This window comes from Diadema antillarum, unplaced genomic scaffold, assembly GCF_040938485.1.
Source record: "Diadema antillarum isolate AM-2024a unplaced genomic scaffold, OU_Dant_1.0 scf00000138, whole genome shotgun sequence".
NCBI lineage: Eukaryota > Metazoa > Echinodermata > Echinoidea > Diadematoida > Diadematidae > Diadema > Diadema antillarum.
Genome location: NW_027271027.1, coordinates 374047 through 510428, shown reverse-complemented (window position 1 = coordinate 510428; position 136382 = coordinate 374047). Strand labels below are relative to the sequence as shown.

The following is a 136382-nucleotide window of genomic DNA, read 5'->3' as shown; positions in this document are numbered from 1 at the left end:
ATCGGAAGTGCAGATTTCCATGTGTCTGCTACTCTAGAGTGTAAGTTTTCCCATTCATTTTCAAACTTTTTTCATTCAATTTCACAAATTTTTACTTCAATTTCGTCGCGGAATGTCGAGAGTAGGCCAATCTTACTTTCAAATTCGTCTTTCGTCGTTCATTTTCAAATAAAGTCCATTCAATTTAGACATTTGGCATACATTTTCGTCATTACAGTTCAAATTCGTCAGTCTCACTCGCAGCACTCAAAACAGCAGGATCGATTTCGTCTTTTGTCAATTATTTTCGTTAAGTTTTCATTCATATTCGTCTCATATCTCTACCCGGTGTGATTTTCCAGTCATTCGTGTATTGGTTTTTTTTTCCTGTACACGTTCACATTTTACATTCAGGAGTTAACACACACCTAAGTGCCCCCCCCCCACATACACACACAGAACCACAGATACAGACACACACACAAGCAATCCGAGTACACACATGTACGTATACCGTCTCGCAAACGAAAGCACTGACAAACGATTTCTAGGCGAACATGATTAAAGACAAAATTCAAGTGTAGAAATGTCGCCTGTTTAATGTCAAAGAATGGATAACATAATTATGTTTGCTGCTTTCCAGGGTACAAAATTTAAAGTTTACTTCACGCATTATGAAGAGAAAACCTGAACATTACGAGTTAAAGTTCAAAATGTGACACTGACATACTGTCCTGGATTATGACTTTTGACTGTCGTTTATCTTTCATTCGTTTTCGTTGGCAGTCTTGTTTTTTGTGTATTGTTAAAGCAAATGGTTAGGGAATAATGTGTAACGATACAGTTTACGAGAGAAACTGAAAATATGTCGGCTTAAAGTTGGTTCCCCATCAAAATAAAGAATCGACAACATCTGACTAATCTGAATGAAAAATTCATGAAATTGTGTGAACAAAGACGAATTTGATCTTCACATTCTGCGATCCTTCAGCGGGAGGGACGAATTTGAATGACAATTGACGATTTTGAATGCTATGTCTTCGAAAATGTTTGACGAAAAACGAATAACAGTGACAATTGACGAAATTGAAGTTAGGATTTGCGTTCTACCTGCTTCTCGGGACGAAATTGAAAAATAAATCTTTGAAATTGAATAACAAAAGTGTGAAAATGGATGGGAAAACCTATATTATTACGGACCTCACAGGGATAATCATCATACTGTTGGTCTTATAGTAAAAGAATGATTGTTGATGATGGATGTTTTTTAATGATTTTATTTAACTTGCAGATAAGGTTGTTCGATAGGAATGCTGACAAGCTTATCGCATTGACTTAAAGATCTCGATATTTACATGTTATAATGAAACAATTACAGTGTTGCATATTATATTCTTATCCTCCATTTGAATGCAAGACCTCAAGACAATGTATGGTATAAAAAAAAACCATGCAAAGGATATGTGCAGTTGATCATCGACATTCTACCATCGTACATGTTCATTCACAATCAAGTCAATGATCCTGATATTGTAATTATCACGCGAGGGGTTTTAGACTCAGGCTTTTCAAGCAGTTTTCAAACTCTCAATTTCTTCTTAAGAGAAAAAAAATTTCACGCTTGCGAGGAAAAATATGATAGATAAACGCAAATTCATAAGTGCAATGCATGGAATAAGACAGTGTTTGCAAAATTACGACATAATTCATCTCATAGCACTACTTTGGATATTTGATAATGCAAAGCCTCAACAGGTTTTAATTATAGGTTTTCCCATCCATTTTCGCACTTTTGTCATTCAATTTCAAAGATTTGTTATTCAAATTCGTCTCGAGAAGCACGCGGAACGCAAATCCTAACTTCAATTTCGTCAGTTGTCATTGTAATTCGTTTTTCGTCAAACATTTTCGAAGACATATAGCATTCAGAATCGTCGATTGTCATTCAAATTCGTCTCTCCCGCTGACAGATCGCAGAATGTGAAGATCAAATTCGTCTTTGTTCACACAATTTCACGAATTTTTCATTCAAATTAGTCAGATGTTGTCGATTCTTTATTTTGATGGTGAACCAACTTTAAGCCGACATATTTTTACTTTCTCTCGTAAATTGTATCGTTACACATTATTCCCTAACCATTTTCTTAGACAATACACACGAAAAACATGACTGCCAACCCAAATTTATTGATGGATAAACGACAGTCGAAAGTCATATCCCAGGACAATATTAGTCTGGGTGCCAAAGGCTGAACCTTGTTTTACCGTCCACCCAATGTTTTTTGATGGTTTTACCCTATTTCGGGGGTGCTGAATCCGAATCTGCATGATGCAACTCTTGCATCCTTGAGGGTTTTGAGATATTCAAGATGGCCGCCAAAATGGCCGCCCAAACCGGAAATTCCCATGTATTTCCTTCTAAATGGTGAGAAATTGAAAACAATTCACGGTTTTACCCTATTTCGAGGGTGCCGAATCCGAATCTGGATGATGCAACTCTTGCATCCTTGAGGATTTTGAGATATTTAAGATAGCCGCCAAAATGGCCGCCAAAATCGGAAATTCCTATGTATTTCCTTCTAAATGGTGAGAAATTGAAAACAGTTGATGGTTCTAAGCTATTTCGATGGTGCTGAATCCGAATCTGGCTGATGCGACTCTTGCATCCTTGAGGATATTGAGATATTGAAGATGGCCGCCAAAATGGCAGCCAAATTACCCGGAAATTCCTATGTATTTCCTTCTAAATGGTGAGAAGTTCAAAACAATTTATGGTTCTAAGCTATTTCGAGGATGCTGAATCCGAATCTTGCTGATGCGACTCTTGCATCATTGAGGATTTTGAGATATTCAAGATGGCCGCCAAATTGGCCGCCAAAATGGCCGCCCCAACCAGAAATTCCTATGTGTTTCCTTCTTAGTTGTGAGTAATTGAAAACAATTGATAGTTCGAAGCTGTTTCGACGGTGCTGAATCCGAATCAGGATGATGCGACTCTTGCATCCTTGAGGATATTGAGATATTCAAGATGGCCACCAAAATGGCAGCCAAATTACCCGGAAATTCCTATGTATTTCCTTCTAAATGGTGAGAAGTTCAAAACAATTTATGGTTCTAAGCTATTTCGAGGATGCTGAATCCGAATCTGGCTGATGCGACTCTTGCATCATTGAGGATTTTGAGATAATCAAGATGGCCGCCAAAATGGCCGCCAAGACCGGAAATTCCCCTGTATTTCCTTCAAAATGGTGAGAAATGGAAAAACTATTGATGGTTTTACCCTAGTTCGAGGATGCTGAATCAGAATCTTGATAAAACTCTTGTATCCTTAAGAGTTTTGAGATAATAAAGATGGCCACCAAAATGACTGCCAAAAATGGAAACTCGTGTGTAGAGTGACCCCTTTTTCCTTCTAAATGGTGTAAAATTGAAAACAAACTGATGGTTTTACCCTATTTTGAGTTTGCTGAATTTGAAGCTGCAGGATCCAGCTCTTGCATCCTTAATGGTTTTGGGATTATAAAGATGGCCGCCAAAATGGCCTCCAAATGGCCGTCAAAAACGGAAATTTCCATGTAGGCCCCCTAAATCGGTCTAAATGGTGTAAAATTGAAAACAATTGGTGGTTTTAACCTATTTTGAAGGTGCTGAATCCGAACCTGGTTGATGCAACTCTTGTGTTTTGGGGGGTTTTGAGAATTCCAAGATGACCGCCAAAATAACTGTCAATATTGAAATTTTTGAGACCCTATTCAGCACCCTCGACATTTTGTTGTTGCCATTTTTGCGTTCCTTAGGGTTTTGAGATGTCCAAGATGACCGCCAAAATAATTGGCAGAAATTGAAATTCCAATGTTAATATTTTTTTCTAAATGGTGAAAATTTGAAAATAAATTGATGGTCTCACCCCATTTCGAGGGTGCTGAAGGTTTTGAGATATTTACAAATGTCCTGTATAAACGGAAATTCCTTGATATTTTCTTATAAATTGTGAAATATTGTGCTATAAAGTGAAGCGAGTGATTAAAAGCAATAATCCGTATTCTTGAATTCAACTCGGTTGAGCAAATTTGTCAAATCAGTCAACAATTAATGGCATCCAGAATGACTGTCACAATGGTATTGTAATATACTGAGATATTCCACTATGTCTCAAACGAAACTTTAACACGTAATGGAAAGAAAAATGATATTGACATCATACTGAAACGTACAAACACAAAGATAAGACTGAAAATTTCTTTATGCACAATTGTTATAGAGTAATGCCTGTGGTAGCCAATAAGGGCTCCGCAGACTGATGTGAAGTTAATCCTTTTTGGTTATAAGAGTAATATTAGATTATGGCCTGCAGGTATTTGGTGTTCAAATTTGTCTTGTATTCTTATGAGTATCGCCGCGTACTCTTATGAAACTTGTGACATATTCTGATTACGTCACTAGAAATGGTTGCATCCATGACCACTATAGTAGATATCAATATAAAGGTACAATTGTAATTTCAAAAGCACTCTGCGTGATTATGATATTCGTAAGTACAATACCTTACATGTTGTTGTTTGTTTGTTTGTTTGTTTTACTGCGCGTTACCTGTGATTTTTCCATCCCCTCGTGTGTATATATGATATCGTCGCTTGGGCAACAAGACCCTTTGTATCTGAAATTTTAGTGAAAATGACATTTTTGAATAAACAGATAATCAGTTAATGATGTCCTGTCCAAACCCTTGCTGTCTTCACCCAAGAAAATGAAGCTACCATGGCATGTCAAAGGAAAGGTTCTCTCATTTGTTATAGTGCTTTGGCTGCCACGTTTGTTTGCTTTTTGTTTTTGTTCTTGTTTTTCTCTCCTGAACATGTGTAATTTTGTAGATGCGAGGTTTGTCGCCCCATATATATATATTACATCATATTGAAGAAAAATTTGAAGCAGAACTATAAAAATGTCCAACTCTTGTCTTGGACAATGTCATCAAGACCACCAATATAACCCAATTAACCAATGTGAGTGTTCATGGATGAAACAATTAAAACTGTTCATGGATTAAAACAGGTATTATTGGGAATCTCAGTAAACTTCTCTACATCACTATCAAAGTATGAACGAGATGGGCATGTCTTGTCCACTGATTGTTAGTGTTCAAAACATATCCATGATATGTAGATGAAACAGTGTAATCTTTCAAATTTTCAACCGCATCTGTAGTCTTGCAGGATTCATTCCTGGCACAGCTGTATCTTACAAACTCTAAGATATCAGGTAAAGCTGGTTTCACTGTACAGCAAGTTCAAACTGGGATGTACAATATGCATTCGTTTATCAGCAGAGTATGGTTGGGTTTAGATTTTGCCATTGACGAAAACCTGAAATAGGGTAAAACCATCAATTGTTATCAATTTCTCACCATTCTGGCGAGCATTTTGAATTTCTCCAAACTCTCAATGATGCAAGGGTGGTTTCGTCCAGATTCGCATTCAGCACAGTGATCAAAACAGGGTAGAATCATCAATAAAATTGCTCTCAATTGCGAAATATTAAAATTGAAATACGTGGAAACTTCCCATTTTGGCGGCAATTTTGAAATCCGAAAAGAATAGAACCATCAATTGTTCTCAATTTTGAACCATTGAGAATTAAATACGTGAGAATTTCCGGTTTTGGCGGCCATTTTGGCGGCCATCTTAAATATCTCAAAATCCTCAAGGATACAGGAGTTGTATCATCCAGATTCGGATTCAGCACCCTCCAAACAGAGTAAAACCATCAATTGTTTTCAATTTCTCACCATTTAGAAGGAAATACATCGGGATTTCTGGTTTTAATTGGCGGTTATTTCGGCGGCCACTTTGGCGGCCATCTTGAATAGCTCAAAACCCTCAAGGATGCAAGAGTTGCATCATCCAGATTCGGATTCAGCACCATCGAAACAGGGTAAAACCATCAAGTGTTTTCAATTTTTCACCATTGAGAATGAAATACGTGAGAATTTCCGGTTTGGGCGGCCATTTTGGCGGCCATCTTGAATATCTCAAAACCCTCAAGGATGCAGGAGTTGTATCATCCAGATTCGGATTCAGCACCCTCCAAACAGAGTAAAACCATCAATTGTTTTCAATTTCTCACCATTTAGAAGGAAATACATCGGGATTTCTGGTTTTAATTGGCGGTTATTTCGGCGGCCACTTTGGCGGCCATCATGAATAGCTCAAAACCCTCAAGGATGCAAGAGTTGCATCATCCAGATTCGGATTCAGCACCATCGAAATAGGGTAAAACCATCAATTGTTTTCCATTTCTCACCATTTAAAAGGAAATACATGGGAATTTCCTGTTTTGGTGGCCATTTTGGCGGCCATCTTGAATATCTCAAAATCCTCAAGGATGCAAGAGTTGCATCATCCAGATTTGGATTCAGCACCCTCGAAATAGGGTAAAAACATCAAGTGTTTTCAATTTTTCACCATTGAGAATGAAATACGTGAGAATTTCCGGTTTGGGCGGCCATTTTGGCGGCCATCTTGAATATCTCAAAACCCTCAAGGATGCAAGAGTTGCATCATCCAGATTCGGATTCAGCACCCTCGAAATAGGGTAAAACCATCAAAAAACATTGGGTGGACGGTAAAACAAGGTTAGGTCCAAAAAGTGGCTTTGGCACCCAGACTATATGTCAGTGTCACATTTTGAACTTTAACTCGTAATGTTCAGGTTTTCGCTTCATAATGCATGAAGCAAACTTTAAATTTTGTACCCTGGAAAGCAGCAAACATAATCATGTTATCCATTCTTTGACATTAAACAGGCGACAATTCTACACTTAAATTTTGTCTTTAAATCATGTTTGCCTGAAATCGTTTGTCAGTGTTTTCGTTTGCGAGACAATACGTCTGTTTGTATCAGTGTGTACTCGGGTTGCTTGTGTGTGTTGCTGTATCTGTGGTTCTGTGTGTGTGGGGGGGGGGGGGCACTTACACGTTAACTCCTGAATGTAAAATGTGAACGGCTACAGAAAAAAAAATACATTATTGAAAATTTAACGAAAATGATTGACAAAAGACGAAATCGATCCTGTTGTTTTGAGTGCTGCGAGTGAGACTGACGAATTTGAACTGTGAATGACGAAAATGTATGCCAACTGAATAAATAGAATGGACTTTATTTGAAAATGAACGACGAAAGACGAATTTGAAAATAAGATTGGCTTATTCCCGACATCCTGCGACGAAATTGAAGTAAAAATTTGTGAAATTGAATGAAAAAAGTTTGAAAATGAATGGAAAAACCTATATTACTTTTATGGTTATACTTGGTGCACAATGCTAGTATCTGGTACAAAATTGCAATTTTGATGCATCAATTTCACAGTGCAAGAAAAAGAAGAAGAAGAAGAAGAAGAAGTCGTAATAGCGCCAACTTGTGATGGCGGTGTTATATTTGTTGTGTGTTGTATGCAGACGCGACGATTAGAGGGCGTACGCATACCCATTGATTGTTGATACCATTGCTAGCGGTGGTGAGGTACTACAGTGTAGCTCGTAGTGGACGAAGGTAGCTGAGTTGAGCGTACAAAAAATAATGTAGCTTCTATACTTTGCTCTAGAGTCTATACAGTAGTACACATCAAAGAGCGTAGAATACCCCCATTGGTACACATCATCACTGTAATTTGTGTTGACGTGAAGTTGTTTGTGGTCGGTCATTTACAACAGGGTGTAATATCAGACCTCGTACATCCACGATTTTGGAACCGGAACGGTATACATCTTCCAGATGAATCGTTGTAAGTAATTGGGTATTGATGCTGAATTTCGTTTTTGTAATTTTGGTTGTAACCTTGTTAGCTGGAGTGGTTACTACAGGTTAGTATTAATTACTACTAATAAGGGAGGACTTGGGGTCTAATCTCTAAGTTAAACTTCTGTTATAACTAAATTTATTAGGATCTAACGACTAACGTTAGTACCGGTACTATAGTAGTCTGTCATTGTTACTTACATTTAGTGTTACTGTTAGTGTTAGTGTCAGTGTGACTCGTGTCGTGAGTTCGAGACTTGTGATATTTGGTGGTGGACATATCTGAGACACTGAGTAATCTCTGTTACAACTCTCTGACCTTTCTCTGACTCCAACTCCAAATTTCGTCGGTCTGCTTATATATGACATGATGGATATGTTGCTGTGCTGACGGGAATGCCAATTTATAACTTAGGTCTAACGTTACATAGACGGAAAGATCCGTCTGTCCGGAGGAGTCTTTTGATTCTTTCTTTATTTTTTTAACGTTATCGCTCTCCTTTAGATAGGAGGGGATCCGTGAAGCCAGACGCAGTCTCCACGGAACATATCCCCAACGACCAGATACAGACCAATCTTTCTGTCAAAGGTCTACATTGCTATCAAAGAATCATGAAGTAGGAGAGTGGATTGTATCACTGGGCTCTGAATTCTTATCTGAATTCCATACTCAGAGGATGAAATTTCGGCCACAAGTAGCAACCAGTATTACCAGCGCCAAGGGAGGAGGTTATGTTTTCATTACCATTGGTTTGTCCGTGTGCAAACTAACTCAAAAAGTTGGGAACGGATTTGCATGAAACTTTCGCCGGAGAGGCCGAGAATGACAACAGATGATTAAATTTTGGTAGTGATCCGGAAATTTTTATGAATTTTATGAAGGATTTTCGATATTTTGGCAGGTAGGGTCAATGAACTTGGGAGTTCAAGCTGCACATTTTTAAGGTTTTCATTGGCACACTAAAGTGCGCGCTCTAATTTCTGCAAAGGCGAGGCGCGCCGCGCAGCTGAGGGTTGATGACGTAACAAAAGGCTTCTACTATCAATACTACAGTGTATCTAGGCCTATATTGGGAAATCGGGCGATTTTCAGCGTGCATTTCGAATACCGGTGTACATATGGGTGGAAATCAATGATCTCTATGAAAGAACAAGATCATTGGTGGAAATTATAGCTGCTTGGAAGAGGTCTGTGCTCTCAGAGTACTTGAACTCTAGTTCACAAAGTCCTGAGAATTACGAATTCGGCAAAATAAAAAAATATTCACTCTGATTTTTGGAAAATACACTTCAAATATACCCCTCTCCAAAAAGTTGTCTTTATTAATAGTGCTGTTAAATTCGCATAATAATTCCAGACACGGTTTCTGTATTAAAAACAACATCTTTCATATCTTGTCAACTTGCACCAGAATCACAATTCATACATTGTATGGTACCCACGATTCACATAAACACATTCTTACCGGGCGGACGATGACGAAAAAATTGGCAAATGAGGCTCAAATTTCGTATTTTACAGTGAAATGTCTTAACTTGAACATTTCGAACAGTTCATGCGATAAAACCTTGTGATAAATCGACATCTTGTAAATCTGAGGGTGAAATGTGAATTTCTTTTTTTTTTTACATTCTTTTGTTGTGTTTTTTGCGATTTCGGTCCATACAAGAAGGCTCTGTGAGGCTATTACAATGTATCCCGTCTATGAAGTCTCGTGCGTATTAAATGTCAATAGTATGCAAAAATGTGTGCATCTGAAATTACCATGCTGTCCCGTAAGCTAATACCATACCTGTACTTCTGTCCCACAAGAGTTTGATCGGCATTTGTTCGTAGCAGTGACATGTGGGTATAGCAGCGTACATGGTCAGCAGTGCTCCATCATGTGAGTAGTCGGGTTCAAATTCAATGCTAGCAGGGATAGAGTCGAGTATGACTCAGGGTGGTCCACGAGGGGTTTTAGCATGTCGCTGCAACATGCTAAAATTCTTGTGCAACATCCTAAAAAGCCAGCAACATGCTATGCAACATCCTCAAGAATTTGCAACAAGCTCAAAGTAAAAGTATTAAAAAATGTGCAAAACATGTGCATAACATAAGAAACATCAACAGGGTTCGAAATTGGCGATGGTCCGCTGGCCATTGGCCACCCGAAATCACGTCGGACTAGCTAAAAATTGTAAAATTCTGAAGTTACTAGTCCGTCTGGCTAGCCAAAATATTGCTTCAGTGTCAAAATTGATTCTAAGTAGTCCGCCTGGCTAGTTAAAAAAAAAGTTAAGTGCGACCCCTGATCAAACTACCAGGTACTTTATATATTTGTGTGCAAAACATGAGAGAGAACATTGAATGTAAGCAGCACAAAGAGAGATAAGCAGCAAAATATTGCATACTACGTACTTATCGTGTGCACTCCGCGCGTATTCAATTTCTGCAATATTCTCAGATTCTGAGCTTGCAACATGCTAAAATTTCAAGTTGTGGACCACCCTGTGACTGTCTATGAATCTCACATATGATGATAGTTATTATTTAGTATGATAAGTGTGGATTCACACAAACAAGAATTACATGATGTCAAGATACATGTAGCAAGTATAGTAAGTCTACTAACGTTACTCATTGACCGCCTATTTTTAGATTGACCACCCTTGCGCAATGGCTTTCTGGCGTATAAAATCAAAAGTACGCATGGGACGGGGCGCAATACACTGGAACATTCGAACATGAATGCAAATCAAGATAAATTCAAGGGGGATACAGGTAAATAACCTGAGGAAACAGGAGGAAAGAGAATTGAAGAAAATCCTCATTGTAGTAATACACACCTAATTATTGTTAACACGTAGGCGTTCTATTAAAATTATGAGCTTGCCCCAATGCACAATAAAAAATGTTGCTTGCATTTGTCGCCGCGAATTTTGTGCGTAGGCCCTAGGGTACGAGTCACCAATCTGAGCCTGGGACATGAATTTGTGGTATTTTCTCCATTGATTGAAATGAATTTAAGGTGAAACTGAGGGATGTTTTATAAGAGACAAGGTATTTAATCAAAAAGTGGTCAATGAGTTGTAGATCCAACTATACTGCTTACAGAGTGTCCAGTGTTACTAATGTACAGTGTACTACAATGTATTAAACTGAGAAGGCTTACATTAGAGGGCTTAGAGACACCTCATTTACACTTTAAGCACTGTTGCTTTATAAATGTATAATACTTGTTATTGTTATTTGTATTTGTTGCCAACTTTTACTTTCAGATACTCGAGTACTCCCAACCAGTCAGTCAGTGATATTGCCATGGACGGGGTAACCTGAGCTGACCTGGAAGCATCTCAAAGCAGTGATCAGGAAGTTACAGCATGTGCGTGGGAATTCACAGTTGCACACTGTCTACCTGAATGAGCAGATTCATATTTTGCACTCTTAGTGATAAACCTGATTGAAGTCTTTTATATGAAATGTCTTAAAGCAAGCGGAGGCTTTAAATAGACTCTCCAACAACAATCTCATTATGAGTAAGCTACTGAGGAGGCGGAGCAACTCTGCCATGCCGGCAGTCAACTCCCCACCCCCCAGTGTGGTGGCAGCGCCGGAGAGGATACACCTGTCTGCAGAGCAGGAGGCGATGCAGGTGCGGCGAGAAGTCTACCTCAACCACTGGAAGCAGATACAAGCCATCATCAACAAGGTGCTCGTTCGCACCCGGCGGTGGTCGAAGGTCAGCGTGGATGATGTGCAGACCGTGGTGAACTACGCCATGCAGATGATGCAACTACTGGTGGAGGAAGAGGCACCGACTCAGGGCACGATTGGACGGCTCCTAGAGATCACCATCCAGGAGAACATCATGGAGAAGCTGCTCATCTGGAGCGAGCGCGCTGGGGAGCACCAGGAGGACACGAAGCGGGAGCTGCTCCGTATCTATGAGCTTATGATTGGCCAGTGCCGCCAGCCTGTCCTTATGCACACCCACATTCTGAACCCTCTCCTGCGGCTCCTGCTGGCTTGTTGGGAGTACTCCCGTGAAGATGCAGAAGACCAGCTGATTCATTTGCTCCAGCAGCTGTGCATCTGCCTCTCACAGGACCCAAACCTCCTGGAGTTCCTCTTCCATGCCAGTCCTAGCAAGGGTCCTGCCAAGTTCCTGCTCTTCTCCCTACTTATCCCATACATCCACCGTGAAGGGGTAATGGGCCAGCAAGCCAGGGATGCCCTCCTCCTTTGTATCTCGGTGTCAGCTGAAGCGAAGCATATAGGAAAATATATTGCTGAAAGCACCAATCTCTGTCCAGTGAGTATACTCCTTTTATATAATTTACAATGCATGGGGGGGGGGGGGGATGGATGATTGGATACAGTATAATCACCCTGCTGAGACGAATGCAGGCCTCGACATTGGCGGTGGCCCCGTGCCAATTGGTGTTGGCCCACCACGCTTCCACAAAGGCTACTGTAAAAGTGGAAATTTTTGCGCATTTTATGCAACCAGAAACTCGCGCAAAAATAAAAGCTCGCAAATATTTTTGCTTGCCATATAGTCTAGTAATTAATGTCTTGATTCCGCAGAATGAAAAACTTATCTTATGAGGCCTAGTAAGAAAAATTAGTCACACTAAAGTATCCACTTTTACAGTATCTTGTGGTGGCCTGATTTTCGGGAACTACAACTTGTAAGTTGATTTTAATTTTTATGTTTCTTATTTCGGGCCACCAACATTTCAGATACGTATGAAGGTTTTAGCTGCCCAAATGAGCCATGAAAGAAAAAGTTAGCGTCGAGCCCTGCTTATGCCAATGTGTGGATGTAAAGAATCAGTAATACAGTTAAACTCGCCTAAGTCGACATCGCATATGTCGATTAATCGCGCAAGTCGATGATTTTAAAAAGTCCTGATTTTTCCCCATTGACGTACATGTATTAATTCACTCACAAGTCAAATTTTGTAAGTCGAATACTCGCCTAAGTCGATGAAATTCCAAGAACACTTTCACGGAAAAACCATTAAATTCACTGTGCCTAAGTCAAATAAAATTTTATTGTGTAATATATCGCTGTCAAAATCACAAGATGCCAGTTTTTGTTTACATACAGGTGTACATTATACATACATTTGTATGTACGTGTGGTGTAACTGTAAGTCAATTTTTTTTTTGACTTACGCACAAGTCGAAAATCGCCTAAGTCGATGTGTTTTGCTCAGTCCCAAGAAGATCGACTTATGCGAGTTTAACTGTACTTTCATTAAGGTTAGATTCCTATGGAATGCAATTGAAAAGAGATTTTGCTTTTTGATTGGTTAGCTGTAAAGGAGTGCATTATTACATGTACATAAAAAAAATGGAAGTTGTAGTAGTGGTTTTCACCCTTCTTTCTGTATGTTCTGCACACATCTCAAAGAATATCATCAAATAAAAAAGATTAAAAGAGATGTCATGCCTAATTGAAGCTAGGTAAACATCAGAATATTCCAGTGACATTTCATATTCAAAGGAAAAGCCACTCTTCCATGAATATTTGTCTTAAAGAGGTAGAAATATAAAAAACAAACAAACAAATGCTCATTGTTACTACAAGAGGAATCTCACAAATACTCAGTATGTGTTCTTAGAGGTTTTAACTGTTAACTGTACTGTACACTGTAGTTGTCTCGGCTATGTTCTTGGTTTCAGTTTCATTGATAAAGTGTTAATTGGAGGACATCCTCGTGAAAATCCATAAGAGCACTGTATCTTGTCATATAAAGTTGACCTCGGTTAAGTTTGCCTGCACATTATAACTGCCATCATGCAAAATTGTAAAAGTATTCTCATGTACTTTTGATACAAGAGATGAATAAAAGTAAACTAATGCATGAGTCAAATTTCATGAAGTCAATGCACTTAATGTTCATTGTACATCTAGCCAGATGTAATGTACATGTAGGCAACGTTGGATGTATTTTAGAGGATGATTTTTATTTTCTCTTCACCTGTATTAAATTGCCAGTGTTATGTGATACCAATATTCTTGTTTGCAATCTAAGATATTACTAGAAGGAAGTTGAGCAGCAACAAAAGTGTTACAGAAAAGGTTTTGTAATTGATTTTGTGTAGTTGACTTGAAGACCATATTATCAAAGGAATTTTGATACAATTCCCATTTTCTTTGTGACAGTCTTTGCAACCTGTGCAGTATTTTACAGACTTGCAATAATATCTGGGGAGAAGTGAATAAACAGAACAAATTTTGCTGCTCTGGGTTGTGGATCATGGACCATGGTCTGACTTTTGCTGGGTGTATATTCTGTGCTCTATTTTTAATCACCCTAGGCTAATGTCCAAATCCTGAGCGAAAACTTTTTTTCTCCAGGATGCACGTCATTTGTTGGATGAGCCTATCCGACTATTGGAAGCCAGCTCTTCCGCTGATCTCCCCTGATATGAATTTAATTCCGCAGATCAAAAGTCATTTCAGAGTCTGGGACATTGAGGGAATAGTGTCTGCAGTAGGGCAGGGATGGAACACACACTTGTGGTCAGGGCATCATTAATCTTGGACTGCTAAACAGGGACGTTAAATGTGAAACCAAAACCAAGTGGAAGAGATTGTGTATAGAGCATGATTTGCTTCTTTCCCTGGTTATGCCTGGAGTACAGTACACTGTACTTATTCATAGCACCAGGATGTGTATTACATATATGTATCTACAGTGTACCCATGTTTTGTGAAAAAACTGCTTTTTAGTAGCTACTTTTTATACCATAAACTAAATTTGTCCTGCATGGAAGAGAAAGAGAATATCATGGCACAGCTACTATTGTACTGTATGTATCAGAGAGTTTGTGTTGCACAGTCCTTCCATGCAAGAGGTATTAGTCACCATGTCAGTATTTAAACACATTTCATGTGGATACCTCAGCTGCCACCCTTTCTCTTCAGGAGACCATAAATTGTAAGCATATAATCAGTATACATTGTATGTACAATTTGTATGTACAGGGTGTCATGATTTACATGTATTTATGCCTTGGGTCAGACATTTCCCTCCCAAATCCGATGACATGGCACATTTGCCACTGACCGTTCAAAAAGTCATATTGATAGAATGAAGAACAAAAAGCAATAACAGTTAATACTATCAAATGAAAATATATTGCTGTATACTGTACATGTGATACAATGATTGAACTCTAACACACAGTATGTTATACAGTACTTTGTCATGAAGCTATATTTAGCAGCAAATGCAGTTTATAAGACCTAATGGGCTGAAATGGGACTATTTGTTTGTCAGTCAGAGTCAGGTATTTCTGTAGCTTTTGTTTTTTCTGCATTGAATATCAGCATTGAATAGCATGTAGATGCCTTCCTTGAGTTACATACATAAAGAATGTACTATGTTGCACAAGTTTTTGTGTTTTTAAACTCACCTTGATCTTTGCCACATATTTATTTTTAGATGTTGATTTCCAAGTTCCGCACTGACAGTTCTCTGTGCATGATCTCCCAACATGATTCTGGGTACAGCTTCTTCATGTAGCTGGCCTTGTGGAAGTACAACGTAGGATGAAATCCCCACTTTTGTGTCCCACAAAAATACACACCTGTCAGTGTTGTCATATACATTGTACCTGGTACTTGTATGACTTGTCATAGTTATAAACATTGAGGATGCCACTGGGAGTGCAATAACACTTTTTTTTTTTTTTTTTTTTGTAACTGAGGACCATAGAGCTTCACAGTGGGAGGTTCATTTCATTCTGCTTTGCTGAAATGAATGGAAGTTCACTGGATGTTGAAAGATTAAATGATCACTGTTGGGTAAGGGGTATTGAAGACTATGTTTATACAGTACAGTTGTATGCTGATATTATGGCAGTATTTCAGCGAGGGATAGTTTAAAGGGGAAGTCCGGACGATTATCAGCCGTTTCGTGTGTAAAGAACAATATTTCATGAACCTATTACCCTTTTCCCGACGAGAAAAGACCATCAGATACATTTACTATGATTTTTTTTTAAATAAGGTAATTCTTCATGTTCGAATCCGTCGCGAGCTGCCCTTCGCACTATCTGTCCCAGGATGCATTGCGCGTGACGTATCGGGCGCAGTTTCCTCAGCTGAGAGCACCGTGAGCGAAGCCCAGCTACGCATCGATCTCCCATTGCACTGCTGACTGCGGGCGGTATCTGCATGCCTGCATAGGTGTGCCTTGTCGGCGCTACTGCAGGAGACCGTACACCGATTTAGGAGTGCTGTTGCCAAACGCTGTATTCCTTTATTCAAATAATTTTCGTTATATATCTATATAAAATCTTCAAAGATTAATGTAAAATAGTTGCAATGCTATAACATTTTCGTTTAAATTGAAATATGTATGTACATACTGCCGTACTTATTAGTGTCCACCCCATCACTTACAATGCATTAGCTGTTGTCGGGCTGTGCAGGCATACATTTACGTCTGCTGCTGCCAAGTGCTATCACAATCTGCGATCGTTTTTTCGACTTCTGAGTGTGAACAATCTGAAATCAGTCTGTCAATGTCAGAATTATTGCCTCTTTTGTTGTCCGAGACTGTTGAAAAGTGTGTCTGACGGTGATAAAATACGACAGTATACATGTAACTTGAACCGCGGAAGAAACGCCAGCGCCAGCTTGGTACCGCCGCCGCGCCGCGCCGGTAACTACGACCAGCAGCCCAATACACACAGCGTAATCGGGCTGCGTGTTGTAGCATTCAGGATCATGTAAAGGTAGTATCGTGGATAGATATCAATTTAAAATCGAAATATTTCTTCAATTTGAAGACTTACTAGTAAAGTTGAAGTATTGACAACACCCTAACACTTGACACATCGGCATTTTTTTAATGAAGCAATAGATCATGCCGCGTGCATCCGCTGTGTGGTCAGAGACTGTTGAGCGGTACGCTACTACCGCTTGCTTGGCCCGTATCACCGTTGCTCAAGCAGGGCTCCCCCGAGCCAGCTGACGCTCCAAGCAAAAAGCAATGTGAGGATGAAACGTCACGCTGTCACGTGATCTTTCTCGCCGGCGTACAGAAATCGAACGGTTACGATTCAAAATTAGTGATGCTAAAAAATCGATTGTGGCGAGTTGGGAGGGTCTCTTTCAATGAAACTTTATAGTCATTATGGTCCTTTATTTATGTAGATTTTGGTTAATTTTTTTCAAAATCGTCCGGACTTCTCCTTTAAACATCATGGTGTGCAAAGAATGATGCTTATAATGATGATACAAGAAATCTCAAGAAAATGCACATAAGAATCAACCAGCAATATTGTGTATCTTCAAAGGGGTAGGTTTGACAAGTACTACATGTACATGTAGTTATTGTACTGTTGTCTTTTTATAGAACAAAGTACATGGCCACTTGTTGCTGTCAGTATTTAGTTTAAAGTGTTAGATAAAGAATACATGTATGTACACTTGTAACTGATAACTTAACTGTATGTCAAGTGATCAATTGAACAGGTGCATATACAGCATTTCTCCCAGTTTACAATATTCCAATGCACATCATGTACAATGTACAAGAGGTGCACACTTCCCCAATACATGGAGGTCAATTTTAGAAGAATTTGGGTGTGACTGTAAGTTAGATTGCAAAATCATTGTTTGTTTTAAGTTCAAATATTGTGAAGGTGTGTTGATCATTGAAATTATGAATAACGGTGAGCCTACGTATGCACTTGGATGCTCAAAGACATATCATCCTGAATTATAAATTCACAAGTTTGTCAGTTTACCACTGGATAGCCATGGTGACTGTCACCATGTAGTATTAAACAATCACACTATCATTTTGTGGTGGGAGTCCATGGGGAAAAAAAGAATGAAACATCAATTGCAATGAAATAATTTCTTTCTAGTGTCCTGGTCAATTCCAATCTGTGAAACTACAGTGTACAAATCAATGGACATAGTACATGTATAGTATATTGGTTTGAAGTGGATGATACTAGGTTTATACAACATTTGTTAAATCCATTCAAAGTCCAGTAAGAGCCATTTAAATCAACCTACAGGAAACTCAAGAATGTGCATGCATGTTCAGCTTGTCACATTAGACTATTGTACATTTATACAATTCACCACTTAGACATTCATGACAACAGGTTGATGTGTGCTGTGGCTGCCAGTTTGACAAAAGAAAATGTAGACTATGACACCACTACAAATTGTACATTGTATATTTAGTGAATGTAACTAGGGAGGTGGAATCTTTTTCCACTTCCCTGATGTTGTAACAGTAGAGGAAATCTGTTTTAGGTATGTATAAACTTGTGTGAAATCATCCTTTCCAGAGTTAAGAATGCACTGTACATTGTAATGTTAAATACAGTATTCATGTTTGATAGGTTGTGTACAATGTATGACCAAGGAGGTTCGAGAAATGGAGTTACAAATGTCTTATTCGCTTTGATCCCACGCTCAAAGCCGCCACTCAAAATATTTGAAGTACTGTAAAAGTGGAAATTTTCGCGGTGTTGAAATTTTCGTGCATTTCGCGCAACCAGAAACTAGCGCGAAAATAAAAGCATGTGAATATTTTTGCTTGCCGTACAATTATGTACATTCCTGTGGGTGATGTCTTGATTCCGCGGAATTAAAAACACACAAAACTCTTCTGACTCAGCCAAGCGCGAAAAATTAGTCACGCGAAAATATCCGCTTTTACAGTATGTGTCAAACTGGATCTGCCGCTCAGATGCGAAGACAATTGACTCGTGTCTCATCGCATAATCACCAGCCACTTTCCAAGGAAGATATCAAGTTGTGATGGTAATTACTTTTCGCTATCCCTACTTACAAACGATGGGCGGTAGACAATGGTAAAGGCACGGGGGTGCGCGAATAGAAATTGCTCAAATATTGCTGAAATAGATACTCGACTGTACGTGTCTATACGCTAATCCGACATATTAATTTCTAAAGTTCTAACTATACTTGAAGATGATACCATATTAATTTCATTTGGCATAAATAAGGAGAAAAGTGATAAAACCGGCTTTCCATAAGGGCAAAATTTCAAACACTTTCACAAAATAAGCTCAGATTTACACTTTTGCACATTTTTTCGAACGGAATTGACTTTTGTTTTATATGCTCTATCATTAGGTGAAATTTCATTGCATTTGATATATAAACGAGCAGCATATACCTGATATTATGTTAGCGTTAAAAATGAATCTTCAGATTGCCCAGAAAGATGGCGGCTTCAAGCATCGAACATCAAAGGCACAAATGCACCTGTGGAATTCTTTTGTCCATCCATAGAAAACTGACAGCTGATCGAATTATAGTCAGTTGTAACTCCATCTCTCGAACCTCCTTGGTATGACTCTGTAAACACCATTATGTTTACAATGTGTGTAGGCTACAGGTTTGTAAATGTTGGCAACTTACAGCTGTACATGGGTATACATTTTGTGCATAGTCCATGAATGCAACACATACAGTTGTACCATAGACAGTACTTGACAATGTACAAGGTGAATTTCCTTACCCCCCCCCCCCCCCTTTAGCGATTCATGTACTCACAAGTACACTGTGTACACACACAGTTGCATGTACAATGTATACAGTGGACAGTATGTACCCTCTAGTCACGAACATATTCATTGCAAGAGAAAGAGTAAAGACGGGAAAATTGCTGCGTGCATGCTAAGCATGGCGGGGGGGATACAGAATGTATACTTTCAATTTTTTGTTTCAATGTTAGATACAATATGATAGTAATAAGTGATTTCAGTGTTGAGCTAAAATGCAGTGTACCGTAAAGTTCCGTGTATAAGACGCACTATTTTTTCGTCGGAAAACGTTGGAAATCGGGGGTGCGTCGTATACACGGGTACAGTCGAATCACGGAAAAAAAATCTGTCATGTACACCCAATTTTATAAGGCCAACTTGGGGCCATGTATGCCCATCGACGTTTGGAAGGTAAGCAATCACTAAAACTTACAGATAAAAGAGCGATCTTTCAATCTGGACACACACAAAAGCTGCAAATACGAGATAAACTTACATCGGCCTTGTGCAGTAAACGATGTATCAATCTGGCCATAGACAACAGCTGTAACAGCACTGCTGTATGCTACCGATGTCAGTCTACCAAGCTACCAACAGCCAACCTAGTAGCTGGAATACGGAATACGCGATGTACAGGTATCATTACTAAATTACCGATACCGTAAAACTTATCAATGTACTAGTATCAATATGGCCATAGACTAATACGGAGTAGGATCGACACTATGTCACCGTAAATATGAACGATGTGTGAAGCATACATGCATATCCATGTCGTTCGTTTGCTCTTCATTTCACGAGTGCGAGGCCAGGTAGAATAGCATAGCTACACTGTAGCTAGCTAGCTAGCTAGCAAGCCTTTGGCAAAGGCAGCAGCTGCAGAGAGGCTTTTGCAATGGACTCGCATGCACACAGCGATCGGATCGAAGCGCGCTTGCCCGTTGCGCGCTGTGTGTGCAAGTCCATTGCTCTCTGTGTGCGTGTGCTGAAATTACAGCGAGCTGCCTTTTGCAAAAGGCTAGCACTGTGCATACAAGCATGGTACAAGAGACACACATGTTATAACTGGTAACAGTGCATGAGTGTATTTACCGTACGCACCGTACGTCTTGCCGTATGATCCCTCTGCTACACTTGTTGATGTTTTTCTTATTTTTCGTAATGAACCTTCCAGTCTGATATGCGTCAATATGCGAGACACCCTCTGCTATGTATGACAGCAAAGATCGTACTGTACACTCATGAGTACGATATGCATGACACATGTACCACGATTGAAAGGCGAAACAATAGCAAGTGAGTACCGAGACAAGTCTCGCATTTTGCGTCTTCCATATTTTGTTGTCTTGTGAATACCGTTAAAAGAAAATATAAAAGGAAACGAAAAATAGAGCAAATACATGCTGCATTCTAGGGAAATTTTGAGCTGAAATAATACGTATGACACACGCAATATTTGCGTGGATATTTTCGTTTTTTTTTTTTTTTTTTTTTAGGTCCGAAATTAGGGGTGCGTCTTATACACGGGTGCGTCTTATACACGGAACTTTACGGTAGTCTCAATTATTTAGCAGAAATGGCATGTTAAAGATTTAAAGATTTGTGTGCAGGGTTTCCACTTTGAGCCAGAGCCAAAGCATTTCCCAATTTATTGGGTGAGCATTCTTAACCACATGAATGAAAGTGACTACAATGAATAATTTTCCAACTCAAATTTGATTAGCAATTTCAGCTGATGAACAATATTTTAAATGTTATCCTGTACGCTTCTATGGAAGAAAACTGCTACACAAAAGTTAGTTTGTGTAGCAGTGTTGTAAAAATGCATAGCAAATTGCGATGCGATACCAGGAAAATTATTCCCTTGACTATCTGAGGAAAGGTCCTATTTCAGCCTTTGCAGTCAGTTTGAATAGAAAAAGACTGACTACCGTACCTTCTAGCCAACTGTACATGCTGAATGCCTGCCAAGTTGATGCATTTGTCAAGTCTTGGCTAATTAACAGTTGCATTTGAGAGTTTGGATCCCTGAGTGAATACAAGGTCCATCCAATGAATTTGGCAGGATGGGTTGCATACTGTATAATGTGAGAGTGGCTAATGGAGCCAATGGAAGGCCCATTCACACACGTGAATTATTCATTTAAATACAGAAATCAATCTTATTTGCGGCTTTTCACGCATTGGAAAAAAAATCACTTGGCTGCAAGCAAAATACTGTATCTGTACAAACTGGGCATGCCTAATCAGTTGATCATAAGTGTGTCTAGTCTACTACTACTAGTATCTATGGATGCATTCGAGCACTCTAAAGCAAGCCAAAGCGAGCTGAACTAAAGCGAACCGTACCGTACCATGCCAGTTTTGGAACGTTCGAGTGCTCTGTTGAGAAAGCATAGCTCATGAGCTATTTTTAGAAGAGGTCAAGCATTTTTGTAGCAAGAATGTCATTCACCTGGCGCTTGAACTACTTGCAGCTGTCCCGAACAAAGAGAATGATGTCTTTGCATTATGACGTATGTGCATGATACGCGCATGCTTTACAGCGAACTTTTGGCACGCTTTTGGTACGCTTTTGGAGCACATCAGGAAGTGGTCAACTTTTGGCTCAGTACAGTACTACGGTACGGTACACTTTAGGAGCGTTTGAGCGCTCCTCTGGCGTGCGTATGGTATGGTATGGTTCGCTTTAGGAGAGTGCTCGACACACCCTATGATGTACAGTTTGTAGATCTTTAAATACAGTTGAACCTCTATTATCCGGCCTCCCTTTATCCGGATCTCTCTATTATCCGGACGCAATCTCGCCGTGATTTTTTTAAAATAATTACGGGAAGAAAGGGGGATTCCCAACTCCTGGAGAACTCCTACCCAAACACACATGAATTACATATTACTTCCAACATGATTAACATACATTGCATCAAATTTCCTTCCAAATTGCTTACCTTCAGACATTTCAACATCCCGAAACATCCTCAAATGTAACAATGAAAAGGTTGCAGTATACACATTACTACATGTGGTACTACAATGGGCTACATCAGTTCATGTGTATGTATATGTACATGTATAAAGCATTGAGTCTCCCGTATCCGGCCAAATCCCTTATCCGGATGAGCCCCGGTCCCGACTTGTCCGGATACGAGAGGTTCAACTGTAGTAGAGTTTTGTTACAGATATTCACACATGTACAAAATAGTGCACCATACTCAGCTGCAGACCAATCTAATGTAAAGTTACAAAAATTACAATGTACAACATGTACATGGCCAAGCCCTGGAATTGAACTGGGGTGAGTGGTGACTTGCTTGGCCCAGGCCTTTTGAGTACATGGGGTCTTTATGTCCTGTTTTATAACTTTATAGTCATACAAATTCTACATCAGACAATGTTTGCTTGCATATTGTAGGTCATATTGGAAATCATATTCCTTGGGAAGCCAACACTGCCTGTTATGAAAACAAATCTAGGATTTCACTGTTAGCAGCAGCTGCTCACACTTGTACACTTCCTATCACATTCAGCACACTTGTGTACCCTGGTACATCTACGGAACTCGGACTGATAATGTTACTCAAATCTAATCTGGGTACCTCAAAGAGAAGTTTGCAAGCTCTGGTACAAGCTTGTACCTGTTCTTTTTACATGTGTAAATGTTACTTGACATGTACAGTGTATGTGCTCATTGGAGTGTCGGATACAGCACAATGTACAGTTGTACTTGAACTGTAAAAGTGGAAATTTTTGTGTACCGCTATTTTTTTTTTTCCTCAGGTGTGGAAAATGAATTTTGCAGGTTTTTTGTTAATTCTTAAATGTGTATTATTATGTCTGTGGGTGTACAATGCACAACTACAACTGTAGGCCTTCACATCTCCATTCCTCAGAAAGTTTACACCAGTTGCACTATAAGATGCAGTTGCCTACTGTATACTTTGTACTTGGTGCAAACGTGTACAGGTCTATGTGCAATATACATGGTCTCTTGCCTGATACAACGTACACACCATAATTATCACTTACAGATTGTACAACGTATTACATTCTACATACAGTGTGTGTATGTACAAATGTAATTACCTGTCGTAAGCGTGATGCATACACAGTATATGCATACATGTACAGTACACTGTACTCTACATTGTACTACACATCATATTCTTAAACAATTTATCTTATTTGAATGTACCAGTATGGACATTTACAAGGAACATACAGCATGCATTGTATATCATCATGTACAGTGTACTGTATTCTAGTATAAACTTGGCCAAAGTCATTGAATCGCTATCTGTTGCCACTCCTGTCTTTTAACAGTGTTGTCAAAACAAAGGAAGCAGAGCTGGTAATGTAACAGCTCGATGTTGAATTGCTTGGCTGGTTGTGCATACCATTTGGCACACCATTCTAGGAAAGAAATGTCTGTCAGTGCTACCAAGGGAAGCAAAGTGCAAACGTAAATTGACATCACAGATTTAGTTTTAGGATCCTTTGTCTAGACATTCTGAGTTAAAAGCTAACTCAGTGAAAAAAAGAGAGGAAAATGCACTAAACTGTAGTGATCCCCCCCCCCCCATATTTAGATACAGTGTCGAAATCTGCACTTTGACTGAAAGATGTATTGAAAACATTCCTACATGTATTGAAAACATTCCTACATGTATTTGATAAACTGAAATTTGTATTGACAACATGTGATAAAAGTGATACTGATATTACAGTATGTCAGTCCTACTTTTGGGTACTATACAATCCTCATTAAATCGTTTTAGGGGTGTACATTTACCTGTACATACTTTACCTCATCCCATCACTTTGGTCCTCAACTTCTCACAAAATTGTCTTACAATTCCCAGTATGTAAAACATCATACTCATGAACTTCAAATCAAATTTACATGTATTGTTGAATACATACATTAGTGCCACATTTTGTAGTTGCAGAATGAGTCATTGACAATAAAATGTTGTGGTTTTGTTGACTGGCTAGGTTCAGATGTAAAGTGGTTTACACTGCAAATGGAGATTTTGTGTTGTTTTGCAATAAGGAAGAGGGACTCTGCTCATCATGTCTTACATGTGTGTATTTTGCCATAAACATGCATGTTCCTGTGAACATTTACAGTAGAGCAGTCAGAGCAGTTAACATTCCAAGAATCCATCAGCTTTCTCATCAACCAAGTGGTGGTGGATGGGATCTAATGACTGATTGATGGCTATGACAGCACTCTAAGGAAAGCTTGATTTTTATCATCGTTGTCATTCATTGGCAACATGCCTGGCTGTGAACAGATTGAGTGCTGTGACTGGTCACACTCCAGCAGGCAGTAGTGATGCAGAACGTAAATCTCATCAGTTAATTGAGTCTTTTCCTTGCCTACAGTTCGTACAAGGGCCATTCATGAACACTGCCAGTAACGTACATTTGTACACTCAGCACTTCGGTTCAAGTTGCAAGGCATCTGTGAAACTGAAAGCCACCCAAAACAGAGCTAGAAAAATTGCAAACAAGCACAACTTTTCTTACTACACATGAAGACTGCTGTGACATTCTACCAAGAGAACACTTAAAGGGGTATTTCAGGCCATTTGAAAGTGAGTCTGGAAAGAAAGAGTGAAATATGACAAGCACAATGGTAAAAATGTGATCAAAATGGAATCAAAAGTAAGGAAGTTATGAAAGTTCAAAGATATGCTACATCGTGGGTAAACATACTTAAAGAGGGCTGCAGTACATGTATAAACAGGGCTTTGGGTAATCCTATTCACTATAATGCAATGCGATCACAACAGCCCCATGTGAAAGATGTTGTGACAATAGGGACCATCAACGCACAAGGGTTATGCAATCTGTTGTCATTGATAGTTCATTGAGGACATCTGGGACATCTGTGTCCAGTAGTGGACAAAACATACCAGCTGACTTGGTGACAGTGAACAAAGCACCAGGGCTCAATGCTTGATTGTGTGTGTGTGTTTCCTCATATTTATTCCACGATCAAAATTTGATAGAGATAAGATATGTATGTGGCAGGGAATGTTCTTTTAGAATTAAAGCAACACATTAAGCCTACATGACAGCATACGATGATACATGTCCAAGTACGTAAATTGTCACTGGGGCGTCTGTGACCTGATGATCAGATTTGAAAGTAAAAAGAAATCATAATGAAGATGTTAGTATAGTCACTCATGGGACTGTTTCCAAAAATATTCATTATGTTAATTGAAAATGGCTGTCTTGAAACTGCTCTCATTCCATAGACTCCATCTTATGTGAAAATGTATCTGATGTGCAAGGAGCTTCTTTGGGCCTGTGGCTTATATGCAATGTTGTGTATCAGGTGTACCCAAGTAAGGTGCACTGTATGTTCCTTGTTCCTTTACAGTGTAGTTCCTGGATATGTCCACGGTGCTTCCTGTGCATGTAAACCAATATTGTTTTGAGTATTGAATCAGGATATAGGATTGATAGCAGATATCCTTATTGTGGTGATTATTCACACACTTTACTTGATAGGTCTCAGACAATGATGCATTATGCTGCCTGTGAGGAGTGCTTTTATTTCAAGTGGACATCACATGGTTGTGTTGAGAGACTAACGGCTATGATGATGTACAAATCATCAGAAGAACTGATGGTGAAGGTACAGAGTTTTAAACAGCAAGTGTGTGCTGTTGTGTTCAGCTGTATAGCAACATGTATTGCTGATGCTCCAAACAACTGAATGTGAGGTCACAAAAGGGTTTGTGCCAACACAAACTAAATATGTTGTTCAAGATAAAGAGTAAATCATGTCTGTATGTGTACACACAAACAGGTCAACTCTGGACACTTTATTTAACTAGTGCATTGGTTTTGTTTGTTTTGTTTTACCAAAAAGAGATATTTTGGCCAATATATCTGATTTGTTTGATTCCATTCAATCTAAAGTCTTTTAAGGATGCCCATGGACCTGCTTTGCATGAAATGTGATGTATATTAATATTTCGTGTCAAATGATGCAGTGTACATGTACATCAGAGTGGTAAAGCAAGCATTATTTACTCTTTTGTATTTATTGCATGTTGTACATGATACTGTGATCATTCAGGTTTTTGTCCTATTCTTTCTCCATCCCTGTCCCTACCCCTACCCCTCCCACTCTTCCTCTTCCCCCTTCCTCTGCAGGTGTTAGCTGGTGGACTAGGAGCCCTCTACTCTCACTTACCCAGGAAGCTAGACATCACTCCAGATCACTGGCATCGCCTCACTCAGGAAGATGTGTCCAGGATACCAGACCTTGCAATGTTCATCAACTCACTGGAATTCTGTAATGCGGTTGTGCAGGTACAGAAAGGACTGTTTAGTTGTCCTTGTCTTTGTATTGTGTGTGTAGAACTGAGAGTATTAAAGTCCTTGCCAGTTGCTCTGTCAGTGTCAGTGTGTGTTTAATCCCACTTAGAAAAGAGTACGGTGGTTTTGCATTGAACTTTATTTTGTGTTTCACCATCAGTACTGTTGGTGGAATATGTGAATGTCAGTCTAATTGTAATGTGAGCATGCCCAAAAGCATGCTCGAGACAGGCAGCTTCAAAATCAATATATTTTTTTTTGATTTGTTCATATCTATCTGCTATTTTTCTTCCAAACGTAGGTGGCACACCCTCTCATTAGTGATCAGTTGGTTGAGTTCTTCTACAAAGGGTTCCTAGTCCCAGTCATTGGACCAGCGCTCCATCAGGTATGTGATTCTACTCCTTCCTCTCCTATCCCTATGATACTTGTATTTATCCTTTCTATGTATCCTGTGTTTTTATTCAAAAGTTCTGCCCATCATCTTGATTATGAAAAGGAGTTTGATTATAACCCAAGGTTATGACCTACAACCCACAGGCTTGATATGACATTGAAACTAATATTTTATGTTTTGTTCATAGTGTATTTCATCTTGGTTATCTAAACCATAGATATAGACCGTTAACTTGTATATTATCTAATGTATGGAGGTAGTTTTGCCTTTTACACCAGGAAATGCATTTTAAGATTCATTTTTTTTTTTGGGGGGGGGATGTAAGCATAGGAAGATGGCAGATTAGTGGGGAAATATTTTAATGTTCTGCATCATTGCAACATGATATGCATGGCAACAACATCATTATTGCAACTGATTGACAAATTGCCCTACATCGACGGAAGAATTTTCATGAATTTGAATAGCATCATTATTGTTACATGAGAGAAACATACAAGGTATCCAAACAGTCAGAAACTTTGGAAATTGATTCAGTCGTTTGCAACTGGATCTACATGTAGCCACATTCCTTCTGGCCCAAACTGTTCTAATGCACAAAATGAAACAACATGAAAAAAAAAGAACAAGAAGTAAATGACCAATGATCAAAATGGATTTTGTCACTTACCTCTGTATGAGGAGATCTGTGAGCATCTTGTTTGGTAGCCAGCAAAAGGTCAAACAATTCTTCCTTATTACTAATTAATATACAGAAAAAAAGAAAAGTTTCTTGCGTCACACGTAGGCCTCCTGTGGGTACAGCCAGTGAGTCAAGCCATTATTCTTGTTTTCATGCAATGCTCTGATTACTCTGTCATTTTGATGACTATGCACAATAGCGATATGTCCAATTGAATTTTACCTCATTCGAGGATAAAAGAACTTGAAACAGGGAGAAACTGAATGAAAAAAAAAAATCAATTTGCATTGTTTAGATTTTTGTCTTTTTGATTTCAAAGTGCAAAAGTGACTGTATGGAGAGAAAAAAAAAGTTGATACCATAAACACAAGGAAATGACTGGTTTAATGGGTTGGTGTGATGGCATTCAAATTTAATTTTGATGGTCTAGTTATTTTGCTTTCACAATTTTGTTGCTATGAGTTATTGTTGCAGTGTGTCGTAATTATTCAGTAGGAAGCATTAGCATAATTATCTCAGTTTGTGGAAGCACTGTGTGTTACTTCATGTTGTTTAGTACTAGTTTTAAATATGTTCTCTTTTTTGTTGTTGCAATGATGTAAAATAAATACAAGATCTGGATACTAAGCACTTGATTGTTTGACTTTTATATAACATTTTATTGTAATTTGTGTGTTTTTGCATACTAGTGTTGTAGTTTCAGCACAATAACATGTGATTTACAGAAGTTAATCAAACTCTTCTGTAGGCATTGTGTTTTCTTTCCCTCTTATTTCTTTTGAATTGACAGTTCCATTGATAACTCAGTCAGCAAATCATCAACAATATTTATTCAAATAATAATGGGATGTTCAGAGATACACTACTCACAACATGACAAATTCAATAACTCTTTATTAATCATTGACATGTTTACAAAATAATATAAATCATCAGATTTCACAGTAATTCTATAGGTGTGTTTATGTATTTACTATCGTTTAAACACCATTTTTCCGTCATCATGATGATTTATCCCATATCTAGATTGAAAGTCATAAACAAGTATGTGTGATAACTAATTCTAATCTTACAGTGTCTGTAGTCATAAATTTAAGTTATCTATCTAACTAAAGAGGCACATTTATTTCTATTTGTTTGTGTCTAATTCTGCACAACTCTCTCTCCAAGCTCGACCGGGAGGCTATTCTGTTAAGGTCCAACAAAAATCGTCCTGTAAGTCTTATCCGTCTGACCGCTCCTCGGCAGTATTGTCCACTCTGTTCTTTAGCTTCAGACTCTTTTTGCCAAGTTCGATAGAATGTCCAGTTTTTGTTTTGTGTTCCTTTCAGTGCCTTTCTCTCCCATGTTGGTGGCCTGTGTTCTGTTTGTGACTCTTCTTCCTTTCTAACCATCCACCAAAAGCACAAGTCACAAAGAAAAAGAGATAGGGCATCAGTTCGACACCAACAAAGCACCACAGGGCCCAACTTCTTTGGTTTAGTTGACCATTATTTTGGAAAATACTCATTTCTTCTTCTCTAAGTGCACAGTTTACTTTGCATGCAAGCAGTCTACTAGTACTTAGTATATTTCCAGCTCAAAATGTATATTGTGACATTTCAAGCCAGACTAAGTAATAACCATATGCTGATACCGAGAGTAGTTAGAGAAGGCCAAAGGGCAGATGTGTATTTAAAAGTAGCATAGATATACAGTGTATTGAAGTATGTATCTTTGAAGAGTAGAACATTGTAGTAGAGATAAGCTTCATACTACGTCATACAAGGCTTGACTGAATACCTGTTCATTTGTGACTTAGACATGAGAAATTTGTAGTCTTATTTTTTTTCACTTCTTAATTTTTCTGTTTTGTTATATTGTCAACTAGGGGTCAAAGCACATGCACCTTTTGAAATTCACATACACTTGTACATACAGCATGTGGAACAAGTTCCTAATGTGAGAACAGAATTGCTCCTGGAAGACAAAGATATTTTCATTCATCCCCCCCCCCCCCCCCCCCACTTTGGAGGCAAAACTTGATAACTGCTGTTCTTAATCTTGTGTTTCAATTATGTTGATGCAACATGCTGTGATGTATTCTCCTTGAGCTGGCTGCAGACACACAGCAGCAGTGAGACATGTCCAGTGACTGTATACACCGAATATTTCGCAAGGTGTTTATTTTCGCGAGTCAGGTGCTTTTCGCAAAATTAAAGACACACGAAAATATTGACTCTGATCCCGATGTGGATGTGACGTACGCGTGTACATTTCTCCGTTCAGTACACTCCACGATCGCGAATTTAACCACTCGTGAAATCGTCGGGAATTCCCGATTCACGAAAATTTAGACTCGCGAAAATTTAGACTGACGAAATATATGGCGTACCAGGTATACAGTACATGATCTATGTTTTCCGTTTTTTCCTCCTCGTCAACTGAGAGGGTGATAATCTGATGGAATGTTATTGGTCAGCTGACATGAAATCAAATTAGTCATGCTGATCCAGCATTGCTACAGCACAAATACAGATTGCAGCACAGGGAAGGCTGCATTTGATATTGATTTGCTGCAGCTGCATGTATCAAATGGTGGCAAGTTAATAGGCTGGAGATCAAGTGGTGTAACGTATGAAATGAGTATATTGCATACACTGTACATTGTTAGAGTACAAATATGTGACATTGTAATGTCATAAAGCAAGGACAGAGTATTTTGCATACCTTTGAAATAGATGCACATGCACACACACACACACACACACACACACACACAAACAGAAAAGAGTAAACTTTCTGTCACTCTATATGGACTTTTGCTCATTCAAGATGTCATAAAAATTTGATGTGGATAATGTGTAATTTCCACCAACTGAGGTGCCAAGACAACCCAGGAATGAAATACCATAAAACTAAATTCATGATTTAAGGTCTGAGTGATTTTGTAAACTGTCGCCGCTAATCACTTCTACTCATAAATTGTTTTTTAAAGTACAACTTGTAATATCTTCTATGTGCTGTCCCTTGCGTGTGTTAGCCAGTGGAGCTAACATTTTGCTCATTTCAACTTTGCATCATACCTGCTTACATTTTGTACATTTCCACTTCTAGTAGAGCACACAACTTTCGACCACCCATAAATACTGTTTGTTACTCCTCCATCAAAGTTTGAATAGTGTGACTTTGGGTAAATAAATAATGGGCATTTACACCACTTCATCACTGCTGGAACGGTATTTGTCCTGTGAGTCGATTAGACTGCTTGTCACGCAGCTGGTGCGGCTAGGTTGACATGAAACTTGTACGCATCCACAGACGGGATTTCTAACTGCTTGCCCTTCAACAGCAATTATGATTAGTACACACCATTGGACTTTGTGATCAGGAGGGGAGTTGGCTGAATAATTCTACCCACAGATTGTTTGAGCTGATTAAAGGTGATGCAGTAAAAGCATAAAATTCCTGTTAGTTGAGGGAGGAAATGTGTTTGCAAGAGCAATTTTGATGTAGTCTCTTGCAACTCTGGCCCTCTAAAATGGGACCATTCTATGGGAGGATGATGGTGCGTGCACTTTATATAACCCATGCAAGAATCTTTCTCAGTATTCTCAGGAAATTCTATGTGATAATGACACTGAAAGTACTGGTATTATTACAACCTCTTTTCATTAATATTCAAATAAATGCAAATTATCTTGTACCTTGTATCATTGGATTGTTTCATTATTCTTTTTAATATAGACATTATTTGTTTTTTCTGTTGGCTTTGTAAACATGCCTTTAATGTAGCATATTCTTTTCATCTTAATAGCACTTTCTACCCAGACTAAAATCTGAGCGTATTGAGAAGTGAAGTTGTTCTAATATTCAAAATATAAACTGTGTACAGTGTACATGCAAATGTGGCGTAAGGAAGATTGCAATGAAACTTAAAACCTGCTGTTACTGCTGAAACAGTGATTGGTGCATTTTGTAGTGCTGAAACCAGAGTATCTCTTCAGTGTTCATTAATACTGAAACCAGTATAAAACTATACAAAGTTGTAAGTGAACCATTTCAGTATTTACAAACTGGAAGAAACAAACTGTGTTATGTGTTTATATGGATTTGAAGGAACCAAAAATATGAACACATATTATGTTTAATATATGGAACAAATGTAGCAAATAATGTCTTCAGTGCTACCACTAAGTACTTTGTATGGTATTTGTTTTGTGAAATTGGATTGTCCAACATTACCCTACAGGAAGAATCCATTTAATGGAAACTCGCATTACACTCAATTTTGGTGAACATTGGTAAATGTTGTAGATGGAAGCAGTTTGCCTGTTGTCAAGACTCTTCTTCACACCTTCCAGTTTTCCTAGTAAAACAAGTCACATGTGTTTACAGGCATCTATTGTATGTTTTTACCATCTGGCATTTATAGGGCGTTTTCTGGAAGTCACTTGATAGGTCAGGAGTGGAGTTTGTAAGTGAATGATGTTTTAGCACTTTCCTCTCCCCCCCCCCCCCCCCTTTTTTAAATCTTTTATATCATGACATGGTTTAGAGGTCATACAGTAGAATTTGGAAGCTTACAATGTAGTGACTGGATAGCAGTATGCAGACAGGCTGTGGTAAATAGTGGAGTAGAACTGTCTTGTGAAGTGTCTTTGCTATACAACTAAATACACTGTGAGCATACTGTTATTATGATCTCTTAACTGTAGCACACACACATACACACCAAAAAAAAAAAAAACATAAAAAACACACACACAAAAACAAACAAACAAACAAACTAGAGATACCTGCAACACTACATGCACATTGACATAATGCAGATGAGGACTGGTATGGGAAAGAACATTTAGAATGTTCCATCTGAACGGTTTGAAATGCTTTTCAAGGACTCTTAAACTCTCCAAAATAGAAACACAAAGTCCTGAGGTTAGAACATTCTGTGTATTAAATTTCCAACAGCAAAAAGCATTGTCTGTTTTTTTTTCTTATGGGTTAGTCAAAGTACTCTGCAATTGTATACCTTTAATTTGAATATACCTCTGAATACAAAGTAGGTTTTTCTGTTTGTTTGTTTGTTTATTTTTGTAGCATCACAAACATGACCATAGCATGCATAGGGCATCTTTTGTGTCTCGTGCAGAAAGTGCATTCCCAGATTTGCATTCTCAAATTTGTTGCATGTTGCCAAAATAAATAACATTTTCTTGTGCACAGGAAGTCATTAAATGCTCAGATTTTAGCATATTACAAAATGTGAAAATTCATTATGTCAAGTGCGCTAACAATATTATAAATGATCTATTGTTCAGTACCATTTAATGTTGGCATGGTTTTCTTCTCCTGTGGGAGAAAGCAGTAAATGATTCACGATCATGTGATCATGTTTATTATTTGACTAACCCATTATTTTAATGTTAACAGACTATTAAAACCCATAGCATAGAGCATATCATTTATACTAATGTTTACAATTCAAGCCATGCAATTTAATACAGATCATGAGACTAAAGATATGCGGAATAACATTGGTTCTGGGTTTACATGGTAGTCCATTGATTTAATTGATCATGAAATATGCTTTCTTCCCTCAGGCAAAGAGACACACTGCAAAATCTCACGCCCACAAATTGCTGTTTTCTGACCTTGGCATCTCTGTATTGATCCTATGCCATTTTTTTGCCTCAGCCACGAAGTGTCGCCAGAGTCATTATTTCTGTTTGGTTTCAGCACTATCAAAAGCCTCTAAATCGCTGTTTATACACTCCTGTATTAAACTAATTATAATTGTTAACATGCTTTATCAATTTACTCAATCTCATTTCTAATTTTTGTTGATGTTGTATACGTACATTATGCTGTTTTTTATTAAATATTTTCCATATTAATGCGCTTAGAAACATCAATATCAAGCGCTATTAAAGTGTTATTTATTGTTATTGTTATTATTCATTTATTATCATATTTTTTTTGAATATGAAAAGTAATATTTTTGTCAGTAATTTTCTTTATATGCTTTTTGATTTTGTGCAGATGCAATGAATTCTTCCAGTTCTACCTTTATCTTTCTCCAGGATAGGATTCACAGTAAAATTTAAAGTTGCCAGTGTTGTGAGGACAAAATAATCCATGGGTTAGATTTTAAGCCTCTTAGATTTTGATAGTAAGGATTTCACTAGAAGAACTGGAGTTGAGTGAAAGTACAGTAGTAACTGAGATTAAAGACCTTGTCAAAGAAAATGGACAGGTGATGACAAGAAATCAGAGACGTTTGAAAATCATTCATCACACTTGGCTCCTTCAGGACAAAAACAGCTCTTTATGTACCGTTTTATTGCAGAATAGTTATACAGCATGCATAGCTAATTCTGCCTTTAATCCATTAGCTATAGCCTAGGTGTACGGTAGTGGATTGATAAACAGTGCTGTGTATTCAATGCACATAATACTATATTCCGTGTAGAGCAAAATATGATTCTAAAGTGCCTTATAATCTGTACTTCCTGACAATGCACTGTGGTACATTTGTACACTGGATTTCAGTGCATATTTGGCTCTACCAGCGATAATCTGACATATGTATGCATTTTAACTGATGCTATTGACATATATCATTTCTCTGTAAATTTACAGCTGATTAGATGGCCTGGTTTGTCAGTATGGCATTAATTTTTCAGGTACCTCTGCCGTATCTGTTCTCTTGTAAAACATAGTGTTTACATGTAGGTATTCCTGTTCAGAAGTGGTCAGTATAGTCCCATAGTGCTTGAAAATTGTCGCACAGTATGAAAAACTTGTTATCATCAAACATTGAATCGAATAAAGGTATTGTTTACCATTGGGAGCAATGATGTTCGAGTAATCACACGTGTTGCGTATGCGTACATGTGTAGGTCAGTTGTATCACAAAACATCCTACCATATCAAAATTTTGCATAAAAAGCCTAAAATGCAAGGAGGTATTACTATTTTTCTCACTGATCCATAGCTGTAGATGGTTTATTCTGGAGGCAATTTTCTTATAACTATTATTCACATAAAATAATTTACATTGATTATACTGATGAATGTTTTTATGTTGGTTGTTTCTATCCCTGACTCACATTTTAGAACTATTTTGAAACACTAAAGCTGGGTTTTTGTTTCATGTGCAAATGGTAAATAATGCCTTTAAGTTGTTGGCTCATGTGGTAATTATACTGTCTTCTTTCTACCAGCTTCTAGCTAGAAGTATGCTGGAAACTGATGTCAACTTTTTACCTTTTTTGTAACTTGACATGGCTTACAGTGGATTTTCAGTGGAATTACAATTCAGATCCCAGAAAATGAGAATAGGTGGTATAAAGAGATACAGGTAGAGGTAGATATCTTGTTGATGTGATATTTTACCATTGATAAGATGGGATTTAGAACTGCAGCTTGTTGATCAGTTGCATGCACACCCACACAGATTTTGAAGTGTGTTAATGTAGCTCGACTATTAAAAGTCTGTACCAATGTACATGTATCTCACGTTGTGTCAGAGGAGTCATGGACATGAATGCTGTTCCACAGAGAATCATAAGCTGACTGCACACAAAGTATTCATGTCTGTTTCTTTTTAAGTATACCCGTTCTCAACGACAAGCCTTTCAATACCTCACAGATTGCTATCTAAAGGTAACAGCTGGTGAAAATCAACTACTGTAGTATTGAACTCTCTTCCATTTTGCAAGGTAAAAATAATAGCAAACTGTTGTTTGTACAAACAAACACAAGCCTAGTATATTATAAATTTATATGAAAATTAAAATGCAAATTTGAGAATGATTCCTAGGACAAAAGACATATTTCTTTGATTTTTGTCATACCCATGGCAACCAGATATAAAAGCAATCTTATGTCACTCATACACATTTATCTCCCTATTATGAATATTACACAACTGCTCAAAAGTGGCAGCTTTCTCAAGAGTTCATTAAAAAATATAAGTAGTAGTGATGTTATATCCACATATCCATTCTTTGCTCTTCTCATGAATGGGCAAGGAAAGAAATGCAGCTCTATGACATGGCCAAACATTGTAGTTTCCCTGTTATTCTAATCAATTATACATCAATATCTTTGAATATGCAGGGCATTGTAAAGTTCATGCCAAAAGTGGGCAGATGCAATTTTCATTCCACTGAAGAGAACTCTCATAATTTTTAGGTGCAAGTCAGGACAAATCTGTGCCAATCTCCACAGGGTTATTGGCATCAACAGCTTCATCATCGAGCCTTCGGCAGCGGGGCGGCTCTCCTTGGAAGGAAGATGCAATAACAGGAAGGCCAGCACATTGGCTGGTATTCCCACTTGAGTGAAATGGAAATGAATTTCAGGCCTGCCTGCAAGGCAAAAACAAGTCCTCTGTTGTCGTGTTTCATCAGAGTGCTGAATCAAATTGAAGAATAGTCGAGTATACTGTAGTTTTATCTTTTTTACGTGCTTTCTGTAGCATTGTACAGAAAAACAAAAGTTATCAAACACCCCCCCCAAAAAAAAAACCTTTTTCTCAGTGTAGACTGTCATTATTCAACACTTTTACAGTACTGTAGATTCACTTTCACATGACGCTGTTTTCATGTAATAGTATGTCCATGGTGTAGTGTCTGCCACTTAAACTTGAACATACTTGTAGTTGGAAATGTTATATGTAGGATGACAGTTGGTAAATTTCCAGGGCTAACTGATGTACATACAATTACATATAGTCTTCATTCAAGGACAGGGAGAGTATTGGCATGATCACAATAACTCAAGGTGCCTTTGCATTCAGGTTGCCAAGGAGATACAATGTAGTTCGAATGTGTGTGTGGTGCTTTGACATTGATACAACTATAGTATTAGACAGTAATGGTAATCATATATGAGTGTTGGCCCCACCTACAGATATTTGTGTCATGCCAGTCATGCCTGGTATCTATTTTGTGTACATCCCTTGCCATCTGTACACACAAGGTGGTCTTCCCTACAGTAGGTTTAAGTGTCAGTGACCCCGCTGTCTGTTACAGCAGTGTCATATTCAACAGCAAGAATGTAACTGTACTGCAGCTTGCAATGTAAACTTGTATATCAAATACTAAAGATTTGGTTCTTATTAGCTTTTTGTTCATTTGTTTTCTTATATTATTTTTCTTTAAATAGTATCCATCTTTTACTAAATATTGTGAGATATTTTACAGCAGTGGAGAAGTTGCAGTGCAGCTTGAAATCTGGATTTCAGTAGTTACTTATTTCTGCTTATAAGAGCTCATCAACCCTCAGCAATTTTTTTCACTAGCATGGCTTTTTATACAACATAAAAAGAGAGACAAGAATATTTTGGTAATTGTACGCTACTCATGACTGAAAGATGCTCCTTTACCCCATCACATTGAAACTGTGTTCCTCCACTCTACCAATCAGCATTTAGTAGCAAAGTAATATGATTATATCATGATTTAGGGCCAATAGAGTACCTTGTCAAAAAGTGCACATTTATTTCATTTTTTTCTTTTTGATAGGCCACTGCTGTGACAATTGATAGGAAGTCTTCTAGCGAAGGTGCACCAGTACACTTACGGCAGGAACAGTTTGAGTCCTTTTGCACAGTGTGCGATGCATGATGTTATTGATACAAAGACCATCAGCAATGTACAGGAAATCAAGTCGGGACATCTAGAGACCATCAGATGCACTTGACTTGAGTTTTCAGAGTGCATTGTAGCCACCAGTGTGAATAGTTTTCCCATCACGACACAGCAGCTGTTAGATATGATAATTATGTTAACAGACCCCGATACATCAATGTTTTATCATTTTCTTTCCTCTCTCTCTCTCTCTCTTTGTGTAGGTTTTGTCTCTCTGTTCCTGCTTTATTTGTGTGCTATGTATATCATAATTTTTCTTCTAATGGGATTTTGGGTCACATGTCTGTTTGTTCCTAATTTGGGATCAGTCACAGATGATGTAACTAACGGATGCATGTATCAAAGCCACCATACTCTCATGCGTTATCATAGATCTGTGTTTTCGTTGTCATTTGTAATGTGTACCCGCTTCCATTCATTCACCGTGCTCACTCAGCCAATTCATGCACATTGTTTGTATCTACCACCATATATAGACAATGAGTATAGACAATGAATAAACACAACAAACAATCATTTAAACCTTAGGTGCTGCAAAACTGACCTTGTGTTTTGTTGCAGCCGCTGTAATATTGTATCCCATTCACGTATAGAATAGTTAAAACCCTGTAAATGAAATGAAATGAAATTGAGAGCCAGTAGAATAGCGAGCCTATTTAGAGTGCATCTTTTTGAATGTACAATCGTATCTACATACGTATGTAGTTTAAACCAGCTACTGGTAAAGGGATGTCAAGTGCTTTTTGACACATTATCTGCAATTTTTTTTTTCTGTTACAGTATGAAATTGTCAAAGAAAGGAAACACTAGGAACTCATAGTCTCTACATTTCTACTGCATTGATCCTCTTTTATCTCTTTCTTTCCTTTGCTTCTGTCTTAATATGTTATAAATTTGTTGTGCACTTGGAAGTCAATGTAATAACAGTAATGAGGAGAATGGTGCTGATTTTAATCAATAATAATGGTGATAATAATGATAAAAATCATACGACTAGAGTGGATATTTTAGTTTCATGTCACATAAGATGCACAGAGATTTCCACACAAATTAAATTTCTATTTTTACAGTACTGGCAATAATGATGATAATAATGATGAAAAAGAAATATGATGATTACTGGTATAATTGAAATATGCCCACAATGGGGTGCTCTGCAAATAATGCACTCCCTGAGTTTATGATGTACATGTAAGGCAGGCAAATATTTTAAATATTTCTGTTGTGTTACAGAAGAATCTCAAGGTTCTGACAGTGATACAGTAAACAGGGTACAATTGGAATGGAGGGGTTAGGGAGAGACGTGATGTGGATACAATGTCTGCTCTTTCTGTGCAGAATGCACATTTTTAAATGCAAGTCCATAATTCAACTCTATTCCATCCTGCTTAGGACACTGCCCTTTTCAGATACAATATGTTATAGTACATTCTTATCTTCATGTAATTCACAGTTGTCATGAAAGCTACATGTAGAAATACCTCTGGTCTGAAAAGAAATTCCATGTTACTAATACTCAATAGTAGAATAGTTTTTAAAGACATTGCTGACTTTATGGGTATATAATTTTCTCTTTTTTTATGGACTCAAAAATGATATGAGCATGGTGTCACTTACATCGTTTCCCTGTCATAGCACATCAAGCACCATGGTATTTTCACTAACATCACATCCAGTGTTTTATGCTTTCACATGGTATGAATGTGTCATCACATGCCGCCCATGTAGTTCCAGCTAATGCACTAGAGTTTAAAACATCCTTACAATGATTGTATGTACATACGCTGCTCACAGTGTATTCATAGTTTGCAGAGAATCAGCTTCAGTGCTTACATTACAATGTACATTTGATTTTCTCTTTGTTTGATGCATCTACTAATCATTTGAGTAGCAAGAAATCTAACAACCTAACAGTGCACTAACCAGTTAATGATGCACTTCCTAACTTTATCTGAAATGTTTCAGTGTTTCAATATTGCTACATATTATGCAATGCACAAATGTTGATATTATGAAAGAATGTATGTATGAGCAGAAAAAATAAAACTCAAATGTGTTATTTTCAAGTTTGCTCATTTCTGGGCCCTTGCTTTCAAAGGTAGAAAAGTCATGTCCGTCAACTACTGGAATTATGATTGAAGCAGTGTACCAACAGCAATGATGCATTCAAATGATTTCATTCAGCTGCAGTATTTGTATTGTTGAAAAAAAAAGTACTGCTTGCACCCTGTATGATTCATTAAAAAAAAAAAACTAGACGAGATTCAAGCTAGATTTGCTCTTGCAGCTGTTCATTGATTTTTCAGTGAATTATCTGTCTTTATCATTGAAAGACAATAGTTATCTGATGTATGCATTTTCACAGACATGTCTCTGAGCACCTGTGTAAATTGATTGTCAAAAAATAGATGAATAAAATGTAAAGAGTCTCTTTTATAGAAGATTAAGGGGACTAAACATGTACCTCACCTCAGTTTACATGTTGTACCTTGTAGTGAAGCATTATCAAAGCCAGTTGCTATATGGTTAAGTGTATGTTGCTTGAAAAATTTTCAAATTTACAACTTTAAAAAGTTAAAGTGTCTGTTTTGTGGAAATTTTAAAACACAAGCTCTTATATATACTTTGACACTTGGGAAAGGGCTATTTTATTTTGTATTATTTAAGAATTTCTCTGGAGAAAATAGGTTGACAAATTGTGAGTGTAGGCCAATATTTGATGTAGATATTCCTTAAATAAGGACTGTGCACCATTTGAACTTATACATTCACACTCCATATGAAGGGACTGCTGGAATTTTGTCAGACATCTTTACTGTACCACTATTTTTCTTCTGGGAAAGAAGTTATACCAGAATCAAAGATAAATCACTATGGAATTTAGCTCCAGTAAACAAACTGATATTAAGCCCATGCCTAAAGTCAGGTTGTAATTGAGTCTAATAATACAGCTTCATTTGGCAGTGCCCTAAAAATATAATTGATTACAGAGTTTACTAAACTGAAGCTTCTGTCTAAAGATGATGATGAAATATTAATGTAGTATGTGTGCTGTGAATGTGTCATGGCTGCTTTAATGATGAGATTATGAATGATAGTGAGCAGGTGCAAGATTATGAGATGACCACATCTTTAGAATCGACATCATATCTCCAGCAACAACCTTTATATTTTAGGCAAAAAGATGAATATATTCATTTCTATTCATATGCATGTACACATATTCCTGTAGTTTCCTCCAAATGGTTTGTTGTTAGATCTGTCTGAAAACTGACAAATAGCTCAACTTCAAAATTAAAGAAAGAATGTACTTTTCCCATAATTCTCCCAATAGTCTAGATCAGTGTATAGTGAAAAGACAACCATGATATGCATATTTTCACCAACTGTATGTTTTGCTTTAAAATATGGTTCTGACCATTGTTTGTTCAGTTTTCAATGAGTAATCAAAGTAAATGTACGGTAGTATGCAGTTGGTGTATCATCAAACTGAGGTGAGCTACATATCCTTGCTAAGCTATAACCTAGCTGAACTGAATCTTTTCTTGTCAATGGCAGTGTCATTCCAGCCCATTGCAATACACTTTTAATTTCATATTCATCATAATTGTCACTATGAATGGATATCCCCATCAAATCAGAGTGGGAAGAAATATCTTTGTGATGGGTAAACTCCAGACATTGATGTAGGTGTATGATATATTTATACACTGGTCGCAGTGTTCCTCGGTTGGGACATTATGTGTACGTTGAAGCTTTGATGAAAGCATACAGGTGCTCTTTGACCTATCTCTGTTTCAAGTTTTCCACTGTGAATCCACAACATTTTGCATCACCATTCTTGTCTTGTTTCTGTAGCAGTTTTCTCAAGTTTTCTCAAAAAGTCTTTCACATCCAATCTATGATGTTTTCCATTTTTCCCCTTCTATTTCTATCCATCTCATTTTCATGACCATCTCATGAGCAGTTCCCACACAACGATGCACTCCAGGGTACGACGGATTTGGTAGGTGATGAGATACCAGGACATTTTTGACCCTCCCCCTTTTTCTGTTCTAAACTTGTGAAGTTTGCTGTGAAGAGAATGAATTGGGCTTTCTAATATGCTTGTTCCTTGTTCCTCTCTCTCTTATGCTTCCTGTATGGGGAGGTTTATGACAGTACATTGCAATATTATTTATTGAAGTATACCATGCTATTTTCAACTATTTATATCAAGGAGTGGGGTCTCTCTGAATTGTGCATACTTTCATTTCAGTTCTCAAATACTCATATGTTCAGAGTCCATTCCAGAAATAAAACAACGACAAACAAGGTTTTGAATGAGGGTAAATTTCATATTTGCAATCAATAAATCATCTTTTTTGCATGTGACATTACATCCAGCCTTGTTTTGCATGGAAACGCCTGAATATTTCCAAATTTCACATTTGTTTGCATGAATAAAAAACCCAACATAATTTGGCCTCAAGGACAAATTGCTGATGGCTGTTGCTTTGTGCATACACTGTCTTGAAGGGTAACTTTTATGACATTGACTCTGATTCAGCATGAAACATGGATCTTTAAAGATCAAAATGGTCTTTAAAACTTCTTTCAGTATCCTGTAAATTGATCACTTCCTTGATAATGATCATAATAATGCCTTGTGTTTGCCATGCCACACATATTTCTTTTTCATCTCCACATCAGCATTTGAAATGACACAAAAGCTTGCTCTGATATAGAAGAAAGAAAGTTTAGAATTTTGTTTTTTAACCACGTGTAACTGTTTATATGTCAGGCGAGGGGGGGGGGGGGGGGGGGGGGTGGAAGGGGTAATCAGCTGGTAGAGTTAAATAATTCCAGACATCAGACAGGAACATTGTCACCACAGAAAGCTTGAGCTCTCTCTCCTGATCTAGAAATAAAGATCATGGAGTATGAATTAAGTTAAAAACAACTGTGAGGGACTCATTTAATTTCATTTTGTAAAGGAGGCTGAATTATATATGAGTGCAATGCACAGCTTTACACCTTACTAGACTTGGTTGTGGTTGGTTGTATTTGGTTTTGCTGAGATTAATTCTGCCTTTCTTTTGCAGTGCATTTTCTCAATACTCCATATTATGTGATTCTTCCTTCTTCTTTTCTCTTTATTACATATTAGTTGTATTGCCATTATAGGCTTGTACAAGCACTCTCTGGTTTCTCCTCTCTCAGAAGATTATTAAACTGCCACAAAGTCAATTAGATTTATGTGGGCATTACTAAGCACTCAACCTGGTTGTTATCTTCTTTGTTCCTAAACCACTCTTCATTTCAAGGTATGGGGAACATTGCATGAATGCATGGATGATGCACCTTTTATAGGATTTTGATATAACATCTTATTCAGTGCATGGGGGTTTGCTTGCATGTTCTTTGAAAGAAAGAAATCATGTCTTGCCTTTTGAATTACGGGTATTAAACTCACTGCAGTATGAAGAAAATGTGGGAAATATTGACAGCTAGGCAAACGAATGGGTGATGGTTACCATGGGAACACATCTTGAGTCGTGGATGGTGGTGCCATGCAACAAGATTGAGCAGCAAGGTTTGCTCATGTATATCATCTTTGTTGGTGCTCTCTTACCTATGATATGTGCATGGTGGTGCTCCATGGAAACAGACCTAGCCTGAAAACATACGTATCATATATCTGTATGTATTTTTTAAACAAATTTGTGTAAATGGTATTTGTGATATATTAATTTTCTGCATTTCAAAATTTTGAACTGTTACTGTTGTTTTATTCATGATAATCATAAGATATTTCTAACACCATCTGCACTCAGCTGCATTGCCTGTGTGTAATGGTGCTGGCCTGGGAATCTTGCAAACATGGCTGCTACTTAATCTGAATCATGGTACCTTTTTATTAAGCAATTGATGTGCATGACTATCCACCCTCTGTAACCTTTGAACAATCTAAAACATGTTCAGCTTTGCCCTGTGTGTTTCTGACTCTTCTAAAGTTTACTATTGGGTGAATAATTCGTACTAATGCCCTGTGTAATGTGCAGTATTTGTATGTTACATAGTAGAGTTGGCTGCCTACCATTTTCTTATGCGTACATATTAACACTGATATTTATAATATACTAGACATTCTCATTTATATGTGTATGCCTCCATTCCTGAAGGATGCCAGGGGCATAATGTTTTCAGGTTGCCTGTCTGTTTCTTTGTCTTTGTCAATTTTGTTAAACATGATTCACGAAATAACTCTGATGGATTTTTGACATGTGGCCTTGGTCTGCTACAGAGTTGTAGATGCGCTAACTCGACTTTGAGCAACATTCCTCAAGTTCAAAGGTCACTGAAATGTTTACATGAACAAAAGTGTCTTTTTCCCACCATAATTTTATTTGGGAATGCCCAATGGTTGGATGATTTTGTAGGAAGGTTGAAACTAAACTAACAGTTCTTAAAAGTAAAAGTTGAATTCTATAAAATTCCATTCAAAAGGAACTGCACGCTGCAGATTAACTTTTCAAGTTTAAAACTTAATTGTCTTAAAGCTTTGCAGTGGCAATTACATCAAATTCAACATGGTGAGTATTCATATCTAGCCTTTTAGAAATTATAAACTGTGAAATAGTCAATTTCTTAATGTGAAAGTACTCTTCCACCAGAGCACTCTTCTTTTACACTCTTCACACAGTGGGCCCTATATTGATGAGGACATGTTGATGCAAGTATTCTTGTATTCACCGAACCCAGTAAAATACAATGTATGAAAAGCAGGCTGCAGGCAAATGAATTTAGTTACTGGCATAGACATGGACTCTTATCTACAGTGATTAGTGTCTGAGTCTTATTTTGTTTAAAAAACATTAACGCAAATGTCTTTTTCCTTTTGATTGACAGTTTTGGAGACAAATTCAAATGTTAGTCTCTCTGTAGCCCTTTTGACTTTTGATTGAACCATTGTATTCTGCATGTGTGACAGAATCTGAATGAGGAGATTGTCTCTGCTACGGCCTATGTGGAGATCTTCCTTCGCTCCATCTCAGACCCTCGCCTCATGAGGGTGTTCCTCAGGTATCTGTGCCTCGACTATTACGACAACAACACCATCTTGGATTCGCTCATCAGGCGCATTGGAACTAACTCAAAGGTACTGCTCTGGTCTGAATGATAAACACTCTGAGACCCCTGTGACAGTTGGCAGGACAATCTAATTCTGAGTTTCAAAGTGATTTCTTGTAGGGAAAGTTTGCTTTATCAAAAGAAAAGTATAGATACCCGTATTTAAAAACATTCTGAACACTGCCCTCTTATAACCATTTCTTATCCACATCTTTATGTTGTATAGCAGAGTAGCAGACTCTTCGTTCTTTGCTTCTTCTGTTTTTTTCAAACCTCTGAAGTATGAATGCTTATTCTATTTTCATCTGAATGGGCAAGGTGCACTTATTGAAATTTGGATGTTAATTGAAAGTAAAACTTCATGCAGTAGATCCATTCCTGTATATTTTGCAAGATAAACTGAGTAATTGATGCCATGTCTATACATTCCAAATCTTATAGATTATTAAATATTTTATTAAGATCATATACATTTTGTACAGGAACATTGTTTTATGCATGATCAGTATATTGAAAATTCCTATTTGTATCAAACAGGAGATTCATCTGTGATAAGGAAAAATTGTCTTTAGTCTTGAGAAAGACCAAAAAAAGAAAGAAACAATAATTTTATTTGTTGTTATTGTCTATCCTATAGCTGTGTGTTGTGACCTTATCACTCTTTGACACTCTACTGAATGTCAACTGTGAAGATGTCATGGTGGAGCTCATTCTCAAGTAAGTCTTCAGCTTTGGTCTTCCAGACCACATCCATAGAAAGTTTACTAGCTTGATAAGACTCTGTGATACTATTGCAAGGCATGTACGATGTAGGTCAATATATGGGAAGTTTGGAGGCCTAATGATGGACAACTAAAAAACATGGAAAGTTAGCAGACTTCTAACTGAGATGCTAAAAAAATGTTGCAAGACATTTATAGAAAGTTCAGAGACCTAATAATGGGTGGGGGATGGAAAGGGAGGAGGTTTGATGATGCATGTTAAACATTGTTAAAAATGTGAGCAAATATAAAATAGCAAGTTAGTAATCTAGGTGATGAAAGCTTCGCAACGCTGAAAAAAAAGGAGAACGGAAGTTTATATTTGTTAGTAATTTATATGCAGATTTGTGATAACATACTGTCTTTACGAGTTTTGTTCTTCAAGAATTTATATTTTGACCCATGTTGTCAATATGATGTGAGGTTGGAATATATACAGATTTTTTTTTTTTTTTTTGTAGAATGTCTATTTACTTGATCACATGCATAAATTTAGATTTGCATTTGTAGATGTGCAATAGTGACAAAAAAGTAAGAGAGAGACATTTTTTCAATGTATCACTATAGCAACAAACATCAATTACACATTGCCATTGTGACAGGTGGCCCCGTAGTAATCCTGCATTTTACTGCAACCATCTCTTTGTTCTACAGATATCTTGTCCCCTGCACCCATGTCATGGCAAGCCAGAGGAATGCCATCCGGGATCTAGATTTCTATGGCAGGTGGGCCGAGAAGTTCCTGTCCCTGAGCCCAGCATGCAGCAAGGTTCATAAGGAGACTAGTGATAAGACCAGTCACAAAGGTAGCAAGTCAGACCTGTCCTCTCGCAGCCGCAACGTGTCAGACCCTGCTGATAGCTTCCTGAATACCAGTGATAGTCTTGGGGTTGTCCGCCTGACATCCAAGGACCAGGTCACTCTTAGTGGATCAAATCAAAGCCTTAACAATGGTTGTGTGCAGGAAGGCAGTGTCCCGCAGCAGAACGGCCATGGGAGGCTGACCCCTGACCCCTCAGCGGCCAGTAATACGAGCCGGACCAGTGACAGTGACACCTTGTCGCAGGGGAGCCGCATCTCTTCAGATGGATCAGTGTGTGATATCGAGTCCAGCCATATAGAATACTTACTAGATGCCAGAGGTGCCATTATGGAGTGTTGCAAGTCGTGTAAGCATTGGTCTGCCCCTTACGACGGCCTCAACCCAGCTCCTTCCATGCTCAGCCCAGATGTGGAGCGGGGACGGGATGTTAGTTTGGAGGAACGATTTAAATTCAGGTCCACAAGTAAGTTCAGTGAGTCTTTGCAGTCTCCTGGTCGCGAATCACTCTCTGCTTCCACACCCAGAGACATAGAGGGCGATAACAATAACGAGAGCCCCAAAGATCGGACTCGATCGTTTAGTAGATCCTTTGAAAGTGAGAAGGACCTGGCGCTAGCAGGCACGTTATCCTCGACAATTGATGAAGTTCTCCAGATGTCCATCGGTGATGATGCCGGGAGAACGGATGATTACGGTGACGTGACTCTAGCGGAGATATTCCAAGGTGAGCAGCTGAGTATAGCGGAGATAGTGGACAAAATGGAGACAGACAAATCGAGCCGGGAGGACACAGAGTCCAGTGAGGACCAGAGTCAAGGAGACAGTGATGAGAGAGGAGTTGAGGGTGTGTCAAAATATTCCTTCCACAGAAGACCAGTCCTACCTGGGGCTGACCGTGATGTCATGTCTGACGATAGCCGCATGTCGTCAACAACCCACAGCAGGCAGGACTCGCTTTTTGAATTTGATGAGCCAGGGATCTTTTGGCAGTTTGATTCGGACCTTGACATCACGCCTCACAGACGCTTTTCGAGTAGCGGCGGTCATTTCTTCGACGACTCTTATGAAACATTTCAGTCAATTAATGAGAGCAGTGACTTCCAGCACAACAGCACTTTCAGCCGCAATGGTTTGATGGATGGTGAATTTCCCACGTCGTTTCACACCAACGGTACCTCTAGTGTTGGATCACCACTTTCCTTCGACGAGGTGGATGACAACCATTTCACGTTATCCGATGTATCCTCTGGGGAGTCAAGCCCACGTCACGAGGGGGGTTCCCCGAGGGGTGGAGCATCACCCTCAGGGATGGTAGAGAGAACAAACAGTAACATGTCCCACTTTGGAAGCCTTCGACCAGCATCCATCAGCAGTCTGGGTCCCTTCAGTCCTGGTGGAAAGATATCAGCAGCACCTACCATTGGTATGGCAGCTAACATTTTGATGTCCTCATTTTGTATCTGTCTCATCCTAACTGTAGAATATGAGTTTAGTTCTGAATTCTCACAGTAGTACTAAACCAAGTTCTTCCAACAGATCATGAATAACATATATTTTGCTTGCAATTTGTGATGTTTAATTTCTGTGGGTTTTTTTGTTTTTTGTTTGTGTTTTTTGAGGGGTGGTGGATGAAGTGCTTGTGCTACTTCTTAACTCTGCTAAGGTTCTTTTACTTGTAAAAATCCTAGTAGGTCTTTTTTACTTTGATCTTGCAGCACTTGTAGCTCTCTCTCTCTCTCTCTCTCTCTCTCTCTCTCTCTCTCAGTCCGTCATCAAATGAAAGGGTGGTATTAGTAAGTTGTCTTTGAAAGGAAAATTGAAAGGTCTTTAAACTGTCTTCCTCAATCCTCTCTGCAGGCCCATTCATGGCCATTATCTTCAACAAGCTGGACTCCATGATGGAGAACTCATTATGGGTCAATCTCCTACTGACAGGCATCATAGCAAGGCTGGCCTGCTACCCCCAACCTCTCATCCGCTCTTTCCTGCTCAATGCCAACATGGTGTTCCAGCCCAGTGTGCGTTCTCTGCCTCAGGTCAGTCTGGGGCAACCACTTTGAGCAGAAACCTGTATTTCATGAGCCAACTTTTCATGTCATATTTTCTGTTAGATTGCTCAAGAATGTCACAGTGGTTTTGATGCTGCACATTCTCCACAATGGAAATTGATTCCTTCATACAATTTCAGGGAAACTTGTTTTTGAGTCTTCCCGTGTACACAACCTTTTCCAGAATTCCAAGCAAGTGATGCTGTGATCATATGGCCAGGACTATTCCTGATTCCATGTATATTTTGACAGATTGTCCTAACTTTCTTACTACTTTACATCCAATTCCACTATGATATTCCACTGTGATATCAATAAACACAAATTCCTGTGCAAGTGAAATTGCCCAAGTTTGGGTAAAGATAAAAATGAGAGCCATTTTGCAACTGGGAGAAAGGTGGAGTGTGTAGGCCCTCTGTTCTAGAAATCACACCTGTAGTATGTAAAGGATTGTAGGGTACAGGGACAGAAACTGTCTCCAAGCTGGTCAGCATGCTGCCCACACATTGAAATCAGTGTTTGTCATTAACATGAGTAAGTCCTTGTGCCTGTCCTTGGTCAAAGTGGAAGTGTCTGTAGGATATGAGGAGGAAACCAAAGCAACAGGTGGTGGATGATATCCTGATGAGATTCTAATAGCCATCTACTACAGGGGAAGCAGAAAATCAGAATTTTGGCACTGGAGAAGCATCGATAGGTTACATGAAACACTGGTAAACTGGTGTAGATTATCATTCATCCAGTTAAAGTGTACCTCCAAAATTAAGTAAGTACGTAAGTAAGTAAAATACGTAAGTTCCCATTCCAGTTTTGTGATTTACAACAATTTTGGAATGAAACACTGATATTCCTGAAAAATCTTGACACCAGAAGACAGGAGCACTTTTTGTTTTCATCATATCACATTCATTATGTCTTGCCAAATTTGCTATCTTGAAAGCTGTAATATTGCTGAAAATACTTAGCTAATGGAAATTCAAAGATGGTGGGTAATTTTCTTTTCATGCTGTGTTTATTCTGACTCATTGATGTATTCTTTGTCCACAAGGTTCTTACATCAGTCAAGGCCCGACTGGATGTCTATGCACAGAGTGTAGACAAATGGGACTTTCTACTGCAGCGAGCCAAACAGTACCTGACCACAAGGGAATCACCAGACGCCAATCATCCGCTCCGCGACCGGTCGTGGTCAGTGATGGAAGAGCGGGACAAGGTCACTGTCAAACCGAGGAGTGGGACGTTGACCTCTGTCAAGCAGGGTATGTTATCTCTTTCTCTTACTTTCTTCCTTCTCCCTTTCCCTCCCTTTCTTTCTCTTATCTTTCCATCCTTTTACCCTCCCCAGCCCCCTTGATTTGCTTGCTGTTTTAAGTTTGTTGATCAATCTTTTCCACATATTTGTATTTCCATCCTGTCTGTGAATAGCTCCTCCATTTTCTGCCAAGCCACCTTATTCCAGTCATTTCTGTGACTTTTTACATGCCCATTATTGCCTCTCCCAACCACATTCTCTCTTTCTCCTGTCTTCACCAATTGACCCCAAGATCTGAGATCTCAGTGAGACTCAGTGTCCATAGCACCTGTCAATTCATTCCAATGCCATCTTTTCCCCATTTGGACACCTGTAATTAATTTCAAGTTTTATTAATTCGCTAGTACCACAGCAACAGCTCAATGTTCATAGCTCATTGGTCGTTACCTTTGCGTTGCCATGGTGTTATCAGTCACTGCTACCTGCTATAAGTTCAAGTTTCTCTATGAAGTGGGGTGAAATATCCTATTCTTTTGTGAAGTTCACTTCTTGCATAAATATATAAGTTTTCCATTTGTGGTGTGAAAATGAAGATGTATGAATTTTGCGTACTAATAATGAATACAGGTATTTGTAAATTGTGTCATCGGAAAATGTCAAGACAGTACGAAATTTTAAAGCACAACATCCCTTCTTCAAGATGCAGTTACATCATTACACCTGATATGTCAATGATGTCCATCTCAGTCCTATCGAAGAAGTACAAATGTTTTCATCAAACACCAAGAAATCAGGGTGAGAGTAGCACTGAATTGGACATGAATCATGGTTGACGTACAACAGTAAGTCAATTCTAAATATCCTTGGAAATAGGTATACCAGCAAAGGAAAATCTGTCTTATCCACATGTACGTCCCTCTTATTTTCAGTGGCTCGGAGGGGCTCACTGACCGACATGTTCCTCAAACGTCGTAACCGCTCCGTCAAGAACTCTGAGAAGCAGAAGCTGACAGCCATCCGAGAGGCAGCAGACAGCAGCAGCCAGGATGCAGTGAAACAACAGGAGACTTCGGCCCAGTACGAGTCGCTGCGCTCCCGGAATGCTGTCTACTGTGCTGTGGTTCTGGACGAATTCGTCAAAGAACTCGCAGCCCTTGCTCAGGAACATGCAGTGCTCTCTGCAGAGAGTCTATGAGAGCTCTGATGTCCCCTTGTAGTCTCCACACCCATGGAATCAGGCACTGTAATCGACAGTCAGACAGGAATGGCACTGAATATTATAGACGGTAGCCTAGACATCCAAACAAACAAGGTTTAATACTGCAAGCTTGGTTACAATGGCGCTAATCCTAGTTATGTGGCATGTGTGCTATTTTTTTTTTTAATGTTTGTAAAAAAGAAAAATGTGTCACACTTGGGATAGATGGTGCTTACACCAACCATTGTATGTTGGACAGGACTAGATGAAAATTATATATAGGTATGAAATTGCAGACTTCGTGCCAGGTTATGGTGTAAAGCAATTTTTATAATTATTGATGCTTCTCATTGTATGCAATAGCTTATGCATTTTAATGAAATTTTATGGGCGAGTTGTGCCCCTCGAAAGCAGAGGTTTTAGCATTTGGCAATGAAAAGCAGGCTTCCAGTATACACATTGGACATATAATGGTCATTTGTGCACTGATAAAGGGCCAGATACATAATGTACCTGTAAGCTAGATGCTGCATCCAACACTGACACATGAACTATTCCACTGGCTCTTACAAAGTGCCATTTTATAACTGGCATATGTCATTTTAGTTTACAGTAGTAGAAGGTATTTGCATGTGTAAATGTTGCTACAGAAATAGCAATTTTCTGCTTCTTTCTCATACCCCCAATTCAAAGTGGCATCAAGTTGGAACTTATTTATGGCTTTTTCCATAATGTGTTTGTAATTCTCTCCCGGGACGATTGTAGCGTGGGCAATGCAGTTGTAGTAAATGACCTTATTGGAAACTAGGATGTTCTTATGATGCACACTTATATGGTGAAGGTAGTCACAGTAGGAATAGTATACATAGATGCACATGTGGGTTTAGATTGGCAGAGCCTTTACAAGGTGTCACATGGTAATGAAAGATATGATAAGGGAAGGTGTATGAATTATATTATCATGGGGTATTTGACAAATGAGAATTGATATCTTTAAAACTAATCCAAAAACCTCTAAAGACTGCTTGTTTCGACTGATGCAAGAAACTGCAGCACATTTCTTGGAGCTGGAATTAAGAGTGTCTGAGCTTTGTTCAGTATAAAAGTAATGCCACCTTTGACAAGATAAAGTAAATACAGTCACTAGGTCAGTACAATCACAAGGTCAACAAACAAACAAAGATTAAATTTCTCTTTGTTCTCACCTATTTGCTGGCACTGGCAAAGCGATTTCTTTCAAATTTCATGTGTAATGTCCCACCTGTACTTCATGACGTATTACTTCATATTTACTACCAAAAAAGAGAAAGAAAAGAGTGAAGAAACGTAAACAAAAAAGGTTTTCATTGAAAGTTGATCATGTATTGTGTTTCCTTCATATCTAAAGGGGTGTGATTCTGTTGTAAGAGCTTGCATAAGAATGCATCTCCTGTTGTGAACAAACTTGAAACAGCTGCATGTGATTCTAAACTTTTATTCAAATGTGCCCTATCACCCGTGCCTGAAGAGATGTTAGCTTCCTGTTCGTGATTGGCAGCATTAGCATGTTCAAACATACTCCACAAGTGTTTAAACAGAGAATAGGTGAGACTTCTGAAAAGGTAGAATGAATTTCTTGCCAAGTTTTGCCAGAGATCAGGTAGAGGACTTAACCAGACTGACATGTATATCATCAGGTATCACTGAAACTTCTCTCATCCCAATACACAAGCGAAATTTATCTGTGTGGTTTGGGTAGATTGTATTATTTTCTGTGGCATTAGAAGAATAGGGCATCTCAAATACCACTTTCATTCACCTTAAAAAAAAAAGACCCAGAAGAATCCAAGTGCCTTTGTCTTCAAGTCAACATCAAAGAGTGAAATAAATTGTGGAAGTGTATGTGATGAAATATATAACTTTTTCTAGATTGTAAGATATAGCACACAAGTGTCTTCTCCTCTTCAGTGTTTCTCTAATCATATAATCTGGACAGTTTACTTGAAATCAAGCCAAAAATGAATTATTTACACTCTCAGGTGCCATAGTCCTGGTTGTTATGTAAGTATGTGGCTGTAGACATATTGATATCAGCATGTAAAGTTGAGTTGTCAGTGGCTGGACTACCATGTTATGTATTGCATGCTGTATTTCTCCAGCTTGCATTTCTCACAAATATGCTTGACTTGCCCTCATTTATCTGTATGATGAAAGTGTGGTGTATACGGTTCACAGTGATTACCTCCTGGCCTTGTTTGCCAGAATGGAGGTCCATGAACTAGGGGATGCCAATTGCAGATTGAGTGTTAAGAACTTGCTTGTAGATATTATAGAACGGGTAGAGAAAATTCTGCAATCTCATTGGTCCAGAGGTGTGTGTTGATTTTTACTGGCCGCATGTTACCCCACTGGAGATAATCACTGTAAACATGTTGCGCACTTGTAACAAGATTTCGCGCACTCAGTAAGAGATGCCTAGTGGTTAGCTTACCATGTATCTAGTAAATTTACTGAGCCTCCAGTAATTACTGTATGCATGGCTAGAAGTACTGGATGCATGGTTTGCATCTATGGCAAGCCAAGAGGAAATGCGTCCAGTAAATTTGCCCATAGATTACATGTATGTGATCAAAATTTCTAGCAAAATGTTTGTCCCCTGTTCTACAAAACAGATAATGCACATGTCTTTTCCTGCGTCAGTAGGAATAGTGTGTATGCGGTAACTATGGAATTTAGTCTAAACCCACTCAGCTTCACCTCCTGTGTTAAACACTCCAGAGCTACTTATATGTATACAGTTCCTACTGACACACTCAAATCTGTGCATTATTTTTACATTGTTTCACGTGATATTCTTTTGTGGTCTTGCTTGCACTTACATGATGATCTACAAAACTAAGTACTAATTCAAATGGTATTGGACTTGAGGATGCTGTAGACACTGTAGAACATGAGACGTTTTAGAGGATATCATCACCTATCTCCAAACAAGGACCCTGTGTGAGAAAGACATGCCATAATGTTAGAAATCATCACATTTCTACTCATTATTCAGACACAGCTCCATCCAGCTCACTGACATGCTGTTGCGATGGTATCTGCAATCACTACACATCATTTTTTTAAAGTGCTTCATGAGCTCTATTACAGCATAATGGAATTACCAAATCCAAGTTTTTGGTTTGTAGTAAGCGGAAGGGCATTCATATTGTGGAAATTATGTGTATCTAGGTAAGTAAATAGCATTATACATATCAACATGTAGGGCAACAGTCACAATGAGCCAAGACTTCATTGCTTTTTTCCTGGCTGGTTCAGTGGATATATGTTCTACAAAAATGTAGATATAACAATAGCTGTGTGTACTAATGACTGTCTCTTGTGGTTATCAGATCTGTAGTCTTCTGACATAGATATTCTATTTGACACTTTTTAGAGAATATAGCTTGCAAAATCAAAATCACACTGTAGAAATGTATGGTTTTTTTTTCTTTTTTTAATGAATACATACAATGAATATGCACATTGCTGTGGGAATGTTCAAATCAATTTTCCACTGTTATGACAGACTAATGCCAATTTCAAATTTTTCGACAATGGTTCTGTATATACTCTTGCAATTGATATTGTATAGTTATATTTTTGGAAAATAGTAAAATTTGGGAGCAGTATGACAAGAGTGATCAAGAATATACAAAAATCTGTTTTGTACTTTGCCAATATGTCACAGAAGTTTACTTAAAGATCTGTCATGTTGTTGCGGTGAGTGGACTTTATTGCTTGTGATTTTTTTTTCTTTTTGAGATGATGAGTAGCTTTGATAGAGAACAGCAGCAAATTGCAATAGATGGTCATTTTAGTCATAAACAATGTGTATAGTCTCTGAATGCTTTCAAAGTGATAGCCTTCAATTTTCCGAGCAGAAAGCGGTCACTAATCACTAAATTTTCTGCAGCTCAGGTGAGCATGTTTCACTCTTTACGGTGACAGACTGATTACTATTATTGCGATCAATCTCTGTCATCTCTATTCTTAGCAATGGAATTTTTTTCCAGTTTCATGACATATTTTACATGTATATGTTTTTGATTTTTTTTTTGTATCTAATTTTTTTGTCTTTGATTTGCTTCTTTGTGTGTGCGAGAAAATTTTGATTCCAGTAAGAGTGAAATACATGATCTAGCGAACTGGGTAACAAAGTTAACAGAGTACAGCCCAAGAAGTGATGGGGAATTCTTGTGAATGGAAATTATTTATTTTGTAGGATGCAGTACAACACATGTAGTTCCCATTGCCACTGCCAGGCAGGAAATAAAAAGGGGTCAAAGTTGAGGATTTGTTTCTGATAATTTCTGCAAAGGGTTTGATATCTCACCCGAGTTGCCTCCCCCCCCCCCCCTTTTTTTTTTTACCACACTAAACTCTCTTATAAACCTCTGAGAGAAGTTTCTTTGGGTTACTCTGCTCTGTCTTTTTCTGACAAGTAGAGATGTTAGTTTATGATTTCATCAGCTAGGGGTTCAGGCAGCAGAATCTCATTTGAAAAGATGCTAGCGATTGAAGTCACTGAATGTGGTCTATTTCTTGCACCAAATAGTTTTCTTGCCAATGTTAAAGGGCTTGTATAGTTTTGGTTGAGACCTAATTTCAGGTTTCTAACATTTTTTGGTAAGATAATGAGAAACCTCTTATGAAATATGAAAGAGCATGTAATTCTATGAGGAATTCAACGTTTATTTTATGAAAATTGGTTTTGAAATGGCTGAGATATCCAAAAAAGAGCGATTTTAATAAAATATGGGACCCAAACTTTATTACGATCGCTTTGTTTTACTTTGTTTTTGGATGTTTCAGTAACTCCAAACCCGATTTTCATCAAATAAACTTTGAATTCCTCTGAAAATGGTATGCTCTGTACTATATCATAAGTGTTTTCTTGGTATCTCGCTAAAAGTTAAAAGCCCAATTTTCATCTTCACCAATACTGTACCATCCCTTTAAATCAGTATACTACGTGATATATCTTATCTGGTTGTTGTTTTCACTTGGCCATGGAAAGGTGTCTCCACAAATATATCAGTTGTCTGTGAAAAGATTATATCATTTACCTAAGTTAAATTTAACCTCTTACAAGCAGTAATATCTTCTTTTTACAAATGCACAAAAAGAAGTTTATAAATATTTGTCTAGTCCAGTAATAACATTGTGTAACAGGAAACACTTTGCTTTGATAGTTGCAGTGCTTGGGACTAACATATCACAAAGTGTGAGTTTCTTGAAATGTCATGTGGCACATGGGGAGATGTTTCTTTCCAGTCTTTTTTGCCTTATTCTATGATTTTTTTTTGTTGTTGCTGCTGTTTTTTCCCATCCTCTTTTTTTTTTTTTTTTGGCCGTTTGTGAGTGTAACTCATTTCAGGCATAACATACAATTGTGATGTCAACTTGTAGCAGCCCAGCGTTTCAAGGTACAATATTGTCTCTTTAAGATATACTTGAGTCAAAATACAGATGTGAACCCCAGAACACAGAACAGAGCTTCAGTACTGTAAGGTAAGCTCTGTATGTTGCATTTGAAATGAGTGCACAGCTTGAAACTTTGCCAAGACCTTTCTTTCCTGTCCTCATTTCAGCCCTCTATCTGTGTAGTTAAACAGTCCTTACCATAAGTGACTTCACTGTAATCATTACTGCAATCACAATGGTCATGGCAAAGTTTGACCTTCAAACGAACAAAATGTCTGAACTCTCAAAAGAACATTTATTCTTGATTGCAAATTTGTAGAATACAGTATTAATTATAATTGACTGAGTTTAGCCAGGGACAGAGTCTGTTTTGTATTGGAAAACTTGTTGTAGTATATGCTGCAAATGCATTATGCTTGTAATGTCTAAATGCATAATTCAGTAAACAACAGAGGCATTATCAGTTTATTGGTGAATCTTTCAGTTGCCAGAGAAGGGTTGCAATATCATCCCATTTGTAAGTCGATGGTTTAAAAGAAAAAAATCTTTCTTCAAGCAGGAACATCCAGATGAATTAGTGTGGAGTATTTCATAGATCATGAAACTTGGTCGGATAAGGTTTTGTCAGAGTTAGAGGCAGAAACATTCCAGACCTTATTGTACCTTTAAAATCATGACCCTGTATTATTTGCTGCATGCTCATCAATGCAGGTTGGTAATGTTTCGTGTTAAATGGTTTTGAAAATTGTATTCAGTTGGTCACAGTACCGCAACTAGTATTATTGTTGATACATCCCATGTCTATTGTTTGTGTACCATGTTATGTAATTTCTTGTAATGGCAATTGTATTTATCAGAATTTGTATCATTATTTCCTGATTAACGATCATGTAAGCTGCATTTAATCTGTGTATGGTTTGTATTTATGGACCTTAAATAACGACAATAATGAAGAAAGCGTCTTATATTAAACATGATTATTAGAAGATTTCTTTTAGAGATGCAGAAGATCACAATCTTTTTAAAGACAAGTACATAGTTCCCCAGTGGCAGAATACCACAATGTTTTGAACCATTTCAAAGCTAACTGTGGCAACAGACAAGTTTAGATTCAGCAGATGTATCGTACAATCACCAGGTGATATCGGTGATGGAAATTTTACCATTTTGTCCTTGGTTACTTATTCATTTTATGACTGGAAGATAACACAATTCCTTGGAAATAAACTGATCTTCAAAATAAATTTTCATTTGCCATTTCTAAAGCCTTATCCTAAAATCAGCACTATTCTTTTGACAAAATGTCATCTGCACATGCATTTAAAGAGGGCATGGGCCTGCTAAGAAGACTAACTTTTTTCTTTTTTTTAAACTGAAGATGAAACTATAACAAGGCTATCCTGAAAATCTAAGCAATTGTTAATGATTATGTGTAGCTAAGCTCATGAATAGGCTGTAGGAAGTTCAGTACTGGTTACATTACAAAACTTTTGAGTTCATGAAGTAATTACATTATTTACTTGCGGCAAAAGTCTCTAGCTATGTTACATCAACACAATGTATGGCTTGGTTTCTCTTATTTTATTCCCTACAAGTACAAGTAGCTCTTTCTATCCAAGATATGTTTTTCTTAAAGATGAAATAATGTTCAGGATTTTATCACATTTTTTGATATATTGTTCATTGTATGTGGCATTTGACATTGTTTGACCCCAGTAGAACAGCTAAGTACATATATATTTTTATCAGGTGTATGTGAATATAGATTATACATGTATATGTGTTTTAGCATGAGGTTGGAGAGGAATGAAATGAATATGAAATTTTTATAGAATCTGGCATTTTTTCTTTAATCCAGAGTTGGTTTGATGCAAAATAAATTGGATATAATTCAAATATAGAAATTTGTCACTGTTCTCTCTTCTTGTAGCTGTGGTGTGAAATACAATATTGTAAGCAAAAAAAAAAAAAAAAGAGTAAAAAGTTTAATATCCAAGGGGCACACACACACACATACCCACACACTGGTAAGGACATATTTGTATTTACTGTAGAATGCTTGATTCCATTTTGATTACATCTTAAGAATGTGATTGCAATGAATTGTCACCCTTTCATCAATCCCAAAGTTTATTGAAATATATATATATATATTTTTTTTTTTTCATATAAAATATAATTGGTATACAAATTGTATTTGATATTCTACAGCAGATATTACACAGTACATCTGCTAGAGATCATTTGACACTCAATTGTAAATATTTCAGATAGCTATGCATCAAGCCCTGGAACTTTCTACTCGGTGCTTACTGCAACATAAATGGAGGGCTACGATGGATGTCTAAAATGCTACAGTGACCAAGAAACAAGTACAAAATAATTCCTTACTTATTTCAGTGATTTCAGCAAATAGTTATGTGAGTTATTTCAGCAAATACATGTACATATTTCAGTTATTTCAAAGGCCACTGTAAATTCCCCTTTCTGGATAATATTCATCACAAGTAAACTGGAAGATGGGATATATTCTTACAGAACAAGATAACAATTCATGACAAAATTGCCCTTTGGCATTTGGCAATAAAACAATTTTCTTTGAGAGAAAATAATATACAGTTGTTCCTTCCATATAAAACCTTTTAGTAAAACACCAGTGAGCAGAATTGATGTAAGAAAATCACCTCATGTCACAATCACCATTCTTCCCGTAAAATCATGCACACCTTAGAACTACAATACACAAACATTCAAACAAGTAAATAATGGCAAAAGACTATCTGTTGCAGGTTTGTGAAACACTTAAAAGCTATGGTGGAATGCTTCCACTTACAAACTGTGCATCTACAGCTTGAATGTGACTGGGTATTACAAACTAGAGGAAATGTTGCCATATGTGTAGCATGTGAGAAAATTACAGCAAGATAAAAACTTGTCATTCCAACAATTAAATCCTTGACGCATTCTTGTGTAGAATCCTAGGATCAATATATGCATCACTTGGTTATTTGGCATACATTGTCATTCAACATTTTTTATTTGCTGAAAGTTCAGTTTTGATTACTGTCTGTCAGTACTGACCAAGCAGAAGCAAGCTGATAAGTTCATGAAAGCGAAATCCATTTGTTGTTGCTTTTTTTTTCATGTTTCTGCATTTTCAAGTATGGCATACTAGTTGCATGAATAATGATATCACAAAAAAGAGAAAATGGTTAAGGTACCAACAGCAACAGCGACTTTTGCTATATCAGCAATACTATAAACTATTTCTCATATGCATGCAGCATGTATGCATAACTGGGCCCTGTTCTATGAAGAGTTACAATTGATTATATAATTGATTTCTATTAGAAGTCTATGGCAGCCTGTGTGTTAAGGAAATTTACTCGATTTTATCTTTTGGTAAAACGGGGCCCTGGAATGCTTCCTACAAAGGGAGTTACAACCATTGTAAGAGCACTTTAGGTGGAGGCTTGCTTCCAGTGATCAGGGTGATGGGGAAAAAAATATGCATAAGGCATATTCAGTGCAACAATATGGTGTATACCAGAAGTAACAAGTAATACTCTCACTTTTATTTCAATCATCAAAATTATTTCACTTTATCTCCGAGAATCAATTATGTGATGTCACTTCCATACCTTATGCATCGTCTTCAATCCGGTAGGACATTTAAGCGTTGCCAATTTACAAGCATGCAACAAATATACATACATCTATATCTTGAGTGTAAAAGAAGAGGACTGGGGATTTGAGTTCATATCTGTTGAGAAAAATAATGTTCATGCACAGTAATATGTGAGCTTACAAATTTAAGTGTTGTTGCAACTGAAACAGATTCCTGCAAATCAACTCACACATTCACTTGGACACATCATACTCTCCTTTCTCCTTAGCAATGTCATTTGCTTGACACTATATCATTTTGTAATCATATTAGACAAAGATATACCTGTGATTCTAACTGAGTTGGAATGTGAAAGAGAAAAACAGTGACAAAAAAAATTGACTTCCTCTGTCTCGAAGAAGACACCAGTGGAATAAATCTGAATCTCAGTCAAGAGTCTATACTTTCTTTTCAGGAAACAGGAAATCCAAGACAATTCATGATCGAACGCTGTCAGAGTCATAAGACTGTAAGGGTGTCTATTCTAAGACCTTACAGGATGTCATGATCAACAGCTATACCAAGAGTTAGATATTGAGAACATTATCTTCACTGCTGATATAATTTCACTCGAATCCATTCTTGTCCGTTGCTAACAACTGACTACCTTTCATTAAAAAAAATCCTGTGACTTTGAAGCTGGTTCCTCTGTACAGTGACTTCAAATGAGTCATCCACCGTCCTCTACAGCTTCAAATACATGTCTACTCCTTATGGGTTGATAGTGATGATTGGTCGAGTGGCGTCACCATGCACTTTGAGCAGCCAATCAACAAGGATCTTGTTCAGCTCTTTTGGCCTGTGAAATAACAGATGGATGTCTTGAATGAGCAAGAATGAACAGATGTCTTGAAAGAGCAAGGCTGACATTTTCACCTGAAAAATGTCGATAAAATTCATCTTCCTCCTCGACATGAAGCTCTACGGTATCAGCTCTCTCAAATGAGGCCACCGAGGTATCTTTTTAACCAAGAAATAATCGTTTAGAATCAGAAAAAAGAATCAAATCTAAATCTGATAAGATGTATCTACATTCCATGAACTGAAAATAAACAAGGTTGTCACTGGAAAAATGATGTATGCACCTTAATTACAGGAACTGTTCCAGAATGTTTCCAGTGTGAGAAGATATAAAGCGTTCAAACTAAATGCTTCACATGTCGAGTAAAATTGATTTTCCATACTCAGTATTTTCCACTGGCAGTGATGTCAGAATAAAACATTTAGCAAAAATCTATAAGCATGCTGATATTTGCTTATACATCTCTTGATAGTGAGTACAAATTTCTACGACTTTTTTCTTCTTTTTTTTAATTGTAACAATGGAATACTGTAAGCGCTAATTTTTGCCATTGAATCTTGAGATGTTGGGATGAAAAACAAACAAACAAACAACCCCACACAGGGTAATACACTGAACTTAACTTAATAAATTTGGATCTGTGTCAAAAGATAAAAAGATACAGCTGTAGTTCTTTTCTTCCTGATAAAACTTTGTTTTGTTTTGTTTTGTTTTTTTCTTTTCTTGTCTTTCCTTTTGCTCATCAGTTTGTTATATATGCCTGTTAAAGAAAATTATATATTTCTCTGTTCCTGACAGAAATGAAATAAATTCATTTCACAGAAAAAAAAAACACCTCAATTCATGAATAGTTCACTTGAACATGGTCAGTGTTCTTGGGCTCAACTTGGTTTACTTACTTCTCCAGAGTTGCCCAATGTCCACTATCTTCAATGTGACCTCTAGAGAGATTTACCACCTGGTGAAGAAAAGCAAAAAGTAAAGGTTTTGTGTTTTCTGGAGATACTGGATCACTTTCAACTTTTCATCTATTAGAAAAGACAATACAAAACTGAAGAGGAACTTGAGTTACGGACAATGATTGGATTAGGTGAGAAAGTCTAGGTATCAAAAATGCTTGTTTTAATTTGATATTACTGTTATAGTGGTGCTAAAGCAATTTCTCAAGAGTGTACCAATTAGTTTCATTACATGCATATAGATTTGATAACATACTGTGCATCATTATTCAGGCAGGAAGGAGGTAAAAGTTTCAATCAAAAGGGGGAAAATGCAGTGCACAGATATTCAGAAATGTAACCCAAAGCTATATACCACCAACTGTTCTAATCATAACCAAGCAAATATTGAGTTGATACATGCACACCTTGCTTGGAACAATGATAATATTCTACATTAAATGGGTTAGTCAAATACCGGTTAGTGATTGGCTAAACACAGTCACGTGATGGAGGCACATTGGTTATGTTCGTCCATGGGCAGAACATTTTTGTAATGTCCCATGGGAAAACATTTTCACGTAACAAATGACAAACGATACCAAACGATTGAACGATCATATTTTTCACGCAATCGATAGGATAAATTTGCCTATTCCATACAATGTATTTGATTAACCCATATAATATAACAGATGATGACTTTTGTTGTCGCGAACATGTACCAAACGTTCCACCCTCAGGGTTTGAAATGCTATTTCAGGAGGCTATAAGTCCCTCGACTTTGTCTCAGGACTTATAACCTCCTTCAATAGCATTTCAAACTCTTCGGGTGGAACATTCGGTATGTTCCCTCCCCCGCCAGTCATCATCTATATAATGTTCTTCCCATGCCTACTTCCCTCTGAAGTAAAATATCAATACTTGATATGTGTCATGTTCATGGACAGAGAGATCAAATTCAGATTTCAATCATCTATTGTAAATTGCATCTCATTTAGCATTCAAACATGATACATAATGTTTCAAAATACCCTATTTGAATTAATCAGTACCACAGGTAACTAATCATGCTTTACACTATCTACAGTGAAGTAATCAACATTGTGTGTCTATCAGGCGCGCCGGAAGCAGTTTTGGATTGGGGGGGGGGGGCAAATATTGGAGGGGGCTCATGATAGACCACACATATGTTACACAATATACACATACACACACACACACACACACACACACATACATATATATATATATATATATATATGTGTGTGTGTGTGTGTGTGTGTGTGTACAATGGCGTACCGTGGTCGAGACATGGGGGGGGGGCACCTTGTGGAAGAGTAATTTTGATTTTGGGACTACAATACATTACGGAATGTGATACATTCAACAACGCAGTCATTGAGCAACATTGTAAGTTTTCCTTACATGGATTATGGAATGATGGTGTGAAACGACAAGCACTGTCAGCAACATCAGGAGAATTGCATAACAATAAAAGGCGAGCGAGCGGAGCGAGAGAGCTTGAAAATTTTGACATTTTACAGTCCAAAAACTGCCATTTGTAGCTATATCTTTCGCTATGGAAATTAAGGGGGGCACACTGGGCGCAACTGCTGGCAATTACTGGCAGCAACATTAGGAGAATGGCATAACAATTCAATGCGACGAGCGAGCGAAGCGAGCGAGCTTGAAAATTTTGACATTCTACAGTCCAAAAACTGCCGTTTGTAGCTATGTTTTTCGCTTTGGAAATTAAGGGGGAGGCGCACCGGGCTCAACTGCTGGCAATTACTGGCAGCAACGTTTAGGAGAATGGCATAACGATTAAATGCGAGCGAGCAAAGCGAGCGAGCTTGAAAATTTTGACATTTTATGATCCCCAAACTGCCATTTGTAGCTATATTTTTTTTTCGCTTTGGAAATTAAGGGGGGGGGGGGCGGCCCAGGCGCAACTGCTGGCAATTACTGGCAGTAACATTCTCTTTTACAATGGCATAACGATTAAATGCGAGCGAGCTTGAAAATTTTGACATTTTACAGTATAAAAACTGCCGTTTGTAGCTATACTTTTTTTTCGCTTTGGAAATTAAGGGGGGAGGGGACGCACCGGGCGCAACTGCTGGCAATTACTGGCAGCAACATCAGGAGAATGGCATAGCGATTGAATGCGAGCGAGCGGAGCGAACGAGCTTGAAAATTTTAATAATGACATTTTACAGTCCAAAAACTGCCGTTTATAGCTATATTTGTTCGCTTTTGGAAATTAAGAAGGGGGGGGTGCGCACAGGGGTTAAGACTATTTTCAGGGAGCGCTACCTACGTCAGGTGTCACGTTAGTAACAACTAGCGGTGGAAGAGGGACGTATGGAAGATTTTTTTCTCAAGGGGGGGCACATGTATAAAATTACAAAACAAAGAAGAATTCTAAAAAACAAAGTTGCTTCAAAAGGAGGGTTGGCATGGGCCAGTTGTGCCCGCCTCTAAATCCGCTAGTGCTTAAAGCTAACATTTTGATATTTACACGATTTTCCATAGCCAAAGGCCTCTAAAAACTGCAATGGTTACCGTTGAATGCGGTTGAGATAATCTGCTCACGCGCAACGAAAAATGAATGTCTCAACATTTATGAGAATTAGAATTACTAGTCTTAGCTAATAAATTTCCCTATTTGTATTATATATATATATATATTATTTTATTCATTTTTATCTATCTATTTATTTTATTTTGGGGGGGGGCTTTTTTGGGGGGCAAAAATGCATTTTGCCCCCCCCCCCACTGTTTGGATTGGGGGGGGCGGCCGCCCCCCCCCCCCCCCCCCCCCCCCCCCTGCCCCCCCACTTCCGGCACCTATGGTGTCTATGGCTTATATATACCAGTAGGATGTACTTCAAGGAGAGTGAAACTGAAATATATTTGTGAATTTAGGGAATGCAGCAACATTAGCACAACACATCAGCAAAGTCTGAGGAAAATTAGATGCTCTGTTGAAAAGTTAGGATGTCTAGCTAGGGCACTTTCACTTCTCAGGCATAATGGAAGGGCTCTTGACTTACCTCTGTCAAAAAGCAGGGGGGTAGTCTTATCCCCCTCCGATGGCAGATCCAAAACTTGAAAATGCATAACTTTTCAACAAATTGTCCAATTTTCCTCAAACTTCATGGATGTGATCTGATATTGCTGCATTCCTGAAATCCACTTTAAGTTAACAAACGCTTGAGTAAACTCCCATGGGACTGGACAAAATAATCTCTAATGGACTAGGCAATGATGATAAAGTACCTTCCCTAAGGGCCCATCTACTGCTGTCAGGAGATTCAAATTAAACTGTGACTCCTATTTTACCTTAAAGTTGGTAATGTCTGACCAAAGAAAACTAGAAATGTCGCTACAGCGACTGGTTATACCCCCGCCAAACAACATTTCATAAGCTTTGGTCAAAAAACTGAGGAAGTAGTTAAATCCGCAAGATCTTTCCTTGATCTTCTGCCATTAATATGCCGTTACCATGGCAACGTACTTTCGGGTACTGTCGAAAAATGCGTCTCGCACATCTACAACCAAAGGCACACATCTGTACCAAATTTCATGGAAATTGGGCAAAAACTGAGGAAGTAGTTTGCAACACAAAATTTTCCATCATTTTGGCTCATAATATGTGAGCTGTTACCATGGCAACATACTTTTTGTCACTGTCAAGAAATGTGTCATGCTGACCTATATCCTAAGACAAACATTCAATATGAATTCCATGAGAATTGGAAGAACACTGATGAAGCAGTTTTGCCATGAAGCATTTTGCCCTATATTTTACCAATAACATGCCGTTACCATGGCAATGCACTTTTTGCCACTGCGGAAATATGTGTCTTGCACATTAACATATTCAGATGAACATCTGTACCTAATTTCATAAAAATTGATCAAAAACTGTGGGAGGAGTTCGCGACGCAAGATTTGTACCCATTTTTGCCCATAATATACCGTTACCATGGCAACGTACTTTTGGGTACTGTCAAAAAATACGTCTTGCACATCTACAACCCAAGGCACACATCTGTGCCAAGTTTTATGGGAATCGGTTGAAAACTGAGGAAGTAGTTCGCGACGCAAGATTTGCAACGGACCGCCCGCCCGACCGACCGCCCGACCGCCCGACTGACCGCCCGACCGACCTCCCGACCGACCGTCCGCTGATTCCTATATACCCCCTTCAAACTTCGTTTGGCGGGGGTATAAAAAAAAGAAAGAAAAGAGAAAAAAAAGGGGGAAAAAAGGAGAATGTGAACAACATACCCAAGGTTCCATTGCTTTACTCATTTCTGGTGAAAGAACAGGGTCTAATCCACAAGTCACCATCAGGGCTGGCATGTAGAGCTACAAATAGGGACAGGCAAAAACAGATGTTGGTAAAGAGTTTCACATGCACGCTTATCCGTGCATGACTTCTGGATGATGCGACTTTTAACTCTGATCAATTACGCACTATGCATGAAAACCCAAGACTGATAAATCAATTTTGAGGACACATGCTTTCAGTGGTGCAGTGTGGCATAATTTGCTTTCAATACTAGTAGCTGTGACTCATTTGAATTTGTTTGTCCCATGCATCTCTCTTTTGTATGCATACCATGCAATGGAAAAAAAACCCAACAACCATAAACAACAACAAAAAATAAAACTTAATATTCAGTGTGTATCTTACTTGCATTTATGCTGACAATCTCATTTGCCAAAATCAAAGAGGTAAGAGTCAGCTCTTGTGTCAACAGCTCGTATCTCAAACTCTATAATTTGCTGTGAAAGGAGTACTTGTAAGTTTTATACCATGGGGCCTGAATCTAGTGTATTCAAGTAAACTTGAGCTTCAACATTCATTTTCCTCCAGCATGGAAGCCATCAAAGAGCTAATGACAATTTTTGATTCTTGAACTAAACAAGTTTAGGGATTTCAGCCTACACAGAATGACAAAGGAGATGCTAAATTGGACTTTAAAAACACAAACCAAACTAAAACATGTTTCATTGTATCACTGAATCAGATATAAATTCATATTGTCATATCAAAAACTACCAAGTCACTTCACTTCAGTACTTCAGCTGTCACAATTCAACCAAGACAGCTGGATACTACTACAAAGTATTATTCTTATATCCATACCTCATATTTCTTCCCCTCCATCAATGGTGATAATCAGCAAATCCAGAATGCCTTACCTTCCTGCCCATAGCTCTCTGGTTGAACTTCCAGTTCTCCTCAATGTTGCGATACCAGTTTAGCATCCCCCTGGCAAATGAAATGAATAGTTTAGCATTCTGCATCTCTGTCTAGCTTTGATCATATTATAATCTAATCAGGTGAATTTCTTAAAGAGAAGAAAAGTAGAGCATGGGACCACTGCAAGAAGAGCAATCTCCTCAAGCTGCGAATTGTTTGACTTTTTCTAGAAAAACAGAACAAATACGCTTAATACTGACTACACTAAAATCATAGCACAACAATTGTAGCAACATAGTAATATAAATGTTTTGATCAACATTCACATACCCTTTATATTCCATCATGTCATTGCTCTAACTGGAAGTCAAGGTATGAATTAATGTCACAACAGTTTATACTTACGTGTCATCATACGTTTTACCAATTGACTAATGATAGATATCAATTCCCATTCTGTATTTCTTACAAATATAAACATTATACAACATGATAAGCAGTTATCATTTGTCTCATATTGTCAACATATTCACTTATCTGTTTTTCCTTACATTAAGGAACTGCAAAGTTCTCCTTGGGGTACAATTTTCACTCATTAAAATATATCCTTGCAACTCATCTTTTAACAATGTCAATTTATGTGCTTGCACTAAAACACATGCCCGTCTTTGTTACTTTAAAGAGTGCATTCTCTTTCCATACTTTCACCTCATTCATTGTCAAACCCCAAAATATGTTATACATTACTTATTGCATTTGGTACTGATCAGGCTAAAATCAATATAGGGCCTACTGATGAAATCTGGGCACCACAGATGGTTTTTGCATCCTTACTACAAATGGAGGGTGGCTCAGGGTCATCTTCCATTGTATGAAGATTTTGGTGGCAAATAAATTGATGAGCCACACACACAATAAAAATTGTAATCATATGTGACTTTTGGAGACAAGAGGAAAATCGATCAAGTTAAGAGTCAGAGTCTACGGCTGGGAGGAAATCTTATGAAACAATCTCATTGTGAAAACATACCTCACTCCACTAGTCTTCATCTGCTTGACATAGTAGTCCAAATCCTCCTCAGTGAGAATACTGCTGGGTGTGATATCATCCCTCACACCAACAAACAATCCTCCTAAAATGGAAAGAAAGTGACATTTTGACACCCAGAGTCAGTTCTGGTTTCAATATTTGGATAAAATGCCTGGTCTGCTGAGAAACTTGCCTCTGTCACTATATCATCATGAAATATACTTACAGCTCTCATGAGCGTTTTCCATTTTATTCATCCACAGAGGGGAAGAGGTGAATTCACTGCTTAACGGCATCTCTCATACCTGTTTACAGTATAATTCGCAATTTTTGCAGGCATCATGGCTATGGTAAGATGATCATAAATTCATGTGAAAATGACATTAATCATACTTGGCTGGTGTATGTGAACTGCACTTTCCATCACAATACACATGTATACAGTACGGATGCCGATACATCAAGGTCAGAATTCTGGGTAATGAAAATATTTTGCAAACGAGATCATGCAATCTCAGCTCTGATAACAATGAAAGGACAGAGTATTAATTTCTTGGAAAAAATTAAAATTGTTGTGGGAAGATTGGCAAAGAAATGACTAAACAACATGGATGCTGATATGAGCTCAATTATGCTTTTTAAGCATATTGTATGCCAAGATCTGCATTTTCATTATAACTACATCAAGTAACAATTTTTATATACCCAAGATTTTAAGATAATTAAACAGATCACAAGACAATAAAAGCAAATATTGAGAATACAAATACAAACATCAAATAAAATGGTTAATATTTTACTTTTCATGATCTAGAAATCTAAACCACTGAACATAGCATTCATCTATATATACTTTGGACTTTCAAATCATATAGCAATGGGGATATACTGTGTATACTTTCTAATACATGTGGTGTGCATGTTGATATGAAAGTGACATCAAAGGTGACAAGTGTCAGTCTTCACAGTACTCTCATGACAAGTGAAACAATGCAGCGGAAAGATAAGCACAATATACAACGAAACCTGCATACCTCTCTTTCTAACGTCCACCAGTGTGAAACCAGTATCACTAAGCTGTGGAAAATACAACAGTGATGGTTTGTAATACAAACTACAGCATTGGAGGACTATAAATAGAATTTTAGGAATCACACAAAGGGTGAACATCATGCAGATATAGATGCCAACGATCTAACAGTGCTTCAAGTTGGGGGCACGGATTACAAGCCATGCAACTGTTTCAAGACTCTAAGGAGTGTAGCCTGTCAAGCATAATGCAATACAATCACTCTGCCACATTTCTGCATCATTTTCCAGAACAAGAAGCATGTATACGTAGTAGCTCTATCTTCTCTTCAGTACTTTTCATGCCGGTTTCATCTTTCTGAAAAGTTCAACTGTGCTACATAAAAGCAAATCTGCTATCATAATTCAGGTTCTATTACAAGGGACATTAAAATGAAATCATCACAATCACAAAAAGAAAAAAAATAATCACATGAGAACAAACTGAATTTGCCATCATTTACAAGAAAAAACTAGATGGCGACTGATATGCCTCCGCCATAATGCATGGTTCTCCTAATAGGTCTATAGTACAATGTCTTGACAATGTGTGTTGACAGTTTCAAACAATTGGCAAAATATTAAAATGACAGGTTTGACACAAATGTGCTGAATGTTCACTTTCCTAGAACTAGGTTCAATTGGATGAATGATTAAAATGTCAGAGTGCAGGTATTTGGGGAACTGATAATTTTTACTTGACTTTTGACCCTTTTATAAGTTTATGCGTTGAGTAATTTTTCGAAGTATTGAGAAAAAGTATAATTTCAGTATCAAATGGGAAAATAGCATTATCTAAACCTGGCCTTTGACCTTTGACCTCACAGTTCCAAAGAGAATCACTGTTAGGTTGAACATGCATAAATATGTAAGTTTCATGATGATACCTTGAGTTACTTTTGAGATATGGAGGAAAAAGTGCAATTCAGCACTTTCACTTGACCTTTGACCTTTTGACCTTTGACCTTTTGGCAAGAAACTTCCCACAGAATATATATTGGGTAATACATGTATACATCAAGTTCAAAAAAAAAACAACCTTCATTCATTGCATAAATATAAGGAAAGTAGTGATATTTTGAGAAGTTGACCTTGACCTTTGACCCCTGACCTTTGACCCATGACCCCCAACTTTCCTAGATAGTCACTGCCCATCGGTACAAGCATATATACTAAGTTCCATGAAGATACCTTGAACCATTTGCGAGATATGGAGAAAAACATGAAATTTCAATTTTTTTTCTCACAAAATAACCTGTGACCTTTGACCTTTGACCCTGTGACCCTAAAATCCACACAAAGTATTATCCCCCAAGGATATACCCTCATACCAAGTTTGATGTAAAACCACCACACGGTTCTTGAGATATCGACAAAAACAAAACGGGACGGACGGACGGACGGACGGACGTACAGACGGACGTACGTACGGACGTACGGACGGACGGACGGACGACCCGAAAACATAATGCCTCCGGCCACTTCGTTGCGGAGGCATAAAAAAGAATCACTAAATACATCTGTGCACTAATTCTCACCTCATGAGCACGGCGGAAGAACGTTTTGACCATTTTCTCAAGGTTTGCCTCCAACTCTGCCTCTGCTACTCCCTGTCACAAATGAGATAAGCAGCATTCGATCACCATTCAAATATTACGTAGAATCTAAGATCCACATTTAAAGTCATGAAAACTTGTATCGGCAAAAACAGGGCTTGATTTCAGTCAAAGATATAGAGTGTGACTTCGGGGACTGGTGAATGGGACCATCCACAAAGTAATACAACACACACTGATTTCACATTAGATACAAAAATACACATTAACCCATTGAGGACGAGTCCCGAGTATACTCGGGCAGGTGTCTATGGGAAATGCGTGCTGTAGCAAAATCAACCCGTCCTCAATGGGTTAATGGCTTTATATAACATATTGCTCTATGTTTACACTAATGGTAATAAAAGCTGTTTATTGTAGTGTTTTTAGGCCTACACCAGGAATCTAATTAAATATTTCCCAACTTTATCGGGAACTTACAGGTTCTTGGTAGTAGAGCTGATAGTCAAAGACACCTGGATCCTCCTTCATCTTATCCAGTGGATTGACTTTATCATCAGGCGGTATCATCGGGGTACAGATCCCAGCTACATGGCTGCAAGTGAATGAGAAGTTACAATGACGCTGATAAGACTTTATACATATTTATTTCTTAGGCACTTTCTACTACATCATGAAGCTTACAACATATTACCTACCGTACTTGTCATTACAATCCTACCAGCACCTACAGAACACTTAGTCTGCTCCCTGGGTAGAGCATTCCAAGCAGGCTGCCACCAATAGCACAGACTTCATATCTCATGGTCATTTACATTCTTAGCTCCATACAAGTAACGATCCATAAACTTGGGTATGACGGAGAATTGTGGACAAAGTGCCTTGCTGGAGGACACTAATATTGCGGTGGACTATTGAAAAGCCCCAGACCATCTCACTGGAGAAAGCATTGCACAATCCACTAGACTGCTATATGCCTCTATAAATGCAGGCACACATCAGTGGGTACACTTGCCTACTGACAAGAAGAACCATTTTAGATACATAAAGTCCCATCAAATCCCAAATGGAGAGACTAGCTGATCAATATTTTTTTCTTCTTCATCTCACCTGACCTTGTCTGCATAGTGCATGGCAAAGGTCCACACCAGGAACCCACCCCAGTCATGACCGATGATCGTTGCTTGTGGTAGGCACTGCAACATGATAGCAGCAAAAGTTAGTCATTGATATCGAGTCATATCCACAGAGTAGATATGAAAGTTGACTCTGTACAATCATTTCATGACAAAATTACATATGACAGGAATGTGAAATTTGTTAGAAAATATAATTCACACTTTTGCAGAATGAAAAAAGGATAGAAATATAATAATGTCTACAATGACAAGTGTTGTTGACACTGAAAAAATGGAAAATTAATTTGTGCTGTGTGTGTTATCTATCTATTCATGAGAGGAAAGTTGAGGACTTTAGGTAAAATTGTTTCTTTTTTTTACAGATTTCTGTCAACAGATATTGGTGTCAATCACTGAAATAATAGCACAGCAGAATTTGTTAATCATGTTGCAATACCACAGCAGAGGAACATTTTAACTTTAACATTTTAAGTCATATTAACTCACCAAAGCATCCATGAACTCAGCCAAATCCTGAAACGAACAAGTGCCAGAGAGGTTCAGAACAATTCAACATAAAAAGACTTCAAGTTGCATCTATCACTGAATTCACAAATTTCACTCGTATACTTATCACCAATTTGAAATACTCATAATGTAACACTTACATCTCTGATAAAGAAATATACAGTATATATAGTCTTTTTCATCAGTTAGAGAACATCAAAATTCTCTTCTGGGGGTTTATCTAAACTACTCGGGTAATATGGTGTCAAGCTCAGTATTATCCTTTATGGCGGCATGATAGCAGCAAGCTTTAAGCTGCTTCATTTACACTTCAGCAATTGAAGGGAACCTCAGTGACTGCATTGTTCCACTTTGTCACATCTCAATTTATTCTGCCGCTTTCTATGGAATATTTTTGTTGTTCTTGTTGTCGCTGTCTTGCATTACCGAAGAGCAATTGAGAATTACATCACGTAATGAAAACAAACAAAGTGAACTTAAATAAGCACTTATTCTCATAGATGTGTAGATCTGAAGTCCTTGTGCTCTGACTAACATTATATATAACAGGACACTACAACTTTATATTTTATCATCACTAGCAAATTACTGTTCTGCGGTGAATAAAAGCAATGAACTCAGAAGTAAACTAACCTTACACATTCTCTCCAAGCTGTATTCTTCGATCTCTGCAGAAACGAAACACAAACATTATGGTAAGAAGAATATCTCAGTATAAAACTGGTGTCTCAAATCTGTTTCCTATGTATATGAGAAGGGGTATGTGTGAAAGCATAAGTATATATGCAAATAATGTTCTATAATTTGTATATGTAAATAAGGTTCTATAATTTGCATATGTAAATAGGGTTCTATAATTTGCATATGTGCCATATCAGTGGCTAGATCCTATCTAAATTCTCACCAGGAAAAAGGTGCCGTGCTTTTTGTAAGTGTTTTTGTAAGTGTTGATAAACACAGACATATCAGCAAATACACACGGTCAGACACCTACAATCTCAGTGGAGATGTTGTATACAAAGTAGTCTAAGAGACTGTATCATTAACCATAGAGTGTTTTCCACAAGAAAGGAGAAAAATGGAAGGGTAAAAATGATGAAGAAGAAAATGAGGAAAATAGGCAAGAGGATGAGATTAGGAGGAAGGAGTAGAAGGAGAGAAAAAGCAGCAGGAAGAGAGGAGAGAGAACGAGATATAGGATGAAGAAGAAAAGGAAAAAGTAGAAGCAAAAGGAGGAAAAAAGAGAGGGAGAAGAGAGAAATGAGGGAAAGAGGATGATGAAGGAGAAGTAGGAGAAACAAATGAAAAGAGGGAGGAGGAAAAGAAGAGGGAGGAAGGAGGAGGAGAGGAGGTGATCCTCTCACCTGGTGGGTTGCTGCTCTGCCCGTATCCCTTCATGTCTGGGACAATGACCCGAAAACCTGCTTGAACTATGGCAGGGATCTACAGAGGAGTAGCAGAATTAGAGGCAGAAACAAAATAACTACAGACAAATCAATCCAAATCATAGCAGGAATAGCAACGGTGACACTGCATGATTACAACTAAAAAATATGAATCATATGAGTAATTATGAGTGTTTAATCTGGTTAATCATTATAGACATATGACTGATGCTCCATATAAAACTTGAAAGACAATTATCTGTACTCAGGTTAACAAATGAAAATCAATGATGATGATTACCAAAAACAAAGAAGGATATATTATCTGTCATTCTTGAGGGGGCTGCTCTGAGATGGTAAAAAGTTTACTTTTCTGACAACAAACTATGATCATAAACAAATGATTTGTAATTCTTTGAGAAAGCCCATCAAAGGTGTTTGACAATGATAGACACCTATGAATCCAGAGAGTTATCTTCACCACTGACCTGGGTCTTCCACTCGTACCATGATTCTGGGAATCCGTGACACAGGATGACAGGGGGACCGGTTCCCATGTCCACATAGTGGAACTTGACACCACTCTGGAAGAAGCAAAGGAAACATTAACACTTTTAATGTTAAGAAAAGAGTGAGAAGCTGGAATGTCTCAATCTGAACAGATTACATGCCACAAGGAAACAATATTCATGGTACTAATTGTGAGTCAACCTTTAGTCAGACATTTTAAATGAATCTCAGAGAATACAAGAAGGTACACTTACCCTTGTGATTACATAAGAGTGAGGCACCTTGTCTGGATGAACCTTAATGGGCTTCGCTTCCTGAAAAACCTGGGCGGGGTAGAAATGGAGACGGATTAATCAGAGAGATACCTCAATCACATAGCCAGAGGAGGTGCGCAACCGGTGCACGCCCCCTTTATTTTTCGTTAAAAACAAAACAAATAAAAAGAAAAAAAATGAAATGAAACCTGGAAGTGCACCAGAAATATTAGTTGCACCCCCCCCCCCCCCCCCCCCCTTTACAGAATTCCTGGATCCGCCCCTCCATAGCCATAATATTCTTAGGTCTTTTTATGTGCATACAATAATTTTCTGACTAACATTTACTCTGTTTGTGTTAGCTGGTGAAGACGGTTGGTAATGAAATCAGCTATCAATGCCACATGGTTTATTCATTTCACTCCACTTCACAAAATGTGATGTGACATAAATGATGAAAATCCAATTAAGTTATCAGCTCCAGTAAACAGACATTCATGACAAAATCACAACAAAATAAAACAATTTTCCTATGATATCAAAATCATGATAAACATTATACATAAGTATAACCTTAATAAATAAATGGATGTAGCATAGATACACTGTGATGCAGTCAGATTGACAGATTATGCAATAACATACATTTAACCAAGCTACCAACAATTCATTCAGCAAATGTGTTGTAGGTTTCTCAGATACAGCTTTGAAAGCTACCTATTTTGTAAAGCGGAATTGCTTGCAGTAGTTACATAAATTGCAAAACTAGCAAACATTTCTTTACATCTAGTTCTTGTTAATGGTGTAAAGCTTTCATAAGCATCATGAGAATCTGACATTTTCAGATTTAAGCAACTGTAAAAGTACACAGCAACTGAATGGAGATAAAGGAAAAAGCATCTTTCCATCTTTTTTTGAAGTGTGGGGATACCCACAAATTATTGAAGCTGTTCAGCTGCTAATTGAGAAAAAAATTTAAAAGGGTGTGTACTGGAGGTTATTAGTACAACTACAGGAATCAAGACGACAGAAAATACTTTTGTGGCCCTGAGGTTATGATGACATTTCCCAACTCACATCTACGTTGGTTATTTCCTTCAGCTCCTTGAGGGCAGCATTCTTGTCCTTGACGAGGATGGTGGAGATACCCAGTCCCTTGGCTGTCAACACGTTTGGGTTAGTGCCATCAATTAGAACCACCTGTCAGGAGAGATGCCATTTTTGTGCGTGACCCACAAATCATTTGGCTTGTGATCAGTTAACATTGACATGGAAGTCTAGATCTTTATGCTACCCAGAATGGAACAGGCCTTACAAGAGAAGAAATAATGCGAGAAAGCTGTTTATCCTCCCAACAAAACTATGACTATTTTGGATGAAATATGACACTTGCTATTTCAATACGATTTGGGTCAAGTTGGCAGAAGATGTGGTGATTATTAGTCCGTAATTATGAAGAGGCTTCGTCATATCTTTGCCTAAATCTCAATGCTGTGGCTTGTTTGATATGAGAGAAATTGGATTTTTCATTCCCCTTTATATTGCCTACAACAAAGGTATTGATGAAAATGAAGAAAGGGGAAAGAAAAAAAAAGTTTTTGAGAACAGAAACACTTTGCATATAATTGCATTCATGAATCTATAAATCGCAAAAATTATCCACATATATCATAAAGTGTTATGCTGCAAGAGTTCCTGACATGCTTAGAGTAATACAATTACTTAGATCAATAAAATGTGTCTAGAGCTTATATTTAGAAATGCTCAAGAATATTTATTTTCTTAATTCTAACGGATAAGTTGTTCCACAAATTTTGGACTGCACATGCAAATGCTCAATATCTTCACAATATTTTTTAGTTTGCAGACAGAAAGGGATTGCCAATAAAAGGGTGTCTGGTGAGCTTTGGGGGTTTTGGGCATGTTTCTGGGATTTCAAATTTAGTTCTGTAATGTTAGTTTGAGATCAACATGAAAAAGCTTCATGAACAATACAAAACATTTTGAATGTGTTGAGTTTTTTTTTTTTGGTTTTTTTTTGTATAGGGAGTAAGTGCAAGTCTCTTAGAGAGGAGTAGGCCTAATACATGAATATTTGGAGCAACCACTAATAATCTGGCACAGCAGGTGTTTTGCACCAGCTGCAGTCTCCTCATTTGAGATTTTGATTTACATTTCAATGATTGAATCTCGTTGAATCTTGCATTGTATTCAAATTTTACTGTTTGTTTTTCATTGCATACACAGATCTGCCCCAGAGTACAATGATCATGGGGGGGGGGGTCGGTCATTTGTGCCCATGCTGGACATTTCTTGCGGAATCAATTGCCTCAAGCTATCCATTACATTTAAAATATTGACGGATTTAAAGTTGCCCTCAAGACTCATTTGTTTATTACCTGCTTTCCAATAGAATTGTACATTATGTGATTTCTTCTTTTTCATTATAATTGTTTCATTTACTTATATGTACATGTGTGTGTAATGAGAAACTGTATTCCATAATTCACTTATCCTACTGCACCTTGAGCACATTAGTCATGTGAAATTGGCGCATAATAAGTGCCCTGTATTATAATTATGTTCCACACCTGAGGTGAACAGAGAACAAAACTTGCTAATGAACATCTTATCTATGATGCAATTTCTTGCAAAATGACTTCATCAATAGTGTATGACGACATCTTTGTAAAGTTCTGGTGAATGAGTGCTGCACTGTATCAAAGCCATTCCTACTTCAGTACATCTTTGAAGGCTTCAATGACTATATCAAGCTTACTGCTTCTTCCATGACCCGAAGCTTGTTCAATGTTTCTTTGAAGATGCTTTCGTCCGGCTTGCGCTGACCAAAGCGGCAGGACTCGATGAAGTGGTCAAAATGAAAACTTGACAGTGCTGTCAGGATACCAGCTGACACAGCGTTTTGTTCTCTGTCGTCGATGTAGTCGTTGGTCAGTGCTGCTGTTTTGAAACCTACATTGGTAATGAGGATTCCCAACATCAAACAATTCATTAAAGTAATTCAAAAGACTGTTGGAAATGAGTTTCAAATTTTACAAAAAATTGATCATCATGAAATATTTATGTAGATTCATTCATTATGATTTGTCATTTTTTTGTAGCCTCAATCCACCCAGCAGTACAGTTGCATAACAAGATTCATTTTAACATTAAAAGTTGTCATTCTATTCATAATGATGTATCATTAAAAAATTTGTACACACACATTTACTTCCTTGATAAATTTGTATTAGCAAAATAATACTACAGCATCATGTCTATCACAAAATCAAGATCTATCATTACTATCTCTTCCTACATGGGTTCCTTGACTAAATATTGCTACAGAGCAAGTTATTCATCATCTCATTTGGCATGACTTCCATTGTGACTGTAAATGGACTGAATTAGAGTCAAATGAATCTACCTCAAAGTGTTCATAGATTTTCATGCACTCACACAGAGATATCTCATGATACAATCCCTTTCTATTCATAGAACAATTCTTGGTGCATATTGGTGTATACTATGCTCACCAGGCTAGAGATAACCATCAGTATAAAGTGAGAATGCAAAAGTGTTGATGAGGACCAGCTCTATTTGATACATGCATATCTTCTTGTAACAAAACATCCAAGCAGTATCTTCTTGATCTCTTTGTTTCATGAAATTTTTCTATGCTGATGTTGACTATGAGGTGAGATTTTTACCATGTTGCCTCAGCACTGCTATGGCATTGATGATTTCTGGGACCAGCTTGAAATCCATGAAGGCGTCAAACATGGTCCTGGTGTTGAAGTCTGGTGGTAGGGTCACGCCCTCTTTCTTAGCTGCCTCCCTACACTCCTTCTCAAAGTGCTCCGTAAACTGCATGAGGAAACGAGCAAATCAATTCAATGCTACCCCTAAAATTGTCACATATTTGCAAGCACATTATATGAAAAAGGACTGGTTAACAATTTCATGTCAGGTTCAATTCTTCGTCATGAACCATTTTGTTTGAATGAGAAATAAGTCGCATCCCTTATCAAGTCGCAATGTTTACAATATTCCACTTTAAAATGATACTCCATACTTTGCATAGCGTTATCGAGGCAATGTTATTAATCATTCTGTGAACATCAGTGTTGGCTCCTTGAATGGTGCACACAATAGACAATCACAAAAAACACCAACTTCATCAACCAATACAGATATCAGAATCAGGGTCTGTCGACTTAAAGACAGTCACTGCTAATTGTTGATTTGTTGAGTTGCACAATTTTTCATTTTACATGAAGGGAGTGTGCATTGTGGATCCTTATTACATTTATAAAAACAAGAAAGTTTTCTCGACACCATCTAGAATATCATGAGTGAAACAAACCTGTCTGGTGGTCAGCTCACCCCGCTCCATCTTACAGAAACTATTGTCCGGCATTCCCCCGACGAATACCTTCTCCAGGAATGATCTGGATTGAAGAAACAATGCACACTGCTCTCAGCTGTTACATTTGAGATATTGTCTAGTCTTTTCTCAATGTGTATGGATCATTCTTTCAGTTGAAATAGAAAATTTGACCAGAAGAAGAAGAAGAAGAAAAAAGAAATAACAGAAGAGGAAAAGGGAGAGAGAGAGTACTGTGGAGGAGGCGGTTGGGGTGAAGCAGGACAGCAGAATGAGACTTTAGGAATTAGACAGTGAGTATAGCCAAAGGAAGAAAAGAAAAGAAAACAGTGAACAGTACAGCTGATGAGGTGGAGGTGGGAATGGATAGGTATGAGACAGAGATAGGAGTCAAAGGGAGGATGAGGAGGGGAAATGGGAGTAGGAACTAGGAGGTGGAAGGATACATGTAGATGAGGGAGGAAGAAGGCCGCTAGGAGAAGACACAAGACTAGACGGCAAAGAGAATAGAAGAGAAGTAATATAAGGGCTGGAAGGAGGGAGAGAAGGGTAAAGTACAGTTAACAGAGAGGTATAAGAAGGTAAGAGAGGGGACTAAGAGAGAGGAAGTAGGGAGAATGGACATATACTGGAGAATTCTGAAAATTGGAAAATATGGGCAAAAACAGGAATCACAGTGTATCACAGCTGAGCTTCATTACTGGATAACTGATGTAATCATGTATGATTCTAATCTAACAAGTTTGTTACATTCATGGCATGGATTAAATCTGTTAATTGATCAGATTACATATTCAAAATAAGTAGAGCATAATGGAAATTTTCCAGAGGTGAAGATAGAAGGATATCAAAAGGATTATGTCCAGAAACTCTTACATTCTTGCTGTTATGTTTGACTGAGACTGAGTAAGACTACCATGACTTTGTAGCATGACCTCAGCCAGCAATGACCTTCAGCTCTCCCCTGATCAACAGAAGAAAAGACACAATTCAAACACTATTTTTTTTTAACCTCCTACCAATTTTGCTGAGTCACACTCAAGCCAGTCTGCCAATTATGATGAGTCACACTCCATCGCCTGATCATTATCACAATATATGGTAATCAATTCTATACAAATTTCCCTCTCCGGTTAATGTTCAACTGGAATACAAATGTTTGGAGTATTTATTCAACTCCGTACAAGTATACTCAGCATTCACAGCACAAGAGTTTAGTTTGTGAAGTCCATATAAAAAAATACAGTTCTCACAGAGTATACTAAGTACAAGAGAAAGAGACAGTGCACTCACAGAATTGGACTGGTCCTAGAAATCCCAGTGTGGGGATCTAAATTACAGAAAAAAAAACTTGGATACGCTGCATTTGTAGACTAGTTAAGGGTTAAGGTAGATCAATGTTTGGAATTCAGATTTCAATGTTTTATTTTTTTTCAAGGCATCTTTCTTTTCAGGTTAAATTCACAGCCTGAAAGTCAAGATCAAAGTTTGCTTACCTTTGATACCACACAGGGTTTGTTTACACAATGTTCTGCTCATATCACAGATTTCTTTCTGCAGTACATTTCATATTCATTTGGATTATTTGATAATTGTCTGAGTACACTTTTGTAAACAAATTCTACATCACAAATATTTACCAAGATGTCTCCCTTCTCCACATGATACGAGACTTAAAGGAGACCTCTGGATGATTTTCAGATTTTTATATTTGAACAACTATAAATTTGTTATATACTAAGGACAGAGTTTTAGAATTTGTGCTAATTGGGATGAAGAATAAGAATATTTTCAAAATTTAGAACAAATTGCAATGAACAAGGATGATGACATGAGGAGAAAAAAATAGGGAAAAAGATTTTGTAAGATTTTCTACCCAATACATGAAATAATATGTCACCTCTAATTCTACAGTTGCATACAAACATATTGTATTTCTCCATCCTGTAAAAGTACCGAATGTGAAGCATTATAACTGCGTGAAGGAGCACCCCAGGGTTTTATAGCCTATGACATGAATCTGAAAAATGTCACCACACAATGTGCATGCACTATAAATATTAAAATGAATGGCAGTGAATGCAGTGCTGACAAAAACCACAATGATAATTTTCACATCATATAAGGTAAGAAATTTAGAATACTTGAAAAGTAATTTGAGATATGCTTCAGTTTTGGTGGCAGATACCAATTAGCCAAAGGCAATCAACATTTATACAGTACTAGAAATAACATAAATCTTTTTACTCAAAAGAATTGTTCATAACATATGGGTCAAGCTATATCCACAAAGATTATCAATTGTACTTGTTACCAGCATCATTCAATAATCATTTTAACCCTTTCTATGCCAAAAATCTAGAACTGTGTTTATAATGCTGTGGGGTTTGATATGCCAATCAACACTCAGAGCACATGGAGGGTTAAAATGGCAGCAGTCCACTCACAGTGTGCCACCTACCAGATTTACAACTAGAGCAAACATTTCTGAAGGTTTCAAACTTTTAATTAAGGCAACAGTTTCAGTTGAGTTAATACCCTTGTTTAATATTTTTATCATAATTAACCCTTTCATCACATGGTTAAATTCTTCTTTTGTAGACTCAAATAGCAGAAAAAAAGTTTTTGTCAACAATGCTTTCTTTACTCTGCAAACTGCAATTATAGTTACACTGTCGACTTTATATTTTCTAGCATATATCCAAATGCCAAAGGTTCTGACAAAAAGGGGGCAGGAGACATGTAGTCACTGCTATACACTGTGTTGTAAAAAATCATCAGAATTTGGTCCATTTTTTTTTTAATTGTAAAAAGTGCTCTGTCTTTCAAGAACAAGTTGATGTTGGATCCTGCCATAGATTCCTTTATCTAAAATCTTTTGAACAGTTGCTATAATCTTATGGTGAATGCCATGGACTGAAAATTTGCATGCAAACTGATGTTAGTATTCAAAAGGTATCATGGACCAGTGGCAGATCTGCAGGGGGGTTTAGGGGGTTTAAACCCTCCTCTTGGGCTGCCAAGTTAAAAAAAAAAAAAAGAACACACAAACAAAAAATAACTAATCAATTATTTTAAGACCAAAATGAACAATAAAGGCACTTTTTTGTGTAAAATGTTTTCTTGTGTAAAATGCAAAATTTTTGCCCTGTTAGGGGCGAAATTATAATACACTAACAATGTACATTATTATATCCTTATACTGATATTTACTTATGGGCAAATTTAGTGTATAGATGGTAGCCTCGTGTCCTCGAGTGTGCCCCGTGGAACATACCTTTAGTAAACCCTACATTTTTCCTTTTCTTCTAGGCTTTCTTGTAATACAAGAATAATTTTTACAGCTCGAACAACGCGATTTTGTTTTAGCTTTTAATGAATTCATTTCAAATGAGTGGCAAAGTGAGAGTGGCTCTCTCGCTCTGTCCATGCTGAAAGTAAAATTAATAGTTTGCAGAAGTTATGATCATAGTCCTTCTAGAAATGTGCTTTTAAATGCTCTATAAATGCAACTTCTGTACTCTTTCTACAAAAAGTCCCTACCGTGGGAGGGGGTATCCCCCTCCCTCGCCAAGGATCTCACACAGTCACATGAATGTGCCCCCGTCAAGATTTTGCCCCCCCCCCCCCCCCCCCCCAAAAAAAAAAAAAAAAATCATTTGGGAAAAAAAAAAGAGAGAGAAAATAGAGCATGCAAGTATACTTAAAATCGCAAGCTGGCACCCCTAAAACTGAAAAAATCTCACTACCGTTGGGGAGGGGGGATACACCCTCCCCCCCCCCCCTCGCTCGCTTGGGCTCAGTCGCTACGCTCCCTTGCAATACCCAGCTCAGCCCCTTAAACCCCCTCCTCAGAAAAAAGCTAGATCCACCCCTGTGGACTGGTCATTTGTCATGCTCTGTGCATTAAGCGCATTTCAGGGTGTTCCTAACATGATAAACCATTTGAAGTCTTGTTGCAGCTTCCCTGGTATCCTAAAGAATTACTAAGGGCATACTGAAACTAAGATCAATGTTTTCACCAAAAGTTAATCTTACTAGAATACTTCTTTCCTGTGCATGGTGCTGTGCGCAATCTCATAAGTTTCACTATAAAAAGAGCCACACTCCATGTAATTTATGTACGTATGAATGAGAATTTGCTTTATAATCATTTTTTTTAAATGTTCATTTTCCAGTACATCATAGAAACAGAAGAAGGGTTTAAGTGTGGTACATTTTGTACCACACAAGTTGCTTAAATTGATTTTTTTTATTGTTACTGAAATTGCTAAGTAGGTTCACCTGCCTTCGTGACCAAAGGTATTAAAATCAAAGTTACAAATTTGTATGTCATCTTTAAATATACAAATTGGACTTTTAAAGAGTAGTTGTAAACCCTAAAAGTTCACTCACAAGTATTAACAAGCTTTCAATGATGATAGAGGGAATTATGTCTCAAAACATAAAGTATATTTTACTGAAAGAGCAGTGTTCCTGACTATATCGTGTACAAACGAATATGACATGTCACAGGGTTACAGTGCATACTTTTTGTTAATCTGTTATGATTTCAATGTTTTGTTTTTATCTGGAAGTGTTATACTGTGATGCCAAACATTCATCATGAATCATCATTTCATTCTACCTAAAGGAGAAACACTATATAAGTTGTAAGTAAGACAACACGATTCTCCATAGGTTTTCTACACACATTTCAGAGGTCACGGTAATACAGTCACGGTGTTTCGGTGCACTTATTTATAATCTATGTCATATAGTTTTCCTGTCAATTGATTCTTTAATCAAATTTTACTTCGTTATTATCATTGAGTCTCTAGTGCATGCAATGAACAGATCCACTTTTCAAAACATTAACTTCACAGAGTTTGGTCAGTAAACAAAGTGCACAAAAACCCATGTCCATTTTGCATCACAGTGTTACAGTGGTAATTGATTATGCATAACTCATTTACCAAAGCAATTTTCTTTCTTTCTTTTCTTTTCAAAGTTGCTTATGATGATATGCATAGATACACAATAAAACATTGTTCTCAAGTGTTAAATTTTGTTTGTTATTTACATTTGATGAGTGAAATTACACTCAAAAGTGTCACTGTGTTATCGTGGAATTGCCCTGCTTCATTTCAGTATTACTATCAGTTTCTCATTACTTACAATTGAGACATGCCTTCCTTCCCTTCTCACCTGGATGCCTGTAGGCCAGTTGGCCTGTCAGTTGACAGCCTCCGTAATTACCATAATAATAGTAAATAAATTTGTCTATAGATCTGAAGTTAAATGTTAGGCAGATTGCAACATTCCAATGGATGTAAAATGTAATGTAAGTTTCATCACTTTCACTTTCACGTTGATGTGCATGTTTTTTTTTATAATGCTGCATAGATAAGATTCATATAGCACAGTGACTTCTTGTATGTAGTAAAATATGCATGTTTGTGGTTTCATTGTGCCATGCTTACAATGTGGAACATACTCAAGTTCGAAAATATGATTAACTAGGTCTTCGATATCATGCTTGATTTCGAGGTAACGTAAGTTTCATTTTTGTCGTGTGATTTTTTTCAAGTCGTGCCATTGTTTAATTACTATTATTGAATTGTGACATAAATACATAGAAATGAGCTGATAGATATAAAGCACAATTCTTGGTCTTCTTAAGATTGTACAGGCAATTATAAAGTATTTAAAGGACAAGTTCACCTTCATACACATAAGGATTGAGAGAATGTAGCAATATTAGTAGAACACATCATTGAAAGTTTGAGGAAAATCAGACAATCCGTTCAAAAGTTATGATTTTTTGAAGTTTTTGTGCAGTACCCGCTGGATGAGAAGACTACTGCAGTGTATGAATAACTTAGATGTTACATGCGTACAACAATATAAGGAAAATATAAAGAGAATTTCACAAAATTCCATCTTTTGAAAAAAGTACACATTCCCCTGACTCGTTACCGATACATGTTATGGGTAATATTATTCCCCCTGCCCTTAGAAAGAGGCAAGTCAATTGCGAAAAATTTATGCGAAAAAAGTGAAAATATGTTGAATTTTCTTTTATATTTTCTTTATACTGTTGTACGCATATGACTCACAAGCTGTAGTAGTCTCCTCATCCAGCGGTTCCAACACAAAAATTTAAAAAATTCATAACTTTTGCATCGATTGTCCAATTTTCCTCAAACTTTCACTGATGTGTTCTACTAATATTGTTGCATTTTCTCAATCCTTATGTTTATGAAGGTGAACTTGTCCTTTAACTTTCTGCCACATTCACCTATATCATTGGTAAAATGCAAGTTTCATTATTTTCAGAATATTTTGTCTTTGTATGTGCAATCAAAGACCTGCCAATTTGCATCAAATACGGGTCAATGTGACCTGTTACTCCTTTTTACCATATATCATAACCACGAACCTACTCATGGACATTCATCGCTAGTTAATTAATTCGTGCACCTGTTTCTATCAAAAGCGTTACAAAAACATTTTGAACATGCTTTCCTGCTTTGATCTAGTCTTGTCCACCGACAGCCAACTTGGATAAAAACAAGACGGCACTTTGAGAAATCTAAAAACTACATACGCAGAAGATAATAACTCACTTAAATCTAGGAAAATGCATGTGCAGCTGTAGTGTATATTACCAAGTCATCGCTAAAGCAATTTAATTTGCGAAATTCAAGTACTTCACAAGAAAAAGCAATTAATTAGGCAGGTTGACTGTGCTTTGTAATCTACTTTTTCTCATTTGTCGCACACTGTTTTAGAGTAAACACGGGCAGTAACAGTAGACGACGCATTTGTGTTACCATTCAGGGATGTTACACTAGTGGCCGCAAGTGTCCGCTTCAGTAATTATCAATTTTGTGACACAAAATTTGTCCTTGCTTGAGGTTTGCTGCTCCCCATAATTGGTGTTTATTCAAAAGCAGTTGAGTCTGAAAAGGCATCTCAGCCAAAAAGGACCAAAATGAGGGAAACGGTTCTTTTGTCAGTGATGATGCACGATTTTACATAATCGTCATTGTCCAAACGTCTGAATGTACTCTTTAAGATGCACATAATCAGGTAGCAGTGGTGAGCATTGGATCAAAGAAAGACCTCCATTCATAGTCAATATGTGTAGTAGGTCCATGATATAACTGACAGTGGCATATCCAAATGTCGGGGGGGGGGGGGGCAGCGATTTTTTTCCATTTCCATTTTTTTTTTGCCGTTTGCCTTCCCGTTTTTGGGCGGTCCGGGGTGCACAACATGTATAACATCAAACATAAAAGGCATAAAAGGCATAAGTATTTCTCAATAAGAAAAAAAATAAGTGTTACATCAATTTGCAAACCCTTTGCCATAAATTGATATCTTTACTAGACGACAGATTTTTGCTCATTTTTTATTTCTAAACGGATTTCCAATAATGATGCTAAATATCTTCTGATGACATTTTCTATCACTCTACTGTTTGTGATGTGAACGACTGTGACCTTATAAATAGACAATACTGCATCATTAATTATCAGTTTGAAAATCGAGTTTGGAATGACTGAAACATCCAAAAACAAAGTAAAACAAAGCAATCGTAATAAAAGGTGGGTCCAACACGTATTAGAATCACTCTGTTTTGGATATCTCAGCCATTTCAAAACCAATTTTTATCAAATAAACGTTGAATTCGTCATGGAATTATGCTCTTCCACATTTCATGAGAGGTTTCTCATCATCTCATCAAAAATGTTAGAATCCTGAAATTAGTTCTCAACCAAAACTATACGATCCCTTTAAATTGTATTAATGAACTATCTGCAATATATTTGAATTTAAACAGTTTGAGATGTACAGTATCTGAATCACGCGAAATCATACTGTTAGACATCAGTACGACTCTAATTGATTTATGATGTTTGAAGTAAGAACATGAAACATGCGTGATTCGACAAAAGAATGTTGACTTTACACTTTTACAGTGTAAATTGTTCTATATTAAAAAACTTTACACGCAGGTAAAGCCATAAGCCTGTTGTTATAGATACACCCAAAAGAAAATATATATTATTCATGTTAAGTATTTGTTGCTGAAGTTGTTCTACCAATTCTTTAGAATTAGAAACTTACGTTGCCACTATTCTCTAGTGGTTTTTCATGTTTTGTAAAATGTTTGAACTACACTAACTTTAAGTTAGCCTAGATCGTCACTGAATTAGCTAGATAAAATATTTCCCTACCATTTAACATGTGGCCATTGATTTGGATTTTTAAATGTGACTAGAATTCGGAAACAGTTTGTTTTCCTGAAAAAAAAAATTGTATTTCGGTTATGAGTAATTTGCTCTGTGTTTAAAAATGATATAGTCATACACTTATAATTCAGGTTATGAAATATGACTGTCGTAATAGAAACACATCACTAAAAATATAGTTGTTAAGCATTTTGCTGTTGAAGTTGTTTTTACCACACCTTGGGAATTGGAAACTTACATTATACCACTATTCTGCAGTGGTTTTCATGCATTACGTAATGTAAAGTTCATCAACATTTTCTGTCAAATAATTTGTAATTAGGAAGATAATACTTTGTCATTTTAATCAAAATATTACCATTGCCTACAGAATAATGTAAACTTACATTTTACCATTGAAACAAAATTGTTTGTGGCATTATCTTAAGAGATAAACCTTGCATTGTATTTCACAATTTCACGGATTAGCGTGACATTTATACAATGATGCACAGGTGACTTAAGGGGTACTTTAATAAGTAGTTAACAATTCATATGCAAAAATTGTAAGACTTTGTAAGACTGACTCTTTATATGTAGGTAAATCTAAAGCCAACGAGGTAACGTAAGCTTCACACTGAATTATGGTACACTCTCTTCAAACCTTTGAATTGGCAGTATGCATGGTAGATAAATGACCCTACTTCAGAAGTATCTTCAAAAAGTTGTGCAGTTTGTTTGGACTTAAAAATACAGGTCTTTTACAGAACTTCATTTGTCATTTTTTCTCCATTTTTAATTGTCTCGATTTACTGGGATGGGGCCTGAAGTCAGAATCTATTGTGAGCTACATATGCTGCTGATTCTGACTGTGTACATGCAGATGGATCCACAACCAACCTCTAAATCCATGCCTTTGGTCATATTGTGGTGATATCACTTACCCGGGAAGCCCAATCGATTCTCCGTACTGTCTGAGAGCATCCTGAACTGGCTCGAATACGACACTTCCCAAGCCAAATATGACTGCTTTCTTCGGATTCCGGGCCATTGCTGTTGATGAACTCTCGATCCTGAAAAGAAATACAGATTCGTCAAACCGTGGTTCTGAGTTTACTATGACGCCCGATTGACGGATTAGAGTACTAAGTAGCTTACTGCCAGCGCGCAGGTGCAGGCTCGCAAAGCATCCAGGGTTTTCATGCTCTTCCCGGGGTTTACCCCACAGTTCAGCTACCCCACCTATTACTGTATGTTTACGCCGCGGCGTTTACATTACTGGTTCACAGTGCTCAAAAAATATGCGAAGAGGGATGTCTTGGGCATTGTTACACAAGTAGCCCAGCTATGAAGACTTTACCTTGACTTTCCATAGATTCTTGCACAAGTATTTCAGTATAAGTCTTCCTCGTGTTAAAAGCTCGCTAATCTACTCCGCCATTAGTGTCCCATCTTCATGACCGCCGAATATGTTCCCCCTCCTCAACGTCAAATCGGTGGCGGGGGGGGGGGGGGGGGGAGGAGGAGGGGGGAGGGGCGTGGAAGAAGGCTCTCTTCCCACCTTCCTGCTCCAAGGATCTTCCCCTGAAATTAGCTTTGAGCGTAAACCCTTCCCTCCAACTGAATTGTAATGTCTCTGTATGGTTTATATCATTTCCATTGCATCTATCAAAACAAATTCAGTCAGTTTTGAAATATATAACTAGATCATGCAAGCACTATAATAGCGTAAAACATTGTGGGTAATATTTATAGTGTGCGGTGGTTGTGTGGTGATTGGGGTGAACAGTCTGCGCGCCTGTTATTAAATTCGTCTTAAAAAAATCACACAAGTATCAAAAGAGCATCACAGTCAAAGTACAGAGTTCGCGACTGCAATATTTGTCGATTGGATAACATCATACATGGACTTTGATTTGAATGTGTAAGACATTCATAACAATCACGTATAAGCTTGAGCGATATCTCTCCTATCATCATCAGCCCCATTGGAAACATTTTCACTAAAATGAGATTGTCATAACTTTGCGTCAGAACCAGCTTGGTAATGCACCTTTTAAAAATATTTATAACAAATAAAACTGCTCCCGGACGTCCGAAACAAACAATCTCACTTAACTAATATAAACAGGCACTCTTACATCACATAAAAGCAAAACAACACAAAACAAAACACTACTATAGCCGACATTGCAGGTATCATATACCTGTGTTCAACAGTAATTTTCGTTTTATCTTTTTACCGAATCAGGAGATTGTTAATCAATTTCGTTCAAACTATTTTGTATAAGTATTAAGCAACAGATATTGCTTACAACGTTCTAAAATATTCATGAAAGACAACGAAACGAAGTGCCTGAAGGAGATAGGCCTATAATTTTAAACTATATAACTGAAAAAAGGAGAAAGAATCGATGACTCGCTCGTATCTTACATGGAGGCATACCGACGCTTATATTTTTGCACGGACTCGAGAAATAAAATGTTACAAAGAAAGTATAATTATGTCATGCTTTGTTGAAGAAGAAAGGAATTTTATTGATCAATATGGCCTACTTTATTATTATGTGCACTAAAGACATCGCATGCGTTTTAACGATTCTTTACTCATCGCAGGCACAGGGAAAAATCATAGTGCATCTTCGCATGCTTTCATTTAGTGCAAAGTGAAACTAATGTTACTTAACCATGTAAAGGAGTATATGCGACACAAACACAACACCAGTAAACCTTATCGTAGCTGAAATCTGTTAATTCTTCACACTGTTCCTTTTGCGTGCTAAGCTACAATGACCCTGAATCCATAACGCATACCCCGTATAATTACAGAAAAAGGAGAAAAAAAAATGTCATCACGTTTCCCTCACTCCTTTATAGAACAGAACAACAACACTGACTCGAATACTGTCCTTAGATCATGGAATACCTGACTATAGTCACACATTATGAAATATTAATGTTGATACATGTAACTTCATGCAGTGAAAATGATATGAATGAGTCTCTCTCCTCCCTCACCCACCTTCAGCATCTAGCAAACTCTATTTCATAGAAACTAATAATATTGAAGCAAATAAAAGTTTAAGAAATTCAGGTTTAGCACTAAATCCTGAATGATCTTTCGGATTAAGTATAATCGGCTCATGCGTATACTTCTTCGTACCTGAGTTTATAGTATTTTTACACAGTATATACAAACTAAATTCCGTAATCGTATGTCATTTTTTCATTTACCGATCACGTTATTTTGAGAATCTATTATTCGAGTCTATAGAAAAAGGAGAGATTTGAAAGTTTCCGGGAGAAGGGTCACTACTCCCCTGTCTCCCATCCCGCTGCGTGAGGCCATGTCTCTGAACCATACATGCACTGCTCTCAACACAGAACCTTATGGTTTCTTCTCCTTCTTCTTTTTTTCATCCTCACCTTATGTGACTTAGGCCCTATGTATTGTTTGATTCTGCCAATGACGGAAGGGGTGTTGTTAATATTGTGACCTTGCCTTATTATCACAAATTTAGTTATAGAAATGGGTGCTGTTCATTATTCCGAAGGTTCGTTATTCCGAAGGTTCGTTAATCCGAAACACACAAATTCCCTATACCTAGAGGTTCGTTAATCCAAACATTTTTGTGGTGTTATTCCGAAGGTTCATTATTCCGAAGGTTCGTTAATCTGAAAATGAAATAGGATTCGTTATTCCGTATATAGGTTGGTTAATCCGAAAATGAAACAGGGTTCCGTTATTCCGAAGGTTCGTTAATCCGAAAATGAAATAGGGTCCGTTATTCCGAAGGTTCGTTAATCCGAAAATGAAAAATGGCTCATTAATCCGAAAATGAAATAAGGTTCGTTAATCCGAAAATGAAATGAGGTTCGTAATTCCGAAAATGGAATAAACTCATTGTAATTACAAAATACGTTGTCATGATTATCAAAAAAAAAAAAAAATGCTATGATATTACGCAATGAAAATTCGATAGTGTCTATGGGAGGATGATACACGTGTATATTTTCAGGTAAAGCACGTCGTGTTGCGTGAAGAAGTGAAGTAGATGAATGATCTTGATTTTAATTTGATCTGAACAATTATTTACCTGAGCGATTGAACTTAGAGCGCAGGGGACTGTGTGATCTTTCTATAGCCTTTACCTTCAGACAGCCTCACATTTTTAATGATAATAACAGTAACGACAATAATATTAATACAGAGAAATACGTATGGACAAGAATAAAAAGTAACATTGATGGTAGTAATGGCAATAATCATCGATGGTAACAATGATGATAACACATAGCAACTGTGATTATTACTAGATTCATAGCGAAAAGTGTCGTTACCGGTAACAGCATTTCATATTAACCCGATAATGAAACGACCTGCGGCAGAGCCAGGAGGAACTGCCAGGGGAAGGGGGGGGGGGGGGGGGGGATAGAAAGAAACGTAACATTAAAGGGTGTGTAGACTGTGTACAGTTCTGGTTGAGGTGAGGATTTAGCTTTTATGGTTTTGGAGATACTCAGAAACCACTCTTTATGAGATGTCAATGAGCATGCAATTTTAAGGGGTATCCAAAGTTTATTTGATGAAAATCGGTTTTGAAATGGCTGAGATATCCAAAAACAAGTTTCAAGTTTCAAGTTTATTTAACCAATTCATTAAACATTTGACATTTTACAAAAGGATACAGCATTAAGAATAATGAATGGTTTGGGACCCCCAAAAAAAGCAGAGTTTGTAAAAACGGGGTCCCGGATAAACATATAAAACAAAACAAAACATACTAAAGTTTTAAACATATTAACAAGAAGTATAATAGTAACATATTTACATAGGACAGATGCAACACAAGCACACACACACACACGCACACACACACACACACATTCAATCACACAAACACGTGTCACAAAAACGCTCATGCACATACATGTAGTTCACATGAAATTGCAGAAAGATACTTTCTATTTTACTATACTTTTAAATTCAGCTTCCCTGATCAATTCTTGTTTTACAAATTTCCCTCAAGATAGATGCGACATGTACGTTTAAAGTTGGATAGTGTTGAGGCTGACCACAAGGTGAAACCAAGAGATCCTAATAAAGTTGTGGCCTGTCGCCTTTTATTATTGCCACTTTTTTTGGATATCTCAGCCCTTTGAAAACCAATTTTCATCAAATAAACGTTGAATCCTTCTTAAAATTGCATGCTCAACCATATTTCATAAAAGGTTTCTCATTATCTCACTTAGGAATGTTATAGACCTAAATCCCCACCTCAACCATGTACGGTCCCTTTAACCTGGGGCGATGAAGCTGAATGCTGCATTCTTTTCAATGAAAGAAAGAAAGAAACACATTCCTTTGGAACGTTAAAACAGGAGAACCTCATTTAACTTCTCATTGAATTCATGAAAAAATAATTTCTGACAAAGTGTGTGATCGGTAGGACCAGTTCCATTAAATTCCATTCTTCACAAGAGATTCAGAGTTTTTGATGGTTGTTATAACACAAGAGCGTAGATGGCAGTGTATCCCGGGCTTAAACCGAATGCAAACATGGCTCTGTAATTTTTTCAGAATCCTGCGAAAGTAGTATAATAGTGTCATGGCAAAGGCTATCATAATGGAGTGCTAACGCAATTTTCTTTACTTTATGACAGCTAGAAATGATACATAGCACTGGCTTACATTTTTTCAGTTACCATAACAACACGAATTCAGTGTGTTACCATGTCACACAAAAAGTGGAGAACTGCATTTAACTTCTCATTGAATTCATGCAAAAAAATAATTTCTTACCCAGTGTGTGATCGGCAGGACAATTTCGGTTACATTACACTCTTCACAGTGAAGCTTATCAAAAGGGATGTTACTTTTGAAATCTGCTTGTTGAGTATATCTAATTGTTTATTTGCTTGATAGCTTTTGTTTTTAAGTCCACGCATATATGTGTGATTTTTTTTTCTGCTTGAGACATGTTAGAGTTGCCGAATATGGTAATCATTTCAAATGATTAATGTATTATCCTGACGATGAAGAGGAGAAGAAGGAGGGGGAGGGGGCGAAAATGAAAAAAAGGTTCGTTATTCCGAAGGTTCATTAATCCGAAAACGAAATAAGGTTCGTTATTCCGAAGGTTCGTTAATCCGAAAACGAAATAAGGTTCGTTAATCCGAAATATAGGGTTCGTAATTCCGAAGGTTCGTTAATCCGAAAATGAAATAAGGCTCGTTGTTCCGAAGGTTCGTTAATCCGAAAATAAAATAAGGTTGGTTATTCCGAATATTCGTTAATCCGAAAATGAAATAAGGTTCGCAGATCCGAAAATGAAATAAGGCTCGTAATTCCGAAAATAAAGTAAAATTCTTGAAGTGACAAAATACGTATAAGACAGTATATTAATGACAACACCTATATTTCGGATTAACGAACCTTTTTTCATTTTCGGATTAACGAACCTTCGGAATAACGAATCTTCGGAATAACGAGCCTTCGGAATAACAAATCTTCGGAATAAAAAACCCTCGGAATAACGAACTTTCGGAATAACGATCGAACTGTAACCATAAAAATGACCGTATTTACGCATTTTGACTCGATATGAGAAGTTCCTTCTATACCCACGTGTATAATCTCGCTAATCTGCAGTGCTACCTTAAAATACAATGTACTCATATCCTGCCTCTTGGACACAAACCCTTTTCGACACTGTTGCTGTTATGATTCTTGTATAGTTTTACTACTGTTGTTGTTGGGAACAGGTGCGTAGGTAAGGCCCGGTCCCACTGCACTTACGGATGCAAAGAGGATGTAAAACGTAAAAAAAAGATCTTGCCATCCGTTGGAAAACGCTTCGCATCCGCTGTGTACTCATCACATACGTGTTTCATACGCTCTATCCATCGAGCATCCGTCCATGGGGTGATTCATCCGCGCAAAAAGTTTTAAGCTGCTTAAAACTTTTGGAACGGATGAACTTTCCGCCGTATACGATGTAAATCCGCAACATATACGAGCTACAAACGTTGTATGTCCGTTTTCATCCGTTAAACGTCCGCTGTATCCTCTCTGCATCCTCTGGGCATCCTCGCAACTCACATCCGCTGCAGCTGAAAACGGAAAGAGGGAGGAAAGATATGGTACATGGAACGTCTCTACATCGTTAATAGCACGGAAATAGAAAGGATGTAAGCATATGCATCTCGTATATAAAGTATTCAGAACGGACAAAGCGTTTGTTTCCGTTAGGCGTGCGTGATGCATTCACTTCATCCGCTCTGCATCCGCTCTTTCCGCTATGCGTCCGTTTCGCAACTATCCCCGGTAGCCCCTTCGGAGCTGTCATCCACTTCCATCCGCTTTCATCCGCTAGGCTTCCGATGAACATCCGTTTAACATCCCCGCTACATACTACCCACGTCCGTTCTTTTTCCGTTCTGTTTTCGCGAATTTTCGCGAATTTTGTCAATTTCTGGAGCGGATGAAAGCGGATGGAGCCACCCCCGAAATTTTGCTCGTCCGCTGTGTCCTTTCTGCATACGTTTTGTGTCCATCGGCCAGTGGGACCGGGCCTTTATGAAGAGCGACCACTCCGCTCCGTTCGCGTTCTATTGCACCGGGCTTTTGCACTACACTGTAACTGAACCTATTGAGGCCACTGACCCCATGTCCATCCCACCCCTCCATGATAGATGAGACACAAAAAAATAATGATGATGTACAAATAGTACAAAACTGTCACTTATAAACTTGATCAATCAAATTACTCAACCTATACAGATGAAGGGAGCTTGACAGTATAGGAATATTATCGATTTTGCCAAAGCATTTGATGCGAATCACTCTATTCTTTTCAGGAAACTAGTGAGCATTACGGAATTCGGGAAATAGCGTTCAATTCAATTCAATTCAATTCAATTCAATTCAATTCAGTTCAATTCAATTCAATTCAATTCAATTCAATTCAATTCAATTCAATTCAATTCAATTCAATTCAATGCAATTCAATTCAGCCCACATTATTTCTTGTCTACATCAATGATCTACACAATTCATCACATTATTTCTGTTTTTGCTTGTTTGCAGATGGTTCTTATCTATTTTATACAGTTAAGCATGATGAACGTAAAATCAATTATCAGAAGTTAACCATAACCTGAAAGATGTAATAGCTTGGTGCAACTCAAACAAACTCACAATAAATACAAAAAAACCCCCATAATTACATGTTATTAAAAATCGACGAAGACATTATTTACGTCAGGTCATTTGATCATGAATGATACAAAATCTATAGAGTCAGTTGAGCCAATATCGTTCCTTGGAATTCGTATAGACAAAAATTTGACATGGAAGAATGAAATTGATAAGGCAATCTATTAAGTAAAAAGATTGGAATATTGTATAGATTAAGACACTATGTGTCAAGAATAATTAAGGTCATGTTATATAATTCTTTTTTTTTAAAACCCATTTAACGCATAAATTAGAGGTTTGGGGTGCTGCTTGTAAAACAACTCCGAATCCTGTTCTAATGCTACAGAAACAAATGGCGTGAGTAATTGTTCTTAAAGGTTTGACATATCACTCTGCCCCTTTATTATTTTTATGACCTTAAAGTGCTAGATATTTTCAAAGAATATCGCTATGTAATTGGCATATTATGCATGACATAAAACCATTTCTGCCTCAATCCTTATCTGATTATTTCTCAGCACGTCAAAACACACTTATCAAACAAGAAACAAAGTGAAATCTAATTTGAGTGTTTTAATGAGTAACACCAATCTAGGGAAACGATCAATTCCATATTTGGGACCTTCGTATGGAATAATTTGCCAAAGGAATAAAGAAATATTTCCAATTTCAAAAGTTTTGGGCGGACATTACAACAATATTTAATTGAAGAATATCAACTTGAAATTTAATTTCGGAAAAATTAATGAAGGTAATTGTTTTTCATTTTATTTATTTCAAGCTCACTTGATATTCTTTAGTATTATCATTGATATTTTTGTCATGTTATTACTGTTGCTCTTATTGTAAATATTGTATATGTGTTATTATCTTAAAAGATATGAGGGATATATATTTTCAGTCAATTTTGATATTGATTCTTGTAATCAACCTTATGAGGCTAACCTCGATTAGCATATGCTATTTGTTAGCACCCTTGCCAAGGTGTACATTAAATGATATATCATTGTGATTTATCAAAATACATGAATATGTCACGGCCGGCGCCACGTTTTCAAAAGTGTGTGTGTGTGCGGGGGGGGGGGGGGGGGGGGGGGGTGGGCACTTTCGGGTTTCATGAGCTAAAAAAGAAAAGAAAAACGAAAGGGCCTGCAGCTAAAAAACAAAGGCCTTAACGCACTCAAAGGTTTCTTTTGTTCTCTTTTTTTTTTCTACTGCCGCTTCCGAGATTAAAAAAAAAAAGGGGGGAGGGGGCCCAAAGTGGGGACACCCTATATATTCCTATGTACGGGTGCAAAAAAGTGGGGGGCGAGCCCCCCCCCCCCCCCCCCCTCTCTCTCTCTCTCTCTCTCTCTCTCCCGGTTCCGCCGTATATCATGAAGTTTCGTTACAAATTAATTCATTCAAAGATAAAAAGCGTTGACTGTGTAGAATGTACACCGAACACATAATTATACAGAGACAACACAAACGTACACACACAAAGCGTTCCATAAGTATCTCATCGTCCCAGGCCCAATGCCATGCATGCAATCACGTGTGTATCTCATCTAGGGTGGTCTCTCTGGTCAGGTATGTACACCTGTGTCCCGGGTGTCTTCTTCTGAAACAAATCTGTCTCTCACGTATACTGACAATACACTTTGCCAGTTTGCTGGCATTATGTGCACCTGAGTAAACCCGACGAGCAAGAATTTTCCCTCTCTCCGCAGTAAAGAGCAAACTTTGATCCTTTGTTTCTCTGTACAAACGGAGTACAAACCGCGCTCGGGAAGGACACACCCACCTCTTCATGCAGCAGAATGACCCATGCACACTGGCACTTACAGTAAACATTACCCATACTATAAATAGATAGAGCGAGCCAGGAGCCTGGAAGCCGGGGAAACACACACGTGAGCTGAAGGCAGACTGGTCGCTCTTAAATGCAGAACAATGACAACGAGAATCCTACGGACTATTGTCACAAGAATATCGTATTTACGGCTTGGAGTGAGCAAATATTCTGTCATAACTCAGTTGAACGGTGGAAGGATCTGTGCTTCTTTCCCAGAGCGTTCATTTTCTACAGAAATGGCCAAGAACTCCAACAAGAAGGCAGTCGTATTTGATTTAGGAGGTGTCGTATTCGAGCCACCTCAGAATGCTATCAGTAGGGTTGCCGGACACTTTTCAAAACACAATCTTTTTACAGAAATGATACCTTACCTGTGTACACAACAGCGTTCCAACTGCCGAAATTCGTCTTTTTCACGGTAAAATTTCCCCAAAAGCGTAAATTTCCGAGTTAAACTGACACCAGTTTCGCTCCAAATGATTGGAATATTAATTAGATTTCGCGCGTGCATACGTGCTCGAGATCGGTGTTCAGATTTGGCCAATTCACGTGACTTTTGGGCGGAGCTATGTCAGGTAATGATCTTGATCGAAGTCGTTTGTTTACTTTTCTGCAATACTAATTAAGATTAGTTGACATAGTTCGGTACCTACAGTTCACTCCTCATTGTAACCAAGTATTCCAGATCGGCAATTTTCTTCTTTTATACCGACCTTTCTCGTAAACTTATAGCCCATACCGGTGGATGTGAAAATTAATCTTCATTTCGTAGTAGTAACCCAACTGCGAGTCAAACGTGAAGCATGTTCCGGCTGCAGATGTGTGTTGTACACTGTTGAGCGATAGGACTTGGTGATTCGTAAGTGGTGGCTTTGCCCCTAAATTTCAACTTAAAAATGAAAAGCAATTTCAATTTGAATAAGTGCAGATGTTGTTTAGTCGTTGCCGTATTATGACTTGCAAAATTTGGTTCATAAAAAGATCTCTTTCTGTCTAGATCAAGATTTTTCTTGATTTGGTTAATCGTGAACCCTTCCAGAGTGTGACAACTGATGCTCGGAATGAAGGATTGGGGACTTGTGCGCAAGTGTAAGCGCATTGGTTTATGTGCATCAGCAGTATTAACTACGGACGGGTTTACGATGACCGAATCAAGAAAAAATCATCAATATGGTCAGAAAGAACCATATGAAGAACCAAATGTAACACGTCATGAGTTGTTTACAGTTGAACTATATCTGTACGAGCTCAAACTGAAAATTAAATCAAATTTTCAAGTTGAATTTCACGGGCAAAGCTACCACGTACGAAGCACCATATTACTCCGCTGTCAGGCTGGCCGAAGTCAGTTGTGTGCGGGTGAATCGGGTCCGTTGCTCACTGTACCTCCGTTCATCGCATCGGCGTGCTTGTGTTGCGTGCGTGCGTCATTCTTCCGGACTGACTGGCCAGCTAGCTGTGTGTGTAACGAAAGTTTCATTTTTAGTCAACAAGCAAGACGTTCCGTCGTCCAATTTTTCCTCTCTCCTCACCTTCTACTTCCTCCTGACCTATTCCTCTGCTTCCCTTAGTACAAACATGGTTTTGACAGTATCGAGTCTATATTTAGAGTTGTGGTTGCCCCAAGCTAGTACGAGTTGCTCAGTGCTGTTACACAAGCCCCGTACCCCTTTATATTATTCACAAGAAACGACAGATGAAACTGGTGATATGATGGCAACATTAACATTGATTACAGCTAGATGAACTTCGATTTTTTTTAAATCTTGTCACGTGACAAATTAGCACTATACTCCATTTATCTTTCTTCACAAGATAGAAATATGAAACGATAATGGCGATATGAACAGCCTCAATATTTACCCTCGTTGTAGGGAGGTATAATGAAGAACGATTATATTGAAATCTGCACTTATATAGTCATGTAAAAAGGCCTTCTATTACTAGTTAAGTATCAGTCTGAAAAATCATAATTTCTGAGTAGGACTTGTGTGACAATTCAACGTTTCATAGTAACCTCCATGGATAACAACCAAAATACACAGCTATGTTTTGATTAAATTGTCCGTGTGTCAGCATTTGGTTATCATTAAAATCAGCATCGCCGATGACTAGGCCTATATACTTGTACATCTAGTTTCACTCTTCACAAAGAACATCTATTAGGAAGACAAGAATATGTTTGTATATGCATGTAATACCGTTTGAATGCACCCTAATTGAAATGTGTTATAACTCTGCCTATAGATGCAAACTAATACACGTCCTTCCGGCTCGCTTGTGACCTGTCATCTCGCCTTGAAGGGTGTGACTTTCAGCCAGGGCCTGACGGCAGCAGGAGTGATGAGGCTACGGAGGGCAGTCCATCCTCCCGCCAGGCGATGAATTCTGGTGCGTCTGTGCTTCCAATGGCAGATCGTCGTGGAAACGCTAATGTGCTGAGATATCTACAGTTTATCCAAAAAATAAATAAATAAATAAATAAATAAATAAATAAATAAATATATATATATATATATATATATATATAATGGAAACTGATTTCGCAAAGGATCGGGGAATACTAGTTATACTAATGCGAGTGTACAGCTATTTCCTCCATTTTTGGAACGAAACTTCATTTGTTTTTCACACAATATGCTTATCAAAGCAAAAGAATGTCAATATGGAAAAAAATTCCTTTTATCGCGTATAATGAGTTAATCTCGAATACTATTGTTGTGTATTGGAATCAGGTTCCTATACTACGCTGCAGAATGACTTCTGATACACACATTCGCTATTTAAGTATTTAATCAAATCTCTTCTAGTTCTAATAATATATATCATGTATAACTTCGAGCGTCAAATCCCATATACACTTGAAAAGTACGACTCACTCGATACAGCCCCTATTCAAACACACAAAAAATGATCAACATACAATGAAGATGACAATGGGGCGGGGTCTTGAAGTTGAACAGGGATTAGTTTTGGCATGGAGAAGGTATACATCCATTAAGGGGGATTAGACTCAACATCAATTCCAAACAATGAATGGGGGAAGGACAAAATGTTTGGTGTTCATTCATTGTATTGATCTAATGGTCGTAAATCGTGGCCTTGCTACTTGCAGATGAAACAAAAACCCCGCGGTATTAGTGTTTCAAAATACTTCTTAGATGTGAACTATGCATGGATAGAATAACTATTGTAAAATTTAAACTCCGGTATAATCGATGTTATGTAAGTTTGGTCAAACATACAAAATGTGAACAACAGAAAAAGTTTCCAGACTATAAAACCGCCAACAGTTAGTTTAATGAGGAAAAATACTGATATCTCTTTATATTTTAGGTTTTTGCAAAAAATGTTAGGATGATTAGTGTACAACAGACAACACATATGAATCATTATGGGATATCTTAAACGTTTTTAAAATCAAAGTTGGAAGGGTGGAGCTGATCATTCTGACACCGTTAATACAACAGGTGCCGTGCGCGGAGCAGCGTTTCCGATACATTTAGCATGGGATAGCTCAGGCAGGGGACAAAAGCATCCCGGTTTTGGCTAGTTTGCAGGCACAAACCCTTGTTAGTCGTAAAGGAGTCTGCGCCAAGACTACTATATGCACCACTTCGGCACTGTCCCATAGGCCCTGTGTTTGGGAGAGGCTGCAGTGCAATGGTGCGTGTATTAGTCTTGGCACATGCAGACTCCTAATACGACCAACAAGGGTTTGTGCTTGCAAACTAGGTTTTGGCTGCATTGAATATGCACTGAAGTCAAGTTCCGTCTTTAACAATGGTTGTTTTGGTTGAAGATTTCTTTGCTTATTTTGTATAATTATCATGACCAGCACATTGAAGCCTAATAACAGGAGCAAGCCATGGTTCCAATAATCTCGAGTGAGCATTGCATGGGACATTGGTGATACAATGTACCAACAAACAATAATACGTGAACTCACGCAGATTTCCCCTCAGAAAGGATACTAGTAACCTCTACTTCATTGTGTACTATGATTCATATGCATCACTTCTATTTGTCAGTGTTTAATATTCCAGCCCTTAATCCATGATTATAAATGGCTATTACATACCAAACATCTTACGTTTGGAATTAGATGGATTGCCCGTACGCGTATTAAAGTGTTGATCTCTGTTGACCGGAAGATCGTTTTTGTACCTGGTCGTCGGGATAATGTTCCGTCCGTCCGCGGAGAATGCTGCGTCTCGCTTCATTCATACAATCCCCTCTACTCTAGTAAAGGAGGCGGAGGAGAGCCGTGAATGGAAAAAAAATACTAAAAACTCCGCAAGGACGGATTTTTTTTTTTGTCTTGAATCTATGTACGCGGAAAAATCCGTCTGTCTGGGGGGATTTTGTAAATTGTTTTCCTTGTCTGTTTTTACTTTTACGGTTCTCCTTCAGATAGGAAGGAAGGGATTTCGTGATGCCTCCCCGCCCGGGCCGGAACATAATTCCCGGCAACAACGAACAAGATAGGAACCGATCTTCGGTCAAGCTATTCTATGATCAGAAAACTGCCTGATATAACTTACTATACTGACATAATACACATCACATGACTGTATGAACATCAAAGGAATAGAAAACTGAAATGTCTTCTTACCAATTGCATATGCCGCCCAGAACATCTGAATCCCTTCTGATGAAAGCTGCTTGGATCGCTTCAGGTCAGTTCTCTAATATTCGTGGCAAGCGCATGGGAGATACAAAATGGCGTATGTTTGGGAGAGTCCTTGCCTTTATCACTAGCGGGAGAGAGGCCTGATGGGTAATATAAACCAGGGAGGTTTATAAACAATGCCGCTGGAGAGGAAGAGGGAGAGAGAAAGGGGGGGGGGGGGGAGGGGGAAGAGAGAGAGAGAGAGGAAGAGAAGATAACAGACTGATGTGTGAAGAGAGATTGATGACGAGCGAGTGTGTGCAGGAGTGTGCTCCCCCCCCTCTCTCTCTCCCCCCTCTCCCTCTCTCTCCTTGTGTGTGTGTGTGTGTGTGTGTGTGTGTGAGGGTGTGTGTGTGTGTGTGTGTGTGTGTGTGTGTGTGTGTGTTTGTTTGTCATGCATGTTAGTGTATGACCGCATCATTGTTCCCGCCTTTTTTCTTATCTCCCAACAGAAGCTAATACATCGCACGGCCTACGAAGCTCCTTGAAGCTGACTTGCAGAGGAATACACGCCACTGGTACCGAAGAGCCAAGAGCAACAAGCTAAAGTCACAGACTCTGATTGGCAGAAGGAAGATGTTAGTAATGTGAAGAAAAGAGCCTGCAACAGTCACCTCTCTGCCCACATGAACCTGCAAGCATACGACAATAAATACAGGAACCATGCAGGAACTAACTCCTCGCCTGATCCTACGGGATGAAAAGAGGGCTTGGGCAGGGCCTTGGGGGCAGTTCCCAAGTGCGCTCAACCAAGATTGATGTTGTTTGTTGGTGTATAACCCCCCCTAAAAAAAAACAAAAACAAAAACAAAACAAAACTACAACAACAACAACAACAAACACAAAACAAAACAAAACAAAAACAAAAACAAAACAACAAACAAACAAACAAACAACAACAATAAAAACCGGAATTAGTCACAATTTATGCTTCATGAAAAACAAAATTGATGCACGGTTCTATACCTGCGTATCAGCCAATTCTTGGCCACAGCAACAATTCAGCGTCATACCTCCGCATTTTTGAACTGCTTTATCGCAAACATATTCGCCGAAATAACATTAAATTATTCTGAAAAAAACCCCGAACAATAATATGCTTCGAAACGGGAATTCAGCGAAAAAACAAACAAACTACAAGACTTATTAGTGACCGTTTTACCATTCTCATTTTCTCGCAAAGACCGAATTCGAAGTGTTTGAATATGAGTCAACGATGATTATTTCGGCTGCTTCGCTTTATACGCGATTAAAATTTGCTAAGCGCGTAAAGAGGAGTATTGGTCATGTACGACAAAACATCCAACAAAAGAACCTGATGAATCAACCGTTTAACTTATCTAGAGTTCGCGAAACGAATTCATCACTCCGAAGTGGTTCAACAAAAGCCGGAAAAAAAGTCGAAGAACAGCAGGTGAACATAAGGACAATAAATAAAATTCTGGAATGAAACAAACAGATAAAAAGCACACGATATCAAGTTTGAAAACGAAGATATATACGAATCTAGCAATAAAGACCAATTCTAAAATACTATTTTGCAAGTTCAAAACAATATAATCATCAGGGATGTGTATACGCTAACAAGGATTGACCACTACAATGAGACTACGCTGCTTCTATGCTTGCTAACTCACTGTTTCTCATTTCAATATAAAATGTATCCATCTACTACCAAATTATACCGACATGACAAAAGCACACACAATCATACAGAATAATCAACCTTGACCGACATACTGTAAAGTTACCGCAAAAGTTATTTGTGTTTATATACGCCGGAAATGTCACTTTCACACAAGACAAATTGCATAGTTCATCTTCAAGATGTTATAAAGGGTAATTGAAATACACCGTAGTTGTAATATATCAAGACGTTAGAATAATGTATTGAATGTTAATTCTGATGACGAAGAAATCCCAGCAAGAAGCAGGAAATTTCGAACTTCATGTGAAACTCCTCAAATATAATAAAAGCATCGTGTAACTGAAAGCGGATACAACATCATCATTTTACTTATTTCACACCCAGCAAGTTAATGCAAAATAGAAGAAACACGTATAGCTTACCAATGTTGGAGGCTTTGAAAAGTTTGATACTGCATATAACGACTTTTGATATGTACGAGGTTAGAGATTTGGTGATCCTATCACGCTGGCGTTCGAGAAGTACTAGTATACTGACTATAGCATATGGCATTCCGGCTAACTTTTCAAGCCCAGGTTATCGCAAAAGACAACATAGTTCCCACGCCAAGGCTACCAGCAGTCGGGTTCAAACAACAGGGGATTACAAAATTTGAAAGAGGCCTTTGTTGTGTGCTTGGGAGGTCAAGTTTATGACCAATTAAGATTGAGCTTAAGCGTCTTAACTTCTTATCGCAATAGAGGCTGGAAAGCCATAGAAAATACGAACACTATGGGCTCAAGGGGTAGCGCAGCTGTAAGCTGCGTATCAATATTGAGTTGAAGTGCTTCAGGTGTATATAAAAGATACATGTAGGCCTACACCCGCCAATGTACAAAATAATTGTCAACATAGATGCATGAGTTATATCACAATACACAATGCACAATCAAATATTTCCGAACATCATACACGAGACACAACACTGAAATAACGCGAGAAATGACATAAAGTATGTCTTCACCTTTTATACCGTTGTAGTATGAGTAATCTTTTATTTTCGTTCCAAAAATAATAGTGACAGAAACATAACAGAATCATATGACACAATGAATCATTTTGTATGAAAATTAAGATAACAAGTATGATAGCCCTATAACCTGAAATAAAACGAAATGATTATATAGATAACCATGAACACTAAAAGATATGTTGTTTGAAGGAAAGCATGGATTGTTATCTCTGCAGTACAATTTCTCCTTTTGCTTTCTTCTTCAATTCAATCTTCCTCTTACTATAGAGCTCACTCTTTCACTGCTGCACAACACACAATCTACCCCCCACCCCCACCCCCACCCCATCTCTCTCCCCCTCTCTCTCTCTCTCTCTCACCTCTCTCTCGGTTTTGTTTATATTACCCAGGAGGCCTTTCTCCTCCTCGTGATCAAAACAAGGCCATTCTCTGTTTAATGTCCCTCGCCACGCCACGCCACGTAGTATCGCATTGTGAAACAGAAGGCACGCTCTATTCATAGAGTACTGTGACACGCTAAATCTCTTCCTCTCTTCCGCAGAAAAAGGTCCATGTCGCCATGACAGTTGGTAAGAAGACCATTCAATTTTTTAGTCTGTTTATGTTGTATCTATATTCATATTTATGGCAGGTCTTCTAGCAGTAAGTTATGCTGATTAACACTTCTAACAGAAAGGTTTGCAGCTACGGATTAATTCTGCTCTGCCAGTAGAAGAGAGGCAGAGGTGTATCGTGAGTGCGGGATCGAGAGAGAACGAATGTGTTGCACGGCGTGGTTTCTTGATGTCAACGGGAAACTCAGCACAGCTATATTCCATTGGAAGTATCATTTATTCGTATCATATAATGTTCTTTGTACTTATAATATCATGAAGTTTCAATTAACTGTGAAATCCTGATGAAGTTCAAACTCGAATATGAATGAAGTTGGTACGGATTAATTCTGCTCTGCCAGTAGAAGAGAGGCAGAGGTGTATCGTGAGTGCGGGATCGAGAGAGAACGAATGTGTTGCACGGCGTGGTTTCTTGATGTCAACGGGAAACTCAGCACAGCTATATTCCATTGGAAGTATCATTTATTCGTATCATATAATGTTCTTTGTACTTATAATATCATGAAGTTTCAATTAACTGTGAAATCCTGATGAAGTTCAAACTCGAATATGAATGAAGTTGGTACGGATTAATTCTGCTCTGCCAGTAGAAGAGAGGCAGAGGTGTATCGTGAGTGCGGGATCGAGAGAGAACGAATGTGTTGCACGGCGTGGTTTCTTGATGTCAACGGGAAACTCAGCACAGCTATATTCCATTGGAAGTATCATTAATTCGTATCATATAATGTTCTTTGTACTTATAATATCATGAAGTTTCAATTAACTGTGAAATCCTGATGAAGTTCAAACTCGAATATGAATGAAGTTGGTACCGTATTATACTGGTAATCGTGGTATGCAAATTCGGCAATATGTCACAGGAATATATGCCTACGATTGGAACATCGTAATGAGAGTATAGCTTTACAACCTCAATTCTTTCTAGTTTATTATTGGCTTATGTGATGTTGAGTCTATGTTTATTGCATAAGTAAGCAAAGGTAGGCACATATCAGTTTAATTCAATAACATACATGTCATACTATATAGGCCACGTCCAAGCAGTCACGCACACAGCGCGATCGCTTTACAGCACTGAACATGCCCCCTGTTCATAGAGTACACGTACGCGTACGTACTTAGTATACTGTAAAACATGATATATTCGCGGCATGAATTTTTCGCGAATTGGATCGACAGCCTTTTTCGTGGTATGAAATTTTCGCGAAGTGCCACTGGCGTTCAATGCATATAGTGTAAACAAGGACTTTCGCGTGCATTTTAATTTCGCGAATCTTGGCGCTCGCGAAATTCGCGAAATTAAAGTGCACGCGAAAATTCCTCGTTTTACAGCATAAACCAAACCCGACGTGGTGCGTGGGGATAACACGCGATCAAATACGAGTACCTGCATACAACAGGTACTGCGTTCTTTATAAGCAAGGCAGATGAAAATAGTTTGTTAGATATTTGACAATTAGATCAATTTTGGTTAGAATTCTTAAAGGAGAGATCATTTAAATTGGAATACAGAGTTTACGGTGGGAGCCTTGCATGCTGTCCCGTAGCGTTATGGTAAACGTGTGTAACGTATAGCGTGCGTACGCGTACGCGTGCGCATATGGGGAAAATATATGGCATTATATAATGGATTCAAGAATGTAGCCAATTGGAAGCGCTGAAATGAGTCACGTGTGCGCTCATGATTTTTCTTATACATGCATGCGCAGATGTTACAAGTGCGTCGCGCGCTACTTAGTACGCGCTGTCAATCCTGTAAACAACTTCTAGTTAAACAACTTTTCGTTATTTGGTTATTTGGTTCATTGCATAAGATTACACATTTTTCCCCAGTAAATTTATGTACCTTCATTGTACTTTTTCGTATCGTTTTTCTTTTCTCTTTTTTTTTTCGATATGTAATCTCAAATGTATAATTCACATGGTTATCTCCAATACCCTGATTGGGTGACATGAGATAAATTAAATTGTCATTGTCATTGTCAATTGTCAACTGTCAAATTGTCATTGACCTTTCTCTTAATTCATTTCTAGTTCTGGCTGCCGTGCCATGCCAGCCGGCCTTTCCTTGTGCATAACATGTGTGGCGATGGCCTACGTATATGTGCGGGATTTCCGAGTGCGACGTGCGTAAATGTTTGGGACGAACATCTTCGGACATCTTGACTTTTGAGCGAGTGCTACATGTAGCTGACTGGTATTGACCCACAAAGGTACATGAAAAATTCTGTTAGTTTCCGACCCATTTCATAAATCAAATAATTAGTGGAGATGCAGCTCACTCTCGGGCATTTACAATGTAGTGCAACATGCACTCGGCTTCGCCTCGATCGTGCATGTTTCACAATTGTAAATACCCTTGAGTGCGCTACAACTTCATTGACGTACTCTCACCTGTGTATTATTTGTATAATTATCGTAATTGCCTTGGCCAAAGACTAAACACCGGAGTTCAGTCGGCGTTAGCTCCGCCTATTAACAGAACCTGCATGACATCATCTCATGAATAAAGGGTTTTTTCCTTTGCGCAAAAATGCGCTAGGGCCCTTGGGGCCCAAACCGAATGGAAAAAATCATAAAAAATATTTTGCAAATGTGGATACATGTTCCCAACGCGTCCTATCAACAGTAAAAGTGCTACATTTTTTTTTATGTATAGCTCCTTATCAAAGCAAACAATCTAATAAGTTTCTGAAAAGATAAATAAAGGGGACAAATGTCTGTCATTTCGACTACAAATTGGATTTTTTTGATGTACCGTCGACAGGGCCCCAGCCAAAGAAGTGAAAAGGTGTGGGGCGCCCGCTACTAGGATTACACGGGGCCCCTGGGGAGGGCGGGGCCAGGCATTGCGCAATCACTTTACTCAGCATGGTCATCGATTGAAGGTCAACCGTCAGCATGTACTCGGATATATTTTGGAATATTCTGCGTCTTCCACATCATGTTTAGGCAAGTCTTTCCGTAATAATGATTTACAATGTACAAAGTTTGTCATAACTGCATATCGGGGTAGGAAAGTGAGATGAACGTGTAGAATTTGTGGTAAGTTTATGAGGATTCATTTCATTTTTAATGGCGGCGGATGCAATTTGACCCCTCATTCATTTTGACGTACGCGGGGTTACGAGATGGTGCGGATTGATTAACACGTAATTAAGCGGGTGTCCAATTTCTGAAGGCTATGTCCTTGACGTTCGGCGTCCCTACAGTATCAGACAGTACGGGGTATCAATCGGGCTTCCCGGGTAAGTGACACAACCAAAGCACGCAGGTTGTCGATTGATCTACGCCGTCACGGTATCGGCAGTACTTGCTCACATGCTCTATATGGGTAACACTAAAATAATTACTTTTGTGAGCCCTACTTAGCCCATATATTGCATCCCTGTTCATACTTTGTGTTATACATCAACTGTGTATGTGTTTACATCAGCTTTGTCATTTCCATGTGAATGTTTGTTATGTTAATGTTATTGTCATTTCCATTTGGTTGGCTGAATAAATAGTAATAATAATAAATGAATAAGATGCTGATCCTCAGTTTGTGTTGTGACATTACATTATTGCGAGAGTACAGGCCTTACGACTTTGATGTTGCTCACTAGTATGATAGAACTCATTTTGCCACTGCATGGAACATGATTTTTGAGAAAAGAAAAAAGTGTGTATTAATGCGAAGAAACTCCATACCATACATTGGAATTTATCATACCGTGGAAATGGTCTAATAGTTACCAAACTTATTTGCCCCTCTGCACCAGGAAAGATGACAAAATTTCTGTGTGATTTAGGCTTTGTACAGCTGGAGTACATGCATGGACATTTGAAAACTTCATCAGGGTTAGGTCTATAGTCGTCTATCTTATGGGATCTTGCCCAAAATTTCTTTAGATTTGTTTTGAATGTATTGATGGAAATGCTCTCTAAACTCTACTACATAGTGACATACGATGGTAGACTGTTCCATTCCGATATCACTCTTTGAGAAAAAGAGGATTGCTTCAACTCCAGTAGAGGTCTGTAGTCTATATCTGGCTCGATTGGCACCATTGACCAATGAAGGGAACCTATATGTTGCAAATCACTTTTCAAGTGAACAGACCTACATGTACCAAGCATTATTCATGCTTTAGTTATTGATCTTGATATGCAAATTGTAACTTTACTCTGAAGTGAAAGATTATAACGATATACCTACTTTGAAAGAAAGCATTGAAATCAAAGTCTTTTACCTTCACAAATTCAATTTACTCAAGCTGTGTTCTGTGAATAAGATCCAAATGCGATACGGTATGATGTAGGATTTATTGTACCATTTTTTTTTTTTTTTTGTGGGGGAGGGGGGATCTGCATGCCTTGAAGCTGTTAGCAAAGATGTTGGGTATTAGACACATTTTGCTGTGAGTGAAAAATGCTCTCATTTGATAACAGTCCACTTTTCAATACAAATGTCCGTCATTTCAATAATTGTGAGTTTTTTTACAGTGTTTAGGCCTATTTCTTTAGCAGCACAATGAGAAGTCACGAAATATTGTGTGCTACATTCTCGTGATGTTCGCTCTGCGCACATACAATTTCCAGTATTTCCACAGTATGAATTGTCACATTCAGAGCTGGCAACATGCTCTGGTACTGGTACGATTAAATGCAATGTCCTTGCAAAGGCAAAGATCTGATATAAAAAGGAAACTTGGTTGTGTTTTCAGGATTTGCTTCCATCATACAATTTACTGGGGCCTAACAAAATTATTGACTTGTGACCTACATATTGTTAAAAGAGCCTCCATTCTATATTTTGTTTGCTGACCTGCTGGTCTAACCTTTTCAAGGCATTCCAAACAAAACCTTTACCTTCTACCAATATTGGCAGGAGGTAAAGGTAAATATCAGAGTTTGAAGTGTTTTTTTTTCTTCTCCTACTGACCGTATGAAAACTGAAGAGCAAACACTGTGAAGGTCATTGCTGACTGAGGTCATGCTACAAAGTCATGGTAGTCTTATTTAGTCTCATGTCAAACATGATAGCAAGAATGGCAGAGAACGGCATTTCATGTCCCTCTAGATCTTCTCTTCTGCAAAATTCCCATGATGCTCATGATTTTAATAAATGATAGTCAAATATGTGATCTTATGTAATTAACAAACAGATTGAATTCATACAATGAATATAGCAAACCCACGGACAGAAAGTCAGACATACATTAGTTATACCATTGTGAAGCTCACATGTGATACACTTTGATTCCTGTTTTTGCCCTTCTTTTGTAGTTCTCTGCCTTCTATGTTTTCCCTCCTCCTCTCAACCCCGTCTTACTCTCATTCACCTCCTTTTCACTGTAAGCTCTATTCAACTACAATGTATTTACTCCCCCTTCTAGACCTCTTTTTTTTGTGTGTGTGTTTTTTTTTTGTATTCTCTTTGCCATGTCTAGTCTTGTGTCTTCTGCTAGCTGCCTTTCTAGCTGCCTCATCTCTCCTTTCTTTTCCACATACATATTTCTTACTCTCACTTCCTTGTCGTCTACTTGCTCAGCCTCCTTCTTCATCTATCTTCTCCCTCTTTATGTTTCATTTTTCATTCACAGTCTTTTACATAATGATCCCTCTGTTGCAGAAAGGCTGGAAGATATCAAATGTATTTATATAGCCGAAAACATTTTGTATTGTTTCTTCAGATCGTTCCTGGAGGGGGTGCTTATCAGGGGAATGCCGGATAATACCTTCTGTAAGATGGAGCGGGGAGAGCTGACAGCCAGACAGGTTTGTTTCACTCATGTTCCTCAAAATGGTAGACAAAGTTTCTCATTTTCAATATTAAAGTGCAATGAGGATCCACCTTACACCTTCCCGTCAAATGAAATCACAGCAACAACAACTCAACAGATGAACATTTAGCAGTGCCATGTGGTCATCTTTTAACCGAAAGACCCTGCTTGTGGCATCTTTGTAGTTAAGTGAAGTTGATTTTTAGGATTATCTGCTACGTGCATGCCCATCATTTCAAGAATTTCATGAGTAAAGTGATATTGATGAAGTAAACAATACTGCCTCACTTAGCACAAATGCGATGCGTGTCATCTGAATTATGGGGAAATCGGTAGTGACAGGAAAGCAAGTATGTGGTCTACATTTGACTACTGGTAGTCTGATTATGATATTTGCTTTCAAGATCATTTCATAATGAACTACCACTATTCTTGACAACGAAACCATCACATTATGTAGAGATGGGTTAGACACAAACCTTTACCTTCAAATTTCTGTTGTGGCCACTTTTGTAACATCTTGAATTTTCTGTGGTAGCCACTTTAGAAGCATCACCAGCAAGAGCACACACTAGCTAGCTATGCCCAGCTATGCACAGCTTTAGTGTCCCTATCAATCTACACCTTTTATAATACAGTAAGTGATATACACAGTGTGTACCCAGTTGGGTGCACTATTTTATTACACTCTTCTTCCCATATTCCTTTGCTTTCATAAAATGTTCTGCCATAGGAAAACATACGTAGCAATGTTTTGCCTGTGGAAGAGCATCGTAAATTGTGTTCTGTCATGTGATCAAGTGTGTCTGATAGCTTACAAGTGTGTCTGATAGCTTACTAGTGAGTAATGCTCACATATGATAAAAGCGGCTGGTGTTTGAATTGGTTTGCTTGTTTCCTCAGTTCACTGAGCACTTTGAGAAGGAGTGCAGGGAGGCAGCTAAGAAAGAGGGTGTGACCTTACCACCAGACTTCAACACCAGGACCATGTTTGATGCCTTCATGGATCTCAAGCTGGTTCCAGAGATCATCAATGCTGTTGCAGTGCTGAGGCAACATGGTAAAAAACTCGCCTCATAGTCAACATCAGCATAGTTCATATTCAGTGAATCATGAGATCAACAAGAGAATGTTTGGATATTTGGTTACAATAGGATGTTTATATGTGCGTATAAAACAGTGCTGGTCCTCATTCAATCACTTCTTCTTCATATCTTTATTCTTCTCTCTGTCACAGTCATGTGACAATGTACTATGGTCCTAATTAGTTCAGCTACATACACATCTGTACAAATTAGAATGTGCGGAAGTCCTAGTTTAGCATTGGTAATACCAATTTAAATCACAATGGACATCATGCTAAAGGAGATAGCAAATTACATGATCTGTTGCAGTATTTTGTCAAGCAACTCATGTAGGAGGAGAATTTAGAGATCTTAATCTTGTAATAAGCATAACTTTGGAAGTTAACATATTGTACTGATATGAATTCACCAAGGAACCAATTGTTCAAATCTTTTTTTATAACGATATATCATTATGAATTGAATGAAGGCTTTCAATGTCTTAATGAAACAAAATATTTTTGCAAGATAAATCAAGGCTACAAAGTCAATGAATGGGATTAGATCCACACAAAAATTATCAATGACAATTTTTTGGGTAAAATTTTAAGTTCATTAAGAGCAGTCTTTTGAATTACTACAGTAAATTGTTTGATGTTGGGAATCCTCATTGCCAATGTAGGCTTCAAAACAGCAGCACTGACCAACAACTACATCGATGACAGAGAACAAAACGCTCTCTCCGCTGGTGTCATGACAGCACTGTCAAGTTTTCATTTTGACCACTTCATCGAGTCCTGCCGCTTCGGTCAACGCAAACCGCATGAAAGCATCTTCAAAGAAGCACTGAGGAAGCTGGAGATTAAGGCAGAGGAGGTATGATTCATATGAGTAGTATTTGATCATGAAGCCTTCAAAGATTGACTAGTAGAGTTGGGAGGCCATAGAATGCAGCACTTCACTTTAGGTTTTGAAGAGCTTTACAAAGATTTCATCATACACTATATTGATTTTGTGGCCATTTGCATTGAGAAAGCTATTCACAAAAAGGAATGTTGTTGATGGCCAACATTATATTTGAATCATCATTGATGCATAAATTAAAACAAGTCAGTATTATTAACCCTTTGTGTGCCCAAGGACATAGCTTAACCTGCTAAGTCCCCCCCCCCCCCCCCCATCATCAACATTGAGTATAAAATCAATCCAAACCTGACCTGGTTAGAGATTAGCAAGCCCAGTCAGGTGTAGCAAGTCATATCAGTCCATCAGGAAAGCCATGGTCACAAAATAGGGATTAGGTGGGTTGATTAATCTCTATTCATTGACAGTCAGTTTCCAGACATATGTGCCAATCTGCAGAGAAAGAACTCCGTCTTGCATAGGCCTACCCATCAGCTTACAAAGCATTGTAATTGCTTCAGAATTTTATATATTATGATGAACATGTAAATAAGAAAGTAGTCTGATATTAAGTGTGAAATGCATGACATTGTCATGTGTGGGATGACAAGAATAATAGTATGAAGTTTGTTTTTCCAACACTCAATGTGTACATTGTCTCTGAATTCATCTTTTTTTTAAAGTTAATCATTTCATATAATATATCTTGCAGAGATTGTAGAGACCATTGAGTACAATGTACTTCATCATCTTCTGCTCAGTTACTACAAATAGTACAATGTTACTTTGAAAGCAAGTAGTTATCCCCTGTTAATCTGCAGTGAAGTAAACATGCAAACCTGCATACATGTGCCATGATAAAAGCAGTGAAGTCCCGATAAAGTGTATGGTTTTGACTAAGCGGTGGAAATAACACTTGAAAAATTTGTTACATCAAGTTTTGTTGCACTTAAGTGGAGTTTCCACCAAAGCAGTTCCCAATTAATGGGTGAGCAATGTACTCCTTTCTATTCCCATTCTCTTCTCCATCGTCCCAATCAGCCTTCTGGATAGAAGTGAAATTGGTAATGAAAGGCCCCTTTCACCTTGCAATGAAGAAGCCACTGCATTGATATAGTGATACACACCCAATAACAAGAAAGAAAGAAAAAGAAGTTCATTCAATTTGGGCTGTTACCAAGATATTTTCCCCAAACATGTCTCATTCTCATAGTCAATCTATTTTCCCTTTTGCTGCCTTGACCAAACTTGTATGGGTCAGATTTCAACTAAAATATCCACAGTTTTGTGAAGAGAAAGGACAGCATTCCTGACATCACTTTTTTTCATTGTTGTATCAGTGTCAGTGTCAGCATCACTTGATATTCACGAGCCAAGTAACCATTGGTCACTTGTGTTCACCCTCTCCTGACAGATGATTTTTCTTGATGACATCGGGTCAAACCTCAAGGCGGCCAAGGGACTGGGTATCTCCACCATCCTCGTCAAGGACAAGAATGCTGCCCTCAAGGAGCTGCAAGAAATAACCAATGTAGATGTGAGTTGGGAAAAACTTCAGGCCAAAATAGTATTATTCTCTCTCTCTTTAAAGGTCATCATCATTTTGATTTTTAGCTCACCTGAGCCAAAGGCTCAAGTGAGCTATTGCGATCGCCCTTCGTCCGGCGTCCGTCGTGCGTCGTGCGTCGTCCGTCGTCCGTCGTCCGTCGTGCGTCGTGCGTAAACTTTTTACATATTCATCTTCTTCTTGAAAACCCCAAGACCGATTTTTATCAAACTTTGCAGGTAGCATCCCTAGGGGGTTAGGAACTCAATTTGTTAAAATGGGCACCATGCCCCACCCAGGGGCCCCCCAGGGGGGCCCAAACCCCCCAAAATTAAGGAATCTGTAAAAATCTTCTTCTCTAGAACCAGAAGTGGTAGAGCTAAGTTAATACTATGAGTTAGTACATTGATGACTGTAGTTTCAAGTTTGTTCATGGCAGAATCAGGGGTGCCCCCCTTGGGACCCAGGGGAGGGGGTGGGGAGGGGTTCTAATGGGGCCTAAATTGTACATTTTCAACTTCTTCTTGAGAACCCCATTACCCATTTTCACCAAACTTGGCAGGTAGCATCCCTAGGGGGTTAGGAACTCAATTTGTTAAAATGGGCACCGTGCCCCTCCCAGGGGGCCCCTAGGGCCCAAACCCCCCAAAATTAAGGAATCTGTAAAAATCTTCTTCTCTAGAACCAGATGTGATAGAGCAAAGTTAATACTATGACTTAGTACATTGATGACTGTAGTTTCAAGTTTGTTCATGGCAGAATCAGGGGTGCCCCCCTTGTGACCCAGGGGAGGGGGGTGAGGAGGGGTCCTAATGGGGCCTAGATTGTACATTTTTATCTTCTTCTTGAGAACCCCATGACCCATTTTCACCAAACTTGGCAGGTAGCATCCCTAGGGGGTTAGGAACTCAATTTGTTAAAATGGGCACCGTGCCCCTCCCAGGGGGCCCCTAGGGGGCCCAAACCCCCCAAAATTAAGGAATCTGTAAAAATCTTCTTCTCTAGAACCAGAAGTGATAGAGCTAAGTTAATACTATGAGTGAGTACATTAATGACTGTAGTTTCAAGTTTGTTCATAGGAGATCCAGGGGTGCCCCTTTTGGGGGCAGGGGTAGGGGGGGGGGGTGGTTGGGAAGGTCCAAATGGGGGCCTGAATTGTACATTTTCATCTTCTTCCTGAAAATCTCATAATGGATTTTCGTCAAACTTGGCAGGTAGCATCCCTAGGGGGTCAGGATCTCAATTTATCAAAATGGGCACCATGCCCCACCCAGAGAGCCCCAGGGGGCCCCAATCCCCCCAAATTGAGGAATCTTAAAAAATTTGGGCCCTTATTGTACATTTTCATCTTCTACTTGAGAATGCCTGGTCAAATTTTGGTAGAGCTGTGAATAATTTAGATTAGTGACTGCGTGAAAGGTGAACTGCAATACTCAGGTGAGCGCTAGACCCGCGGGTCTCTTGTTGCAGATGGGATAGACTTTGCTGAAGGCCCCTCAATTTACACTGAAATTAGCAACTGAACAATTTGAATAAAGTTTTGACCCCTTTAACCCCCCCCCCCCCCTTTACTACTTGGATGGAAAAAAAAATGTTTTTGTATGTTTGCTTTCAATTGTCAAATGCTTTGTGCAATAGACTATATCTGAGAATGTAAGATTCTGATGGTGCTTATGAAAATTGTACACCATTGACAAACTATCAGATGTTTAGAAATGATCACCAGTCTTGCAATTATAACTACAGCAAGCATTCACACCATATACAATTTGTAGCCCTTCAGGTACTGGTACCAAGAACTTGGTTGCTGAATGCAATGTTGGTAGCCAGATTAGATACACAGAAACTGATATTTTGTAATCTGTAGCAATTGTATCATAGTGTTTATGTGAAATACCCATTTGATACATTGATCCTGTCACACTGTGTAAATCATATTGTAATCGTGGGAAGCTTAATTTAATTTATCATGTTGTAGTTATGTGTATATGAGAGCTGGGATATTCATGATTTATCAGATTCCATGAAATAAGGTGAAAGAAGTGCACTATGAATCAAAATCAATGCATTGGTAGCAAATTTCAAACTCCAAGCCATCTTGATCAGGTTGATACAAAGAGTGTTAATGTAAACTAGAGAAGCACTCTGAGAGCGCAGACCTCCGCCAAGCATGCAGGTCATTTCCACCACTGATCTTGTTCTTCCATAGAGATTTCAGTGATTTCTACCCATACGTACTTATAGCATTGTGTGCTGAAAGTCGCCAGATTTCCCAATATAGAAGCCTTTGTTACGTCATAAACCCTCAGCTGCACGGCGCGCCTCGCCCTAGTAGAAACTAGAGCATGCACTTTAGTGTGCGCATGCGAACCTCAAATACGCGCAGCCTTAACTCCCAAGTTCATTGACCCTACCTGCCAAAATATCAAAAATCCTTCATAAATTCCCCGAAAATTCTCGGATCACTGCCAAAATTTAATCATCTGTTACTTGTATCATTCTATACCTTTCCTGCAAGTTTCATTCAAATCTGTTAACTACTTTTTGAGTTATTTTGTGCAAGGACAAACAAACACACTACACACAAACACACAAACCAATGGTAACGAAAACATAATCTCCTTCCTTGATGGATCTGATAAATGCAAGCACATCAGAGGGTCTCGAATTATTAGGCTGTATGATTGAGGTACCGTATTGATTGATCCATCTCTATTTCTGCCCCACCCAGGTTTTCCAGGAGGCAAAGCCCATTAAGGTCCATCCAGACAAGGTGCCTCATTCCTATGCAGTCACAAGGGTAAGTGTACCTTCTTGCATTGTCTGCGATTCATTCAAAATGTCTGACTGAAGCTTACTTTACAGTTACAAATGATATCACTGGCATCAATATTGTTTCCTTGTTGCATGTAATTCGTTCAGATTGAGACATTCTAGCTTCTCACTCTTTTCTTTTTTTGAAAGTTTTAATGTTTCCTTTGGTTCTCCCAGAGTGGTGTCAAGTTCCACTATGTGGACATGGGAACCGGTCCCCCTGTCATCCTGTGTCATGGATTCCCAGAGTCATGGTACGAGTGGAAGACCCAGGTCAGTGGTGAAGATTACTCTCTGGATTGGGTTTTATTGTCATGGATGTCAATCATTGTCAACACTTTTAGTGGGTGTGCTCAAAGAATGACAGATTTGTTATCATCAGTAGTCATTAGTTGTCAGAAAAGTCAACTTTTGTAAATGCCTTCATTCAAGTACATTGTATGACAGATCCTTCTTTGCTTTTGGTATTAGTGATTTTCACGGTTAACCTGAGTAGGCCTACAGATAATTGTCTTTCATATTTGTCATATGAGGAACATCCTTCATATTTCTGTAATGATTGACCAGATTAAATACTCATAGTCACTCATATAATTCATATTTTGTTTTGTAATCTATCAGTGGAATCATTGCTTTTCCTGTTATGATTTAATTGATTTATCTGTAGTTATTTTGCTTCTGCTTCCTAGTCTGCATCTCCTTGTCTTTTCCTCTGTAGATCCCTGCCCTAGTTGGTGCAGGTTTCCGCGTCATCGCCCTAGACATGAAGGGGTACGGGCAGAGCAGCAACCCACCAGGTCAGAACATACTTTTTTCTTGTTCACTTTTTTCTCTCCATCTTCTCTTCTCCTTTCTCCTTCTCCTCCTCCACACCTCTTGTACTCTTCCCTCCTCTTCTCTCTTTTCCTCTTACTGCTCTACCTTCTTCTATTTCTTCCTCCTCTTCTTCATTCTCTTGCCAATTCTTCCTCATTTTTTAATCTCTCTCATCCCAATCTTTCTTTCTGTCTTTCTCTTTCCTTGTTTTAAACATTGTATGGCAAATGATAAGTCTCTAGACCACCTGTACCATGCATCCACATCCCCACCCAGATCGTGTGTGTCTGTGTCTATGTTGATATGTCCATGTGTATGACCACTTGAAAAGCTCTGCACTTTATTCCTTGCAAGAAAAAAAAAATGAAATCATGAACAGCCAGTGTATTCGCACATGTGCAAATTAAAACAGGAGTAAAACATGCACTCACAAATGCCTCTGCACATAGAAATTCTTTCATTAACTCACTCGTTTTTTCATCTTCAATAGAATCATGCAAGTATGAAATTTTACAGAAAGTAAGCATTTGTTTTTATATCATTAGAATGCGCAATGAACAAATTTACTAAGTATGCATTTAGAAAAGAAGAAATTACAACATTTTATGAGTATTTGAAAAATCTGGATGGGGTGGGGTGGGGTAGGTGTTGCTAAAGAAGCAATACTTGTAGGATGTATTCCCCCCAAAATAGTAGTAGAAATTACTCATACATATTAAATTAGAATGTCTGACACCAATTCTTTCTAACATGTGTGCATTTTGTTTCTGCAGAGATTGAAGAATACAGCCAGGAAAGGATGTGTAAGGTTAGTATACTTTTGATTTATTTGCTTTTCTTTATAGCAAAACATCTATGTTGCTTATGACACATTGAGCTATTGTGTCCTGTAATGCAAATGTTTGGTATTGGGTATGGAAACTGGAAGGATCTGTTCCAACTATCTGTGAGAGTAACTGTTTACTTGATGCTTGTTCATTTGATTTTCTTTGTATGATATCATATGCAGGTGCTTTGAAAGGAAGAAGACAATCTTAATGAAAAAATAGCAGAGAATGAAGTGCAGACTATCTAGAGATGATCTAAGCAGGCACAATTGAATCATGTTCCCTTCATCTGTTTCATGCAAATCAAGCAAAATTTAATTGCTGCCACCAGTTGGTCATATAGAAGAAGGCAAGCTTGGCCATGAGACTCTTAATGTCCAAGTAGTTTTCATCAACTACCAGAGAACTTTGCTTCTCTCAGAAAAGAAAGAATGCACCCTTAAGATGTTCCCAGAAAGAATTTGAAAAATAAAAAATCTGAAAGCCAAGCATTAAATGACCAGAGTAAACAGCTGGCATACTGTCTTTCATGACTGATGCTAAAGAATAATCTTGCTAATTCTATTACCTCGATCCATGTTTGTACATGCCAGCATAATTATGTGGTCTTATATTTTTGTTTCATTGTTGTTGTTGTTGTTTTTTTCAATTTTGTATGTCCACAGTATTAGAATTAAGTTTTAGAACGACTTTAGTACATAATGCGAGAGAGTACTTATATATTACCCTTAATCACTTCCATTGATTTGGTTTAGAGTGTGACATTTATGTACTGTCAAAGCTGTTATTTTTGCAAAGTCCATGAATCACTGTTGTGCCGTGAATTTAACGAGACACAAAATTATCACCAACAGACAGGCATTAGTGCACCTACGATAGCCTTGGTGTCAAATCGCAAGAATATTTGTGACCTCCTCATTTTTGATAATATCTGTAAATAACAGCTTTCACAGTAATTTTTAGTTGCGTAATACTACAGCTTTCAGATGTAGAAACATTAGATTTTAGATATGTCTGATCCGTGATGTATGGATCAAATTTGTGAATTCACTGTTGGATGCTCTATGAGTTCTTCTACCAGGTATTTCACTGAAACGTTCTGAACCTCTGGAGCGTAATTTATTTTATTTTTTATTTTTTTTTCAGGATATGGCTGAGTTCATGGATGCTTTGGTGAGTCATTACTGAGCACAAAATGTTTGAAAGCTTCCCTCTCTGCTGTTGTCATGGGGAAAACTACACTTGTGTGAATCATCTCTATTGAAGTAAACGTCAAGGAAATATGCATTGTATTTGGCATAGACAAGCAATATCGCTAAGCTTCTATTTGTGGGCTTGGTAGCATGGTTGCATCATTCACCTGTGATTTACGGTACAGTGTGTTGAATATAGATATATGAAAATGAATCAATAGTTGTCATATTATGGTTGTTATCGAAGTTACTATATGATGTACATGTATACATACATTATAGTTGCATTTTAAATCATGTTCACTCGGTTATTCAATGCGTATAGGAGAAGGGGAAATATCTGAGTTTGGGTTGAGCAATTTAGATCATGAACAACTTGTGGCCATTGCTCCTGAGAATTGCTGAACATTGTCAGTTTGTATATGCATGGTGTGGTGTTGAAAAATGTGCATGTGTGTATGTGTCTGTCATTGTCAGTGCGTGGTTCAATTCAAGCCTGCATCCTCACTGCAAATTGATGTAGCACACAATCCTGCTTCTAAACCCAAGCAACATTGTGTGAAATGTATTGTTTCTTTCAGTGAGTGGAGGCTGACATTGCAAGAAACCTACAGGTGCTAAAATGTTCATCTCATTGTGCATCTTATAGAAAAACATTGTTTACTCTACTCTCAGCAGTAATTTGGGGAAAAACAGAATGATAGGAGAAGTTTACAGTTTTATCTCTAATGATTTAATTCATGTGCAGTGCACATGTCAATTTTCCACTTGTTTGAGTGTAAACAACACATCGTTACCTGATACAGTTGTAATTAATTGTTTTTCATTTTGTAAAAGTGTAATTATAGTTCCAAACAAATCTTTTGTTTCAAGCAAACCTGTGTGTTTGTTTTGTGTTATGGCTGTACAGGATCAATCTCCTCTTCTACCTTATATACAGGACTTGATATAGACAAAATGTAATATGTTGCTGCTATTATGTTGCAGTGCCTACCACAAGCAACGCTTATCGGTCATGACTGGGGTGGGGCCCTGGTGTGGACCTTTGCCATGCACTATGCAGACAGGGTCAGGTAAAGTAAAGAAGATGAAAACTTAGTATGATGAATTCAAGGGAACAAACAAATGCATGTTACAATTATGGAGAATTATGGTGTCTGTGTTCAGTGCCTGTCATCTTCAAATTTATAGAAACATTCCTTTACATTTTGATATCTAAGTGGAGGTGAAGATATTTATGGAGTAATGCCAACCAGGAGAGTATGATTTCAATTTATGATATGTGCTTGATATCATTGTGTAATAAATATATTACAGAGTAGGGATGGGATTGTCAAAAAGGGAAGTATAAAAAAGGACTTTCACATTTAAAATGTAATTCTATCTGTAGACCGGTGAAGTAAAATCTATTCACACCCTTGAATTTTTCCAGAACGAGTGCCCAGCATTTAGTTATGAATTTTGTATATTTCTTTCTATTCTAATTCTCGCTTAGGCATTCTAATTGCATATATTTATACATATCAGTTGTTGCTTGGTTAGGCAAGATGTATATTGTACAAATACTTGGGGCAAACCTTCTGGTTTTCATGGATAGTCTCTGTGAAGGAAATGTACATTTTGTGTGAAAGGTCAATAAACTTGTCACATACTCCAGCAGTGTGCAGCTGCAGCTGTAGAGGCATAGCAGTTCAGTGGATCATACGCAGCACTCTCCAATGGGACAGTCCACTGTTCAATCCCTACCCCAACAATTTTGTCCTCTAGCAAGGCACTTTGTCCACAATGCAAAGTTTATGGATTGATGCGTGGTTGAATGTAGTAATTTTGTGTTGTAAAACATGGCAGCCTGACTTGAATTCTCCCCATGGAGTAGAGTGTGTCAGTTATCAGTCACTGGTTGGATTCTGGTCACAAGGAGTTATATTACATGTATCATAAAACAATATCTAAGAGCACCATGATGCAGTGGAAAGTGCTATTTGGCCACACACACACACACACACACACACACACACACACACACACACACACACACACACACACACACACAAATAGAATGACAACAACCAATCACCACCACCGCCATCAACAACAACAAGCCCAAAGATTAAGACACTCTATTAGTTTTGTTATGATTGCAGCCATGTAGCTGGGATCTGCACCCCAATGATGCCACCCAACAATAAATCCAGTCCACTTGAGAGAATTAAGAAGGATCCAGGTGTGTTTGACTACCAGCTCTACTTCCAGGAACCGGTAAGTGGCTCCGGGATCCCTGATAAAGTTCACTAATTATACATCATTCTGTTCGTGATGCAAAGATGTTGTTAAAAACAAAACAAAACAAAACAAAACAAAACAAAACAAAACAAAACAAAACAAAACAAAACAAAACAAAACAACCCCCCCCCCAAAAAAAAAAAAAAAAAAAAAAAAACGAAAAAAAAAAAAGCGAAAAAAAACCCCCAGCTATATTTTTTGGCAATTATGCTCTCCATTTTTATAAAGAGATCACAAACATGCGTAATGCCTGTCATATCAACTAGACTGCTATAATAAGCTTGTTTGACTGATTGAGTGTAATAGAGATACAGACCACATAGATCATAGCTGAAGGAGTAAAAAGAAATACTTTGACTATTTTGCACAGTTGACTTGGATGCCTCTGTCTTCTCACAAAATAACAGCATTCTGTCGGTGTAGGCCCTCAATATTGTAAAGAAATGCACTTCATTGATCGTGACCTTTGGCCTTGAGGATTACATTTCCATTTTACTCTCAATGCTGAAAATGGCATTTTGTCCAATTGATCTGCAGTTCAGTGACCTTTACTTTTGACACTTGACCTTTCATTCCTGTTATTTCATCTTTATCCTCGCAGAAACATTCCTTCCTACCAAACTTGTTTGTATAACCATAGGACATCCTAGCTTATGGTTTAACTAGAAACTGACATACGCAAAGTTTGTTTATACAATGCTGCATACTGGCACTGGTCCGACGGTCCAGGACCAGTAAAAAATGGTAACTTTTTCAGGAATGGAGCAGTAAAAATGAGAAAACTGGGTACCTACTGGTCTGACAGACAGGTTAGAAAAAATGTGTTAGTGTGCAGCCCTGGTTTATGCACTGTAGGGTGATTGATCTGTATTTTGTTCACACTTTAGTTAGATGTATTATTTCTATGGATGGTCGCTGTCAGTTGTACATTACTGCACAGTCTCCATGAATTACAGACTCTAATACCCTCGTTTCTCAGAGATTTTTTTTTCTCATTAGTCACTCGTCAGAGGCCAAGTTTTTTGCTTCCGGCCACCCACTGCCATGTATCGGATCGCGGTCTGATGAATCCAACTTGCATTGGTCGACTATCAGGTGAGTGTCAGTCATGCCGGGTGTGATCCGATGATGCAAAATTGTCCGATGAAGATCACGTGTGACATGTCTGACACTGACCTGATGGTTGATCAAAACAAGTCGGATTCATCAGACTTCCATCTGATATGCTTTGGCTAGTTGTCGGAAGCAACAAACTTCGCTTCTGACAAGAGACAGATGAGAAAGAAATATATGTGGAAAGGGGGTATTAGGTAATACCAGCTCTTGTAGAAATAAGTCCATGCTTTTTGATGATTTGAAGTGGAGATCATGGATTATGCTTTGAACACTGAAGGATGATAATCGTGACTGCTGCTTATCTGATTTGTGACAGGGTGTGGCTGAGGCAGAGTTGGAGGCAAACCTTGAGAAATTTGTCAAGACATTTTTCCGTCGTCCCCAAGAGGTGAGAAATATCCTTTCTGTTAGTGCACAGATGTAAGCAGAAATAGTTTTTGTTAATACTGTGTGAAACATAATTTGTTCTGACAGTGTAAGTTTGGTTAAAGTAAATTTTGGTGTACACAGAAACAGATTCTTAATGCTGTTTACAGCTTCAAATTTATGTAAACTGGACCTCCTTTTGCTTTTAGATGTATTGGCAATGATTGTATCTAGGCCCTATGCCAGTCATCACAGGTGACATTTTAAAAGTGGAGAAAATTGCTCTCAAAGTGCAGACTATGTTCAAATTCAAACATAGGGGGCCTGTCTATACCTTTTGGCTCAATTAAGCAGTGTAGGAGCTCTCCATAGCAACTGGCAGCTACACATCACCACATGCCTTGCCATGTTTGGCAGGGATATTGGTAGTGAGACAGCTGATAAGTATTACTTGTAAATGGGGTATTTATCAGTGGGATCAAGAAAAGAGTAAGACATAGGTTTTGACCAAAACTGCAATGATAGTCCTATGGTTAAGACAGATTGTGTGTAGTCACAGTTGGAGTTGTATTGAAGTATATTGTAGTGTAATTCTCATTTGTGTATTGTACAGTACGTTGCAGTTCAATTTCGGGGATTGAAATCTGTTATGAAGTGAATTTGTCCTTGAAAGTGATTTCCTGCCATTTTGGCCCATTGCGTGGCTACCTCCCACAGCAACGTTTGACTCCTCCTTTCAGGGCATCCAGTAAATCCATTGTCTCTCGGAGTGGATAGCACGGATAGTAACTTTTCTGAATTCAACCAGAATGAGAAGTGCCAGAGAGGAGATGCACAGATACAACATGCTTCCTGTTCTATATGATGATGCAGATATCTGTGAGAGTGGTAGAGGCCAAACTCCTTAGAATCTTGAAATCTTTGAATGGCCAGTAATTTCTGCTGAATTCAACCATCATAAGAAGTGCTGGAGAGAAGATAGGAGTCGAGCATTCTTCCCGTTCTGTGAAATGATGTAGAAATCTGTAGGAGTGGTTGTACTGCACATATATGCATGACAGACCACACATTTTAGCTTAGTCTTGAAACATTGGAATGGCTGGTAATACATGCCCCCAAATAGAATCATAGTTAGATTATTAGCATCTGCATGATGTCTGCCATTTTCCCATGATTCCTGGAATTTTTAAATTGTTCCCTGTTATTTTAGGAAATATGGTATTTTTATGATATTACAAATTGTCAGATTTGTGTTTTCAGCGTGACCCTGCTTTCAGCGTTGCAGATGTTCGAAAGAGAGGTATGTTGATTTTATTGTATCATTTTTTTTTTTTTTTTTTTTGGTTTTGTTTGCATTTTTGCCTTCTTTCTCTACCATGAAGTGTTGTTTTAAGACTTAAAAATCATCCCCTTAATGTATTTTCACCACATGCACACAGAATTTATTGAAATCATATATCCCACATAAAATGTGATTTTAATGACATATGCACATTGATAAATGCTATTAAGATTCACATGGTATCTTTATGCATGAATCAGAATAATACAACATTCACAAATAATTTCAAACATCACATGATAGTTTTGATGCCCATTGAACTCTTTGGATTTTACTGTAAACAGTGTACTCAATTACTTTACTGTAATAAGTGTACTCAATTATGGTCTGTCAGTGCAAATTCACCATCAAGTCATATTTCATATTAAACATTTAACTTGAGAAACATCTGGTAAGAACTTAAAAAACACAGGTTAGCATGATTCTGCCATTGACTTCACACAGGAGAAATTCTGTTAAAAACCAACCTCAGTTTTTCTCAGGTAAAAAGTTTTATGCATCAGGTCCCAGGAATTCTGCCAAATATTGAAACTGTGACTGACTCTGGGTGTCTAAAACATTTACTTTCTGTCCACTGCAGGAGGATTACTGGTTGGTGTAAAGGATGATATCACACTCAGCAGTATTCTCACCGAGGAGGATTTGGAGTACTATGTCAAGCAGATGAAGACTAGTGGACTGAGGTATGTTAAACAAGGTTTCCTTCTCTTGATGAAGACTGGCTCTTATCTTCTCATTCATCTCCATAAGTCACATCTGATACCAGCTTTCAGTTTGGGTTGGCTCTTTGAAAAACTCATCAGTTAATTTGGCATCAAAATTGTCATATAATGGAAAGATGAAAATGCTGTTCGGACGATGATGCTTGTGAGTTCTGTCATGAACTGGAGCCATTTTCTATTTGTGGTTGGTTAAGCATACAATTCCTCTCAGTTGCCCAAATTTTGTGAGTACTTGTTCTTTGCTATTGTAATATTCTGTGCCAAATAAAATATACTAAATTCTCCCAGTTTGAGAATAAATGAAGAATGACAACATTGGAAGGAGAATTTACCCATGAGAGAAACAAAGACTCACTGTTGATAAAGAAATACAAATCAAAGAGATTGACATTTTACCATAGGTTTTCATCTTGGATGTATTGTCCCGATTAGAAGTACTGATATATTGATGAATGGAGATTGTACCCTAGGGAGCTATTTACATTCCATTTACATTGAAAGAAAAGCAATGGGTTTTTGAAAATGTTGGTAATATTAGATGATTGTTAAGCCATTTAGGACCATTTGAATGCCAAATGAGGTCAACCAACATGGACTCAATGAAATATGAAGGATAAATGAGCATTTATCAAAACATTTACAGTGTTACAGTGCTTTTGATTTGATAATTTGTTGTAGTGGATATAAAACTTATTTATTTTGCTTCTTGTCATGAGGAAGTTATGTAGTTTACAGACTGTTCCCAGATTATCATTCCTGCGGTGGAACTGTGCAGCATTTTTCTTCATTTCAGTGGTTTCACCCGGTCAAATCTTATGATTATAGCTAGACAGAGAAGTAGAATTCTAAGCTTATTGTTCTACCTTCCAGAGGGATGCTGAACTGGTATCGCAATATTGAGCAGAACTGGAAGTACAACCACAGAGCTATGGGCAGGAAGGTAAGGCATTCTAGTGCAAATTTGTAGCATTTACGTCAAGATAATGAAATGAAATATGAATCTTGATTTGCAGTTTTACCTTGCTCCTAATGATGTAATTGACTTATGAGAGAATTTTTTTTTTAATGTTACAGTATTCATTGATGACTTTAGTCATGATTTCATGTATTAGTTTTGTTTCATGTCTTTTGCCTCACAAAGTCCAGTTTAGCCACTGCACTTCTTTTATCATGCATTAATACATTTATTCATTTCCACTCTCCATGGAGTTTAAAATCCAGTACACTAGAATATCTGGAATTCAAGAATATATAATTTATATTTGAAATGAAAAAGTAAAGGAATGCTTAGAAACTGACATTCATAAAATACATTTGAACACTTGAAAACATATGTATATATGTCATGTGCTAAAACTTTCTTCTGCATGTTTCTGTGAGAGGAACAAATGAGTCATTGCTACTGAAATTAAATTACTGGTATGCTACTGTGCACCACTTATATCATGTGTCAAAAAAAAAAATGTAATCTGTCAGTCTTGGGTGTTAGTGTACATTGCATAAATGATTAGAGTAAAAAAAAGAAAGAAATAAAACAAAGATAAAAAAGGAACTCCTGCAAGCAAAAGTGTGTATTAAAACTCCTTACTGACAGTTGTTTTTGTATATCCTTATTTATAGCTCTACATGCCAGCCCTGATGGTGACTTGTGGATTAGACCGTGTTCTTTCACCGGCAATGAGTAAAGCGATGGAACCCTGGGTACGTTGTTACCATTCTTGATTTCTGGTCAGACATTGCCAGGCTTAAATTTCATGCAGAAGTTATGGTTCATAGTACGGAAGATGGTCATCATCGTGGTAGAAATTGAAGGAAATAAAGCTGATCTTCTGAAGATCAGAAGATCAGCTTTATTTCCTTCAAGTTATGGTTCATTTGTTGAGTCTTTTGTCAGCAATAGCTATGCCCTTGGGCAAAACATGTAATCTGCTTTGCCTGGTCTTTTGGTGGTGACTTTGATATGCCAATCCCATAGTTCCTTGCTTATAGATGTTCAAATGCTTCCCAAGTAATCACGTAAAATCAATCAAAATGAACACAGCACTGATTAGTAGATCAGTCCACTGTAGATACTGTAAAGTATGATCAGTAACTAATGGTCTTTAGAACATGAAATAATAAGATACTTTGAAACTTTGTCTCATGCTTGTATGGCAAATGAGATGTGATTTACAGCAGATGATTGAAATATGAATTTGAGCTTTCTGTCCATGAACATGATGTGTATGAAGTATTTTACTTCAGAGGGAAGTAGGCATGGAAAGAGCATAGTGTATTATCGCTATGTCGGGCAAGGTGTGCATGTATCAATATACGCAAGCTGTACATGACTAGAACTGTTGGTGGTTTTGTTTGGGTTGTGTTTCTGAGTATCAGTGTAATGCATTTTCTCCCCTTTTTTGATTGAAATGTTTTTCTCCCTCCCCCCATCTTATTTCAGTACTTACCAAAATCAGCTGAGTGAAACTAGTTGCCAGTGACATGGGCAGTATTGTTTGATTGACAGCAAGAACGTCTGTTATCAAGCTGATATGCATGTTTGTGAAGTAATGTGGTGCCCTTGTGTAAAATTGCTTTTTCACCACAGTTATAATGATCGAAACCAAATATTTTGTTACCGGTACTATTTATAGACTTTCTCACTTTATCAATCATTGTCTGTAACTCATAGTTCCTCTTCAGTCTGTTATTGTGTCTTTTTAATGGATGAGAAGTTGAAAGTGATCCAGTATCTCCAGAAAACACAAAACCTTCCTCTTTTTTTTTTGCTTTTCTTCATCAGGTGGTAAATCTCTCTAGAGGTCACATTGAAGATAGTGGACATTGGGCAGCCCTTGAGAAGTAAGCAAACCAAGTTTAGACAATGAATATTGACAGTGTTCAATTTAACTCATTTCATTAAGTAGAAAAATGAGCAAAGAGAATGGGATTACATCGAGATGAGCAAGGAGAATGGGATTCCATCATTTCATTAAGCATAGAACTGCAAAAATATAGTGAACTTAAGTCCAGTATATCATCTTGTGTGTATGTTTTGGGGTTCCGTGTTGCATAGAAACTGAAATTCATTGGTATTTTTGCAGATGAAATATGTCAGCCTTGTGTCACATTTCAAGGCATCTCATTTTTCTCATTTGTTATTCCCACAGACCCAGAGAATTGAACAAGATCCTTGTTGATTGGCTGCTCAAGGTGCATGGTGACTCTACTCGACCAATCATTCCTTCTAGCCTGTAGGGACTAGAAGTCTTTGAAGCTGGTATGATAGAGGACAACGGATGGATCATTTTAAGTCTTTGTAAAGGCGAATCAACTTCACAAAGACAATTTTTTTTTACCCCTCTGATTAAGATCATTCAAATGTTAGCAACAGACACAGTGAAGATTTGAGTAGGAGTTTATCAACAGTGATAATGATGCTCTAAATATCATGACATCCTGAAAGATTTTGAAATAGTAATTGATAATTATATGATTCTGACACCATTTGATCATGAATTGTGTAAAATTTCCTGTTTCCCGAATGGAAACACTCAACTCATGACTAAGATTAAGATTCATCACAGTATTATCTTTCAACGCATCCTTCAAGACAAGAGGAAGGCTTGTTTTTCCCCCATCTTTTCTTTGCATGTCATTCAAACTCGCTGAGAATCACAGGTATATCCTTTCTAATTTGTAAAATAACAGAGTGCCAAGCAAGTGACATTGCAAAGGAGAGCTCACAGAGCTCTCCTTATGATTACAATGAAATTAATTGATATTCAGTGGTAATGTTGTATATGATCTGACTCTAATTATCACCCTTCTCTATAATCATAATACAGTTCACTCCTGTTATAACTAACACGGTTATAACGAAATTCTGGTTACAACGAAGTAAAAATTCATGCCGCAACGTTATCCAAACTATGCATTTTTATTGTTTATTTGTTCGGTTATAATGAAATTTCAATATAACAAAAGAAAACTGCCGGTCCCGAGGACTTCTCATTATAACGGGAGTCCACTGTATTCTGATTTTATGACTTTTGAATTTTTGCCTCATTGTTAATTTTCAGGGCTGTAGATTATGTGGTATACTCACACTGCTAACTGCATGGTTTATGACTCTCTTGTGATTGACCCCTCTGTGTTAATATGATCAACATTGATTGTGTTCTTAGGAATGGAGATGCTGCAATACTGATGTAATAATATTTGAGTATTTATTAATTGATTATTCATCATATCATAGATAACATGTGATTACCAATCATTTATTTTTGTATAATGATCTGATTATTTGGGTTTGTTTCTATTTTTTGCTGTTTATCAAAACAAAGGAAAGTTTATGCCTGCAGGCCTTATTCACTTTCAATAGATGTTTGCATTTCTGGGATCAAGGTTACCCTACAAAGTTGTTTTTTTGTTGAATGTATAGCAATGTGTTTTTGCAGAGCATAATTTGATGTTGTTTCAATGAATAACACTCCAAGTCCATATGCTTACGTATTACAGGGCATTAACACCTTAACAGACATGTAATCAAATTGTTTGAATTACGCGTACTTCCTTTCTTGCACTTCTATACTACTTGATGGTTGATGGTTGGATGATATTGTTTGCAACATTAAAAAAAAAATTATTTTTGATATTTTTATTTATTATTATTATTATTTTTTTTACTTTACCATGGTCACTTGAATCAAGCCAGGCTGGCGCAATTGGGGGCAGAAGTGGCACCAGAAAAAAACAAAAAATGAAGTTAAGCTTTTTTTTTTTTTTTTTTTTTTTTTTTTTGGGGGGGGGGGGGGAACTTGTTACTCAATGTCGACGATTGGAAGATTGCAAGTTCTATGAGAGAGCTTTTTTTTTTTTTTTTTTGTCTGTCAGCTGAAGAAACCCAAAAATGGCACCAGAAAATTGTGCGGAAGGCCCCCCCCCCCCCCTTTTTTTCCCTTTTTTATACCCCCGCCAAACGAAGTTTGAAGGGGGTATATAGGAATCAGCGGACGGTCGGGCGGTTGGGCGGGCGGTCCGTTGCAAATCTTGCGTCGCGAACTACTTCCTCAGTTTTCAACCGATTCCCATAAAACTTGGCACAGATGTGTGCCTTGGGTTGTAGATGTGCAAGACGTATTTTTTGACAGTACCCAAAAGTACGTTGCCATGGTAACGACATATTATGGGCAAAAATGGGTACAAATCTTGCGTCGCGAACTCCTCCCACAGTTTTTGATCAATTTTTATGAAATTAGGTACAGATGTTCATCTGAATATGTTAATGTGCAAGACACATATTTCCGCAGTGGCAAAAAGTGCGTTGCCATGGTAACGGCATGTTATTGGTAAAATATAGGGCAAAATGCTTCATGGCAAAACTGCTTCATCAGTGTTCTTCCAATTCTCATGGAATTCATATTGAATGTTTGTCTTAGGATATAGGTCAGCATGACACATTTCTTGACAGTGACAAAAAGTATGTTGCCATGGTAACAGCTCACATATTATGAGCCAAAATGATGGAAAATTTTGTGTTGCAAACTACTTCCTCAGTTTTTGCCCAATTTCCATGAAACTTGGTACAGATGTGTGCCTTTGGTTGTAGATGTGCAAGACGCATTTTTCGACAGTACCCGAAAGTACGTTGCCATGGTAACGGCATATTAATGGCAGAAGATCAAGGAAAGATCTTGCGGATTTAACTTCTTCCTCAGTTTTTTGACCAAAGCTTATGAAATGTTGTTTTGACCAAAGCTTATGAAATGTTGTTTGGCGGGGGTATAGTTTAAACTGCCCCACACCCCTGCTCAATTTTTAAAATGGGGCACTGGCTTTGACTGGTGAAATTAATTTTACCAGTTATTGTAACCTCAATTGTAATACCAAAATCATAATTAAGCTTTAAGCGCACACATTGTAAAATTAAGCCTTCCATCAAAACTTCAAATGTTTTACAAACCAGCAACAAATGGCCTTTTCCGGTTTGATCCCTTTAAAATTCTGTACAAATAATCTTTTTATCTCTTTAAAGGGATCGTACAGTTTTGGTTGAGACCTAATTTCAGGTTTCTAACATTTTTTGGTGAGATAATGAGAAACCTCTTATGAAATATGAAAGAGCATGTAATTCTATGAGGAATTCAACATTTATTTGATGAAAATTGGTTTTGAAATGGCTGAGATATCCAAAAAAGAGTGATTCTAATAAAGTGTGGGACCCACACTTTATTACGATCACTTTGTTTTACTTTGTTTTTGGATGTTTCAGCCATTCCAAATCCGATTTTCATCAAATAAACTCTGAATTCCTCTTAAAATGGTATGCTCTGTGCTATATTATAAGTGTTTTCTTGGCATCTCGCAAAAAGTTAAAAGCCCAATTCTCATCTCCACCAATACTGTACTATCCCTTTAATGATGACAGTTTATTTTTATCATATGCAACATGCACCATAAGAATGAGATTTGTAACATTAAGCATTTGTGTACCAAAAGAGTGTAGAACTTGAGGGTAACTGCAGGCAGTTGATTTGTTTGAGAAGAAAATAATGATTTTCATACACAGTGCACTGTTGTCATGAATTGTAATGTTTTGTCCTGTAGTAGTGTGTTTTTATCTTCCAGTTAACTTTCAGTGCAAGATATAAAGGGAAAGAATTTGCATTAGCCTTTTTTTAAAATCTCACATAGCATTTATGCCAGTCATCAGTCCATGATTCCATGTTGGCTTTGAATTCGCTCAAATAATGTAAAAGTGGATATTTTTGCACGACTAATTTTTCGCACCCTGTGGGGGTAAGAAGAGTTTTGCATGATTTTAATTTTGCGAAATCAAGACATCAACTTCTGAAACATATGGCAAGCGATTAACATTTTTACATGTTTTTATTTTCATGCTAGTTTCTGGTTGCACGAAATACACAAAGATTTCAGCACTGCAAAAATTTCCACTTATACAGTAAATTGCTGTGTACATACAGATCTGTTTTATGGTTTCTGTAGCATTATAAACATTTACTGTAGCTAGCCCTCCATGTGTTGTTGTGAGCACTTCGTGACAAGTTCCCAGCTAGCTACATGTAGTTCTGGCTTGATATCTAATTGAAATATAGTTGTACAGTGTACTGTATATACAATTAAGCGTTGCTTAAGCAGGAGTACTATGTCATATATGTGCTGTAGTATATCAAATAAAATTTGCATGCAAATTATATTTTGTGAAAAATGATTTCAATAAACTTTTGGATCGACGAAAGAATGAGTTTATTGTTGTTTTTATTTTTTTCAAATATACTTTGGTCACATTATTTACATGCTATCGAAATGGAATCAAGTACAAGTTGTATTAAGGTACACATACTGATATATTGACCATAATTTGGGTGTGTGTGTGTGTGTGTGTGTGTTTGTGCATGTGTGTGTATGCCCCTTTGCTATTAAGCTTGTAGGCCACCCTATTCTCTACATTTCATGCTACAGCTACAACACGAAATGATAGTGATTCGTGTGTATGTGTGAATTATGTCTAATTATGATGCATACAGGCCAACTGTGGATTAAAAAAAAACCAAGCCAGATGATAAAAAGTATTCATTTCATTTATACCCAACCTCATGCTGGCACACTTTATATGCACAAACACCTTTTAAAAATATATACATATAGGCCTACCTATAGCTGTCCTACTGTGGTCAAGCCATTTGAAAAGAAATAGAGAAGTTTGATAAATCCTGAAAGTTTTTTCATTAAAAAAAATCCCCCATAACACCCAAAACTCAGATACGTACTGTATACGCTATATATATATTTCGCGGGGGTTTTATTTTCGCGAATTTCGCGAGTCGGGAGCTATTCGCGAAATTAACAACACGCGAAAATATTACCTTTCAAAATGAATCCCTTGCCTTGATGATACGAACATTTCAGTACTAGTATACCACGTCGCGGCTTACTGAACAGACCATACTGGCTAAGCTTGTTTACGCACATCCACGTCTACTTACGACTACTGTAGAGAGCCAATCCATTATCGCAAGGGGACCACTCTTCAGAAATCTAGTGCGATGGACTTAACCACTTCAAAAATGTTGAATTCTAACTTACTAGTTCGCAGAGTTTGGTAAGTTTTTTTCATGCAGTGTATTCTAGTATCATTCTTATTTGCTAACAAGTTGAAAATTCACACTTTCTTTGCCACTTCATATTTTCTCTGGTCCCCCATTCGCGAATTTAACCACTCGCGAAAATGTGTGACAGCGGCAATTCGCGAAAATTTATGTATGCGAAAATTATAGCGTATACAGTATATTGTATAAAGAGCTACTCGTGTGGAAAAAGAGAAACCTATAGCAATACATGTTTTTCATGTGATGGAACTTATCTATGAAATTTTGATGCAATGTACTTTATACTTCATGAATTGAAAAGTTTTGTAATGCAGCCGTTACTCCACCTTCCAAAAGCCTTTTTTCTTTCCTATGAGCTTATACATGTCCTCATTTATAAAAAAAAACCAAAAACTTGTTTCTCAGAAGTGTCTTGTCTTCTTTTCTAAAAGTACAGTACCAGGTACCAGTGCATCAGATCTTCTGAATAAGCTCTTAGTTACCGGTACCCTCTGAAGAAAACGGGCAGATAGCTTGTTCTGTTAAAAAAGTGTCAGATTTACAATCAAGTTACGAAAAGTCATTTTCCTACTACTAATAAACCTTGCTGTGTTTTTTTTTTTTTTATCACAGGGATAGGATATCATATTCTTTGTCCAATTCCCTCAATTTCAAACAACCTAGTTGCTCCCATTTTAAAACCAATTTTCATCAAATAAATGTTGAATCCTTCTTAAAATTACATGCTCTTTCATATTTCATGAGAGGTTTCTCATTATCTCACCTAGGAATGTTCAAAACATGAATCCCCACCTCAACCAGTACTGTAGTGTACAGTCCCTTTAAACAGTATTCTGTTATTTCTGTGGATGAAAGAAATTGCCTTTAATGAAACTGAATTGAAATGATGTGGAAGACGATAACTTATCACTTTCCCTACTAGCTCTACACTAGTAGTTTCCATGAAAACATGCATGAAAATTGCAGTTTTAAGAGTACCATACAATGGGCATCGTCAGCTGTTCGTCCGGTGATTATCATCATCACATCACACACAAACACGCTTGAGTGCCTACCCCTGCATTGCCCTAGCTGCATACGTGTTCAGTGTGTACCCAGTCGAGGTCAGCGGATCGGGGACCTGTCAGTCAATCACTCGGCGCTGTGAGTAAAGACTTTCGACGTGTTTTGTATCTTACGATTTAGGCCTACAATGTTTCTCAAATTCTTACTTTTTTTCATATCTAACATCAGCGCCCAAATGTTGTGGTCAATGTTGTAACCCTGGTGAGACACAATTTTGTATCTTTTCCGGAGAACACCTCCTTTCAGCTATCCTAGCTAATAACGTACAGTCGACTTTGGAAGAGTAGCGTATAAAGGGCTACGTACGTTGTCTACTCGTGTTACAGGTACGGGCATTCCCCTTCTTTGTTTACATAGCTAGCCGAGTATCAGTCAATGAGTGGGGGGGGGGGGGGGGGGGGGGGGGGAGGGGGGAACCACCATCCGTATTTAATACTTTGTAGTCAGTTGTAACAGGGGTGGGATTGGTTCTTTAAATGTTTGAAGTAGAATTTTTCCTCTAAGCACTACTTTGGGATTGACAAGTTTATGCTTAGATTCTGTGTCTTTCAAGAATTTGTAGATCAAGGACATTTTCAGAAATTAAAAAAAGTGAAATGACTTCATTTGCAGGATGATATTTTTAAATTGAGATGGATGAGCTATTCTAGCTTTTTTACCTCCGCCAAGGGAGGAGGTTATGTTTTCATTACCGTTTGTTTGTTTGTCCATGCGCAAAATAACTCAAAAAGTTTTGAACAGATTGGAATGAAAATGACACATCCAAGGAACAGCTAGATAGTAGATGATTAATTTCGGTAGTGATCCGGAAATTTTTGTGGATTTTATGAAGGATTTTCGATATTTTGGCAGGTAGGGTCAGTGAACTAATTGGTAGTTCAAGCTGCGCATTTTTTAGGTTTTCATATGCGCACTAAAGTGCGTGAGCTAGGTGCTAGGGCGAGGCGACGTGCAGCCGAGGGTTGATGACGTAACAAATGGCTTCTGTATTGGGAATTTGGGCGATTTTCAGCATGCTTGCTAATGGGTGGAAATCACTGATCTGTTTGTATGGAAGAACGAGATCATTGGTGGAAATGAGCTGCTTGGCGGAGGTCTGCACTCTCAAAGTGCTTCTCTGGTGTTATTTATTATATTTTGACATTTTAACTAAATTTTTCACAGCATTACCAAAAAAACATACTGAAATAATTACCTTGCAGCTGCAAACTTGATTTTTTTTTTTTTTTTAAACCGATAGGGGTTTTATAGCATTTAAACCATAAGGTTTTGTTCACAACTTTTTAATATGCATTTCAGCCATTTTTTTTTTTTCTCAGTAGGCCTACCTGACTGAGAATTTTTTTTTTCTTAAGATGAATATCAAGGTAACTGGTACCTTGGCAAAGTTATAACTTGATGCAACTTGGAACAAAATATTGTCATTAACCCGTTGAGGATGAGTCCCAAGTATACTTGGGCACGTATCTATGGGAAATGCGCGTTGTAGCAAAATCAGTCTGTCCTCATCGGGTTAATATTACAGATATATCTTGTGGTAGGACCCCTACGTACTCTGCTTTCATTCTTTATGGAAGAGCTCGTATCAGACCTGCAGATGAAATGAACCATACAGAGAAACACAGATGGTCAAATAATAAAAGCATTGTAATCAGAACAATATCTAAACTAAATATCTTCTGTTTTGGTGATTATCAAATCAGTGCCTAGTACAGTATACTTACTGACGAGAGTATCAATTCCCTGAAGTAGAGTAACTAATTCCCTGAA

At 37.9% G+C, this 136382-nt stretch overlaps 3 protein-coding genes and 1 long non-coding RNA gene across 5 annotated transcripts; 3 read left to right on the top strand and 1 right to left on the bottom strand.

The window, feature by feature from the left end:
• Positions 1 to 7574: 7574 nt before the first annotated feature.
• LOC139721110 (FHF complex subunit HOOK-interacting protein 1B-like) lies at positions 7575 to 55092 on the top strand. Of its 2 annotated transcripts, XM_071632441.1 has the most exons (12): positions 7575 to 7759; positions 11035 to 12068; positions 26489 to 26647; positions 26955 to 27041; positions 28903 to 28947; positions 41338 to 41376; positions 44344 to 44511; positions 45121 to 45200; positions 45899 to 47490; positions 47925 to 48103; positions 49164 to 49374; positions 50297 to 55092. In XM_071632441.1, the coding sequence occupies exons 2-12, from the start codon at positions 11289 to 11291 to the stop codon at positions 50560 to 50562; spliced, it is 3606 nt and encodes a 1201-aa protein (XP_071488542.1). In that variant the 5' UTR covers positions 7575 to 7759; positions 11035 to 11288; the 3' UTR covers positions 50563 to 55092. The 2 variants fall into 2 exon arrangements, with proteins under 2 accessions (XP_071488542.1, XP_071488543.1); XM_071632442.1 differs by lacking the exon at positions 41338 to 41376.
• Positions 55093 to 59904: 4812 nt separating this feature from the next.
• LOC139721101 (bifunctional epoxide hydrolase 2-like) lies at positions 59905 to 87830 on the bottom strand. Its single transcript, XM_071632430.1, has 19 exons — positions 87638 to 87830; positions 78454 to 78538; positions 77798 to 77954; positions 76867 to 77060; positions 75165 to 75287; positions 74088 to 74156; positions 73812 to 73907; positions 73303 to 73381; positions 72572 to 72606; positions 71918 to 71944; positions 71403 to 71488; positions 70773 to 70887; positions 70275 to 70346; positions 68703 to 68745; positions 67669 to 67771; positions 66638 to 66707; positions 65717 to 65797; positions 61379 to 61437; positions 59905 to 60476 (listed from the first exon to the last, which is right to left on the bottom strand). The coding sequence occupies exons 1-19, from the start codon at positions 87742 to 87744 to the stop codon at positions 60389 to 60391; spliced, it is 1689 nt and encodes a 562-aa protein (XP_071488531.1). The 5' UTR covers positions 87745 to 87830; the 3' UTR covers positions 59905 to 60388.
• An 8918-nt stretch (positions 87831 to 96748) lies between these two features.
• Positions 96749 to 130158, top strand: LOC139721109 (bifunctional epoxide hydrolase 2-like). Its single transcript, XM_071632439.1, has 20 exons — positions 96749 to 97050; positions 107899 to 107924; positions 110355 to 110439; positions 111348 to 111504; positions 112191 to 112384; positions 113826 to 113948; positions 116689 to 116757; positions 116949 to 117044; positions 117490 to 117568; positions 118361 to 118395; positions 119561 to 119587; positions 120595 to 120680; positions 121752 to 121866; positions 123323 to 123394; positions 124633 to 124672; positions 125295 to 125397; positions 126307 to 126376; positions 127057 to 127137; positions 128219 to 128277; positions 128586 to 130158. Exons 1-20 carry the CDS (start codon positions 96829 to 96831, stop codon positions 128671 to 128673), a joined length of 1827 nt encoding a protein of 608 aa, XP_071488540.1. The 5' UTR covers positions 96749 to 96828; the 3' UTR covers positions 128674 to 130158.
• Positions 104553 to 107833, top strand: LOC139721100 (uncharacterized). The gene is made up of 3 exons (XR_011710205.1): positions 104553 to 104631; positions 106711 to 106889; positions 107444 to 107833. It is a non-coding gene; the product is annotated as an uncharacterized lncRNA (long non-coding RNA).
• Positions 130159 to 136382: the final 6224 nt, after the last annotated feature.

Bases quoted from the DNA above. Each gene is read 5' to 3' on its own strand.
- LOC139721110 (XM_071632441.1), top strand. From the start codon at position 11,289: ATGAGTAAGCTACTGAGGAGGCGGAGCAACTCTGCCATGCCGGCAGTC. The intron at 12,069-26,488 runs GTGAGTATACTC...CTTCCTCTGCAG, and splicing joins AAAGCACCAATCTCTGTCCA to GTGTTAGCTGGTGGACTAGG. The intron at 27,042-28,902 runs GTATGTGATTCT...TCTCTCTCCAAG, and splicing joins TTGGACCAGCGCTCCATCAG to CTCGACCGGGAGGCTATTCT.
- LOC139721101 (XM_071632430.1), bottom strand. From the start codon at position 87,744: ATGGCCCGGAATCCGAAGAAAGCAGTCATATTTGGCTTGGGAAGTGTC. The intron at 74,157-75,164 runs GTGAGTTGGGAA...TACCCCGCCCAG, and splicing joins AGGAAATAACCAACGTAGAT to GTTTTTCAGGAAGCGAAGCC. The intron at 71,945-72,571 runs GTTAGTTTACTT...TGTTCGTTTCAG, and splicing joins GCTTGGAGAGAATGTGTAAG to GATTTGGCTGAGTTCATGGA.
- LOC139721109 (XM_071632439.1), top strand. From the start codon at position 96,829: ATGACAACGAGAATCCTACGGACTATTGTCACAAGAATATCGTATTTA. The intron at 112,385-113,825 runs GTATGATTCATA...CTCTCCTGACAG, and splicing joins TGGAGATTAAGGCAGAGGAG to ATGATTTTTCTTGATGACAT. The intron at 113,949-116,688 runs GTGAGTTGGGAA...TGCCCCACCCAG, and splicing joins AAGAAATAACCAATGTAGAT to GTTTTCCAGGAGGCAAAGCC.